The sequence below is a fragment of the Salvia miltiorrhiza genome, chromosome 1, assembly GCF_028751815.1.
Source record: "Salvia miltiorrhiza cultivar Shanhuang (shh) chromosome 1, IMPLAD_Smil_shh, whole genome shotgun sequence".
Lineage (NCBI taxonomy): Eukaryota > Viridiplantae > Streptophyta > Magnoliopsida > Lamiales > Lamiaceae > Salvia > Salvia miltiorrhiza.
In genome coordinates this window covers 51,846,271-51,955,874 of record NC_080387.1, presented here as the reverse complement: position 1 = coordinate 51,955,874, position 109,604 = coordinate 51,846,271, and the positions used below count along the sequence as shown (strand labels likewise).

The 109,604-nt window shown below is 35.2% G+C and overlaps 10 protein-coding genes, 4 long non-coding RNA genes and 1 other non-coding gene across 21 annotated transcripts; 7 read left to right on the top strand and 8 right to left on the bottom strand.

Moving 5' to 3' along the window:
• Positions 1-2,792: 2,792 nt before the first annotated feature.
• On the top strand, positions 2,793-12,138 carry LOC130992034 (uncharacterized). 3 transcript variants are annotated; one of them, XR_009091234.1, is made up of 3 exons: positions 2,843-5,308; positions 5,846-11,325; positions 11,863-12,138. It is a non-coding gene; the product is annotated as an uncharacterized LOC130992034 (long non-coding RNA). The 3 variants fall into 3 exon arrangements; XR_009091233.1 differs by lacking the exon at positions 11,863-12,138 and having other exon boundaries at positions 2,793-5,308; positions 5,846-11,723; XR_009091235.1 differs by lacking the exon at positions 11,863-12,138 and having other exon boundaries at positions 2,793-5,612; positions 5,846-11,723.
• A 1,313-nt stretch (positions 12,139-13,451) lies between these two features.
• Positions 13,452-16,223, bottom strand: LOC131009726 (putative late blight resistance protein homolog R1B-16). Its single transcript, XM_057937137.1, has one exon. It carries the CDS (start codon positions 16,221-16,223, stop codon positions 13,452-13,454), a length of 2,772 nt encoding a protein of 923 aa, XP_057793120.1.
• Positions 16,224-18,162: 1,939 nt separating this feature from the next.
• LOC131007434 (small nucleolar RNA U3) lies at positions 18,163-18,382 on the bottom strand. Its single transcript, XR_009096134.1, has one exon. It is a non-coding gene; the product is annotated as a small nucleolar RNA U3 (small nucleolar RNA).
• Positions 18,383-19,814: 1,432 nt separating this feature from the next.
• LOC130991987 (inositol oxygenase 1-like) lies at positions 19,815-22,667 on the bottom strand. Of its 2 annotated transcripts, XM_057916439.1 has the most exons (10): positions 22,319-22,667; positions 22,002-22,098; positions 21,371-21,452; positions 21,058-21,262; positions 20,839-20,951; positions 20,632-20,754; positions 20,478-20,547; positions 20,314-20,392; positions 20,136-20,217; positions 19,815-20,046 (listed from the first exon to the last, which is right to left on the bottom strand). In XM_057916439.1, exons 1-10 carry the CDS (start codon positions 22,350-22,352, stop codon positions 20,020-20,022), a joined length of 912 nt encoding a protein of 303 aa, XP_057772422.1. In that variant the 5' UTR covers positions 22,353-22,667; the 3' UTR covers positions 19,815-20,019. The 2 variants fall into 2 exon arrangements, with proteins under 2 accessions (XP_057772422.1, XP_057772414.1); XM_057916431.1 differs by having other exon boundaries at positions 19,815-20,217; positions 22,319-22,640.
• A 2,660-nt stretch (positions 22,668-25,327) lies between these two features.
• LOC130992029 (uncharacterized) lies at positions 25,328-26,626 on the top strand. Its single transcript, XR_009091232.1, has 2 exons — positions 25,328-25,503; positions 26,260-26,626. It is a non-coding gene; the product is annotated as an uncharacterized LOC130992029 (long non-coding RNA).
• A 6,172-nt stretch (positions 26,627-32,798) lies between these two features.
• On the top strand, positions 32,799-35,062 carry LOC130992023 (uncharacterized). The gene is made up of 3 exons (XR_009091230.1): positions 32,799-33,181; positions 34,268-34,396; positions 34,897-35,062. It is a non-coding gene; the product is annotated as an uncharacterized LOC130992023 (long non-coding RNA).
• Positions 35,063-39,744: 4,682 nt separating this feature from the next.
• Positions 39,745-41,018, top strand: LOC131009718 (delta(8)-fatty-acid desaturase-like; the record flags this gene model as incomplete). The annotated part of the gene is made up of 1 exon (XM_057937129.1): positions 39,745-41,018. A coding segment is annotated over one exon (1,050 nt), but the record flags the coding sequence as incomplete, so codon positions are not given.
• A 1,116-nt stretch (positions 41,019-42,134) lies between these two features.
• LOC130992010 (mediator of RNA polymerase II transcription subunit 6) lies at positions 42,135-45,203 on the bottom strand. The gene is made up of 5 exons (XM_057916466.1): positions 44,837-45,203; positions 44,250-44,424; positions 43,547-43,616; positions 43,070-43,179; positions 42,135-42,755 (listed from the first exon to the last, which is right to left on the bottom strand). Exons 1-5 carry the CDS (start codon positions 45,085-45,087, stop codon positions 42,606-42,608), a joined length of 756 nt encoding a protein of 251 aa, XP_057772449.1. The 5' UTR covers positions 45,088-45,203; the 3' UTR covers positions 42,135-42,605.
• Positions 45,204-45,872: 669 nt separating this feature from the next.
• On the top strand, positions 45,873-48,113 carry LOC130991999 (uncharacterized). Of its 2 annotated transcripts, none has more exons than XR_009091225.1 (2): positions 45,873-47,318; positions 47,659-48,113. XR_009091225.1 is itself a non-coding variant. In XM_057916453.1 (2 exons), the coding sequence occupies exon 1, from the start codon at positions 46,327-46,329 to the stop codon at positions 47,242-47,244; it is 918 nt and encodes a 305-aa protein (XP_057772436.1). In that variant the 5' UTR covers positions 45,873-46,326; the 3' UTR covers positions 47,245-47,290; positions 47,659-48,113. The 2 variants fall into 2 exon arrangements, 1 of the variants encoding a protein (XP_057772436.1); XM_057916453.1 differs by having other exon boundaries at positions 45,873-47,290.
• A 1,277-nt stretch (positions 48,114-49,390) lies between these two features.
• Positions 49,391-50,098, top strand: LOC130992018 (uncharacterized). Its single transcript, XR_009091228.1, has 3 exons — positions 49,391-49,469; positions 49,581-49,663; positions 49,744-50,098. It is a non-coding gene; the product is annotated as an uncharacterized LOC130992018 (long non-coding RNA).
• Positions 50,099-60,194: 10,096 nt separating this feature from the next.
• On the bottom strand, positions 60,195-62,498 carry LOC130991972 (transcription factor bHLH87). 2 transcript variants are annotated; one of them, XM_057916410.1, is made up of 3 exons: positions 62,048-62,498; positions 61,727-61,836; positions 60,195-61,636 (listed from the first exon to the last, which is right to left on the bottom strand). In XM_057916410.1, exon 3 carries the CDS (start codon positions 61,623-61,625, stop codon positions 60,390-60,392), a length of 1,236 nt encoding a protein of 411 aa, XP_057772393.1. In that variant the 5' UTR covers positions 61,626-61,636; positions 61,727-61,836; positions 62,048-62,498; the 3' UTR covers positions 60,195-60,389. The 2 variants fall into 2 exon arrangements, with proteins under 2 accessions (XP_057772393.1, XP_057772401.1); XM_057916418.1 differs by lacking the exon at positions 62,048-62,498 and having other exon boundaries at positions 61,727-62,009.
• Positions 62,499-71,319: 8,821 nt separating this feature from the next.
• On the top strand, positions 71,320-75,203 carry LOC130991938 (uncharacterized). The gene is made up of 10 exons (XM_057916397.1): positions 71,320-71,781; positions 71,980-72,222; positions 72,442-72,609; positions 72,984-73,093; positions 73,455-73,563; positions 73,884-74,039; positions 74,202-74,317; positions 74,403-74,569; positions 74,712-74,842; positions 74,941-75,203. The coding sequence occupies exons 1-10, from the start codon at positions 71,419-71,421 to the stop codon at positions 75,046-75,048; spliced, it is 1,671 nt and encodes a 556-aa protein (XP_057772380.1). The 5' UTR covers positions 71,320-71,418; the 3' UTR covers positions 75,049-75,203.
• Positions 75,204-75,561: 358 nt separating this feature from the next.
• Positions 75,562-78,160, bottom strand: LOC130991950 (uncharacterized). Of its 2 annotated transcripts, none has more exons than XM_057916398.1 (3): positions 77,956-78,160; positions 76,534-77,380; positions 75,562-76,286 (listed from the first exon to the last, which is right to left on the bottom strand). In XM_057916398.1, exons 2-3 carry the CDS (start codon positions 77,365-77,367, stop codon positions 75,753-75,755), a joined length of 1,368 nt encoding a protein of 455 aa, XP_057772381.1. In that variant the 5' UTR covers positions 77,368-77,380; positions 77,956-78,160; the 3' UTR covers positions 75,562-75,752. The 2 variants fall into 2 exon arrangements, with proteins under 2 accessions (XP_057772381.1, XP_057772382.1); XM_057916399.1 differs by lacking the exon at positions 77,956-78,160 and adding an exon at positions 77,586-77,822.
• Positions 78,161-84,210: 6,050 nt separating this feature from the next.
• Positions 84,211-84,786, bottom strand: LOC131009710 (uncharacterized). The gene has a single exon (XM_057937122.1). It carries the CDS (start codon positions 84,784-84,786, stop codon positions 84,211-84,213), a length of 576 nt encoding a protein of 191 aa, XP_057793105.1.
• Positions 84,787-102,244: 17,458 nt separating this feature from the next.
• On the bottom strand, positions 102,245-108,747 carry LOC130991929 (uncharacterized). The gene is made up of 3 exons (XM_057916389.1): positions 108,594-108,747; positions 103,085-103,939; positions 102,245-102,969 (listed from the first exon to the last, which is right to left on the bottom strand). Exons 2-3 carry the CDS (start codon positions 103,928-103,930, stop codon positions 102,409-102,411), a joined length of 1,407 nt encoding a protein of 468 aa, XP_057772372.1. The 5' UTR covers positions 103,931-103,939; positions 108,594-108,747; the 3' UTR covers positions 102,245-102,408.
• Between the last annotated feature and the right edge of the window lie 857 nt (positions 108,748-109,604).

Sequence of the window (109,604 nt, the reverse complement as noted above, 5' to 3'; positions counted from 1 at the left end):
AAAACTCCTAAATACGAGTATAAACTATTTATAAATCCAAAGAAATTCAAGAACTCCTAAATACGAGTATAAACTATTTATAAATCCAAAGAAATTCAAGAACTCCTAAATACGAGTATAAACTATTTATAAATCCAAAGAAATTCAAGAACTCCTAAATACGAGTATAAACTATTTATAAATCCAAAGAAATTCAAGAACTCCTAAATACGAGTATAAACTATTTATAAATCCAAAGAAATTCAAGAACTCCTAAATACGAGTATAAACTATTTATAAATCCAAAGAAATTCAAGAACTCCTAAATACGAGTATAAACTATTTACAAAATTCAAAATCAAGAACTCCGCGATAAGAGTTTAAACTATCAAGATATATTTCGAGACTCGTCTATTACCAAAGACATTTCGTCCATAAACAAGTCTCGATGGGGCAATTTGTAGACAATTAAATTGTCGTCGAATTAAATCATGGCACGTGTAAATTCATGAATTAAATATTCAATTATATTTTCTATTTTATTAAATGGAATTTTATTCCTAAATTAAAATAGATATATAATTAATATTTAATAAAATGAATTAATGGGCTTATTGGCCACTTAAGGCCCTAAGGCCCATGCATGAAGGCCCAAAGCCCATAAAGCCCACGAAGCCCATCTCTAAAATCTATAAATAGAGGTGTTGAGGTGCTCATTAGAACAACGTGAAGGAACGGAAGATCGAAGAGTATAAAGAATTCTCTCTAGTATCGCAAGTTGAAAGAGGCGAAGAATTGGAGAGTTCAAGTATTCTTCCAAGTATTCAAGTATCTTGAAGAATTCTATCTAGCGTTCAAGTCTTCTTCGAATCTTCAAGTATTTGAGCATTCAAATCTTCAAGTATCCTTCGAAATCTTCAAGCGTTCAAGTCTTCTTCGAATCTTCAAGTATTTGAGCATTCAAATCTTCAAGTATTCTTCAAGTATCTTCAAGTGATCAAACCTTCAAATCTTCAAGTGATCAAGGCGTTCTTACAAATTCCAAGAACGATCTTCCTCAAATCAAATCAACCAAGTCCCAAAGCTTCAAGGCGTTCTTACAAATTCTAAGGACGTTCTTCAAATCAAATCAAATCAAGATCGAAAGCTTCAAGGCGTTCTTACAAAATTCTAAGGACGTTCTTCTCAAATCAAATCAAGTTCAACGTTCAATCCAAAATCACGACTTAAGTCCTTTGGATTGGCGTCATCAAATCAAGTATTTCAATAACCTTCGAGCTTGTTCAAGAATCAAATGGAAGAGAAGAATCAGAGGATTAACTAGATATTGCAACCCGCATAAATCTATCTTCAAATCTATCAAATTATCTTTGTAACGCGTTTTTGTATTTTATCAAATTGAAATACAAAAATTTGTGTTTACAATTGCGAAAGTTCTTTTTTTAAGTGAACTAGTATGGCCCATCCGTGCGATGCACGGCGAACATGGAAATCAAACGATATGTTTAAATAAATAAGTATAAATATTAAATATAAATAAAATATAAATAAATGTACAATATATATTAAAAATAAAATAAAAATAATTCACATCAATTACTCAATAAAATCTCGAATTTAAAAACATAAATTTTCAACTTTAATTTGTACAAAGTGTAATAATATGTATAGTTATTGAATAATTTTAAACCATTTGATAATGAAAATTTAACATTACATATTATCATTATAGAAAATTGTACGTCGTAGTAAATAAATAAATAAATAGTTATAAAATTTTAACGAAGAGAGAGAAAATAAAATATCTTAATGTTTTCATAATTCATTTTAAATTTATTTTTGATGATTTTTATACAATATTAAATATTTTGTCACGAACTTAAATTTAAGATGCATATTAAATATATATTTATTAATCAAATTTAACGATGTTTAAAAAATAAATTAAATTATATAACAAAATAGGTATAAAAATTGGTGGGAGAAGAGAAAAAAGAGGGAAAAACTGGAGGAAAAAAACTCTTCTTTTATATATTATATAGATTGCTCCAATTCTATCAAAATTTTATATACCAGTAAAAATTTTGAATAAAAAATAGTATATATTTGTAAAGCATATTTAAAGATTTCATTTTTAATATATATAAATGTTAATCTGATAATAAATTTAATTGAGAAAATATAATAACATAAATAAGTAAATTGTAAGCAAACATAACTACAAATTAAATTATATAAGAATATCTATTTTTAGATATATATATATATATATATATATATATATATATATATATATATAAAATCATTCGTCTCCAAAATTATAAAAAAATTAATACAAAGTAAACTTTTAAATTTATTATTATTAAAATTAAATTATTCTAAAATAAACGTATAAATCTCATTCTCTTTAGTTGTATTAAAAAGTATTATAACTTAAAAATATGTACATATAAAAGCACAAAAATTAATATATAACAAAAATATAGAAAGGGAAAATTAATATATAAAAAAGTAAAGCAAATAGAAAAAAATTGTATACTCCGCAATAAGAAGATGGGAGTGAGAAAAAAATTACTTTGATCGTAAATATAAAATATAAAATTATGATATTCATAAATATTCCATTAAATATTTAAATTATATATATATATATAATTTAAATATTTAATGGTATTGTAACACCCAGCATTTTCACTACAGTATATATATTATTATTAATATTATTTTTTTTATTTTCTATCTTTTAAAAGAAGAAAGAAAAGTAGAATCACTGAGATGAGATGAGATATTATTATAATACCATGAGCTTTTAATTCAGTGATTTCATAATTTGAATAGTTTAGTGTTCTTGCATCCTTTATTTATTTTATTCTTGGAAGCAAGTTTATAATTCCTGGTTAAAGGGATTATTTTATTATTTATAGATTTATTTGTTATTAGAAATGAGAATCCCATTTTTATATATATAATTATAGATGTATTTGAAGCTTATCTCAATTTCAGTTGGAATGAAGCTAGCATATATATTGATTTGATTACATATTATATCATTATATTAGTGAGAATAGTATTTGTGGCTATTAGCAATAGCAATCCGTAAGCTTTCACAAGAATGCAGATATTTTTACATTTATTTATTTATTTTATTTGGGGATATCTATTAACAAATCTTAAGAGGGAAGCTAAATTTCATTTCCTTTTTTTCCTGCTAAGTGTCGTCCCCTACCCCTTACCCATCAAACCTCAGTTTTAGTTTGCTTTCAACCTTCAAGGAGATTCAGCCGCCGCCTCTGCTCCGACCGCCGTCGGCTGCCGTCGAGTCCAAGTCCGGCGTCTCGTCTGTTCTTCCCCGGTGCCCCTCGCACTACTCTCATCTCCTCTCGATTTAGCGAAGAACCCAAATGAGAAGCCCTAATTTCAAAATCCGAAATCGTCGTCACCCGAGCCCGAAATTCGGCAATACAGCAGCCTCCTATTCGACGTGGTCGAAGTTCTTGCATCGGAAGTCCTCCCCGTTTCCCCTTCTTTTTCGATGTGGAGCCCTAATTCTTAGAAGAAGGAAATTACTACTGTCGCGACTGGAAGGCCAACGAACGGCTGAGCTTCGCCCGTCTCTGCCTTGAATCCATGCTTGAGAATGAGAGAAAGGAAAACGAGCCCTGATTCTTTTTCTACTCCCTCCGTCATGGTTCGGCTGCCACCTCCGCCGTCTGTGGAAGATCGGCGATTCAGCGGCGCCGCTCCATTCACGACGCTGCTACTGCTGCTACACGATCCCCTCCGAGGCAGCAAGCGCTGCCGTCATCATCGTCGTCTTGGCTTGACTGAACAGGGTCGCGTCCCTCGTCGTCGAAAAGTTAAGTATTCTACTTGTTATTGTAGAAAGTATTTGATGTTGCTTGTGATTTCTGAGTTCATGCCAAAATAAACGAGGCATAGGTGACTTCTCTCTAAGATTCCTAAAGTGAGATATTAAACAAAATGTTATATGTTTTTAAGTTAGTAATTACTTAGAATTAAGTAAAATGATGGCAGGAATCACAACTTCATCCCAAAGCTCCGATTTTGACCCTCCCTCAAGAACCCTAGAATTTCATCTTCTTTATATTTGTATCGATTGACTATGTATACATGTCTATATGTATGTGAAGAATTGATTGGGATCTATTTGGGTATTTATTCACAAGAAAACATGATTCCCTAATAGTTTAGTTTAAGTGGATTTGGGAGTTCTTGGAATAAACTAGCTACATGTTCGATGCTTGTGTAATTGTACTCCTTGAATTTTTTAAAATGAGATTATATGATAATAATTGGAGGATATCAAGCATGCTACTATATGTTGTGTGTTGAACATGAATTAAGTTTAAGCTAAAGCATGCTAATGTGTAGTAAGATGATGTAATTGAGTTCCTATGGTTTGTATTTGACAAACATATGAATTATATGTTAAGTTGAAACAAAGGGGCTTTGCTGTCAGTTTTCGGCTTGACAGGGCAGTATGTTTCGAGGTGCTTCTGATGGTGTTCTCGTAGTCTAAATAACTTGAAATTTTTACTGTAATAACTTCATCATGTGTAGTCGTTCTCTGCAAAATTTCAGCTAAATCCGAGACCAATAGACATGTCAAACTATTTTCTGAAATGTACTGCACGGAGCAGCAGAGTTCAGTGGCAGATTCTGTCTTTGGTCATATAACTTCTTATCCACTTGAGATTTTGTGTTTTTGTAAATTTCTTAGAAATATAGACGTTAATAGCTTTCTAAAGAAGTGAGGTTTATATTTTTTCTTTGAAGTGGTTGATTTTATATAATTTTTCAAAGTTAGGATTCAAATGGGTATGTTTCTTAAACTTGTGATTGGTAGTTAATTGAGATCCTAAACTACTAAACTCAAATTAAGGTTTTATTGTTCTAATTACCTATTGAGGATTATTGATTACTAAGCTTGTTAATATGATAGTTGATGGACATAATTATGTTTATATGATTAATTACTTTGGGATTTTGTGTTTTACATGTATGGTTAGTTGTAAATTGATCTCTATGGAATGGATTTGTTTACTTTAAACTTTCTCAAGTAGAGGAATTCCTATAAGATAGGAATATTAGTTTATACTTTCTTAAAGTTCATAAGAGTTAGTATATTGGTTAGTTTAGTTGATTCAACCCTAGCTCTGCAGAAGATTAAAAGTTTATTGGGATGTTATTTATAGCTAATTCTTCTTATCTAGTTATCCAATCTTATTTTAGAATCTTGCTATTATGAAGGTGACAGTAGCAATGATAGATAAGTGAGCAAGAGTTCCTACACCGTTAAGCGTATCAGGTGGGCTTTCTAAATTCAGAATTTGAAGTGCGCACTATTTAATGATGTTTATATGAATGAAAGTTATATTAAAATTATTGACTTGCCAAATTATTTTATGAGCTTGTATGTTACCATCTACGAGAGATAGACGATATCGGCCCTATGCTGAAGCGAGATGTCAGTAAGGGTTTGTGCACATAGTTGTGACCGTGAGCCATCGAGCGGGTTGGCCGGTCACTGTGATCGGGAGCCTTCGGGCCGATCACTGTGTTTGAGAAGGAGGCCTACTTCTCAACACAAGGTTACATGATGCGTAGTTATGGTACATACATGTTAATTGTCTGCAGACGTATATGATGTTATGATGATATATATATATAGAAGTTTTACAGTTTTGGCGTGCACAGGTTATTTTTTTAAATAAAACTCCTGTGTGATGCTTGAGATGGCAAGTTCAATATATAGCTCTAAGAGCAAACTTTAAAGTTATTTCGGCATGTGACCATTGAGTACCTTTTTAGTACTCAGCCCTGCATATGTTTTCTAAATATGCAGGTTAAGCTGTGATGCGGATGGAAGCGAGCATAACAAAGTCTTGATGTTAATGTGTTAAATTAGGCTCAGGATTTCATGTCCTCATACATGTAATCCACTTGAGTTATTTCCGCTGCAACACTTAATGTACTTTAGTTTATTGATGTGTTGTACAGATTTTACACCAATAGCTTTGAGAATTATGTCACTTAGACAACTTGTCGTTGTGTTATTGTAAGTTGTCTACTCGTGAGTTTTAAAAGTGATTATTTATAATTACCAAACATTATGGTAAAATATTGTTTAAGCATGATGATTATTGTTATTGAAACATCTTTTATTTTTCCATTTTCTTTTTCCCTTCCCCAGTCACACATTTTCCCCGACTTAACTGTTGTTAGTTTAGGTCGGGCTGTGACAGAGTGGTATCAGAGCAGGTCATTTGCTCTGAGCCTAAATATCCTTTTGAGTCTAGTCTAAATTTGAATCTTTGGACTAGTATGAGTAATATAGTAAAAGCTCTGCTCTCCATCTCATCCAGCTTAGCCAGGTACGGATTTTCAGAGTTTTAAAGTAGCATGTTACATTGTTAAACAAGTTTGAGATATGAGTTGCAGTTTTGCAAGTATTAGTATGATGGAAACTTATATATTTTAAAATGTGCATGGACAACATGAGTTATTTTTGAGTATCCTCTGCCTATACGAACTTTTGAGATTTGAATGGATAAAAGTGTTATTCATATATTAATATTTATATTTTGATATGTGGATGGAGATATAGACAGTTTGATGATACAATAAGGATGTATATCAGTCGCGATGTAACCTAGTACTAGTAGTGATGTTATACAGTTAGGGCACCACAATTAGTACTAAGAGCTTTTTGCAACATATATTCCTATCTTTCGTATGAGAACTCAATTGAGGCAAATTTTCCCATGATATGAAACGACCGAAGTAGTCATTTACTAGGTTGTTGAGCTTTAATTGCTTAGATGATTGAAATTTTGTGTATGAGTTTTATACTTTAGTTGGTTTATAGTTATGTAGCAGTTTGACTTTACGGATGGAATAAAAGCTCAGTTATGAGGAATTTTGTGTATTTACTCGGCATGATATCTCAAAGAAGAAATGGAAATTTGCCATCCGCCATGTGAATAATTTAGAGGAAAGTTTTTCATCATCAAGATCCCCCTATTCATAGTAGAGTTTCACGAATTTCGCTTCCTTAGATGCAATGATTAAGAGCGCCTTCTTGTATGTTATTTCAACTACAAGGATCGAGTGGGAGACGAAGCAGAAGATACATACCCTCGAGCGATTAGAGAATCTTATTTGGGGCCAGGTCACAGAAGTTTCTATGAAGTACATGTTCCCAGAAGCTACCATAAGCAAATGAACATGATCGTGGTTGAATATGATTGAGAGTTTAGAGACATATCTCGATATACGCCTTATAAGGTTGAAACATAGAGTAGTTGTAACTTCTCATAGAGTTTTGATGTAGTGCCTTTGCTTGTTGGCAAGCCAAACATTCCTTCAGCTAATGAAGCTATATCTCATTTCATCCCTCCCCACCAAAAGTTTTGTTTGAGATTTTGATATAATTTAATGTTTTTTTTTTGGTGGGCAGTATATAGCGTATCATGAGCTTTACTCATGATTTTATTTCTCAATTGTTCAGTATTGGGTACACAACTTTTCTCAAACATGATAGCAGTACCCCTAGCTTTTTGGCAAGTATTGATCTCTTCTATCAGAATCCTTACCCGTAATTCTTCCACCTTTTCATTTTCTCTTGTACTTTAACAATTCTTGTTCTCAAATCAGAAATTATTGTTAACATTGCAATTACAGCTTCTCTGGTTTGCTGTGGTTGAACCATTTTTAAATCCAACTTTCAAAGCCTTGATGAGAATTTTTCTCCATGGGTAAGGAGAGAAATCCTTAGTTAACTTGAATTTTTTCTACTCAATGCATCCACTACTATATTGGCTTTGTGTGGATGATAATTTATTCCACAATCATAATCCTTTATTAATTCGAGCTATATACTTTGCTTCATACTTAGATCTTTTTGCTCGAATAAGTCTTTTAAATTTTTATAAGGTGTATCAATTCCACATCTCGTTCCATAATACTATTGTTGCTAGTTCAAAGTTGTGTTGAGCAATTTAGTTCTTGCGGTCTAAGTTTTCATGACCCATTAACAATAATTCTTTCACTTTGCAACAATGCTCAACCAAGTCCATTTATGATACACAGGACCGATTTCATATGGTCTTTCAACTTTGAGAATTCGGCCAAATTTAAAATAGCCTTTCATTCAGTAACACATGAGCAATTTGAGGGAAATCTTTAGACCTTGGAAGATGTGATACATACTAATGTATTAGAGCGAAGAAGTGGCTGCTTTAGTGGTAGGGACACTGACAATCGTGGGTGATTCCGGGTTCCAAAACTCTCCTTTCGAAAAAGAGTTGTCTTTTCCTCAACTCGGAAGGAGCGAATTCCCCGCTGATAGAGGGCAGGAGACGGCCATCTCAAGGTGCATAACGCGTACTCAGAAGCCGCACTATGCACTAGATCGAAGGATGAATTGGGAAAAAGCTTTTGCTACTCATCGAATTTGCCTACAATAGTAGTTTTCGTGCAACAATTGATATGACACCATACGGAGCTTATTGTGGAAAGAAATGAGGTAAGTGAAAGAAAAGTGACAGGACATGATGTGATTGAAGAAATGATTACGCTTATCATGACAAATTCGACATCTGCTCAAGGAACCTGAAGAGCGACATACACTTCAAATTTCGAGGACGAAATTTCTTTAAGGGGGAGAGGATGTAACACCCAGCATTTTCACTACAGTATATATATTATTATTAATATTATTTTTTTTATTTTCTATCTTTTAAAAGAAGAAAGAAAAGTAGAATCACTGAGATGAGATGAGATATTATTATAATACCATGAGCTTTTAATTCAGTGATTTCATAATTTGAATAGTTTAGTGTTCTTGCATCCTTTATTTATTTTATTCTTGGAAGCAAGTTTATAATTCCTGGTTAAAGGGATTATTTTATTATTTATAGATTTATTTGTTATTAGAAATGAGAATCCCATTTTTATATATATAATTATAGATGTATTTGAAGCTTATCTCAATTTCAGTTGGAATGAAGCTAGCATATATATTGATTTGATTACATATTATATCATTATATTAGTGAGAATAGTATTTGTGGCTATTAGCAATAGCAATCCGTAAGCTTTCACAAGAATGCAGATATTTTTACATTTATTTATTTATTTTATTTGGGGATATCTATTAACAAATCTTAAGAGGGAAGCTAAATTTCCTTTCCTTTTTTCCCTGCTAAGTGTCGTCCCCTACCCCTTACCCATCAAACCTCAGTTTTAGTTTGCTTTCAACCTTCAAGGAGATTCAGCCGCCGCCTCTGCTCCGACCGCCGTCGGCTGCCGTCGAGTCCAAGTCCGGCGTCTCGTCTGTTCTTCCCCGGTGCCCCTCGCACTACTCTCATCTCCTCTCGATTTAGCGAAGAACCCAAATGAGAAGCCCTAATTTCAAAATCCGAAATCGTCGTCACCCGAGCCCGAAATTCGGCAATACAGCAGCCTCCTATTCGACGTGGTCGAAGTTCTTGCATCGGAAGTCCTCCCCGTTTCCCCTTCTTTTTCGATGTGGAGCCCTAATTCTTAGAAGAAGGAAATTACTACTGTCGCGACTGGAAGGCCAACGAACGGCTGAGCTTCGCCCGTCTCTGCCTTGAATCCATGCTTGAGAAGGAGAGAAAGGAAAACGAGCCCTGATTCTTTTTCTACTCCCTCCGTCATGGTTCGGCTGCCACCTCCGCCGTCTGTGGAAGATCGGCGATTCAGCGGCGCCGCTCCATTCACGACGCTGCTACTGCTGCTACACGATCCCCTCCGAGGCAGCAAGCGCTGCCGTCATCATCGTCGTCTTGGCTTGACTGAACAGGGTCGCGTCCCTCGTCGTCGAAAAGTTAAGTATTCTACTTGTTATTGTAGAAAGTATTTGATGTTGCTTGTGATTTCTGAGTTCATGCCAAAATAAACGAGGCATAGGTGACTTCTCTCTAAGATTCCTAAAGTGAGATATTAAACAAAATGTTATATGTTTTTAAGTTAGTAATTACTTAGAATTAAGTAAAATGATGGCAGGAATCACAACTTCATCCCAAAGCTCCGATTTTGACCCTCCCTCAAGAACCCTAGAATTTCATCTTCTTTATATTTGTATCGATTGACTATGTATACATGTCTATATGTATGTGAAGAATTGATTGGGATCTATTTGGGTATTTATTCACAAGAAAACATGATTCCCTAATAGTTTAGTTTAAGTGGATTTGGGAGTTCTTGGAATAAACTAGCTACATGTTCGATGCTTGTGTAATTGTACTCCTTGAATTTTTAAAATGAGATTATATGATAATAATTGGAGGATATCAAGCATGCTACTATATGTTGTGTGTTGAACATGAATTAAGTTTAAGCTAAAGCATGCTAATGTGTAGTAAGATGATGTAATTGAGTTCCTATGGTTTGTATTTGACAAACATATGAATTATATGTTAAGTTGAAACAAAGGGGCTTTGCTGTCAGTTTTCGGCTTGACAGGGCAGTATGTTTCGAGGTGCTTCTGATGGTGTTCTCGTAGTCTAAATAACTTGAAATTTTTACTGTAATAACTTCATCATGTGTAGTCGTTCTCTGCAAAATTTCAGCTAAATCCGAGACCAATAGACATGTCAAACTATTTTCTGAAATGTACTGCACGGAGCAGCAGAGTTCAGTGGCAGATTCTGTCTTTGGTCATATAACTTCTTATCCACTTGAGATTTTGTGTTTTTGTAAATTTCTTAGAAATATAGACGTTAATAGCTTTCTAAAGAAGTGAGGTTTATATTTTTTCTTTGAAGTGGTTGATTTTATATAATTTTTCAAAGTTAGGATTCAAATGGGTATGTTTCTTAAACTTGTGATTGGTAGTTAATTGAGATCCTAAACTACTAAACTCAAATTAAGGTTTTATTGTTCTAATTACCTATTGAGGATTATTGATTACTAAGCTTGTTAATATGATAGTTGATGGACATAATTATGTTTATATGATTAATTACTTTGGGATTTTGTGTTTTACATGTATGGTTAGTTGTAAATTGATCTCTATGGAATGGATTTGTTTACTTTAAACTTTCTCAAGTAGAGGAATTCCTATAAGATAGGAATATTAGTTTATACTTTCTTAAAGTTCATAAGAGTTAGTATATTGGTTAGTTTAGTTGATTCAACCCTAGCTCTGCAGAAGATTAAAAGTTTATTGGGATGTTATTTATAGCTAATTCTTCTTATCTAGTTATCCAATCTTATTTTAGAATCTTGCTATTATGAAGGTGACAGTAGCAATGATAGATAAGTGAGCAAGAGTTCCTACACCGTTAAGCGTATCAGGTGGGCTTTCTAAATTCAGAATTTGAAGTGCGCACTATTTAATGATGTTTATATGAATGAAAGTTATATTAAAATTATTGACTTGCCAAATTATTTTATGAGCTTGTATGTTACCATCTACGAGAGATAGACGATATCGGCCCTATGCTGAAGCGAGATGTCAGTAAGGGTTTGTGCACATAGTTGTGACCGTGAGCCATCGAGCGGGTTGGCCGGTCACTGTGATCGGGAGCCTTCGGGCCGATCACTGTGTTTGAGAAGGAGGCCTACTTCTCAACACAAGGTTACATGATGCGTAGTTATGGTACATACATGTTAATTGTCTGCAGACGTATATGATGTTATGATGATATATATATATAGAAGTTTTACAGTTTTGGCGTGCACAGGTTATTTTTTTAAATAAAACTCCTGTGTGATGCTTGAGATGGCAAGTTCAATATATAGCTCTAAGAGCAAACTTTAAAGTTATTTCGGCATGTGACCATTGAGTACCTTTTTAGTACTCAGCCCTGCATATGTTTTCTAAATATGCAGGTTAAGCTGTGATGCGGATGGAAGCGAGCATAACAAAGTCTTGATGTTAATGTGTTAAATTAGGCTCAGGATTTCATGTCCTCATACATGTAATCCACTTGAGTTATTTCCGCTGCAACACTTAATGTACTTTAGTTTATTGATGTGTTGTACAGATTTTAAACCAATAGCTTTGAGAATTTTGTCACTTAGACAACTTGTTGTTGTGTTATTGTAAGTTGTCTACTCGTGAGTTTTAAAAGTGATTATTTATAATTACCAAACATTATGGTAAAATATTGTTTAAGCATGATGATTATTGTTATTGAAACATCTTTTATTTTTCCATTTTCTTTTTCCCTTCCCCAGTCACACATTTTCCCCGACTTAACTGTTGTTAGTTTAGGTCGGGCTGTGACAGAGTGGTATCAGAGCAGGTCATTTGCTCTGAGCCTAAATATCCTTTTGAGTCTAGTCTAAATTTGAATCTTTGGACTAGTATGAGTAATATAGTAAAAGCTCTGCTCTCCATCTCATCCGCGATTGTTGTCCTCCATCCTATCTCTCAAAATTTCTAAACCTTATTGGACCGCGATTGTTGTCAGCCGCGATTGCCGCCATTGTCAAGACGCTACCGCCATCTCCATCTGCCAGCGATCAGTCGTACAATTAACAGCAGCCAATTGGACCGCTGCCGCCGTAGTCTTTCAATTCCTCTGCTAAATAGCAAAGTCGTCCAGCCACCACCTCATTCGCCTCTTTCTTTATCCATTTTTCTAATTATTGTTCTTTCTCTACCCTATTCACCTAAATCTATTTGGAAAAAAATCGAATAAAAATTCAAATAATTTCAAATTCGAATAATTTCTGCTGATTTCTGATTTTTGTGTGTATTTGCTCATCTTTTGTGTGAATTATATAGATTAGATCTTATTGTGTGAACTGTAGAAAAAATATTTCAACGTATACTCCTCTTATTTTTCAGGTTTGATTTATTTGTAGATTGGTTTTCTTTCTTCCTATTTCAGTTCAGAATTTTTTGTTGATTGATTTATGGAGAAATTCTATTTACTGAGAATGAAGATTTGGAAGATAGATGAGACAGAAGACTGATTCGGCAAAAAGCAACACACGTTTATTCAAACACCAACTACAATTTTGAAAGTAAAAACTGTAAAATAAATTGCCGGGAAATTGTTACCGTTAAAACTCCTTCTTTATATATAATATAGATAGATATTGATATGAATACATGAAAAGATAAAGCCAAATTATCTTGCTAATCTTAATAAACTGTAGACGTGGCGTGAAGAGGACTCATTTTTTTCCAGTGAAATTAAAGAAACAGATGTATTGGTCACCACCTTAATTCTATACCAAGAGAAGAGCAGTCTTAGTTGTGCCGCCGATTCCTGTGATTGAGATGGCTGCCTCTTTTGACGAAGATTCATGTATTTAAGCGCAACTGCCCTTTACTAAATATATGAATATGATAAATATCTTGGAGAAGCTTACACATAATTTGTAGAAAATGCAAGCATAATACAATGCTCCTTTGAAGATGAGAATAAAACACATAAAAACAAGAGAGATGATGGAGTAAAACCTAACTAGCAAACTTCAAAGTTGGGACCTGCCAAGCTCTGCACTGCTTCGTTCATACGCGGGAGCCGAACTTGAACATGAAATGAAAGATCTTCCCCTTGCAATTCCACTTGTTCCTCTACAATCTCTTTCACACACATCGCTGCTGATACACTGCAGTTGAACAACCATATCTTTTGTAGTGTCGGTATGTCTCCAATTTGAGATGGGATCTCCTTCAACTCTTCCAAATAATAAAGATAAAGCTTCTCAAGGCGTGGAAGGACAACGGAGCTCGCCTCTGCAGTCCAACGCTCCAGACTAGGACACGAATACAATAGTAAGTATTTGAGGCAAGGGAATTGGCCTTCAACCATTTCCCACTTGCCTCTTCCAAAGCATCCAAACGACAATTTAAACTTCTGCAGAAGAGGCAATGCGCCTATCTTTTCCAACATTCCTTCCCATTCGAAATCACCTTTCATCACAAGAGTCAGACTCTTGAGGGTTTGGGGAATAGTGAGCTTATGCAGAGAAGCATTCCCTCTAAAATCATACTCACAATAGATGCTGAGGGATTCCAATTTACACAAACATTTAATATTGCTCAGATAATAATCACCATCATGGTTGATTCCCTCTGTCCCTGAATACTGTATTCCCAACTTCTCGATATTGGGAAGTCTCTTAACCACCTCTTCATCGCACTTGAAATTATGTGCTCCCTCAAGTACCACTAGATTTTGCATGGTGGCAGCATCAGTCGAAGGATCTGGGAAACGCAATCTTCCTTCAGCCATCTTAATATGCCTCAGCTGAGGCATTTTCCAAATCTCAGTAGGCGCAGTAGACGACGTAGACTTATACGGACAAGAAACGATCAATGTGTGCAAATTCCAGAGGCGATGGAACGAAGAAAAGATCGAGGACATGCTATCAACTTCAACAGCAAGGTGGCGCAAGTTAACATACCCAGACACAAGGGAATTCACGTAGCTTTCATCTTCAAAAGCACGAAATTTGTATGCATGTATAGTCCTCAACAATCCATAATTCGGGCACCGAGGGACTTTACCGTATTCACAAATAATGGAACGAGCATGTGACATATATTGCATCTCATCAACGACTTTCTTCTTCGAAGTGTTCCTCGGGATAACAATGCGGCGTTGACTATATATGCCTCGAGGACTTGGTTGCCCTATCACATGATAGAACCCGTCTCTCTTGCCCTCCTTCAAGCATAAATCCCTCAACAAATCATGAATTTTGACTCTTTTTATGTTTCCAGTAGATCCCAACTGATCAACTAAAATGAGATTTCTATCAACCAAGTCCTTTAAGAACTCTTTGGCAATAGTTTCCAAACTTTTGTTATTCATTGGTTTTAGAAATCCTTCTGAAACCCATAGCTTCACCAGTGTTAAGACTCTAACTGAATCATCCTCCTCAAACACTCCCATGTACAAAAAACATGGCTTTAAATAAATTGGCAAATGATTATAGCTCATTTTCAACAATTTCAAGCAATGCTTATCATTATCCAAATTCACTACTGAACTTAAGTTCTTCCTTATCGATTCCCAATATCCTGGAGTATGTTCCATAGTTTTCAAAATACCTCCCACTACAACAATTGATAATGGAAGTCCTCGGCAATTCTCTACAATTTTCCTTCCAATTTTCTCTAATTCACGAGGGCAACTTCCAACCCCAAACACAATTTTTGAGAACAAATTCCAGCTTCTATCCTCATCTAAAAATCCCATTTGAAGGCTATAATTGTTGTTCAATTGGGAACTCAACTGTGATAGCCTAGTCGTCACTAATACCCGACTACAGTTCTCATTGTTAGGAAAGTAACGTTGTATCGTATCCCATGCATCGATACTCCACATATCATCCATTACAATTAGAAACCTTCTACCTGACAAATATTGGTAGAGCTCTAATCCTACTTCATCTTCACTCCTTTCACTTAGCTGTTGCTTGGTTTTGTTAGTGGCTTGAGAAACAAGTTGACAAAGAATTTCTCTTGTGGCGTATTGTTGAGAAATAGTAGCCCAAGCATAAATATCAAAACGCTCCTTAATAATTGGCTTTGAGTAAAGAGTTTTGGCAAGAGTGGTCTTACCTATCCCGCCCATGCCTGTGATGGGGATGACTTGGCGATCGGGATTGTCTGCAACGAGCCTTTCAAGGATTCCCAGTAAGACATCCTCAGACCACACTACCACGCCACAACTGTTGTTCCCAGTGGAAGAAGAAACAGAGGCAGAGACAAAGCTACGCACCTTCTCTGTGTTGATCTCCATCGTCACTCTCTTGATCTCATCCATTTCTTCTATCACATTTTGTACATCTTGAAACAACTTCATCTGTTCATCACGATTTGATGAGACATTTTTGGGATCTCGAAAGCAGTTGAAGAAGCGGCTGAAAATGGTTTTTCTGGATCTGCTAAGCTGAATCTTGCCCACAATATGTGATTCGATAGCATCTTCAGCCGCATAAGTTGTATCTGTAACACGCATCTCCAACTGAATCTTGCTCACAATATGTGACTCGATAGCATCTTCAGCCGCATAAGCTGCATCTGCAATACGCATCTCCAATGGATGAGCTTCGTCTCCGTCGGAAACAGGGGACTTACAACCTTCAAGAAATTCCTGCAAGAAGATAACATTTTCAGTGAGAGATTGAAGTTGTTGTTTGTCGAGAGAAATGGGAGGGGAATGATGGCTCTCGATGTCGTGTATGATATGCATTAGAGAAACCAAGGCTGCATAGGCCGCCATGATCGATCTCAGTTGAAGGGAAACAGTGTATAATTCTGAGTATTTCTGACAAGAAGATGGCTAAGCACACCACTTGTAATTATAAAAGTAAGTAGACTGTGACTAGTGTAATTAGTCATATTTTCGATGCCAAAGTCGGTGATGAGAGTTGAAATAATGAATTATAGCGCATAGGTGACTGATGCTGGTTTCACATTAGGTTCAAACTGTCGGTCGTTTTCCACAAGAAGATAATTGCAAGTCTCGCCAAGTTGCAATCCCAGTTGCAATAAATATTAACAAACTTAATCAAATTAACATACACATTTAGAACAAAAATAACAAGGGAAATAGTAGGGTTAGAGCATCCACAGCAGATCTCTCAAAATTTTACTCCTAAAAATACTCCTAAAGTCTTCCCTAAATTATTTTTAACCCCTATTTTACAATTGCATACAGCAGCTCTCCTATTTTTCATTATCTATTTTATAAATTTAGGATTAGATTTAAGGGGGTGTAAATTTAAGATTAAATTTGAGGGGTGTAAATTTTTTTGTGGGCCCAACATAGTGTTCTGTTGGATGATCATTTTATCTTATTTTTTTATTATTTTAGCTCAAATTTAAAGTTATGATTATTTTGATAGATTGTTGTGGAGGCTCTATGCTCAACATCTCGTATTCCATCTACCGATTGACCTGTCTAACTTCATCTGGGCCGGGCTATCAATGATGGCCCTATATTTCAACAATCCAATCCAATCCTTTTTCCGTAGAGCTGGCTTTTTTTCTAGACAAAAATTGTAATAATTAACAGCTTGTGGTATTGGTTAAAACGAAACCAGAATGATGTTTGTGATTTCATAAGCAATTAACAGAATCAAATGACCTACCATTTCTTTATAACAGGACATACTTCTTCGTTATAAATTTCGATGTGGGATAAGATTCAACAACTATAATTGTATTCCTTTCTTCCAAATATAAATTTTTAATACCTAATCTTCAGCAGAAATCAAGTTATGCATGGATTTGAATCATCTCCACGAAAACCAGCGTTGGGAAGTTTTTCCTATGATGCACAAATATATGTTTTTACTTAATTACTGTTAATTAACACAATTGTGATGAGTGAAAACATAATACACCTCTATGAATGATTATTTTTATTCAACTTTTGATTATTTTTTTCTTTGGACTAATTGGATAATTCCTCTGAGTACTTAACCTTTTTAATCAACTTTTGATTATTTTTTTCTTGAATTATCACATTTTTAATCAACTTTAGATTTTTTTTTAATTAATCGACTTTTGATTATTTTATTTTTTTGGACTAATTGGATAATTCGAAATCTCATTTGTAAAATAAATTTGAAATTCGTAATCAGTTTTACTTTTAGATAAATTGAAGTCTCATTCGTAATCAGTTTTTGAATTAACTGGATAATTTGAAATCTACCTAAAGTGATAATAGTACTCATTTGGTAATTCAAAAATAAATATAGTACTCATCTAAATTTTGAAGACGACATTCCTTTCTCCCCACCCCCTCCAGTGAACGCGTTACTAATTCATTGTAGTATAAATTATAAATTCGTAATTAACTTCTTGATTATTCTTTCTATGAATTAATTGGGTAATTTAAAGTATGATTATTGGCATGTCAACATATAAAACTTTAGCCCAATTCATGAATTATACATAAGTTTATATCTTGTGTTTATTCCACATGATTTTATGCGATATCTCTAAATAGGAGTGAGTTTAGCAATATTTCAATAGGTTTCATATTCCAACCGACGCATGAAGAGCTACTTAATTATAGGTGTTTTAGTTTTGTTTCCAAATGATGCACCAGAATGATACAGTTGGCGCCGCCGACACAGTCTTCTTTTCCGGTGGCTGGAGTAGAATTTCAACAAAGAGAAGGAGAAGCAAAAGAAAACGAAAAAAGTATATTCAGTCTGTCAGACAGCTGCAAGACCATCTCGTCCCGACAAAGCGAGCCAAGAACGATCCTCCACTGCACCAGCGGCTCAGCAACCGAACCACTGGGTGCGGTTAATCACGCTCTGGTCGAGCAGCTATGGCTCATCCACCAGACTTGGTTTCCTGTCTCCTTAGAAATCAAGGATACAGAGGTACGAGCCTATAGAACAGATCCTGTTCAAGTAAGGTCGTGTCCATTACATCCGCTCTTCCCCTATATATTTAAGTTTGTTTGTTCATTTCTTTTCGATGTGGGATAGATAACATTCCTTCACTTTGGAAGCTGCCTATTTATTTCAAATTTTATATCCATTAAAGACCCACAGCTCTGACTATAACATATTATTCCTTGATCTATTCAATGTATAACAATACGTAGTTGGAGATAAAATAAAGAGGCTACATAAACATAATGAAATATGTGAGCAGTATACATGATAAATCACACAATGAAACGGTTTGTTTCGACAATTTCATCAAAGCTTAATTATCCATTATGGTTGAGTCTCATATGGCAGATAGGGGCAGGCACAGATGCAGCAAGGCGGCGTATCGGCCTTGCAGCACGAGCAAGGGCCACAAGACCCATCCCTAAAATGAACCACTGCACTCAAGAGAAGAGACAAAATTTTAGTTATTGGATCAAAAAAAAAGTATAGACAAATTATGTAAATATGATTTAAGAATGTTACTGGTCTTGTTAGTAGCTCGAGCAGCATCGGATGGTAGAACAGCCGCGGAGAGCAGGATGATGAAAAATGATGCTATGATCAAACTCTTCTTCATGCTGCTATGCTATGCTATGCTATATAACAAAGTGTGTATCTATGTGGATCTAATAAATTAAATCTAATTGATTGTTGAGCCTACTTATATAGTGGTGTTTTCATGTGTAAACGCTATGGTGGAATAAGTTGGAATTCTTCGTTGATATAACCTTCACGTTTCAACAAATTTTCTTCTGAATTTTGGTCCTATATTTCCACAGTCTCAAAATTTAATAATGTTTCACGACGAAGACTTTGTTTGTGGAAAAATGGGTCTACTGAGAATGTAAAGATCAACGTTTTTGAACAAATTAAAAATAATGGAGTCAATGGACATTTTCTCTTTTTCCTTTTTTTTTCTTCTAAAAAATACTGTTTTATCAAATAAATTCCTGTAGAAGCTTTGAATTTTAAGAGCTATTTCCTTGTCCTTCTTCAATATATATATATACACATACACAAGTTCATTCTTTTAATATAGTGAAGAGTTTTACTCACAAAAATTTAATAATATCATATCAAATTCTTGTTTATCGGATTCTGCCCCTTTTTTCCTTGCTCTTTTTAATTTTTCTCCTCCTAATAACTTATAATGCATTACTTTTTTATTCAGTTATTTACCAGGAAAAGAATTTACATAAATTTGCAATTTGAATATACAAATAGGGAGTAGACTCAGTAGAGGGGGGGTAGTGGGTTACTCCTGGTCTCAACTGGACCATGTCTCAAATTTGGGCTTTTGCTTTTGGCCCAAAGTATTTTGAAAGTTAGGTCCAATTTGGTACATTTTCCCTTGATGAAATATTGTATTAACCCTTTCATGTCCATCAATTTTTTATTTATTTATACTTCAATCATTCGCATCATAAGTAAATTTTTATTCCCATCATGTGCATTTCAAACAACAAAAGAGCCACACAATACATTACATAAACATATATGTTAAAAACATACATAAACACCACTCAAAACTCCATAGCTCCATCCCATCTCTCTCTACAACAATGCCAATCTTGCTCCATTTTCTCACACACCACTCTCTCACAATATCTCAAGACTTCTTCACCACCTCAATTTCGCTGGGAAATACTGTAGGAAACAGACAGAAAACATCACGTGATAAGATAATCAAACAAAACATATACATAGCCAAAAAAGTTAAAGAGCCAAAATTTTACCTTCTCAATGAGCGAGAGGTAGTAGGGCTTCACAGCCTCCACATCAATCCGAACCTTGCTCTTGCTGTACAAATCATACTTGCTGAAAAATTAAACAAAAATCTCAAACAATCAACGATCAACAACAGAGGGAAAACAAAATTGCGATCCTTGATCACTACTTTACGCGATAATTTACTTGAAAATTTGAAGCCACTTGAGATTCTCTTCGTCTTCCTCATTCATCAAGTGCTTGTAGGCTCCGGATCTGTGCAAAGCTGCAAACACGAAATAAAATGTGAGCTACCACTATAGTTAATTCATCAAAATATTTTGTTTTGATCTTATTTAAAAAAATTTAACCATAGAATGAATGGTATCTGATGATGAAAAGGCCAGCAGACGGCAGAGTCGATTTGTTTTCCTTGGCCACCTTAACCAAAAAAAATAAGAAAAAATTAAGTCAAATGTCCACAAACATATAATTAATTTGATGTAACACGAAAATGTAACAGACCAGATACATGTAGTCATCGTGCCCCCACGACATGAGCACTTTGTCGAGCCCACATCCTTTCTTGTACGCTCCGAACTTGGTATTGTAAGCGGGGTTGTTGTAGTCCGGATTCTCCTTAAAATGCTGCACATAAAATAAAATAAAATAATGATCAAAAAATCTCAATAAAACATGATGAAATTCAAGATTTAAATAATAGGTAAGGACCTTGTGATGAACAATGGATTCATCGAAGGCACATCCAACGGGGAACGTGTCGCCCACCACGGCCCATTGTGGGAGCTCTCCGAAGCTCGGAAGAAGAAGGACTTTCCCAAGATCTAACAATACATATAACAGAATTAATATTCTTATCTATAATACAAATGGGACATTAAAAATTAGCTGGATTTGTTAGATAAGATTGAATAATTTAAAATATACTACCATGAATTAGGGCAGTCAAGTGGAGCCAGTCTTGATGAGGATAGTCTTTTCTGATGGCTTCAGCAGTCTGCAACAAGTGCTCAATTTGAGGCTCATCCAAATCAGGATCACTCTCATCAACAACATTGTTTAGGAGTTCACAGCATTCCCATATGCTCATTTCCACCTTCTCCAATTTCCCATATTCTTCTCTCATTCTCTTCACCTATACTCAACAATATAAGAAAATAACAATATTCGCATCACAAAAAATAATACTCTACTAATAAGGAAAGGGTATATGTTTTTAATTTCTTTTGGACTGAGAAATTACAAAGTCATAAGTCTGGTAAATGTGATTGGTCCTATAGAAATTCTCCACTCCTTCTTGCCTCTCACTTTCAGCATCGTAATCCCTGTTTCACATTAAAACACAGAAGAATTAATTCATGAAATTAAAGCAAACAAGACTTCATATGATTTAGATTAAGATTATGAACTGGACTTTAAAATAAATAAATTTATATAAAAAAAATGCTGAAGCTTAGGGCTCTAAGAGACTGTCCACTGATTATTAGTATTTTACAATTAATTGTAGATCAAGAACAAAAAACATACATAATATATATGTGCTTGTATAAATTGATAGAATTAAGTTATGACAAAAACAGATCTCAGCTGCGTTTCGTAGCAATGGTATATGAATTTTTCCTGGTCCGGTAATATGTAACGTCAGAATTTGTCCCACATTGGCCTTATGTCCAAACAATTTTTTTTTTAATTAAGTCCAATATGCTGCGGAATTTTGTCGGTCGTGCTATCATGCCATGAATCAGGAATTACCCAGAATTTAATGAGGATTAATTAAATAGTTAAGCAGTTTTAATTGATTCCATCTAACAAAATTGAGTGATAATTAAGCAGAAATTAAACCGTTAGAAGCGAATTGTGGGAGGAAAAAAAACCTAAAGTTATGGCCAAACGAATTGGCATGTGGCACCACAAATCCTCCATTGTAAATCAAATCTTGTTCACTACACACCTTTTCCTCCCCTTCGACCCCTGTTTTCCGACCACAAGGGAAAAATAAAAACACTGAAATCTAATTTAAACTATAATAAAACAGAGTGGTTTAAAAGAGCTAAATAGACATATAAACTAGAGAAAAAGGCCAAAACTACATCTACGAGGAAAACAAAATACCAAAAATAATCGATCTGAAAAATTAACAAGTAAAAGAGACGAAATAATCTGAAAAAACGAAAACGAAGAGGAAAATTACCAAACTGAGGCTGGTGATTAATGAGGATAGTCATCCTTAATCACAGAAAATATGAAGAAAGAGAATGAAAGTGAAGAAACGAAGAAGAAGAAGAGCAGAAAAATTAAAGGAAATTGTTGGTGGCATTTTTTCAGAAAGAAAAATAGCAGTATTTATAATTGCCGGAAAGTCCTTCCCTGAGAATTCGGAGGCAAGAAGTCCTTCCCTGAAAATCTGTAACTCTTATATACTTTTTTTCCACATTATTATGATATGATAATTATTTTATTTTGAAGTCTATTATGTTTACGTAGGAGATAGACGAGATCTCCAAGACTCCAAACCCCCCCACCCAGCTGTCCATGCAATAAAAACAAATTGTGTTAAGCCGTGAAAAGATATTATTGTGAGGGGCTGGGGGCCCACGCTGAGTCAGACTAGCGTCGGATTATCGCATTTCCTTCTGAGTCACGGAGTCCCCCACTGACGTGTATTCCAGTCAAGATGTTAGACTCTTCAAAATCTCTGAATTTCCGAATAAAAACTTTATTATTATTATTATTATTATGAGTGTAATTAGTACTATGTACTCCTATGTACATATGTGCAGACACCATTTAATGGATTTTAAAAGGATTATTACATAAATGCATTTTGACAGTCCAATTTTTATGAATGTAATATTTATATTATCATATTAATATAATATAGATTCAAATTTAAACACTTAAGTGTTGCAAATATACTTATGGCATATAGCAAGTTGGATTCTCAATGTAAATTTGTAAATGATATGTTAGACATGAAATTGTATTTTATATAATTACCAAATTAGTAGTGGCAAATAATAGAAATTGACTATTCAAATTTTGAATTAGAGTGCACTGATATGAATGAGATATGAATACCTAATACAGAAGTGAGTGTATCTTAATTTATATGACTTCAGCAATACTTAAAAGACTTACTTACTCCCTCCATTTTTATATTAAGGGTTCTATTTTAATATTTTTCTTATTTTTTAATAAGTGTTTCATATTAAAATTTGAGGGTATAATTATGATATTTTTTATATTTTATTCTTAATTAATATTTATTAGAAAATACGTAATAATTAGTTGTACATATACATTTATTATGATAATTAATAACATTACAAATATAAAATTTTTATTTTATTGATATATGTAATTTAACGGTGAAGACCCTTAATAAAAAATTGAGGGAGTAGGTTCTCAAAAAAAAAAATTGAGGGAGTATATTTTTTTGTTGTCTTTATAAAATCAATAACTTGATGTTGGACATGCATGTACCGTTTCTTTCTAAAAAAGATGTTGGACATGTAAAATAGAATTCTAGTTATTTAAGATATTATACAGTAATGACGATCATAATATTTATACAGATAAGGTCATTTGAACATAATATGTCCAGAAATAAAATGATCAAATACATTAAATAAAATGAATTTATTTAAAATTTTTGATTCAAAACGAAAGAGAATTTAGTTAGTTTTACTGTTTTATTCATATTGTAACTATCTTTGTTATTTTTTGTACTTTTACAAAAAAAATTGTATTTTTTATAATTGTTGTATATAAAAAATAATAAAAATTAAAATATATATATAAAGAAATTATAAAATTAACTACAATGTAGACAAAACAAAAAAAAAACTAACTAAATCTTTTTTATTTTGAACCAAAAAATTTAAATAAATATTTTTTTATATATTTAAATATATTATATCCAAACAACACTACTCTTATTTATATTTATTTTTATTTTTATTTTTTGACTTGGGGGAGTTGGGGAGGGGGAGCAGTGGGGTTTGAACCCAGAACCTCATTATTCACACATAGGAGATCGCACTGCTTGGTGTCCCCTTAGGGAGAACAATACTCTTATTTATGCACACTAAATGGTTCATTTTACTTAAATAAAATATAGTATTCAAATAGCGCTATTCTCATTTATAACGCACTTCGTTTTGCTTAAGATAAAGTACCATTTGTATCAATCATAAATACAAGCGCGCATGTGTATGGCCCTCCAAAGAAAAATGCATGTGATGTTTTTTTATCTAAATATAGTAGATAGTATAATACGTAGTCTTTTTTCAAATAGAAAGTGGGCGCTGACATAAAGTTTCGAAGTAATCAAAATTAATATTTTGGATAAACTTACCCTTTTAACATTAATTTTATCACACAAAAATTCCTCAATTAACTATTCAAAATTTTATTACACAGCCATAGGATAAACCAAACTCCTATTTTCATAATACAACCCAATTATTCCATGCACAATGTCCAATATATTCTAAAACTTCAAGATTTATAAATTAAAAGGATATGTACATCAAAATACCCTATTCGGTATCGTGCGACATTTTTTAATAGTTCTAATTAAATTTCTAATATCATACAGCATCCAACCAAAAATTCATTCTAACTAGAGCTGTCTAATTGGTTATCGGATTTTGGATAATTCGTTAACCGAACCGAAATTTCGGGTTTGGGTATCCAATAACCGAATTTTTTGGTTATCGGTTCGGTTTCGGATATCATTTTAAGAAAAATTTTGAGTATCGGTTAACCCAATAACCGAAACGGGTTAACCGAAATAACCGAAAATTATTTAATAAATTATTTAATATATATTTTATATACATTTTAATTATTAATTCATTAATTTATTTATTTTTAAATAAAAAAATCAATTCTTAGGTAAAATAAAATTATGATATATTTAAAGTATAAAAATGAGTTTTAGTCTAGTGGATAAGTTGCTTTGTGTATTTTCTAGAGACTATGGTTCAAATTCTTTATCTAGTAAATTATTTGAATTTTAATTTTTTAAATGGGTATTTCAGATACCCAAATAACCGAATCGGATAACCGAAGCGGTTATTGGATAACCGAACACCTAAAACGGTTCTGGAACAGTTAGTGAAATATGACAATTTCGGGTTCGGGTAACCGAAAATTCGAGTACAGGTAATCGAACCCGAACCGATCGACAGCCCTAATTCTAACTATCACAAATCATCGTCTCCCTTTCTCTCCTATATATAGTGTTTATATAGCCGGCCGCCATTCCACGGTGTCGCCACCGTCTCATCGCCGGCACCGCCTCTTGAGAAAAAAGCCAAAATCACAACAACAGAGCCGCCCCTGCTGTTGTTTGTGTTGAAGATATAGAAGGTGCAGATAAGGCTAAAACAAATCATTTTCTTTTTCAGTTTTATCTACATTTTGTTGAGTTCATATAGTTTGACAGGTGTGGTGTGGGAATATACATTTACATTTACTTCATAAAAAAATGGTCTTTTTCTTGGATTTAAGTAGGTTTAATTTGATGTAGAGAGTCTATGTTGTAGACAATACAACTCCTGTTATTCTTCTAGATATGAATTAGCTTACCGTCATTTAAAATCATCTATTGTCAATTTGTATATAATAGTACTTGTGTATTGTATATATAGATAAAGGACATTTGATAACTATAAGGGTTTAAATTAGTTAAATTGAGTGTATATTTTTTTTCTGTAAAAATATTTAATTCTAAATTCTTAATATTATCACGTGTCAATTATTCACAAATATATATAATAAAAAGGGATGTAAAATTACAAATTTTGGTTGATATATGTTTTGTCCACGAACATTAAAAATTTCATTTTTTATCAAAAACTTTCACATTTGTTCAATTTTACCACCGTTTTTCCATTCCCCCAATTTAAAATCGATGTGGCAGTGATCTGGATCGTCGGCACACGCCATATTTTTTTCGTCCATAACTTAATCGCATCATTTGGTAAGAATACAAAATTACGTCATTTTGTGCATATTTATCACCCAATCCATATAATTAAAATTAGAACTTTAAATTATCATTTTTCTTCTTTTTGTTCTTCTTCTTTACGTCTGATCTGCAACTGTCCGCCATATTCACCCTAGGGCGAGCGTGAATCACCTCTGTTGTCCTCACCGACGGTGTAAACAAGGCGAAGGGGTTCGACAGGGCGAGCGTGTCCTGAGGGAGTGGAGTAGGAGGAGGTTGGCATCGGAGATCGAAAAGGCTGGCATTCCTGATTGAGAAGAAGGGAAATGGGGGCGAGGGGCTGCTGCTGATGAGTTGCTGACAGGAGAAGGCGGTGAGCGGCCTAAAGTGATTTTTCGAGGGAAAAAATATTTGGGATCTTATAGAATAAATTATTTGTGATTTTTAGGGTTTAAGAATGTTAATTATATTATATTATAACGACGTCGTTACATATGTACACTTATAAAATTAAATCCATATCAGTACCACATCACTTTTATAGTGATCAGAGATGAAATCATTGATAAAATGGAACAAATATGATTTTTTTTTTATAAAATGTGAAATTCTTAATATTTATGGGTAAAACATATTTTGACCAAAATTTATAATTATACATGTATTTAACCCTAATAAAAAAAAGTATCATACTAGAAGTCGATAGAGAATTTGAATTAACAATTGAATTGAAGTTTTGCTGTTGACATAAATATTTAGCTTTGACCATATACCATCTAATTTTGTAATGCTTGTTTCATCCGTGTAAAATTCTAATGTCGTCAGAGTCTTCACAACCAAATAAGTATAAATTAATAGCTGGTTTATTAAGTGGTTATGAACTTAATTGAATATAGTGTTGAATGCTGATGTCTTACCAGATAATTTAAAAAAATATAGGATTAAGTGTAACTTGTAAGAATTGGAGGATGTAGATGTAGCACACACAAGTCAATTAATTTGACCTAATTCGCTAATTAATAGAGGCATGGTGAAGAGAAGACCGTGACGAAGGAATTCTAAGAAAATATATAAAAACTTGTGTGAGACGTTTGTAAAATTGGTTACGATTCAAATTCATATCTATATTTTAATGTTATTTATATTTTTGTTCGTATGTTACTGACATTGTGACGGAATTTAAAAATAAAAATTACAAAAATTTGTGTGAGACCGTTTGTGAAATTGATCAATTATTCAAATTTAAATTTATATTTCCATAATATATTTATATTTGTACTAATAATTGTAATTAGTAAGGTGATATTAAATATACTATTTTTGAATCCAAATTCTCCTAAAATCATTAATGATGGAGAAAAGTTTGTATGCTACGACATAAGTTGGGTTTGCGAGGTACGGCTAATGGCTGATTACTATTGGATTTAAGTGTTAACGGATACGATGTGAGATGTATGTGCTAATTTTATTTGTAATGGGGAACATTTTTTGTCCTAATCCAAGCCTAATTTGCAGGTAGAAATTGTTATTGTAATGACCATAACCTTAATTCTGTCTCTAATGTCCAAAATTGACCAAATTGACCAAAAATCATAAAAGAATGTTTCACAACACTCGCGTTAAAAAGTGCACCAGCTATCTCCTTAAACTTTGAGGCTAATGAAATTAGAAGAGAATGAAATTAGAAGAAAATGAAATGAATTTTGGAATGAAATATAGGATTTTTATGGTTGGTATTTTTAAAAAATGAATGTATAGGAATGAAAACAATTAACAAATAATAATAATAAAATAATGATAACAAATAATAATAATAATAATAATAATAGGAATCCTATTATTACTATTATTATTATTATTATTATTATTATTATTATTATTATTATTATTATTATTATTATTATTATTTTTATTACTTATTATTTTTTATTTTACTATTATTATTATTAATGATTTATTATTGTTATTATTATTTATTTTATTTTATTGTTTTTACTATTATCATTATTTGTTATATTAATAATATTAAATTATTACAAAAAAATTGGTTTTTGATTAATCTCATATCCGTGGGAATACACAATACCATGGGGGAGGGGATGAATGACTAATCCTTTATTCATGGGAATAAGCATTCCATTGGAAATGTCGATTCCTATTACAAATACCGTACCAACCATAAAATTAAAAATGAACGCAGAAATTACCATTTCATTCTTGTGTATCAGTTGTGCCTTAATTTTTCAATCAAAGAGGATTAATAATAACACCCCATTCCCTTTCTTAATGATTCGAATTTTCTTTTTAATGGTGGAAAAGAAAATCTCTTATCAACTTATTAATATAGCCCCGCTTCTTAATAAATAGGTATTCTTTCAAAAATAAGAAAAATGAGACATTGACAATGTATTAGTTAAATATTTTAATTACTAAGAAATAAATATTACGAATATCAGTTGGTCGACATATCAATTTTTATTACTAAAAAAATAAATAATTATCAATTAAGTAGAATACTTTATCCGTCCATCAAATTAAATGACTATTTGTTTGTAGCTGACATGAATTTAAGAAATCCCATTTTTATTATAAGTGTGTTTATGTGTTGTGTAGAGTACACTTACTAAAAAAAAGAAATGAGTATTCATTTGATAGACGGAAGGAGTACATATATTTGTAAATGCCTAACATAGGTGTGTCCAAATGTATTGATGGATCGACATATCAATTTTGATCATTTTAGTAGTTATAGAAATGATATCAATTTTGATAATTTTAGTAGTTATAGAAATGATTAATTACGTATGAATATACGAAGCATACTTAATTAATACATAAATTTTCAATATTTTAGAATTTTGTTCGAATTAAAATTCTGACAACAACTAATCCTGTTTGGATGCCGAAATTTTCTTACATAACATTTCACCTGATAATTGAAGTGTCATGTTTCATAGTATTACATAAAAACAGTGTCGTTTTTTCCCTTTAAAATCACGTTCTATGAACCCTACTATTTGCAATTAACCTAACATGAAAGATGAAGAAAATAAGGTCAGTTTTTATTTTATATGAAAAATATAGCGTTCAAATTATTGACTGAAATGTCATATAATAAAATTCCAATATGATCTATTGTTGCCAAAAATTTAAATCGAGCCAAATTTAAAATTTTAAAAATTAATATATTAATTATTCAGAAAACAATATTAATTAAAAATTAAAAATTAATATACTTCACATATCTACCTGCAATTAAACCTAAATAATAATAATAAAAAATGGTAGGGGATTTAGCCACCTATTGGCCCTTACTACGTCGGCCACTATATATATATATATATATATATATCTCTCTCGACTGCTGTAGCATTTAAAGATTGTTATCTGGGTGAAATTCAGTAATTTAATTGCGTAATTCGATTTATTTTTTAATGAATATTATAAAAATACTATTGCGGTTCTAACTCATGTCACAATTTGGACGGTGAACGATCACGAGTTGGCAATTTTGGTTTGGAGCTTCTCCCTACATTGTCATAATCACCTTTTTGTAAGTATTCGAATCGAACATTTCAAAAGTCGAACAATATTATCCTCGGCAACCAAAGCTTACTGTAGCAATAAATTTAAACCCATTTATTACCCCAGAACCAAGATACCCCTTTGTCCCACTGTAAGTGAGACCTTTTTTTTTACACGAAAATTAAGAAAGATGTATTTTGTGTGTAGGTGAAAAAGTGAAAAAGGTGTTTAGAGCATCCGCATCGCCTACACGATAACAACCTACTCGTGTAAGGCTCGCATCGTGTAAGGCGATGCAGTCCTCCCTTACACCAGGGCTACACGTTCTAACGTGTAGCCTGCTCGGCCGTTAAAACTAGGCGAGTGTTTTACACGCGCCATTAGAAAAAAAAAATCGAATTTTAAATTTGACTGCCTCGATTTCGGTGATTTTTTGACCGTTCTAATTTTAATTATATTTTTTATTTTTTATTTTTATGTAATTTTTAGTTTTTTATTTTAATGGAATTTTAATTATTAGTAAAATGTGTTATTTAAATTTGAGCAATTAAATTTAAGTGAAAAGCATAAAAATCAAAACTAAAAAAATCATGTAGGCTATCATGTAATCCCAATGCAGCCTCTTTACACAATGTGGTCCCCCTCTTATCAAGTAAGCTATCATGTAACCCCAATGTGGATGCTCTTAAAGGGAAAAACTTTTACCCAAAAAGGAAAGAGTTTCACTTACAGTGGAACGTCCAAAATAGAAAGAGTGTCAGATACAGTGGGACGGAGGAAGTAGCTTCTATATACTTAAGTAGTACTTAAATGGACCGTTAGAATTATTTTAACTCTAATAATTATTTATTTATTTTTAAATAAAATATTTAATTTTATCTTCTTCATTTATCTATTTTTAAGAGAATTAACGAAAATGTTTGAATTCTATGAAAAAAGAAGGAGAAGAAACAAATCAGCCAAAACTTGATCTCCCCATTATTTAGGAATGTTGGTTATTTTCTTATCCAACATATATATAAACTTTGGCTTGAAATAATTAGAGCTGCCACGTTCATATCTCACGGTTTTAGTGATGACATTCTTGCCACCAAGCATATATTTCATCTATAAATAAGTGTAGGTGCAAAAATCTATTGTTCCAACATCAACATTAATATCTAGTATAAACACATCTTGAGTGAGAGACTCATGTGTCTAACATTCCTTGAGTGAGAGACTCATTTGTTAGAGTTAGTTAGTAGCTTCGTTTAAAATCTAGTTGTTGTTAGCATAGTTGATATGATTGGAAGACATTTCTATTCTTATCAGATATCACTCAATAAGAGATATTCTATTGAGTAGATTCATGTATTTTCATTATAAAATAGATTTTTATAGTGAACATAACTGTAATTAATTGATATTGCAGTATAAAAATTATTTATTGTGTGTACTTTATTTTATATTGCTTTTCTATTTATCATACGGTAATATTAGATTTATTGTTCTATCATTCCATCAGACATTTATGTATCTGCAAAAGCAACGGAACTTTTATTGACTATTCATAAAATACTTGTTACACTACATTAGCATTAGCAATAAATTTAAATTCATTTTATTGACTGAGAAGTGAGACCCAAGGTAGCTTCTATTTACTTAAATAATAGTTAAATTGGCCATTCATAAAATACTTATTCTATTACACTAGCATTTGTATCCTGTAAATGTATGAGAAATATTTTTACATTTTTATAAATATAATAAAAGAAATAATGTTAACTGAATATATTTAAGTTGAATATCGAAAAATAAAAAATAAAAAAAAATTCACAATAATAAAATTGATATCATGAAAAGGCATAAAAAAGCTAAAAATGAAAATAAAATAAAATAAAAAGAAAAATAAAAAAAGAATTGAAAAATAGCTTTATTCAAAAAAAGATAGTAAGAGAGAAGAGATAATTTTTTAAAATTTTAATCTTTAAATAATGGCAACATTTACACTTTAAATCAAATATTTAAATTATATATTCAAATTAAAGCTTTTATCGTAATCTTTAATTTGATATGCTTATTAAATATTTTATAATTAGTCGAATTTCAAAATTTTAGAAAGAAATAAAACAAAAAATATAAGAATATAAAGAAAATTTGCAGTTTACAAATAAATCTTCAATTTTATTATAAGTATAAAATTGTCACTTAATTTGAAATTAATTTCAAATTGAAATGTTGACTTTTTGATATAGTATAGACTATATATATGTGTAAGTTTGAATGCAAGGTAGCCTAATTAAGTACTGCAAAGGTTATTTGAGAGATAATTAATATTCTTTTGTTGAGAGATAAAATTCTTTTTCTAAATACTGCAAAGCTTTATCCCCAGCCGATACTTGTTTATTTGAACTTTGAGTTGTAAGTAAAATATATTGCATGCATTATAAGTCAATACATACTATACATGCGGATAAAATTAAGGATTAGTCAAAGCTTATCACAATATTGATTTTTTTAATCGTGTAAAAGTTTGAAAATTTTTACACATTTAATTTGTATAAGTAAATTGTATCATGCATGCGGTATGCTACTGAATATATCCATAAGATTTCGACATGAAACATGTCTAATGTATCTCACGAAAATCATCTTAACAAATGCTAGAATATACATATAACGGTATCTCTTGTCGGAAACATATTTAGTACTACTATTTTTTAATTTTTCAAAACTCTTTCGGTATAACCTATTCCCCCTCTTCAAACATCACTACAAGAATTTAGCTCATAGACAACATAATATAGACAATGGGCTTCAAAACGTGTTGTCTAATATGACTATAGACAACAGTTTTTGGATACTCGTTGTCTATTTAGGGCGGTCATAGACAACGTGCCTGAAAACCGTTGTCTATTGCTTAATAGACAACGGTTTTCAGGCTCGTTGTCTATGACCGCCCTAAATAGACAACGAGTATCCAAAAACTGTTGTCTATAGTCATATTAGACAACGGCTTTTAAATATATTGTCTATTACGCGCTACCTAGACAACGTTACGGTATAGTCGTTGTGTATGAGTTCAATAGACAACGTAGTCTTTACGTTGTGTAATGTTTGTTTTTTTTTTTTTTAAATAATTGTAAAAAAAATACTACTCCTATTATTCACCCCCTTTCTCTTTCGCCCGAGCCCTAGTTTCGACATAAACAATGAAAGCAAAAAGGGGCGAGCCCTAGTCCTCCTTTGTCACAGATCGCCGCCGCCGCTGAAGGGTCGGTGAGGCCGGTGCTCGTTTGTCGACGCCGGCGCCACTCCACCTCTGATCTGTCGTCGTTTCTAGAAACATCGCGCCGCTCTTCCTGATCGATTCCTCGCCGACTAGAAGAGGTGGCCGAGGAGGAGGAGAAGGAATTGGAGGAGGAGCTTCCGTGGATACAGGAGAAGGCTCTGGATTTGGTTGAGTTTACGGGCTCTGTCACGCAGACGATTCCGGCGCCGCGCGTCGGGCAGATCTCGCTCCCATGGATTCAAATTGTCGTCGTGAACACCATCCGGAAGTTCAATTCCCCTCGAGAGAAACGCCGCAAATTGGTTCGTTTGCAATCCTCTCTCATTGTTTTGGTCTCAAGTTGATGATGATTTTAATGTGTACATTGTGTTTATTCCTACCGATTATGGTCAGGTGGAGATTGTTTGATTCTAGCATTTCTCTCTTGGTATTTGATAGAATAGCCGAAATTTGCAAACCTTGTGGTGGTGCTATGACAAATGATGAGCACAATATGCTTAAGTAGGTGGATTATTAACCATGTTTGCTTTAAGTTCTTCGGCTGTAAGTAAAAGCTATTAAATTTGTGCTTAGAGATTTATTTAATATCTCTGCCGATATTGGTAACTGGAAGAAGCCTCTGTCATTCTTTCACTTTCTGAGCTCAGTTCGACTGGGATTATACCCCCAGCTTGGGTTGGTCCAAAATGCAGCTTTATTAAGTTTTGAGCAACTGATTAAAGTCCAAGTACTGGAAAATCCAACTGTCATAGGCTTACGCAACTTGTTTTGGCCTGGGGTATGCTTAGTAGTTGCTATACTTGTCCCAACATCCAACACGGCGAAAGACAACTTCAGATGCTAGCTCAGAGTGAAGTATTGACTTTCAGTTGGTGCACAACCCTCTCATTTGTGGAATTAGATCATAATCAGCATCACTAGCTGATTTGGTAATTGTGATAATCTTGTATGTTGTATATCTTCTTGTAAAGCAGGAGAGACCAATCTTTCCTCCATAGGTGGGAGATTCAAGTAGTTTTTATAGGGGGGAAGGAGGCAAAGAATAGTTTTAAATTGTTTCACTTTTAGGCTTATGCAGTACTTTAGTCTCGTGATAAATGAATATGTTCTCTTTCAACATGTTCTTGTTTATAATAATTATATTTAATAGGCTAATCATCTGCTTAACTTTAGATTCTACTGCCTATACACAAGGGCCTTACTAGTTTGTCTCTGCTTCTTTACATGTTTATTTGCACTTACCTTATTATTTATTAATATAGAGTTCAAGATTAGTATATATCCTAGAACTTTCCACTTGGTTAATTCTTCTTGTTTGTTATTCCCAAATTCTTGTATTCTTGTATCCTCATATTAATTCTCAATTGAATTTTCTGTGTAATTCTCAGATCTGCGTGAGGTAGAGAATGTCAGGGAAAGGAGCAAATGGGTTGTTGACGGGGAAAACTCCGGCTTCGAAAGACAAGGATAAGGACAAGAAGAAACCCATCACTCGCTCTTCCCGCGCCGGGCTTTAGGTTATTTTGCCTTTTTATTTTTCGAATTATCGAATTCTCGCTTAATCTTCATGTAATTCGTGTGAATTTTGCGTCAATTTTGTTATTGGAAGTAGTCAATGAGAGTGAAATAGTAGTATTAATTTAGAGAACCAGTTAGGTGATAGCTTTTTGAGCTATTTCAGCTTTCTTGACTTCTAAGGTAGACGTTCCTTATACATATTTTGACCTGCATTACTTGTTAATATGAGCTTTTTGCCTAACTAGTTCAAGTTTATTTGTTCAAAATGGGCTGTTATAACCAATAGCAATTGTTTTGATAGCCAAAATGTTATAGAAAATCGTCATCTGTTGGTAGTTGTTTTAACTTTTAAGCATGTAGAGATTTGCTAAATGAGTGAAACATGTTCATCTTTTAAACCAATGTCCAGTGCTTGCTCATTGACTTATATTTATTGCTTTTATGGCTTCTATTTTTGTTTTAACATTCGTCCTTGGCTTGTTTGACTTGCCTTTTGCAGAAAGACAATATAAGGAATCAACGTGAGCATGTTGTGCTTACTTTAGCCAACTCACAGTCGCGACTGGGCATCCAATAGAAACTGATCTAGTTACTGCCTCAATTAAGTTTGCTTGTAAGTTATGTTTCAATGTAATATAGGATGATGAGCAATGTTTCAATGTAATATAGGATGATGAACTATGTTTCAATAGGATGATGTTTGATTTTAATGTATGAATTCTATTATTAATTTATGTAATTTTGGCTTTTAATATTATGTTTTTAGATTTATTGAAATATATATTGAAAAAGCAGAAAATTTTAAATATAAATATAAAACAAAAACTGTAATATAGATAATGATTGTCAGTAAGAGAATAGACAACGAACGCCACACTGTTGTCTATTCTCTGATAGACAACGGTCAGGACACTGTTGTCTATTTGAGAATAGACAACGGTTTTTCGATCGTTGTCTATCAGAGAATAGACAACGGATTTCCGATCGTTGTCTATGACCGCCCTTTAATAGACAATACTCTCATTTACAACAGTTGATTTCTTAATAGACAACGGTTTTTGACCGTTGTCTATTAGCGTTTTTTTTGTAGTGCATGCACATTTTGTCATTTTAGACCGCCTTACAAAAATATATATTTGCTATTTTTAAATACTATTTCATCATAATTCATTTATTTTATATTTATTCATAAAAAAATTATTATGGCTCACAATAATTTTCAATTAATTAATCCATTATCCGTTATATATAGTGGTGTTTTTTCTTCACTCACAATACACTTATCTAATATTTGTCTTAAAATTGCCACTTGCATCTCCGCATGTTTTTCAAAGACGAAAGGAGTATAATTCTTCGAGATTGTGAAATTCAACTCTTGTCTACTAGTGATTTTTTTCAGTTTGAGCTTTTATGCATATTACATGTTTATTCTTAATTTTGTATTTATTGTATATTGTCATCATCAAACATCAACATATAAGCTTTGTAGATTAAAATGTTTAAACTACTTTTTAGGATTTGCTAATTATATTTCACGGTAGGTTCATTGTTCTCGAAAACATTTGTCAATTTTAGAATTGTTTCGTTGTTAAGGTACGAGTACGACTATATACTTTTGAAGTTCTGAAAACTGACAATTATATTTACCTAACTCCTAACTTTTTTTGGGGGGCCGTTAAATTAAAATCAGGCACCCACCACTAAAATATGTTTTAATTTAATTCGAAAATGGTACATATTGATTATGTATAATACACGTTATTGTTGCGTGAGACCGTGAACCGGCTTTTGTTGGACTAGTAAATATGAGTATTATTGTGTGTTGATTTAGATAGATATGTAAATATTGGTTTTTATGAAACTAAATTAATATCTAATACAATCTCACATAAAATTTTGTATTAATTATAATAACGTACAATATGAAAACTAATTAACAAATTGTAGTGACTTTTAAATTACATATGATGACTACTTGGTCCTATTATACGTGGACATATTATGAGTCATGACTCATGAGTACTATAGTTTACTACTCCGTTATGATAAGTGTGGATCTTTAATTTGATATATACTTGTGAGTTGTAAACAGTCAAATTTTGATGTTTTTTCTTTTCTTACGTGATAATCTGATGTGTATAATTTACGATCTTTAAATTCCATGCACATCAAGTACAAAGATTAAATAATACTCCCTCCGTCCACCAATTCAAGGCCTAGGGCAAGTGTACACTTGCCCTAGGCCTTGAATTGGTGGACGGAGGGAGTAGTATTCAATAATAATTTATCGGAACTTGATTAAAATGGTTGGGTTGTATAATTGAATTCGTAATGGATAATTTTATAGGTATTTTAATCATATAATTGAATATTTATCATTTTAAAATTAAACAAATTATTTAATATTTTTTAGTTCTATTAATTTTATCTATCATATCCATCAAATCAAACAGCTCCCCCCGTTAATATAAAATAGAAGTTATAACCACACGATAGAAAAATATAGTAGTGTCCACGATCAAAATTCTAAAAACACTAGTGCGCCACTTGTTCGATGTACGCGATGCACATGTATCAACATCATCATTAATATTATAAATGAATTATTTAATAAATCATTTAAAAATTACTTAATAAAACAATATTGATAATTCTTTTCTCTATCTTATATAATCTCTCAACTACCTTTTAAATTCATGCCGCAGACTAAGCCAATTTTGGTGGACGAAATTAGTACTAGTAGTATTATTTTTTTGTTGCAAAAAGAGAAATGAATTTATATATATATATTGTGTCTCCCAATGCGTAGAAGCTCAATAGAAACGCCGCACCGTCTCCACAACTGCGCCACGTCATTTTACAGAAATAGTTATGCGCCACAACTCTTTAGTTGAGCTGCACGTGGAACTTTATGAAATGTGTGGTCTTCAAATTTGTACGAGTGTTACCCCTCACACAAAAGTCAAAACACAAGTAAAATAAAATTGAACGACTGATATTATACTCCATCCGTAAAAAAAAAATAAAAAATAAAAAAATTCATACTTACCTATTTTCTTTTATCTACAATAAAAAAAATCACTTTACTTTTTTTTAAACCACCACATCATACATTCTCTCTTATATGTAACTATAAATTATATTTTTATTCTGTTTTTCAATTAATAATGCATTTTTATTTTATATTTTTATATTAATATCATACTTATATATATTTATTCTATTTACAATAATTTTAATAAATAATTTTATTAAAATTTGGAGACGAAGAGAGTAATACTCTCTCCATTCACCAATTCGTGTCCTAATTTTTATTTTGGTCTGTTCATCAATTCATGTCCTACCCATTTTTAGTACTCCCTCCGTCCACTAATTGTTGGCCTAGGAGGCAAAACACGAGTTTTAAGAAAAAAATGTATTTTTATTAGTTGAGTGGAGAAAGGGATCCACAATTTATTAAAGTCAATGCAATTAGGCCACAATTTATTAAAGGGACCCACAATTTTGATTAAAATATGAATATAAACTTATCCAAAATAGATAGGACATAAATTGGTGGACGGACCAAAAAGGCAAGTAGGCCAACAATTAATGGACGGAGGGAGTAACTATTTTCTTAACAAATAAATTATTTTTTCTTAAAACTCGTGCTCCTCCCCTAAGACATGAATTGGTGAACGAAGAGAGTATATTTTTTTGTCAATCATGATTCATGAATAAAAACAGCCGCGGATCTATTCCCCGAATGAGTGTTTTATTTATTTCATATGAAGTATTAAAATGATACAAAATTTATATTTTATTTAGAATTAATGCTCCCATCATTCTAATTTGAGTATTTATTTGAGAATGTCATAATCACACGAGTTTTAATAAAACGATTAAGTGTGTTGTGAGTTGAATAAGCATTTCACCTTTATGATAGTGTTAAAGTGATTAAAATAGAGTAAGAATCTCGTCTATTTTTAATATAAATAAAAATGGATATCAAAATATGGAACAAACAAAAATGAAAATATGGATACTAAAATTTTGGTGAATTATAATTAGACGGATATGGATTTAATCGGAGCATTACTGTTGAATTATGGATTATACCTAGTGTTGTTCGGAAAAGCGAGAGAAATGCTAAGTTGTTGAGAGCACGAAAGTAAGGTTGCTGCTGTATTGCAACTTGCAAGTAAAGAGAACGTAGATTTACATGGTGCGTGTGCATGGCTATTTATAGATTACATGTGGAGGGCAAAATAGTAAATTTGTTGCTAAATCATGCGCCCCGCGTGGTCGAGGACATAATGGTAAATTTGCCCCTAGGCAGAAGATTTCCCCGCTTTTTTAGTGATTTCTCTGGCGAAGGCCATTTCTCTGACAAGGGCCATTCCTCTGGCGAAAACCATTTCTCTGGCGGGGTGATTTCTCTGACGGAGGCGACTTCTCTGGTAAAGACCATTCCTCTGACGAGGCCCGTTCCTCTGTCAAAGACTAATTCTCTGCTCTGCACATATTACTCCTCATCAAATTTGAAATTGATGAAGTAATATTTTATTTCTCAAACTTTCAGTATTTTTATAAAACATTTTGAATTTTCATTTTCTACTAAAAAACTTCGAACTTTCAACGTTTTTCACAAAATATCCGGCTATATAATTTGGTGATAAAAAATGACTCATCTCATTGGAGAAGTCTTGAATTATCGACTTGTTGGTGTAGGCTTCATAACTTGATCGCAATCAGTTTGAGAATAATCATTGTTCCGTATCAAATTTTATATAACGAGATATTTTATGAAAAACGATGAAAATTCAGAACATAAAACACCACTTCCTCCGTCCATGGAACAACTTCTTACTTTTCTTTTTTGGGACGTTCGCAAAAAAAACTTTATACATATTTTTGGACTATACTCCACTATTTATAGTACTTTATTTATCCATATTTTTCACCCTTTCACCACTCCTCATAATAATTACAACATTGTTTCATTACTCTCAATACACTCAACTTTTTTTCCAATTTCAATACATTCAACAACTTTTCTTAAAACTCGTGTCACCCCCTCCTAAAAAAATTCGTTCGTGGACTAAGGGAGTATTAACCCTTTTATTTAGGGTTAATTGCATGAAAATACACGAACTTTAGTCACTTTTTCATTCTGCACACCGACTTTGAAATTTACATTTTAAACCATGAACTTTGCATTCGTTCCATTTTTTCCTTAAAATTCACCTCCGGCCATCGGAAATCTGAGGTGGCGCCTTTTGGCGCCACGCGTATGTGACACGTCATTAATGTGCTGACGTGTCTTTAATTTAATACTCTCTCTCTATCTACTTCTCTCTCTCTTTCTTTTATCTCTCTCTCTAATATTCACTCGGCCTCCGCATGGCGCCACCTCGACCGCTTCTCCACCGGCTACCACCTCGCCGACTCCCACGTCTCCGCCGTCTCCAAGGACTACCGCAACCTCGCCGCCGCATTCGGCCGTTCCGGCCTCTTCGACGACAAAGGCCACGGCGTCCTCCTCTCCCTCCTCTCCATCTCCGCTGTCGTCTGCGGCGTCCTCCGCAGCGACAGCTTCCTCGTCCACGCCCTCTCCGGCGCCCTCCTCGGCCTCGCCTGGATGCTGATCGCCTACCTCGGGCACGATTCCGGCCACTACAACATCATGCCCAATTCCTCCCTGAACAAGCTCGCGCAGATCCTCACTGGCATCAGCATCGCGTGGTGGAAGTGGACCCACAACGCGCACCATGTGGCCTGCAACAGCCTCGACTACGACCCCGACCTCCAGCACCTCCCCATGCTCGCCGTCTCCTCGAAGCTCTTCCACTCTCTCACATCCCGCTTCTATGACCGCCGGCTCACCTTCGACTCCCTCTCTAGATTCTTCGTCAGCTACCAGCACTTCACCTTCTACCCGGTGATGTGCGTCGCCAAAGTCAATCTCTACCTCCAGACATTCCTCCTCTTCTTCTCCAACCGCGGACTGTACGTTCCGAACAGAGCTATTAACATCCTGGGGATCGCCGTCTTCTGGACGTGGTTCCCTCTCCTTGTGTCCTGCCTGCCTAGCTGGACCGAGAGGGCCGTCTTCGTGCTCGTGAGCTTCTGCGTCTGCGCGATCCAGCACGTGCAGTTCTGCCTCAACCATTTCGCGGTGAGTGTGTACGTGGGGGCGCCGCAGGGGAACGACTGGTTCGAGAAGCAGAAGAGCAGGACCATCGACATCTCGTGCTCGGCAAAAATGGACTGGTTTTTCGGGGGTCTGCAGTTTCAGCTGGAGCATCATCTGTTTCCGAGGCTGCCGAGGTGCCATTTGAGGAAGATATCGCCGTTGGTGAGGGAGCTCTGTGAGAAGCATGGGCTGCCTTATGTGAGCCTTATGGGAGATGGCTGATCCTGCTTCCAAGAATTTGATATGGGAAGCTGTCAATACTCATGGTTGATTTCAAAGAAGTTTATTTGCTTCTTTGACGTCGTCTATGGCGACGTGGAGACGGGTCTCGGCGGCGGTCCGTGCGGCGGCAGTGGCGGCGGCGGCCTCGAGTTGTGTGGGACGAGGGAAGCGCGGGGACGGAGGTGAATATTAGAGAGAGAGAGAAAAGAAATAGAGAGAGAGAGAGAAGTAGATAGAGAGAGAGTATTAGAGAGAGTATTAAATTAAAGACACGTCAGCACATTAATGACGTGTCACGTACGCGTGGCGCCGAAAGGCGCCACCTCAGATTTCCGATGGCCGGAGGTGAATTTTAAGGAAAAAATGGAACGAATGCAAAGTTCATGGTTTAAAATGTAAATTTCAAAGTTCGTGTGCAGAATGAAAAAGTGACTAAAGTTCGTGTATTTTCATGCAATTAACCCTTTTATTTATGCCATCGATTTAAATTCCTTCTTTTTTTTTTCATATTTTAAGTAATACTCTCCCCGTCCGCCAAAAGTGGGGCACTTTAGCTGGGCACAGAATTTAATAAAATTAGTGATGATTTTGATGTAGTGGAGAAAGAGTCCCACCACTTTATGAGATGTGTGGTTGAAATTGAATTTGAGGTGATTTTTTTTGTAAACAAAGAGTGTTTGTAAGGTTAAAAAATTAAAGTAGATGGTGGGACAATTTCTTTAAAAGGAAAATGGTACACTCTTTGGGAACGCCCGATATAATAATTGTGCCCCACTTTTGACAGACAGATGGAGTAATTAGGAATTTAAAAAAAAAGATAAAATTACTCATTTTCTTGATGTGCATTTTGATGGCTATAAGCACTCATTCAGGATTAGGAGAGCATTATCTTTAAATTTGTTAGCTTCACATGGTTCTTAAAATACTGGACTTGATATCCTCAATTTGCGAATGTCAATTACAGGGGAAAAAAATGAAAGATGATAGTATTATAATTGAGATATTTTAAAAGCTAATAGAGAATTTTACATTCAGACTAAAATTGCTTGTTTACTTTGGTAATTAACACTTTCTTTTAGACCGGTTTAAAATTTCAATTTCCTTATTTGTTCAACTAAAGAAAAATTATGGTTTCCTTAATGTTTCTTTTTATTATTGTAAGCTCATTAGATGCAATTCGTTAATAGTTGTGAAATTAGGAAATAGTATAATATAATTCGAACCAAAGAAGTTGTTAACCAAAAGAAAAAAAAACAAAGATCTTATCCGACCATGCAATTAGTGTGAATAGGTCAAAGACATTCATAGTGCTAAACTTCCACAATAGGTGCTTAACTTGGTTTTGGTTCAATAATTGTTGATTTGCTAATTGCTGAGCCATGTACATATTGTCTGCTAATCAAGAATAAGATTACAAGCAACGTAACTCCAAATTTAGAATATAGAAAACGAGAGCCTAATGTCGCAACTCGAAACCAAACATTAGGTCCAGTGCTACTCAATTTACGTTCTACTCGAAAGGGGTCTAATTTAGACAAGAGACCTAAATCGAAGATATGTCCAATAAATATCAACCCTAAGGAATGAGATAACCGGTCTTGATACAATGAGACTATACTTTTTCTATGTTACAACCCAACACGGACAACCTAGTAACTAACTATGTCAAGTGTCAGCATCGGCTATCTGTTACTGCAAGTTAGAAATAGACTGATACTGGAAAAGTAAAGACTCACAGTTTGCTGAAAGGTTGGTTTTTCAAGATTTGTTGGCTGCTCGTGCCTCCATATTGAATCGAAGCAGATATCTTGTTATACTTTCATTCTTTTGGATGGGCCTTGATCGATGATAGGATCAACGGTCGCCAACTGCTCCTGCTGGGCATCGGAGCTTTTCTCCCCATCGGCAGTGGGAGGGGCATAGCCTTCAGGAAAAGGTGGTGGTGGTGGGGCGGGAGGCAGCTGCGAAGTAGTATAGTATCTATTAGCAATCAAACTCCAGATAATAATTCTTCATTGCGAACTGAGATAACAGTGTTAAGAGCCTAGCAAATAACTTCTGTTCAATGAGAGAGGCAGCTGACTGATACAGTGATACCAGAGAAAAGAAATTAGCCTATTTTCTACCAAGCAACAAATATATCAGATCAAGAGGTACAGTTGCGTGCAAGATCACCAATTTTACTCGTGTTTAACACTTCTTTATAAGAATATAAAATGTGATATCATGGAACAAATGATAAAATTTAAATCAGTAAAGCAAGTTCATGATCAACCTTGCGTTGCAGTGAAGCAAGAATATGGTCTACACGCTTAAGTTCCTTGAAGTTTATAGTCTCTTTAGGAGCTTTTGGTTCAGAGCTTGCACTCTCATTTTCAGCATCAACTGTTTCAGGGAAAAGGCACAAATGAATGTGACACTCTGAGGACGCAAAAATTAAGATGTAGAAAATTTATGAGCAACCGAAAGGTACAGCTCAAATTCACGAGCTTCCTATCTTTATGAAAGCCCGAGCTTTCAACTGGTTGGAGTTTCTACAGGTTAATAGATAGTAAAGTTCCCTTTCTTTCTTCTATCAAGTATCGGTTCCCAAGCATGTATAGATCAAAAGTGAAGACGAAATGGTCTACAAACAATACAAGGACGAACAGAACTAGATTCATTTGAACATGCTGTTTTTGCATAAGTTTTCCATTGCAGCGGTTAATGGATTGCAGCAATCTTTGTCATACAAATTGAAATTGAAAGATACCGTATCCAATTTTCTCCAACTTTGATGCTGCAGTATTGAATGCCTTCGATATATGGTACAATGCGCGTCCCTGGCAGAAAAGAAGCTCTGCATTAGATGGGGCAACACCAGAAAGTGCTGCTAACATATAATCTCAAGTCTATGCAAGGACATCTGATCTGAAAATCAATAGAACTGAGAAGGAACAGGGGCATTGAACCTTTCGAGAGGAGCAAAAGGTTTGAATCAATATAATTGAGATTTTGTTAGAAAAAAAGCTAACAAATTGAGCTTTGAGACTCTAATTTCATTTAAATCATTTATGAGAAAGCATAGAAAAAAGGTCACAGCCACACCCACACGGGACCTTCAAAGAACTTTATTTTTGTCAAGAGAGATAGTTGGACATCTGCTTCCTTCATATTCTTTGAACTTAAGAACTTGAAGTCCCACAATAGAAAGAAAGAATTCAGGTCGGAAAATGATAAATTATGACATCCAAATGAGTCAAAAGAGAGAGTAACGGGACTACGGTATGGTGCCCAAAAACACGTGAGCTTGCAGCAAAGGCCACTGCGCATGACAAATTTCAACCAAACTATCCTAAATCATAGACTGCCAAATCATTCAACAATGGCATAAACGTTCTGGTGCTGGGAGAATGAAATACACACGTATCACTATTTAAAGTTTAGAGAAATATAAAAGGTGAAGGAATACTAACAACTCGAGAAGCGAATACGTTGCAAAGCTGAGGCGCCTGGTACACTGATCCATCCAAGACATAGTAAGTCAGCATAGGCGTCACTTTCTCAGGTCCATCCCTCTTTTGTTTTCTAAAAACAAACAAATGAGGCTCCAACACTTCACTCAACATAAACTCTGTTCCTGTCATCTTCCTTCACGCAGAAAATATTCAGTTAACTACGTCAAATTTCACCTCAGTACACTATCTCCACCAACTTCATCTTACAGACTTCAATTTTTAATTTTATTTTAGTAATTAAGCTAAATTTCAAACAGACCGAGGCTAATTACACAATGAAACCTCATACTGAGACTAATTCATCCGATTTACTGAAAAACTGTGTGTGTCAGCAGCCAAATATGTATAACCCATATTCATCTTCGCTAAATGGAATTTAAGCTACACAAATATCAAACTAGGCGTGAATTAATGTTTACCAAAATACCGCTTCAATTTTCCAATCCTAAATGATCGCAATCAAACTATCTGAATCTCATTTTTCCCCCAAATCACTCAAATTAAGCACGCAAACCACTTGAGTGTAAATAAAAATTCGAACTTACGAAAGGTGAGAGATGTCGAGGGGGTGAATAGCGCGGAGGCGAAGCTGCTCATTATTGCACGAGTAATCGTAGAAGGGAGAGAGGGCGAAGTAATCGAAAACTAGGTTTCGGTCGAGTGGATACGTGTTGAGCCATAGCTGATCGCGAAAGCAAATGCTAGTCATGTCTGTTCCCGGCGGCGGCGGCGGCGCCATGCTTGGTGGAGGCGCGCCTCCATCTGCCGGCGGTGGAATCATCGGCGTAGTTGCCATAGTTGTGCAGTAAAAGTGACAGTGTACTGAAAAGTAAAAGCTCAAATTTTATGTGCACTTGAAAGGTAACAGCGAAATTTAGAGCAGAGAGAGAAAATCCAATATTCCGAAACGACCCCTTAAATAAAAGAAAAGTAAAGTAGCTAGATAACGGGCCAGTCCAGATCGTAGAAAGTCCATTTTGACCCGTATGCTAAAGGATTTGTCAAATTTAAACGGGCTAACTTCAAATTACTATATGCCAAAATATTCATCTTTTGAATTTGTCAAAATTTAGAAGATTTGAGATTTTAATTGCAACAATTTAGGTGATATTCGATTTGATTAGATGCCGTAACTTAATCTTGAAATAATGCCACGTAAAATTAATCACAGCTTATGAGTTTTAGTTTTTTTTCTAAGACAAAATTTAATAATGTCACGTAGGATTAATCATGGTTTATGAGTCATGACTTTTTTTTAAGACAAAATTTATTTATAATAATTTTGAACCTATTTAATCTTAAGTAATCTCAAATTAATATAATCTCAAGCAATCGAGACTGAGTTCTTGCCGCGTTTATAAAAATCATGTTGAAGTTAAAAATATTGAAAGTTATTAATTAGATGGATTAAAGAATAAATTTGACTAACTCTCATGAAAAAAATTAAATTTGACCAAGTAATTTTGTAGTGATTGATAGATATGATATTGATACGTAGGACTCTTCTTGAGTAATACTCCATATTCATTTCCCCTCTCTTATGATATGAAATAAATATTGCATAGACGTTATTATATTTTTATTTATTGAATAAATATTAGTAGTACTCATTTAGAAAGAATCTAGAGGCGCGAGGAAGTCATTCCAATTTAGGACCCTTCCTTTGAGGAGAACCTCTTCCCCCGCAAAACTGTTTTTCCTCCACAGATTTAATCTTTTTTCCTCAACTTTTCGTGTTTCGTTTCCCCAGAAAAACAAAAGACAAAATAAAATAAAATAAAAATCCCCCAAATAAAATTTCCATGAAATTTTCCTAATTGCCATCAACCTGTTGGAATTCCTGGAGTTTCTTTGTTTCTCAAATCAACTCTGTGGATTCCAACAGCCCAAAATTCTCTATCCAATCCAGCGTAAATCAGATTCCCCCAAGACAAACATGTCCGCCACCTGTTTGACGAATTTCCCCAAAGAAATTCGCTCATAAAATTTGCAATCTTCATTCATTACACCAAGGTAAAAACAAAAGGAATCACGAATGGCGAGCATCCGCAGCTCTTCCCGGGCGTATTCGATATCCTCGGCGCATCAGTCTCCGGCGAGATCAACCGATCACAAAATCCCGCAGTGCACGGTGACGTGCGTGTACCAGACGCCCATCGCCGGCTACTGGCGCAACGTGACTGTGGTGTGGAGCAAGAACATCATGGTGAACTCGGTCTGCATCTCCGTGGACAGCGTGGAGCGCGATCAAGTCTGCACGTGCAAGCTCGAGCTTAAACCCTGGCATTTCTGGGCAAGAAAAGGCTACAAAACTTTCATGGTCGATGGGACCCAGCTCGAGCTCTACTGGGATTTCCGATCAGCCAAATTCACCGGCCCCGAGCCGAATAAAGACTTCTACGTTGCGTTAGTCTCCGACGAGGAGCTCGTGTTATTGCTCGGGGACATGGAGAAGAAGGCGCAGAAGCGGACCAAAGCCCGGCCGGCATTGGTGGAGGCGCTGATGTTCTACAAAGAAGAGCATGTTTTCGGCAAGAAGTCGTTCTCCACGAGGGCGAGGTTCGATCATCAGAGCAAGGAGCACGACGTGGTGGTGGAGAGCTCGACCTCGGGGAATAAGGATCCGGAGATGTGGATTAGCATAGATGGGATTGTGTTGATACACATTAGGAACTTGCAGTGGAAATTTAGGGGCAACCAGACTGTCATGGTCAACAAGCAGCCGGTGCAGGTCTTCTGGGATGTCTACGCGTGGCTCTTCTGCCACCCCGGAGCTGACCACGGGCTCTTCATCTTCAAGCCCGGTGGTGGTGGGGATGGGGACAGTGATGGGGAAGACGACACTCAGTGTGATGGCAGCGACTGCAGCGGCCCCAGCAAGTACTACTCCACGAGGAGCTACTCAAAGGCCGCGGAGACGTGCTTCTTTCTGTACGCATGGAAGATTGAGTGAGACAGAAAGAGAGGCTTAAAGGAGGCAAGGAGTGTTTAAAGACAAGGTTGGTGTGATCTTGTGAGGTTTGTTAGGTAAATTTCCATTGGGAATGCACCTCATTTTTTGTGTTTTTTTTTGCTTCATGTTCTTTTCAATCTTGATGGTTTTTAGCTCACAAGTTTGGTGCTAGAATAGAACATAACTGAATTCTTTTTATAAAGTTATACTCTTCAACTTCCCAGTTCTCATTTTTCTGGATGTTTGGTATCATCAAAGATATTGATTTTCAAGAGTTTTGGAACTTAGTGTTAATATCAGTGGGTAAAGAAGCTGCTTAGTGAAAAGAATCACAGTATCTCAAGATTTCTAAGTTCATCATGTGCTCTCTTACATTAGCAAAATTACTATATCTTGTCACATGTTCTCTGGCAGGATTAACGCGTTCTACCAAAGGCTGACCGGCTGATCTTGACCTATACTTCCCTACTGCTCAGCAGAAATGTCAAGGAGAAACTCTTTAAGCAAACAGGGTCCATTTTTTTGAGAATAGAAAATCAAGAATTCAAGCATATCTTGAGTTACACCAATTATTTTTTTTTCCTGATATTAATACACCAATTTTGATTCTGGTTCATGACAAATGACTGACTATACCTTGTGTCTGCTCCATACGTCGAATGAGTGCAGGGCTGCCATTACAAGAAGTTTTGAAGCTACAGAAATCTATGTAACAGAAGATCACCATTTTGTTTGTTTCAGGCAAGTTAGAAATGTAAATAAACGTCAAATATATATGATGGAAACCGATTATTGCAGACAAACTGTGAAAAAGAGCAGCATTTTGGATACTATTTCATCAATATATACCCTCATCATCATTTCATCTAGCAGTTCATCTTTGAAGGTGCTACCAAAGTCATTGCTATTCATTTTTGTGTGTGTTGTGTTATGTGAAATCACATGGTGTGATATATATATATATGTGAGGCAATGCATACATGATATGAACCTGCTGCAGAGTGAATCTTGCTCGAAATTCGGAACTAGGATCTTGCAACATTATGTGTGTGTTTCTAGGAGTTGTTTTCCGTGAAATTCAACTTGGATCTACTTAGAAATATTTGTGTCCCATTTGATCATTCTTTTGCATCTTGTATTTCTGTGTATTGTATTGTATTGTATGATAGAATAAGAGATGGAGTACTATTTGGCAGTAACAGTTTCAGATTGAGCTGTTTTTTATATTTATTTATTAATTTCAAAATTCTGAAATGTAACAGAACCAATTTTCAGTTTGTTCCATCTGTTGTGGACTTGTGGTGATTAGTGAGAGACCATAGATGATTCATTATTGGGCTTTTAAAGCAAGTTTTAAATAGTGAGCCCACTAATTTCAAAGACTTGAAATTGTGATGAAGCCCTATTTAAGTAGATTTGAAGATGGGCCTTTCCCGGAGGTTTTCGTTTATACTACTCCTTAATAATATAATACTATATTTGCACTAGACAATAATAGAAAACAATGAGCAGTGATAAATGTGCAAGTAAACATGTTAAGCCTAGATAAAGTCAATGCATGGACTAGCAATTTTTGGGGCTGGATATGAAAGAGAACAAGTTGCAAACATGACAACAGAATGTTGTTTTGGACGAAAAAGGTTTGTTGGAAAAAAGAAAGCGATGCTGTCACCATTTTTAGTTTAGTTATGATCAATTTTTAAAGAAACTTAGTTAACTTATATCTCGAATCTAACAATATCGAAATTATAAAAAATTTAAAATATGTCAGGAGGTATAATCTTGAATTCGAATATATAGATAGCTAGTAGCATCTGATGAATCTTGACATATCAAGTGGGCGTGGCACAAGTATTAATTTGTGTTAAAAGAAATTGGGAATCTGATATATTTTTTTAAGGGTTAAAGTACAAATCAGCCTCTAAAGTGACACCCCTAGAGAATTGAGCTCCCCATATTCGACCCAGGCTTAAATAACTCCCTAAAGCCCATAAAAATACTACACTTAAGCCCACCCGTCAAACGGCCCGTTCACGCCGTTTATTAATTTTTTTTTTAATTTTCGCGTGGGCCGACCTGCAATGGCTTCCAACGGTTCTTTAATTAGGACTTAGGGTTCAAATAGTATGAATCCTAACTTGCGAATGCAGGGGCGACGAATTGAGTGAAGTAGAAGAAACCTGGTCAAATTATCGTAGGGTTTCTTGTGGATATCACAATTCGAGGTAAGAACATGAGTTTGAACTTAGGATTTGGGTCTAGCTCGTTGCGCGGTCAACGACATTTGGAGTCTGAGCATGGGAGTAATTATGTGTGTTGTCGTTGCGAGTTTGAAGGCAAGAGGCTTAAAGCTCTGAGAATCACCCCATGGACAGACGACAACCTAGGGAAAAGGTTCTATGGTTGTAGAAATTGGAAGGTATGTCACTACTTGTTTTTTTTTTCTCGTGGCTGTGGTGAAAGTTTATAATTTTCACAATTTGTTATTTCCTTTTGTAGATGGAAAAGCTGTGGTTTTTTCTAATGGTATGACGAGCCAATGTGTGAGAGAGCTAGAGAAGTTATAAACGAGTTGAAGATTGAAAATGCGAAGCTCCTAAAGATCCATCAAAGTTCCCCCCCCCCATGGATGTGAAAAATGAAATTGATGATCTTTGGAATATAATCGAAGGCTTGAAGGAAGAAACCAGGAGAGTTAGAAGGAAAATTTTTATTGTTGTGATGGTTTTGATACTATCTTGGTTGATGATAGGCTATGTTCTTCAAGCATGAAGAAATTTGTGTTTTTGTCTTGTTAGTCTTTCATTACTTTTGTATTTTGTTCTTAAATCAATGAATGAAAGAAATGAATTTGATTCACATACTTTCAATGTTTTGGAACATATTTTATACTATTATTAAATAGCATGAGAGTTATACTTGTACAAGTAAAAGAGAACTACAAAAAATGCAGAATTTCCAAAAACACCAATAACTATGCATATCATTTATCCCCTTGTGAACCAAATCCTGTATGTGCTTCATACATCCAAAAATCAAATCAGTCTAATTCCAAAAAAAGTTGTTGTTTCAAGATAAAAGCAGTTGTAGATTCCAAAAAACATAGAAATTTCATAACTCCTAGCAAAAACACAATGCTAAATGTCATTTCAACTAGTTGTGGTTGATTCAACAGTTGAAATGACATTCTTTCCTCTAGGTGATCTTCGAAGGATGTGTTGTTGTTTCTCAGGCTCTGTAGCTTTCCCTCTTGGTGCCTTAAATGGGTTTGATGCATCTTTCTTCACTTTTGAAGGCCCTCCAGCTGCACTGTTTGGTCCTCTCTTCCTTTTTTTCTTTCTTATGTTTGTCTCGTTTGGTATTGAGAATCTTGTGTTTGGATCACTTTCCTTCAGTGAGCCTTCATTTATCACAATAGATAAAGATCTCCCGGGCTGTGAAGATCAGATTTGGCATAGATTGAGTGAAGATCAGATTTTGCATAGATTGCATGACAAACTTAATGTTATAGTATCATAAATGGGACAACTTACATTGAGGACCTGCTTTCCAGTCTCAACATTTACATACAACCCTAATCCACCATGTGAGCCTCCTCTTGTAGTCTTCTTTCTTGGATTGGAAGATGTAGAGGCATGTGACTCTTTAACCAACTACATGGAAAAATAAACCAAATCAGTTTTCAAGAAAAAAAAACATGTTGATATAATCTGAAATCCATACCTTTGATGGCCTTTTAGAGCATCTGTCCTTCTTGTGGATTGTACTTCCACAGAGGCTGCAGTGTTGCACCTTCCATACTCTTGAAAGTTTGTGCTTCAGTTTTAGCTCTGTAGGAGCTCTAACTCTATTTTTCTTCGGTCTCCTCACTTTCTTTTGCATGTCTGATAAATGAACAAACTCAAGTAATATCATACCTTTTGCATGTTTGATAAATGAACAAACTCAAGTAATATCAAGTAGTAGGCTCATTCTTAACAAACTTAATTTTGTATCCAAAACTAACACCATATGCATTGATTGCTTCCCTACACTCCTTTGCTCCTGCAAAGGTCTGACCCAATTCAAACCTACTTTCATCTCCCTCCTCAATACTAGCCAAAAATTGCCCTATTTTCATTTCTTGACCATCACTATAAACACTAGAGTCATCATCTTCTCCCTCATTGCCCTCTGCCTGAACATTCTGTTGCAATCTCTCAACGCCCCAATCTCCATGTTCATCCTTGATTAGGCGTAGTTTATACGCATATTTTGAGTGTCGTTTGGTAGATTTTAATGCATAGTTCCTGCTTATTATTATTTTTTGGAGTTAATTATGGAACTAATGAATTCTTTTAATGGTTTTGATAGGTTTTGGAGAAAAGGTTCGATTTTAGAAAGAGTTTGGAAGTAAAGAATTCGTGAAAAAAAGTTGTGCGCGTATGCTGGACAGAATGCCCATACTACCCAGCACATCTGAATTTAATCAATTTGAACAAAAGTGGCGAAAATTAGAAGAGTTTGGGGCAGCTTTAGATTTTCTTTTGTGGGCCCCATTATTTAATTATGGGCTGACTTTTGCCTCTAGTTTGTTTTTAAGGCCTATGCGCCACTTTACTTAGTTAATAGTATTAGATTAGGTTTCAATTTTGTTTCCTTAATATTATATATAAGGGAGATCATATAGGAAAAGGGACACCTTTTATTCACGCCAATTTCTGGAACAGAGCAATCCTCAACACCCTCTTCCCCTGCCCCAAATTCAGTACCAACACCCTCTTCCCCTGCCCTAATTTCAGTACCAACACCCTCTTCCCCTACCCCTGATTCTAAACCAATAACGTGTGCATCATCCCATACCCCTGATTCTAAACCAATTTCAGTAGCAATACCCTCTCTCCCTATCCCTAATTCTAAACTAATTTTAGTAGCAATTCTCCCTACCCCTGATTCTAAACCAATAACAGTAGCATCATCCACATTCTCAACCTGAAAACCCTATGCTCATACCCCATCATTAGCTTCATCTTTATCAACATTAACACCATCCCCCTGCCCCCATTCATGCACTCAATTTCTTCATCTGTAAACAACTCAAGTGGTATACTAGGCATAGGATCAGTTTCATGATCAACAAAAAACTCAATTTTTGTTTGTCCAATAACTTCAAGGTAATCTATCACTTTTGCACAATGCATTTCATTAGAGGTGGCCATGGTTCCGGTTCCGATTTGAACCAAAATCGAATCGGCGGTTCCACGGTTCCAAAATTCAGAATCGGAATCGAACTGTGAATTCCCCCTCACGGTTTCAGTTTGAACCGTGAACTGACGGTTCTAGTTCCGGTTCCAAACCAGCGGTTCACGGTTCTAAAATATGAAACTGTTTTTTTTTTAATTTAAATTTTATGTTTTAAAGTGTTGATTTGAAGTTTATAAAATATACACAATGTTAAACTATTTATTTAGGTTGTAAATGATTGAAATTTAGTATGAATTAGATGTGGGGATGAGAGTTGACCATTTTATTTAGATGGTAAAGGGTTGAAGTTTACTATAAATTCGATGTGGAATAAGAATTTGAGATAGATAAAAGTAAAGGAAATAAAAGAAGCACATGAACTTATAATTTTTCAATGCACATGATTCTCATATCGAATTTTTACTAAACTTCAACCATTCACAACCTAAATAAAATGATTAATCTTCATTTCTCATACTCACATCTAATTCTTACTAAATGTCAACCATTTATAACCTAAATAAATGGTTCAACATTATTTAGATTTCATACAACACTTCAAAATATAGTATAAATTTCTAAAAAAATATAAAAATAAAAAAAATTGACGGTTCCACGGTTCGGAATCGTGAACCGCTGGTTCGGAAAAATTGGAACTGAAACTGAACCGTGGAGCCACGGCTCTGGTTTCGGTTCGGAACAGTTGACCACGATTCGGTTCCCGGTTCCAATTTTTTTGGGCATCTCTACATTTCATTCCTAAGGAGTACTAGGCAATCTTCTAAAGAGCGATCCTCATAAAGCGCATAGGTTTAGAGTTTAGGCAAGACTTGAATACATTTATAATTATTTCCAAAGTCATATTTCCCAATGTATCGTCTATTTCCATCGAGTTCCAACCATCATATAACAATTTACCAGATTTATCATCTTTCTTCCATACCCCAAGTAATTGAAAATAAAATTCACTTTTGCACCAGACATTCTGCACAACCAAAGCACACGACAAGAACACAAAATAAACATTCCATACATGATATTCATGATTCATGTAAGAGAGAAATAGTGTAGATCGGTTTGCATGCTCTGAAAAAATTGTTCACAAGACTCAAGTTTATGCAATACTTACCTATTTTCGAAAGTTGATTATCTTCGTCGCCGGAGCACTCCACTTATTTGAAGAAATCGATGGAACAACCTTCTTCTCCTTCGATGTCGTCTGAAGATTGTAGGTTTGAAAAATGGAATAAAAACTCTTCGTATTCGTGTTGTTGTTAGACTAACCCGCGTAAACATTACAGGTGGGCCCACGCGAAAATTAAAAAAGAAAAAAGAAAAAATTAATAAACGGCGTGAACGGGCCGTTTGACGAGTGGGCTTAAGTGTAGTATTTTTATGGGCTTTGGGGAGTTATTTGGGCCTGAGTTGAGTATGGGGAGCCCAACGCTCTAGGGGTGTCCACTTTAGGGGCTGATGTGTACTTTAACCCCTTTTTTTAATCTGGTCTTTTTGGGTTTTTTTTTTCTTTTAATTTGATCATTAGGGTTTGAAAATTAATTAGCTTCTAAATCAACTTGATACTTACAAAAAAAAAATCGATGAAATTGCTATAATCTAGAGTTCTAAAATAATATAGTTGTAGTATTAAACAAACAATACTCAAATTTTAATTTTAACTACTATAATAATTTTCTTGGTCTAAAAGTACTTGAACCTTTACTTTGTTAGAATTTTATACTTGATCCCACATGGAAGAGAGAAATTAATTATGTAGCTATTCAAAAATTAGAATTTCCTTTGAATCTGCATGTTAGAACTAATCTCTTTTTTTTTTTTAAGGAATGTCAGAATTAATCTCTCCGCCATCTTTTAGGATCAAATGTTACTGAAATTGTAATTCAGGTTATTCCAAATAATTAAAACTTTATTGATTTTTTTTGATAAAAAAGTTAATACCATTTATGAAAAATTAAAATTTGAATATAATTCATGTATTTATAGAAAATTAATTTTAATAAAAAAATACCAAAGTTCATATATTTTCTCAACTAGTCATGTATTTTCTTCCAATTAAAAAAAAGAAAAGAACATAGGAGATTCCAGAAGCGCAAGTAGCTGGATTTTGACCTTATATCATAACTGCTTTTATTTGACTTGGATGTCCTTTAGTAGTTGTGGAACCAATGAATGTATTTGCACACCAACATCGCATAAGCAAAGTCTAGTTGCAATTTGGTTCCACTTTTTATAATTTCAAGATATATAGATAATTGTAAGATATACACGCAATATACGCATGAATTGCTTGACGGCATTCCGTTTGGATATTTAATTTCCTTTTATATTAAAAATTCAATTTCTGGACTTTGGATTTCAAAGGTGTTGGACGACTGCTACGTAATTCTTTTTTTTTTTTTTTAAGAATAACAAAAGATAAGTATATAATTAAATAAGCAATTAAATAAGCAACATGCACGCAAACGAGATCTTTACACCAGAGAATACATATGAGATCACTACCCATACAAAAGTAGAAAAATTGACATCTCTATACCACATGGTACATAGATGGGATCACTACTGACATAAAAGTGGAAAAACTACCAACACACAAGCGAGATTAAATATAAGATCTCTCATAAACAAGAGTCTTTGGATGCTTCAATTTTGCCACTTGAACTAGGCCTTATTGGTGACTGCTACGTAATTCTAATTATTAATTAGTACTAGAATATATATATATATATATATATATATTAGAAAACTACATGAGTTGGTGGTTGGAGGAAACTGTCCATAAATTTTCACTATTGTCGTTGCAGTTTATAAATTAAGGTCGAGTAGCGGTTTCAGTAGTTACATTCACCGAATCCAACTTAATACAGACCAAGTTTGTGAATTTTATGATCCAGCTAATTTCAACCACATACATGTATATACTACATGAAATATTCAAAGGATTATGGGGTGAGACGTGGGTGGGGAACAGCGGTTTCAGTAGTTACATGAAGAAAAGTGGTTTAGTGGCAATATTCAAAGGATTATGGGGAATGGTAGAGAGGTCAGTTTTTGGGGTGAGACGTGGGTGGGGAACAGCCACCTCAAGATCCTCTTCCCTAGACTTTTTAATCTTAGTCTCTTTAAAGATGGTAATGTGCAGGAGGCTGGGGAATGGACGGAGGAAGGATGGGTGTGGGATCTCAAGTGGCGAAGGGAGCTGAGGGAGAGGGAGAAGGAGATGGAGGAAAATTTGATGTCAGTCATTGGGACGCTTTCTCCTTGCCTAGAACTTATGGACGGCTGGAGCTGGAAGAACGCAGCGGGGGGGAACTTCTCGACTAAAGCGGCCTATGAGGAGTGCGCAAAGGCGGAAGGTGATCATTTTGGGAGACACATTGTAGCTAGTGCCCAAATGTGGACGGCACCGGCTCCTCACAAAGCCAGAGTGACAGCTTGGAGAAGCATTTGTAACAGGCTGCCAACCTGCGAAAACCTTCTCAAAAGGAATGTCCTAATCCCAGCCGAAGAACAGTGGTGCAATGCATGTGTGTGGAGGGAGGAAACATCTGAACATTCTTTTCTCCATTGTCCGAAAGTCGATCGCGTGTGGGACAAAATCCATCAATGGATTGGAATGGAAACGGCTAAACCACAAAAAGTCGAAGATCATTTCATATCTTTCATTGGAGGAGGAAGAGGTAAAAGAAACAAGAACTTCCTTAAAGCTCTTTGGATTGGGACTGTTTGGCTGATCTGGAAGTATAGGAATGAGAGTAGGTTTGAGAACAAGAATTGGGAGGTGTCCAATCTTGTTAATGAGGTCAAAGGGAGGCTTTGGAGCTGGAACAAAATATTCCATGTTGTCGAGTCCAATGTTTCTTTTACTTTGTGGTGCTCAAACGAGTTTGCACCACTTGTTTGATGTTTTTGGTACTCCTAGTACCACCCCAGTTTTTTAATGAATTTTTTATTGATCAAAAAAAAAATATACTACATGAAATTGATTGAAAGCAAAACATAACTATCATACGCATATGGAAACAAGTTATATAAAGGGCAAAAGACAAAAAGTTGGACATCAACATTTAATTTTAAACTTTAAAATAAGTCAATTACAAATTTAAGAGGTGGGTTTCATGTCCTGCAATAGTTGTATACTTGTATGGCAGGACACTTGATCGCCCTTTTAACGTAACCTCGAATGTTAGCTGCGAACCTCGTAATCTCTTCGTAAGTGTAAAGTATTTTTTATTAAAAGATAAATTCAAAATAAAAATAAAAGTGAAACTAAAAAATTTCAAAAGGGTCTTCAACGATAGATTAATTTAGGAGCGAGATTTAAGTAATTTAAAATATCCTTTAAATTTGGTCAATATGATTTCGTTTAGTAGCTCCAATTAGCTCAAATAGGAAAGCTATCTAAACTTAATACTCCGAGGGTGTTTGGCTAAGCTTATTTTAAAGAGCTTATAAGCTCTTGGGGTTTATAAGATGTTTCAAAAATTTATAACATGTAATTTCTTAATAGTTTATAAATTGTCAAAGTGTTTGGTAATTGAGCTTATAAGCTAGAGATTTTTTAATTAGCAAAAGAAAATCTTTGTTAGAGAGAGAAAATCAAAGAAAAATGAAGTTATAATGATATATGACGAAAATAAAAAATCATAGTTGAATTACTTTTGTAAAATTAGTGTTGCTTATAAGATAATGAAAAAATAAATTGGGGTAGATGAACTTATTTTTTGGGAAGTTTATAAGCTCTTTAAGAGCTTATATTGCCAAACACTTTGAAGGAGCTTATAAGCTTCTAAACAACTTATAAAATGTTTTAAAGAGCTTATAAACTCAACCAAACACCCTCTCCATCCGTCCCATTATTATTGGCCTATTTCTTAGATGGCTTATTACGAATTGAAGGTCCAAGATAATTTCTGAGGCCGTGAGAAAAACATTATGCGCTTTACGCGTAGAAATCGACTAATATCATGATGTGAACAGTGTTCCAAATACGATTTTTCTCTGACAAAATTACATTAACTATGCATACCTCGATTGTGCCTCCGTAATTTTTGTGGATGAATGTTTTTGTCTTCTTTTTCTATGATTTTTGTTTCTATAATTGATGGAATTTGTTGAGGATGGAACATTTCTCTTTGTGTAGTTTATGTTTCTATAATTTCTTTTATGTTGGGTGTTTGGGATGTTGGAGGTGGGAGAAGATGGTATTGCAAGAGATTTGGGGTGAATTAATTTTCTTTAGCGGCATCACTTGTCAATAGAGAGGGAGAGGAGGTGTGGCGGTGTATCAGTAGAGGCAACGGCGGGTGGAGAGGAGGTTCACTGGGCGTGGGGGTGAGGGGTTCCAGTGAGAGAGAAAAATCCGAGCATTGCGGTAAATTAAATATTTTATTTTATTTTGTTATACCTGTAAAATTAGATACTGGTTAAAATTAAATATTGGTTTTTTATTTAATTTAACAATTTAAATTTAATATAAGAATATAAATGTTAATTTGCTCATATTATCTAGATTTTAACAACCAATTCATGATATCTACATTTTATATCTGATTTACCAAATACAAATAGATAATACCCAATCACTCATTATCGATTTACGGTACGTATGTTAACTTAAACTTTTAACATAAATACCAATTGGGCTCGTTTGATTTTTAGTAAAGGATTATGTAGGATAATTTGTAACCAGGATATTTAGCGTGGATAATGACAGATTATTAATATTGAGTTAGTGTTTGCTATCATGGCTAAATACAGAATATCCTGGTTTAAGTTCATCTTAGGGGAGAGGTGGTATTATTAATCTTAAGAAATCTGGATTAATAATACTTGGTCGTGGGATTAAACCGGGTCATCCGCATTATTGTATTAATAACCCTTCATTAATAGCTTGTTTTTAAAATTAAAACCTATCTGTCCTTTCATAATATGACTTCATAAAATCAATAGATCGGTAAATCAAACCTTTTTTTTCCCAGATGAAGAACACATTTCCCCCTAAAACTGACGAAAAAAAGAAAAAAAAAAAAAAAAACTCACATCTCTTTGTAAAATTTGTTTAATCCATGGTCTGATTAATAATCTAGTGGCCACAAAATTTTTGAACAGTGACTAACAGTATATGTATGCACGTGCAAGAGGGGTGATGAGTCCAAAAAAAAAACACCTCAAAAAATGCCAAAAAAGAAGAATAAAACATGTGCTTAGCATTAAGGTTTTTGTTCTGTGAAGGGTGAGTTTCAAGGGCCACGCTTTGGATTGAATCAAGGAGACAGGACCACTGACTAATAATGCACTAGGATTAAGAGAATGTTTGCTACTTTGATTACTTAAATTGTACCTTAATTATTTTAATACTAACAAACTAGGCTCACTAAGATCTCTCTTATATAAGGTGCCACTTAAGTACAAAAGACTTCAATATAATATTCAAAGTACTTGACCTAATTACAAAAGTTGTTATCACTTTATTCTGCCCTTGTATATATACGTGTATGTATGTATGTATTTAATCATATAAGTTATGATTACTATTCTTGATCAAGAATTATTTTTTTAAAAGTAAGATATAGTATTGAGTGCAATCTTGTATATTTTTGGTAAATTAAAAAAAAATGTAATCCTTTTTTTATTGAGTGATACTACTAAATAGCTATCGTGATTGCCTACACTAGTTAAATAGGGAAATTTTTGATTTATTTGATTTATTTTTTTAATAAAAAAATATTTAGTTATTTTACTGTATTGTTCATATTATAGTTATTTTTTTATAATTTTTTAAAATAAAATAAAAATTGCAAAAAGATAGCTACAATGTAGACAATATAGTAGAAATGAAATATATTTTTTATATCTAAAAAATCAATTAAATAAGTCAATTCTTTTATATAGTATTTAATTAGTGTGTGGATTGCCACAGTTAATGTGGCTGCATGGATTTATTAGTATTTTTTATTTTTTTATTTTGTGATTTTTCCATGTTAAACCAAATTGTAACCTAGCTAGGAAATGGTTAATAGTGCCTGCATAGAACAACTAATCGTGTGCCTCTCACGCACTTGCCCAATAATCCAGTTCAATATTTGAGCAAAATATAAGACATACTAATATTTTTCGCTAAAAAAATACATGGAAAAAAAATATGAGGATGCATGACCTGCTATCATTATCTAATTTGACTCTTCTAATCAATTTAAATGTCACACTCACCACGTGGACAAGTAATGTTGTATTGGGTGATTTTGGTACCAAAATATTCTATTATGACAAGATAGCAAATTTATATACATATTAATTACTTGTAATCTAGCTAATGCTATAGTCAATATATAACAAATTATATAATTTCATAGTTTTGCTGTAATTAGAGGCTAATTAAGATTAGTCTAAAAAAGAAAAACACCATTAGAAATTAAAAGGTAGTAGCGATCAAATTTCAACATTATGTACTTCTAAAATATCATTAGAGATGAAAAGGGTCGTCTGAAAGCCACTTTCTCTTGTTGATTAATTTATATTTATATTTGGAGTGCCACTTATGGGTGTCTTGCAATGTGGGTGTCATGATTATACTCATCATTAAAGATGGTTTTATCATAGTAACAACTAAAAATAATTAAAAAAGCAATGTTAATGATGACTTCATAATTATGATTCTTGAACTTTTTAGCAAGTTAAAAAATCATTTTCCAAACACAACATCATGATCTAATGATGATAGAACATCATTACAAAAGTGATCATAAAGGGTTAATAATACCAGTTTATCATGTCAAAATACACTCATACCTAGATCAAGAGAATTGGGGGAACCAATTAAAAAAAAATTGAGAGAAAAAAGGGGGAAATTAATTAAACTTCCTTCTTTTTTTCTTTGGCACCTAATAATATTATTAATTTCCTCAACTTTTGAATTGATTGGGATTATGGATGGAGAACTGAGGCTGCTGCTGCATGGCAAATGTGTAGCTAAGAAACGGCGATGAGAATGCGAGATTCGTATTTGCCGGAAAATTATGAACCGTTGGATCAATCACGCTCTTCTGCCCTAACGCCTCGAGAGCTTTGACCTGTGATCTGAGGAATTTGAGATAATTCGCCGCTTCATCCAGCATCGACGCCGTGTCCATTTTGCTGCCGCCGGGGACCAGCTTCTGCAAAACCCTAATTCTCTCACTTATCCTCTCTCTCCTCTGCCGCGCAGCCACCGTCTGCGGATCGCTCGACACCCGCACGTTCTTCCTCTTCGGCTTCTCCATCGCCTCCGCGCCGAAGTTCACCGGCCTGAACGCCGCCGCGCGGTAGATGATCTCCTTCATCTGCGCGATCGCCTCCGCGTCCTGCTCGTCGCCGGAGGACGCCGACGAGCTAGGCTGCTGGAAATTGATGTTGGAAGACGAAGAATTAATCACAGGAAGGGGCTGTTTCGGATCTAATCTCGCCTTTTTGGTACTTTTTTGCTGATTTTCCGATATGATCTGGAAACCGCCGCTACCGTTGCCGTGATCGGAGTAATTCGACTGGAAATCCAGCTCCGTTAATCCGATCGGCTCGCTCGTCGCCGCCTCCTCTCTCTTTCTCTTGCTCCGATTATTGACGATTTCTTCGGAATTTCGCGAAACTGGAGTAATGGTCGTTTTTCCCGATTTCGCGAAATTCCACAGGTTTTGGCAGTCGGAGAAAATGAGGGAAATACCGTCGTCTTGATCGGCTGACGTGGTGGTGTCGGTGGTGGAGGCGGAGAGCAAGCAGTCGAGGGACTCGAACGAGGCGGCGGCGTTGGCCGCCATTGGAGGATGTTGTTCGAGAACGTTCGAATCATCAATGATGCTATTTTTGAGAGGAGGAGTAGTATTCAATGCAGAAGGCCTACTGCATTCAATGAATGAGCCCGACGTCGTCGCTCCTGCATTGATAGCGACTCCCCACCCGCTGCCAGCTCCTGATCTTGAATTCCATTGCTGAGGCAAAATATTGGATAATATCTCCGTTTTCTGCATCTGCTGATGAACTGGACTGTATGTATCTAATTTCGACGAAATCGTCTCAATCTTGTTGTTGTTGTAGTAGGGAAGGCTGATTGAGCTGGACATTATAAAACTTTCTTCAAGCTCATTGCCCCAATCAATATTATCCATTTGATTCTTATCTGTCACAAATAATTGAAAAAAAAAATTGTTTTGAGTAAGCAAATTTAAGGAATATTGAGCTGAAATAAAATCAAGAAAAAATGGCAAACCTGGTTCAGAAATGGAGTCGATTATATCGAAGAGAGATATTGATTGTAGTTTTAAGCACCAGCGCTCCAACAACCTTTTAATTAGCTTATAAATTGAGGAAAGTGAAGACCTTCAAGAAAACAAGCCATTGCTAACGTCAGTTATCAGCTGCAAAATTTTGTCGAAATCGAGACAAAAGCAGAAATTCATGTAACTGCTCAATAGCTTACAAAGACGATAAGGCCAAAAAACAGTAAATACGCGACGGAAATAAGAAGAATCGATTTAATTTGGAGATACATATTAGGCCGTTTTTTGAAGAAAAATCTCCAGATGCATACCTTAAAGAGTAGAAGAATCAAAAATTAGTTATGAATTGTGTTGATTTGGAATACAAGCTTATATAGAAAGAATAAAGAGAGGGTTCATATTTTAATACACCAACACTAAAAACTGAGCAGTACTTGGAAACATGTTATTTGAATGAAGAATTTATAGTACAACAGTTTATAATATTATTATATTTTTAAGAAAAATGACATTTGACAGAAGATGCGAATGGTTTTTCAAAAAGATAAGGCTTTCTGCTCAGTTTGGTGGGGTGGTAAGAACTAAGAAGTGAATTCTGCATATGAGCATGAGATTTGAGAGACAGAAAAATAAAAAATAAAAAGTAATCTTTTTGAAGTTTAATTTATAGCTGAAATTTTATAAAGTAATTTTGTAAAATATTTAAATGAAGTGGGGAAAGCTCTGAGCTTCCTTTTGGCTGCTGCTGTTTTGCCATGCGCTCTGTAAAAGTTCAGACAACTGCAGTGATTATAATTTATAAGATTAAATTAAAAGTGACTTTGCAGCTACTTCAAAGATTTCCACTAATCATAGTTTAATCATAGCTATTTTTTGTAGTACAATAGTTATAAAGTTTTTACCTTTCATCCTTTCTGTCCTGCTTCATCCATTCAACTTTTAGATGCAATTAAAATTTAATATATATTATATAAATGGAAATGGAAAATGACCTTTTTAAGTTATTCCCATTTTAGCTATATATATGTATATATAATTATAACTTAAAGCCAAGATCTAAATTCCTTGGGTCCACAGACTAGATATGTACTTGTATTTTTTTTATTTAATTTACTTTAGTTAGAAAATGAGGGGATTGAAATGCCTATCTAGGTCTCTCGATCACTCTTATAAATGGAATGAACAACACTAAACTATATGCAAAATGTAATTGTAATTTATTTTCTTAATTTGCAATAAAATGTAAGTTTAAAAACTCCTATAGTTCAGAAATATTTAGAACGCGGCTATTTAATGGGATGAGATTCAGTGTCCCATAATTTTATGTGTGCCATTGTGTCTCATGCTTATATCTATTATTTTAAAAATATTTTTTATAAAAATAAAATTTATTATAATACTATGAATTATATTGAAATTTTATTTCAAAAAATTTAATTTTTTAAAAAGTATATACCATGATTTTGAATTTATCAACCTATTATTAGCTAATAAAAGTGAGATTAAATGATAAAAAATAATTATATACCCTAGATTGATGGAATAAACCTTAGTTAATAATCACAAAATTAAATTAAAGCATATAAAGTTGAAATTGAAGAAAATATACATAAAAAATTAAACAAAATTGAAAGTGGTACACAAAATGGGACATAAAGTGTGGTACACTGAATCTCGCTTCCTATTTAATTAGTTTGGTTAAATTGTGGGTTGTACTTCTATTCTTCTTATTGGGAGATGACATTTTTATTTCTACAAATTTAAAATTTCCAACTATATTGCTGGCTCTAAATTTATTTGTAAACCCAGCCCAGCAGGTGGGATCCCAGTGCTGCAATACAACGAGTTTTTGCTATCAATTATTTGACGTGTGTTTTTCCAATTTACTTTGCTTAGAACAGTGACTTACTATTTTAAATTATTGAATTTCTTAATAAATGCTATCGATACCATATGTTAGGATATAATGATATCTCAACTAAAAGCAATAGTTGATAGTAAGAGTATATATATATAATTTAATTATACCTAGGTATGAAACGCAATTTTGACTCTCACTCGATGAATGCTGAAAATCTAATTCATTGTGATTAATACAGATATTTTATATTTTTTTCAAAGATCACAAAATGACATATAGCCTTACAATAACACAGTTATCTTCGCATTTGTTTACACATGAAATCAAATTACAGAATGACATATGTGACGTTGATGACCATACCTTCTTGACTTTGTAAATTATATGTTAATTATAGTCCATTTTTTTAACCCAAAAAAATCTTGAGTGATATAATTTGGGCATAATGTGAAACCATCATAGTAGAAGGTGGTGAGTAGTGGGATATAATGATTCGAAAATTAAAAAGGATGTTGGCAGACATTATATACAAATTGTGTTTGATGAGATAGCAGATAGATACCACTCCCAACTTGCTCTTAGGATTTTGTCTCCTTCACATTTCAACTCTATTATTCTTTCTCACTTTTTATTTTCTTTTACCTCTTTATATATCACTACACACACGCGCGCGCACGCACACAAAGGTAGACCTGGCCACCCCACCCCACCCCCTTCTCTCTCTCTCTCACACACACACACACACACACACAAAACATCTCTCTCTCTCTCACACACACACAGTGGCTAGAGAGGCAGACATAGAGAAGCTCAGAGAAGGGGCATCTGGTTTCAGAGGGGTTCCCCACATGCACCCCATCAATACAGCTCATCAAAATGGGCTGCCATTGCAATTTTAGCTGCTTTTTTGTCACACTTCAACATCTACCTTCTAACACAACTAGGGAGTGTCAACTTATTTGCATGTTTTTCTTCACTATCATTTTCCTTTCTTTCATATCTAGAAATTTCGAGAAAAGGATAATTGCATTTAAATACATAAATTTTCATTTAATTCTAATTTTACATGTAAATTATAAATTCTAATTAATTAAATCACTCTAGTTAGTGTTCAAATGTTATAATTTTTCACTATGGTAATCAATTTCCAGCGAATTATGTCATCATAACTAGTTGAAGTGGCATAATCATTCAACTACATCGTTTATTGCGACTGTCATTTAAGCCATTCCAAACATCCACCATGGCATTAATTTCTGAAACAATTGACAACCGTATGAAAAATTAGAATAATTGAAAGTTCGTGTATTTAGAATTTTTTAATTCATGTACCAAATTAGAATTTAAGTGAACATTTGTGACTTTGTGTATTTAAGTGCAAATACTCGTAGAAAAAATTGACCTAATTATAGAGGATTGAAATTTAAAAAAGGACAACTAACTATTGTTGTGATTTAGTATTATTTATAAAATTAAGGGACTCACAAAAATTATAAGAAGATGTATTCTAAAAAAAATCAATTAGCAGAATTAAATTATTAATTAAATTGTCAGTTAATATATCTTGAGATTTGACAGTTTGGCACCCTATAGCTACCATCAACTAGCATTATTTTTTTTCCTGTTCAGAATTAATGGTACAATTTCGGTGGTCAAAATAAAATTTTCGGTGAAGCCGCTTGAAAATCAGCAGTTATATTATCTTTTTATGCATAGTGGCCAATTTGACAGTCAGCGATACAATTAGTTAATTAATTATCCACCAAACCATGTTTTATTGTTTAAATTCATAAAATACTCTATAATTTATAGTCAAATTCTTCCAAGAATGAAAAAATAAAATAAAATTCACACGCATTATATATTTTGAAAGTCGCCAATAAATTGCAGCTTTCTTCCAGTTGTTTTGAAAGAATACTTGGCAAATAAAAATAGATAAATGATGTGATTATCCTTTCATCGTGCCATATATAAGTAACAGACAATAATTTGTATAGGCTTTGGGCCTTTGGCAAAGTCCTTCGATTATTTGCATTGTCACACGTTACATACACGAATTTACCATCATACAAAAATACTGATTATACATATATAATAAAGTCTTAATTAGTTAGAATTATTATTATATATGTATATTATATGTTTAAACATTCCCATATACGTACCAATTTTCTTGGTGATTAATAGTACTATATTCGCAAACAAAGCAAATTTCTCACAAAATGTTGAAGGTTGAATCCAATCTCCTTGCTTAATTTCTTTTTTTCTTTTTCATGATCTTTAATCACAAGTCACAAGATATATGGTTAGAGGTCATTCAGTTATTAAGATGGTCATAACTTCTATAATTAAGGTGGTCGGAGGCATTTTCAGTTATTTTTTTAGTATAAAAAAATATCGTTCAATTCAAATCTATACTATATAAAAAAAGGAGTTTTCAATTTAAAATTAATTTCAAATTAATTTTAAAATTGAGTGACAATTTTGTATTTATAATAAAATTGAAGATTTATGTTTAAATTATTTATTTTTCTTTTTAATTTTCATTTTCTTTAACATCTTATTTGTTGTTACATTTCTTTCCAAAATTGTGAAATTCGATTAATTATAAAATATTTAATATGTATATCAAATTAAAGATCACGATAAGAGCTTTAATATGATATATTTTGTGAAAATATTTGATTTAAAATGTAAAAATTAAATTTATTTAAATATTAAAGTTTTATAAATTTCTCTCTCATCTCTCATCTTTTTTGAATAAATATATTTTTAATTTTTTTTAATTAGAATTTTAATTTTAATTTTTTTAACTTATTTTTTGCTTTTGTTTTTCATAATATCAAATTTTATAATTGTGAATTCTTTTTTATATTTTCAATTCAAATATATTCAATTAAAATAAATTTTTATTATATTTATAAGTATAATAATTGAATTAGTATTAATTTTATATAAATATAAAAATTAAAAATATTTTCCCGTGCATTTCACATGATGCAAATGCTAGTCTATATTAAAAAGGGAGTTTCCAATTTGAAATTAATTTCAAATTTGAGTGGCAATTTTGTAGTTATAATAAAATTGAAGGTTTATATTTAAATTATATTTTTCTTTTATTTTCCATTTCTTTAACTTCTTATTTGATGTTTTATTTATTTTCAAAATTGTGAAATTCAATCATTTATAAAAATTTTAATGTGCATATCAAATTAAAAATCACGATAACAACTTTAATTTGATATATTTTATATAAATATTTGATTTAAAATGTACAAATTAAATTAGTTTAATTATTAAAATTTTATAAATTTCTCTCTCCTCTCTCATTTTATTGAAAATAATGTATTTTTAATTCTTTTTTATTAGTATTTTTTTTATTTTTTTAACTTATTTTTTTTCTTGTCATAATATCAAATTTTATAATTGTAATTTTTTTAATTTTTTAATATTCAATTCAAATACATTTAATTAAAATTATTTTTTATTATATTTATAAGTATGATAATTGAATTATTATTAATTTTTATATATAAAAAATAAAAAGTATTTTCCTGTGCATCGCAAGATGCAAATGCTAGTCAGGGTTTAACTATTAAATTACATATTCTCAGGTGCAGGGCAGATCAAACTGTCATAGCACATCAAATTCTGGGTGATGTTGAGACAAAGACCCAAGATAAAATTTGAGATTGTACGCACATTCAATTTTTCTCAAATGATATTTTTAATTTTACAATTCTTGAAATTTGTGCTATATTGACATTTGCATAGATTTTTGAAAATGGTGAAAATGAAAAAAAAATACCCAAGTATTTATTTTCCTTCTTCATTATAGTCTTACGAATACTCTTACAATGCCTGTGAATATAGAACTATCATTTTCATATTCTTTTTTAAGTCATGTCACATATTTTTTCACCAATCTAAAAATCTTCTAAACAATTTCATTATTTCAGATTTAATTCGGGCCCAAATTAAACCCGGCCCACAGTGGTCCATCGATACAGCCCCCCTTCTACGATGCATGTCAAAATCCAGTAATAAATGCTCCTGTTTTATACCGCCGGTTCATTCCGATTAAAGCCGGTTGCTCGTCGGCTTCCGAGCCGGACCATAATCGGCTGAGCCAGTTTCCCCTTCGCGGGGCCCGCTAGAGCCAATTATTAGACGTGTCACACGTGAACGCAAGGCTCCCCTTCACACGTGGCTTCCTCTCATTGGCGGGAGATTCCAATCAGATATGTGCAACCACACATTGAACTCGAGAGAAATAAATGGACCAGTAAACATTGATTCAATTCCAATTCCGACACTAAAATTGATTATTGATTTATTTGATTGCGTCCCACTAGAATTACTGGAGGATCGCATTTCCTCGGAAGATTTGATTTTGTTGAAGCATTTTTATATGATTTTGTATAAACTGACCTTCGAATTTTATCCTTTTTTTTTTTTTTTCAAAAGTTATGGTTGGAAGAGTTCGACTTTTCATTTCAAATAAACCTGTTATAATTTAAAAAATTCTGATAAAAAAAATGGCAAGTTGAGATTTTGCCTTTCTATTTTGAGTTCTTATAGAAGTACGTGCCATTATACAATGTGATACTCCATTTGTCCCATTACAAATATCTTATTACTTTTGGACACGAAGATTAAAAAATGTGTAGAAAATAGATAAAGTTGGTTGGTGGAAATTATTTAAATATTAGGTATAGAAAGAGAATATATTATCAAAAAATGAATGAGATATTTGTAATGGGACATCCCATTATGAAAAATGTGACATTTGTAATGGGACAAATGAAATATCAATTTATTCTCGTACAAAGTTTTTTTACTAGTTGATAAGATAAAAGATTATACTAACTATTAACAATATTTTTTTATATTAAATAAATAGATCATATCACTTGATTGCATAAATAAACTTAATGCTTTATATTAAAAATATAAAAGTAATGCAGGCATTTAAATTAGTTTTCTGTAGGGCAAAACTCACTAGATTTGATGCATTTTTAAGATTTTATAGATTTCACTATCTGCCACTTCTATGGTATAATTTATTTTATCAGTCGATAATTTTCTGTGAGGTAAAAAATGCTTATATATATATGAAATTAAACATTATTTTCCCAACTCAAAATAGTTCAAATAAGCATAAAAAATCGAAGGGCTTCAAAAATGATAAAATATGACCCGAAAACGGTCGATTTCCATCGCCAGCTCAGCAAGAAACCATCCAATTGCAGAAGGGTACGTGTTGACAGTTGTCGGCACAAATCTTGAAGAGGTAACTATCAGTTGAGATTATGAGTGTAATACAACATTAATAGCAACAAAAATTTCAACTCAATACACAAATAAGGTTGTCCATATTTGAGCAAAAAATAATATATATGCATGCATTGAGGATTTTGTCACATTCAATGGCGTCGGCTTCACCGGCCAAAAGCCGATTGTGGGACTAATGTCTCCTCCCCAACGAAACGTCCATTTCCCAACATTTTTCTAGATCAACTTACACTCAACACTACTAACCCTAGGAACTCCAACCTGGATGATGCCCTTAAGTCGACAGCATATCGATATTCGATACATACAAGATCTTCTGTTATAAAAATAATATTTTAATAGTGAAGATTATTCATATTGCGTGCAATATGCTATTAACGCAATTGAGCCGATTTAGTGGTTAAGTGAGTATTTTGAGAATAAAAGTTTCCAATTCGAATTTCACTGACACTTCAATACTAATAATCATAGGAATTCCAATTCTGGACGATGCTCTCAAATCGATAACGGATCGTTATTCGATACACACAAGATCTTATATTATAAATGGTAGTCATCACTATTTATGTTATGTACAAAAAATGATTTATGCCATTTGGACAATCTAGCAGTTAAGTGGGTATTCGTGTGGCCAAATAATTCAAATTCGAATCTAGCTAATGCTCCTATAGATCTGAACATGTCACACTTGATTTTTGAAATGTGGTTTACTTGTGTGATGTGTTTTGCAAGCTATTTTACATAAAAACATGAGTTTATCTAATGCATACTTAAAATAGTATGCACGGGCCGTGTGGAAACAAATAATGTAGTAACAATGTCATAATCGGAATCCAAATCGATGGTCACACCCTAGATGGATGTGCGTGTGGGTTGGTTGTTGGGGACCAGATTTTGAATTTATGAGGAAACAAATACAATAGGTTTGAACACTAGACTATTGGGTTTTACCTACTGCGTTTCATTGCTTTTGGATTAGCATATCAATATATCAATAATATATGAAGGAGACAAGTTCCCTATCCACGAACTTCGTTTATCTTACTCTATTTATTGCTGTTTTTATTTTTTATTTGTCCTGAGTAATTTTGGGAAATAAACAATCCCCAACATTTATTAGTTACAAATTAATGGGGCCAATGAAATCAAAAACCTAAAAATGAAGAAATTGGTGTGGGGGACACTCTCTTAATTTACGGATAGAAATTCGGATTTAGTAGCAGGTAGTAACATCACGTACAAGGTCAATTAACAATATTTAAATATAGATAAAAAAACAACATTTAAAGATAGGCAAAATAGCAAAACCAACAAAGAGTCAATAATTTTTTTTTGAAAGTGTAAAAAAAAATTATATAGAATTACATGTACTTACTACGTAAATGGTCGTGCCACTTCACGCGGGAACACAATCTTCTTTTTTCTTAACAATTCAAATGTTGAAAACCGATTTACGTCGGTAAGAAAAATAATAGTATTTCGACACAAATTTCTTGAAACTGCCCATTTCTGTCATTTCTCCCACATAGTATATATAAAGATGAATTTTTGTGAAAGTAGCAAGCATTTTTTGTCATTTCGGATTTTGACTGACTTTGCGAGTTCATGTTAATTTAAGCAAGAATTCGCTCGTTTGGAGAAAAAAATTGGACGACCTACTCTAGAAATCTAGTACCATATAGACTAGCCAATTAAATTTGAAGTTAATGCTATAAATAATCCTTCTCAATTCTTCTTCCACTTTCGTGACAAAGGAACCTACAATGGGTATGTAAGTGAGTGTGACAAAGGAAGTGACTGAATGTAAATATACTTTGTTTTTGTGCAATAATATGCAAATTACAAACATTAGTCTTGAACAATTCACAAGCCTATCTTACTCCTTTGTTAGACCATTCTAAATGCATCCATTACAAATTTTTAACTTTTAAAGTACGTTTATTTTTTAATAATTGATAAGAAACACAATTGAGCATTTTTATTTTTATTATTAGGATTTCTTCAATTTCACTATTTTAATAGAATATGAATCAAACTAAATTTGCTCAAATAATAGAAATATCAAATGCATAGTGTCATAGTGATATCCCAAAATTAGCCTATAATATTTTTATTTATCTATGTTAATCCTCAAAAGTAACGTATATCTAGGATTAGCCTAAGAAGTCATTTACTTTTTATGATTTCTTATTTTAATGATCGACAAGACTATGGATAATTATAGGTTGTCACTAAATTAATAAAATAATTCAATATTTATTACAATTCGCAGGCTGAAGTCCAATTAATTTGTACAAATTTGGGTTAGCCCGTGAGGCCGTGACCCGTAAGCCTACCTACTTGCAAGGCCCAGTGACCCATTAGTTCGTCGGGCCGGACCAGTCTAATATTTTTGTAAGCCCAAATCTAATTTAATAGAGTCGGCCCAGCGGACTAATCATTCACGTCGTCCAGTTCTTTGCCGCCGGTTTTCACTCCCCCGTCGACCATTAATATAATCCTAACTAGCCGTTAAAATCCCAAACCATGGCGGCGGCGGTTCCCTCCGGCGGCGTTCATCTGCTCCATCCCCGACCGTGGCTGCGGAACCTCCGACGAACTGCTCGCCCGCTCTCAGTAATCGCGGCGTCATCTTCACGAATCGATGAAGAGCTCAGTTCTACGGTCGAGACGCCTGAACCTCCAATGAGCACAAGCGCGGAGAAAAATACGGCGGCGTATTACCCGAAGCGAGGCCAGCTGCTGGAGCTCGTATGCGAGAGCTTAGCTTTCAAAGGGAAGGGCTTGTGCAAGGTCGCCGGAACCGGATTCATCGTCATGTGCGACCGCGCGTTGCCCGGGGAGAAATTCATCGGGCGCGTGACGAGGAAGAAGGACAATTACGCGGAGGTGTGTTAAATAGACCGATTTTGATCATTTCATGGATAATAACTCAATTACTGTGCATTTAGCTTTGAGTTGCTTATCTTTATGATTGCATCTACTGGATTAACTTTGATGGTAGCGTATTGAAATTATAGGAATTTTTTCTGAGTAATGGCAGTATGTGGTATATTTTGATGAATGACTGAATTTTGAATTGATTAGGTGAAGAAATTGGAGACAATTAGTCCGCATTGGGATATGGTAGAAGCGCCATGTGAGTATGCATCGCATTGTGGAGGTTGTAAGACACAGAACTTGCTATATGAAGCTCAGGTTAGGGCGAAAGAGCAGCAGGTGCGCGAACTGGTTGTACACGTTGGGAAGTTTTCGAATAAAGACCTCAAATTTCATGGCATCATGAAGCCCATTGTTCCGTGTGATATCCAGTTCCATTATCGGAACAAGGTAAGTGTGAATAGTTTCTCCTGCTATACTTCTATGCATCTGATATTTTCCGTTGTTATGAATTCTTGATGATATGGTTTAGGAAGGAAATTCATTTAAAGAGTACTTGTTAGTTGTTATAATAATGCAATACTATTATATAGGAATAAGATTTACAAATTAATGGGGGCTGAGTTTGGGAGAAAATGAGAAAACTTGTTCATTTCTATGGCCATGTAGATGGAGTTCTCCTTTGGGACCAAAAGGTGGGTACCAACAGAACTCTTACTACAAGAACAAGAGGTTCAAGAGCCTGACAAATATGCTTTGGGATTGCATGCTCCTGGATTTTTTGACAAAGTTCTCAATGTCGATAAATGCTTGTTGCAAAGTGATCCAGCAAACAAGGTATGTTGGTTCATATCTTATAGCTTTCCGTTTCACATTAAATATACCTCTCATATTCTGGTATCTTGTGAATGTTGCTGGATTAGTTCACATGTTTCATTGACTGAGAGACTCTTTGTGCATGATTGATGACCCTATGATAAGATATAAACGTGCTCTATCGATAACTTAACAGTATAATCTATCATCGCATTCTTATGTTACTCCAAGATTTTCTTTTATGTTTAGCCATGTAACAAGAATGACAATGTCTGTCGTCTTCCTAATATATTCTTGTTTTTCCCAGTTAAGAACTTCATTTCTTGGTGTTAAAATAGGATATGTGGTAGAAAATGGAAGGTCTATTCTCTTTAAAAAATCTCTCTGATTTATAGGTCCTTGCAGCTATTCAAGACATTTGGAGAAACCCAGAATCTGGTCTTTCACCTTATGATGTGCACTCCCATCGTGGATTTCTGAAGCATTTGATGCTTAGAAGTGGAAGGTAATAGAGTTATCTATTTTATTATTTGCTGATTTTTTGTTTTAGTTGAACCCCAGGATTATATGGACCATGAACTTCTCTTTTAAAGAGAACTCCGAACACTGCCAATAACCTTCTCTCGTTGGAATAGTAGGAACGCAAATGGATCCTCACTTTGCATTCTTTTTATAGCCATTCCTGCGTAGCCTAAGTTTTAGAAAATATGATGTCGGACTCCTAGGTGTGTACCCCGTGTCAAATACCCGGTCTTATCTAACTTTGGTCAACAGAGATAGGATCTATTCCGTTTCATTGCCCATCTATCTAAAAATGGCCATTGTCATTTGAAACTCTTATCTGACTACTGATTACACTGTTGCAGAAATGTAGAAACTGGCCAGCCTGAGCTTATGGTTAATTTTGTGACTTCCTCATACCAACCAGAACTGCTGAAGTCCCTCGTAGATGCAATTTCCCCCTTCCCTGATGTGGTGAGTATTTAAATATTTAATTTTTCATGTTTGGCTGAGATTTTCAGTGATCTGCAAAGGATATATTTTTTGCCAAGATGATGATAGTTTCGCCTTTTATTTGTATTTTGTATGCTGGAAAATATTTTCTTTTGAGCACAGACATATCAAATTATCATAGCATGAGGTGTGTCGAGTTAAATAGGTGCAGAAATCTACTTCTTCTTTCATAAGATATGTCTTTGCCACATACAGCGAATAAAATTTCATATTCACTGTCACTTTCAAACAGTGGAGACATATCAAATGTATCATTTGATAGACATAACTTCACACTGTAGGTAAGCATCATGAATAATGTAAATACTTCGGTGGGAAACACATCCATGGGAGAGCAGGAGTATACACTCTTTGGTAAGCCAGCAATTATGGAGAGCCTTAGAGGTTTAAAGTTTCAAATTTCTGCCAACTCTTTCTTCCAGACAAATACGCACCAGGTATGCAACAAAAAGATTGAAAAAGCTTCATAGGTTTCGTTATTTTGTGTTTCTCTCTGTTGATTGATTTGACAAACTTTTTGACTAGATTGATTTTCCTATCGATTAATTAACTTTTCATGTTAAAGATTGATGCAATCAGTGAATAGTTGTACTGTGCAGGCTGAGATTCTGTATAAATTGATAGAGGAATGCGCTTGTCTGAAAGGAGATGGATCGGAAATAGTTTTAGATCTCTTCTGTGGGACAGGAACCATTGGTCTAACACTTGCCAAAAAGTAATCTTTTTAGCCTGTCCCATTATTTGGATGAGAGTTTATCTAGCTAACACTGTTTGTCCTTAATTATTTTATGTCTTCTCAGGGCGAAACATGTGTATGGGTTCGAGATAGTTGATCAAGCCATAAAAGATGCACGTCTTAATGCGAATCTTAATGGAATATGCAATGCCACATTTGTTCAAGGGGATCTTAACAAAATTGGGGATAATTTTGGTGAATATTTTCCAAAGCCTGATCTTGTCATCACAGGTTATTATCCTGCTCAATCCAATATTAGATTCTTTTCAAAAGACCAGATCCTTTTCTCTTAATCAAGTTTTGAAACTAATCAAGTAACAATCAATGACTAACATGTTTGAAACTGCACATTGATGTCTTTCTAATGACGCAGATCCCAACCGGCCTGGTATGCACATGAAACTAATCAAATTTTTGCTAAAACTAAAGGCGGACCGGATTGTCTATGTATCGTGCAATCCTGCTACATGTGCTCGCGACCTTGATTACCTCTGTCATGGTGTAGTAAGTAGCATTACTTTTTTTGGCTTCTTACAAACAGCTTGTGATGTCCTTGATCGAATATTGTCCTGAAATTCTTTTCACATTAATTGTTGATGCAGCCAGAGAAGAATATCGAAGGATGCTATAAACTGAAAAGCATTCAACCAGTGGACATGTTTCCACACACTCCTCACATTGAATGTGTTTGTCTGTTGGAGTTAAAATGATTCTACCCTTGTCTCAGACGGCTCACTACAACAGCAGCGTCTGAGATTTTTGATCTGGTCAGCCATTTAAGAGGTGTGTTATAGCTTGTTGAAATGTGGATTTGGTCCGAACATGACATAAAATGCAAGTTTCTTATATTTTATTTTTTATTTTTTATTTTTTCCCATGAGCATTTTGATAATTTTGCTTGACATCGGAGCAGCTGCTAGTGAAGAGAATGGATTCCTAATGACAGTGAAAATATAGAGCATTATATTATTTCTAACCATTTCCTAATTTAGAAGCTTTAATTCTTTAAGGGATTGCCTCTTTTTTGGAGCAGTTTATTGTGGTGTTTATTAGTGATTCTTGATTTTGCCTTTTGATTGAGTAAATCAGTACATTAAGAGAGATGCCTTTTCAAATGGGTTTGTAGTAATTCCTATTAACTAAAGAATGCAAACTAAATCTGAAATTATAATCCACTACTTTAGAATATATAGAAGCAATGTAGAATCATGAAAACATACAAATTAAATAAACGATTGTTTTTATTCAAAGGAGGACACTGGCGGCTAGTAGCCACCCAGATTATTACCAGCACACATAAAGAGGGGGAAATTAAAAACCAACTTGGGAGAAGTTGATGAAAAAAAACCCTCAACTAGAAATGCACACAACAAGAAACTAGCAGAAGCAGGAATGAAAAGCAAACGTGATGGGATCAGTCGAGAGGCTCAGATTTCTGGATGACGAAGCTGAAGTTGTAAGCATTGACGCCAGTGTAAACACCGTCGATCTGATCAGTTTCAGTGATTGATCCGTCGGCGGAGCTCCTGTCCTGCTGAGTGTAGGAGAAGGGAATATCGCAGGTGCCCATCGTCCCCACATAACTAACGGTAGCTATACTCCTTGGCGGCACAGGAACTGAGCCCGTCGCCGTGACAGACGTCGTATGCGTCACGCTGTCGTCCCACTCGAACGACGTGCTGATCTGAAAATTGATCTCAATGCTCTCCTCCCCGATGCCGGGCACGCCAGCCGAGATGGTGTTGGTGATCCCCGCTGTTATCGACACGCTGCGGCTGAAAGAGTAAGTTATGTTGTTTTCATACTTAACTTCGACAGAGGTGGCGGCCACCTCATACCCCTCGTTGGTGGCGGTGGAGGTGCCGGCCACGTACGGTGTCTCGCCATATATCCTGGCGTCCTCCATTCGGTACCTCACGTTGTAGATCTTCCGCTCCATCACCAGCTCCTGCACCCAATGGCGGACGGAATAAGAGGTGAGGGGGCTTAAGCCCCCGCCAACAAAAAAAAAATCTACTCTGTATTTTTTTTTATTATTAAATCTTCAGGTTATCGGTTTTTTGGCATCAAAATCTCTCATCATCAAATTAAATCATAGAAAAACCGTAATCTAAAAACAGAGAAATGAAAACTTAAAAAATACAGCCCTCATTAAATATTTTTCGGCATCGACCCCTATTACGGCTATATATTACCTGCACCTGCAACCTGGTTTCGCTGGTGAGGTTGGAGACCGCCGCGTTCAGGCAATTCTCCATCCCGTCCTCGGTGAGGCGCTTGCAGAAGTTGTTGTTTCCGGCGTTCCGTAGCGCAATGGTGGTGCCGTCGATCTTGACGGGCCAGAAGAGAGTGTCCTTGTTGTTGGCCGTGACGTCGGTGGAGTCGGCCCATATCCAGTTAGGGCTCCGCCGCCAGAACATTCCCCAGTGGTCGGACTTTATCCGGACATGGCCGTCGCGCATCAGCGAGACCACGTGGCCGGATACGTCGTCGTTGGGATCGTCGGAGGCGAACTGGAGGTAGTTGTGGTCATCGTACAAGGCCTTGAGGTACTTGCCATTATTTCCCTTGAACGCCACGTGCTCCGGCAGTTTCACCAATGTGTCCCAGTCCACAAACCCTAGCGGCGCGCCCACGCTGTTTGCGTCCACGTAGAAACCCTTGGTGGCGTTGTTCATCATCACGCGCCACCCGGTCGGAACGTGGGTGAAGTAGAGCGTGCCCGCTTGCAGAGTTGGCTCGAAGAGCGTGCACGACGGCTTCGTCGTGTCCTCTTCGGGCTTGTTGGATACGGCGACGATGGTGTCGTCGTCGGCGCTCTTCTGCCAGTATCTGTTGTTGTAACAGAATCGTAAGTGGACGTATTTGGCGTCGATTGCAGCCCGCTCAACTCCGATCTTGACGAGCGGGCTGAACATGCTGTCGCCTCCGTCAGCGACGGAGCCATCGTCTTTGCGGTATAGATAAGTGTTTGTAGCTGCTTTTGGTACATTGATCACCATGAATATCGGAAGCGCGGTAGTTGCCATGTTGCTTCAAAACCTTTCGAAAATTAACACACCTATTAATTTATTAATTAATCGATTTGCAGTTAAAGACTTACATATATTATTTCGGTAAAACTATGACGATCCGAGAAAATTTTAAAAGAACTCGGGGTCCTGTGCAATGGAGTAAACAAAAATTGGACAAATTAACCTTTCAAAGAAAAATAGGATAAATTAATGATATTATATGCTGAACATACTCCATTATCGGATAGATGATTGAGCCTCATAATTTAATTTGTGGCAGCTCATATATCATCATGGTTAGCTATTAACAGAGAGAGATCGTAAATCACCAAGACCAAAACACTACTATATATCTTTAATGATTACATGGTCATTTAAAAGAAACACTACTAGAACTATATATGATGAAACATCAATTTACAAAGAGAATGGATAGAAAAGAAACAAAGATAAAACCAATAAGGAAATGGGTACTGAATAAAAAGAGGACGCACACAAGCATAAATATTATACAAACTTTAACGAAATATAAAACTAATTAAGAGATGCTATCCCTATAATTAACTAAAGACTTGAAAAATAAAGGAAGGGAGAGAAGATTACCGAAACTGATCAGTGTGGGCTGAAAGCTTTCCTCCACTCTCAATGTTTCTTTCTTCAAATGGGTCAATTATATTTATAGAAAGTTTGTGGCACTGCCAACAAATAAATTAATTTCCAAACATTGTAGTTTTTCTACAACACGTGGTCTTTCATCCCAAAGTATATTAAAGGAGTATTTTTTTTTTTTCGTTAGTTGATAGAAGCGCTCATCAATATTCAAATTGACAAGACCAATCACCCTAGAAACTACAAAGGAAGGATAAAAAACTTGGAAAGGGAAAGCCGAATTCACGATTCAGATTTATTTATTTATTATTATTATTTAAATAAAAAGGATAATGTAGCTTGACATGTAAATTGTGCTCATATTAAGTGGGATGACTTAATAGGTGACTTGATAGAAACGAGGACCACAATGGGTCAGGAGGCCACATGGGTGACTTGATTTTTTTAGTTTTGATTTTTGTATTTTTCATTTAAATTTAATTACACAAATTTAAATAACACAATTTACTTCAAATTTAAATTGCATTAATTTGAAAATCCTAAAAATTAAATTAAAAAATTACATAAATCTTAAAAATTTAAAAACATATCCTAAAATAACTATTCCGACCCTAGAGGTCCGAAACGTGCTCGATCAAATCATTTTGGAGTTGAGCATGCATCTGCCTATCTCGGAGAAGTGCATCTCTATGCACATATTGCTCGAAACAAACCGGGGTTGCTCGAGCACTCTCCGTCGAGTCACTGCTAGACGCCCCGTGTCCTGTTTCGTCATTATCTCTCCAATGGGTAACTCTTTCACCTTCGTTCTCCACAATCATGTAGTGGAGAATGATGCAACACATCATAATGTCCTTGAGATGCTCGACGTACCAACCCCGCGCCGGACTTCAAATGATTCCCCATCGAGCTTGAAGCACTCCTAAGGCACGTTCGACATCTTTTCGTGCCGATTCTTGCATCTTCTTGAACCTCTCCTTCTTTGGATTGGTCGCCATCGGCGGACTCTTGACGAAGCAGCGCCACTCTGAATATATGTCATCGCACAAGTAGTAGCCCATCTGATAGTAGCACCTGTTGACCTCAAAGATCACCAGTGCCGCCGTTCCATCCAACATGTCGGAGAATAGAGGTGACTGGTTCAGAACGTTGATGTTGTTGTTCGAACCGACGACACTAAAGAAGGCATGCCAAATCCACAAATATATCGTGGGATGCAACGGCCTCCAAGATCAAGGTGGGCTCCCATTGATCACCGCGTGTATATGCTCTTGGAATATAGGATGAGAGAATGTAAGCAAATTTATTTAGAAATTTATTTTGGAGGATGAAACTTATGAAGAGGCTATATAAGAATTAATGTGTATGTGGGTGTGTGGACGTGACAAACAAAGAAATGAACAAGGGGAACACTTGATTTTTAAAGCTATTTACCTTGATTGCTTTTTTGCTCTACACATCAATACCAAAGTGTACACACATATATATATTATGACTATGTCGGTTAAGTAACCGACTTAATTTGCTAGACTATTCTAGGACACTTATTTGCTAGAATAATCTAGATAGTTAGCTAATTAATTCAAGTTGCCTTTTAATCTAAATATCTTAGGTTCTAGATTTTTCTACTTTCTTCCTATATTTTATTTTTATTTTTGAATCTAGATTTTTCTTTACAAAATATCTTTACTTACAAATCAAGTTTATATTTCAACACTCCCCCTTAAACTTGATTTGTCATTCCGAGCAAAACTCTGAACTTGACGAAATCCTCAAATTTGAGCGGCTTGGTAAAAATATCGGCAACTTGATCCTGTGATTTTACATACTCCACTTGAACCTCCTTCTTTGCAATGCATTCTCTGATGTAGTGAAAGCGGGTGTCAATTTGCTTGCTTCGATTATGAAACACCGGATTCTTTGAGAGCGCGATTGCCGACTTGTTATCCACACAAATAGTTGTTGGCTCCTTTTGTGGCCATCCAAGCTCTTCCAGTAAACTCCGTAGCCAAACTGCATGGCAAACACTGGATGTAGCAGCCACATATTCAGCTTCACACGTTGATAGCGTGACTATGGGTTGCTTCTTGGACATCCAGGTGAAAGCGGTGTCTCCCATAAAAAATACGAACCCGCTCGTACTCTTGCGGCCATCATTATCTCCAGCCCAATCGCTATCACTATAGCCAACAAGCTTATAATCATGAGTATTTGAATAGAATAGGCCGTAGTTGAGCGTACCTTTGAGGTAGCGAAGAATTCTCTTTGCCGCCTTAAAATGCGTAGTGGTTGGATTCTCCATATAGCGACTCACGAGTCCTGTCGCATAAAGAATATCTGGCCTTGTGCAAGTTAAGTACCGTAAACTTCCAACCAAGCTCTTGAACAATGTCGGGTCCACCTTTTCTCCTCCATCATTCTTGGATAATTTTATCCCGCATTCCACTGGCGTGTTGATTGCTTTGCAGTCCTCCATCTTGAACTTCTTGAGAATTTCCTTGGCATATCCTTCTTGTGTGATGAAGATCCCATCTTCGAGTTGCTTGACTTCCACGCCGAGGTAGTACGCCATCAGCCCAATGTCTGTCATCTCAAACTCCTTTGACATGGCCTTCTTGAACTCCTCAATCATCTTTGGATTATTTCCTGTGAAAATCAAATCATCTACATACAAGCACACAATTAAGACATCTCCTCCGTTGGCTTTCACGTAGAGAGCATGCTCGTGAGGGCATTTGGTGAAACCATTCTCCTCCAAGTACTTATCGATCCTGCTATTCTATGCCCTTGGTGCTTGCTTTAATCCATATAGGGCCTTCTTTAACTTCAAGACTTTATCTTCTTGCCCTTTTACCTCGTAGCCCATTGGTTGCTTGATATAGACTTCTTTGTCTATATACCCATTCAAGAAGGCTGACTTGACATCCATTTGATAAATCTTCCATCTATTTTGGGCTGCAAGAGAGAGTATTAGTCTAATAGTTTCTAAGCGAGCGACGGGAGCAAATACCTCATCATAATCGATTCCAGCTCTTTGACTATATCCTTTCACGACGAGCCTCGCTTTATATCTTTCCACTTCACCTTTGGAATTCTTCTTAACTTTATACACCCACTTGACTCCAATGGCCTTGTGCCATTTTGGTAATGTCACGAGCTCCCATGTATCATTCTTCTTTATGGCTTTGATCTCTTCATCCATCGCGACTCGCCAATTTTCACTGTCTGCTGCTTCTTCAAAGCTAACAGGCTCACAATCAGCAAATAGGCAAAATAAGGTAAGATCTTCTAACCTTTCAGTATCCTCATATATCTCGCCCAAACTCCTTGCTCGTGGTGTGGCTCTTTCATTTAAGAAAGATGGTGGCGAGTCTTCAGTGACTGGCACTGGTGAAGCTGGTGGAGTCACTGGCTCTTGTTGGACTTCTCCAACTTGCTCTTCTGTTTTTTGTTCTTCTAACTGTGGGATGTAGGTGAAGTCACCGCTGGAGCTGAAATCCCAGACTCCTTCTTCGTCGAACTCCACATCCCGACTTATCACTGTTTTCTTGGTATTTGGATTGTATAACTTATAGCCTTTAGAGTTAGAGTCGTACCCGATAAAGATGAATGCTTCACTTTTGTCATCGAGCTTCTTCCTTCTCTCATCTGGTACATGCACGTAGGCTTTGCTCCCAAATACCTTTAGGTGGGAAATTCCTGGCTTTCTCCCGCTCCAGGCTTCTTGTGGAGTCATTCCCCACACGCTCCTTGTCGGCGATCGGTTGGATAGGTACACTGCGCACGCCACTGCTTCGGCCCAAAACTCTTTAGGCAGATTCTTCGTCTTTAGCATGCTCCTCGCCATCTCCATGATTGTCCTATTTTTTCTTTCCGCCACTCCATTTTGTTGGGGGGATCTCGGAACTGTCAGGGGTCGCCGAATTCCATTTACTTCGCAAAATTCTAGAAACTCCCTTGACGTGAATTCCCCGCCTCGATCGGACCTCAGGGCCTTGATTTGTCGTCCGCTCTCCTTCTCGACGGCAGCTTTGAATTTCTTGAATGCATCAAATACTTCCGACTTCTGCTTCAAGAAATATACCCACGTTTTTCTAGAAAAATCATCAATGAAGAGCAGAAAATAATTATTTTTACCCAGGGAGCTTGGATTTATTGGCCCACACACGTCAGCATGAATCAACTCCAGTGGCTTTTGAGCTCTTGAGCTTGACTCCTTTGGAAACGGCTTTCTAAACTGCTTCCCGAGTAGACAACCTTCGCAGAGTTGATCGGGATGTTTGATGGATGGTAGGCCTCTCACCATCTCTTTCTTTGATAGCAACTCCAAGCCGCCAAAGTTTAAGTGCCAAAACCGAAGATGCCACAACCAAGACTTATCTTGGTAACACGCTTTCAGGCATTTTGCCATGTCATTTCGAATATTCAATAAGAACATTCTATTTTTAGACATTGGCACCTTGGCAATAAGATTATTTTTGCCATCTCTTATTGAAAGGTTATAATCTCTCATGTGAATATCATAACCTTTCTCTAAGAGTTGTCCCAAACTCAATATATTATTTTTCATATTGGGCACGTAATAAACGTTGGAAATAAATTCATGATTTCCATTCTTCAAGCGAATTAAAATTTTCCCTTTTCCTTTAACTGGAATTTTAGATTCATCACCAAAGGAGACGTTGCCACTTACCGACTCATCTAACTCCACAAACATATTTCTTTTCCCGCACATGTGATTGCTAGCACCAGTGTCGAGGTACCACGTGTCATCTTGTCTTCCAGCTTCTCCTTTATATGCCAGAAGCACACTACCATTTGCTTGATTTGTACTTTCGGCGTAATTGGCCTTCTCTTCAATCCTTATTTTTTCACTTCTGCACTCGGAAGCATAGTGCCCAAATTTATGGCAATTATAACACTTTATCGAAGATTTATCGTACCTCGATTGCGGGTTGCTCCTCCCCCGACCACTTGTAAACTCCTTTCTTTCACTACTATTGACGAAGCCTCCTCGTCCTCGACCACGTCCACGTGCTCGGCCTCTGCCTCGATCTTGCGCTTGGCCACGTCCTCTCCCGAATTGTCCACGGCTGTTGCTCGAATCTTCTTCTTTCTCTTTTGGGCTTACTCGCAACTTTAAAAGTTGCTCTGAAATTTCTTGCTTCTTCTTTTGCTTCTCCTCATATGCTTGCAACGATCCCAACAAGAGATCGATTGTCATCTCCTCCAAATTTTTAGTTTCTTCGATCGTCACCACAATGTGCTCAAACTTTGGGGTTAGTGACCGTAATATTTTCTCCATAATTCTTACATCCTCCAATTTTTCACCATTTCTTTTCATTTGATTAGACACCGCCAAGACTCTTGAAAAATAATCTGAAATTGATTCGGACTCTTTCATATGCAAAGACTCAAACTCTCCTCTTAAAGTTTGAAGTCGTACCTTTTTTACTTGCTCCGCTCCTTTGCACGCATTCTGGAGCTTCTCCCACGCTTCTTTGGCGGTGCTCGCGTTCGAGATTTTCTCGAAATCATCGTCCCCTAGCGCTTGATAAATGAGACAGAGAGCCTTCTTGTCTCTCTTTCTCGCGTCTCGCAATCTATCCTTTTGTTGTTGGGATAGTGCGGCCTCGTCCTGCGGCTCCTCGTAGCCGTTCTCCACGATCTCCCAAACATCGTGGGCTCCCAATAGCGCCTTCATCTTGATGCTCTAATTGTCGAAGTTGCTCTTGTTGAGCATGGGGACTTGAAACGATTGTAGGTTGGCCATTCCACAGGTAGGATTTTATGGCTCTGATACCACTTTCTTGGAATATAGGATGAGAGAATGTAAGCAAATTTATTTAGAAATTTATTTTGGAGGATGAAACTTATGAAGAGGCTATATAAGAATTAATGTTTATGTGGGTGTGTGGACGTGACAAACAAAGAAATGAACAAGGGGAACACTTGATTTTTAAAGCTATTTACCTTGATTGCTTTTTTGCTCTACACATCAATACCAAAGTGTACACACATATATATATTATGACTATGTCGGTTAAGTAACCGACTTAATTTGCTAGACTATTCTAGGACACTTATTTGCTAGAATAATCTAGATAGTTAGCTAATTAATTCAAGTTGCCTTTTAATCTAAATATCTTAGGTTCTAGATTTTTCTACTTTCTTCCTATATTTTATTTTTATTTTTGAATCTAGATTTTTCTTTACAAAATATCTTTACTTACAAATCAAGTTTATATTTCAACATATGCACCGTGTCACGCCTTTGGGCAATTCTTCCACGTGCATCTGAAAAAGGCGTTGGATGTCCGTCGTTATAGGAAGTCGAAGATACTCGGCTCCGTAAGCCCGAATGACAGCCATGCAGAATTTCTTGAGGCATAGACGCCCCGTCGTGTCGGCGACCTTAAGATACTCGTCGAAAGTGACGCCGATGGCTAATTGGCGAAAAGCCACCGTGCATTTATGCAAAGGCGTGAGAGAGGCCCGACCTCGTGCATCATGGCTCATCTGGAAGTAAGTATTTTCAGCTTGCACAGCATTGACGATGCGTAAGAACAACTCCTTTTGCATCCGAAAACGACGTCGGAAAAATGTAGGCCCGTACGTCAGATTGTCGTTGAAGTAGTCTTGCATAAGACATAAATGAGTAGCCTCATGATCACGGTAGACGTATTGTCGGTGATGAACAACACGTTTCGGCTCCGATTGGGAGTACATTTGAGCTATCAATTGTTTCTGCTCCTGGATTTCATCGATGATCGCCTGCGCTATCTCGTCGGACGAAGACGACGAAGTATCATCGAACCATTCCATTTTTTGAAGGAAAAGAGAGGAAGATTGAAGGAGAAATAGAGGAAGATTGAAAAAGAAAATTATTTGGGTGTGTGAATGAAGAAATGGGGGAGGTATTTATAGAAAGGGAAAAAAAAGTTGAATTAACGGCTATGAAGCCGTTGGGAGAAAAACAAAAAAAAAAGGGTGAAGAAGCCGTTGGAAGCCAAAGTTTGAAAATTCGATATTTTTTTAATTAGGCGCGTGTGTGACATGCGCCATTTATTGAAGGGATCGTGGCTCACCCGATAAATCGGGGCAGCCTCGAGTCGTGCCAAGCTGCAGTGGGAGACCCGATACTAGTGGGTGACTCGAGTCACCCGATCGAGTCACCCACTGTGGGTGCTCTAAGTCTTGCGAAATGTTAATTAGACAACATATATCAATTGTTTAATATAGTTATAATTTGTTTCATCCCAATTCAATAATTGACAAAGTTTGTGTACAAATATTAAGAAATGAATAATTTATAATAAAAAAGATAAATATAATTTTTTAGGGTATATTTGTAAAAAAAAATAAGAGATATAAATGAAGATATGTATATATTTTTTAAGTAAATAATGAGTTATGTAGATTATTTATGTATTGATTTTTTATTTTAAAAGTGATTCATTGAATTGAGACGTTTAAATAAGAAAATATGATCTATTAAATATGGAAGGAGGGAATATAATAGCTTTAGGTCCTTATACGATAACAAACTTTTTTAAACTTCAATTATTGCTAGATATGTTTATTTATAATATTTTTGGAATCGCCGAAGAACCACCCATACTTTAATTTCTTGATGTTATATATCCCACCAACTAGAATCTCAAACGTATTAAAATAAATGTAAAATATTAGTAATAACTATGGATCTCTATTATTAATATTTATTTAGTTCAATTCTACATATTATTTTGATTTTTCTGCATAGTGATTACATTTTATATTCTGGGCAAGCAGATAGAACTTTTAACTTTAGAGGGGACCTCTCGGAATTTTAAGTCTTTCAAGGTTGATTTTGCTATAGGTTGTGTTTATTGGTGATTTTTGTGCTTAATTATTGAGGATTTGAGAATTCTATATTCTATCATTCTTTATCTTTCGGAGGGATCGATGAGCTAGATTTCTTACCCATTCGTGTTTATTGAGTTTATTCTTTCCATTATTCGAGGACGAACAATGATGTAAGTTTGGGGGAGTTGATAAACACTCATTTTGCATTGTTTTTAGGAGTGTTTAAGTGTTAAAAGTGTTAGAATTATGCTTGGTTGTGATATCTTTTGTTTAAGTTTCATATTATTTTGGGATATTACGCTTGAGTATGGTTTTGGCTTTATTTTGATAGGTTTGAGAGTTGTTGAAAGCTAAAGTTAGACAATGAAGAATCAAAAGTTGAGTTAGGAGTGCACCGGGTGAAAGAATCGAAGAATCAAGCTCGAAGGGCGCGAAAAACGAGGCAACGATTCATACAGCGGCTGGGCGGCGACCTAGCCGGCGATCTGGGCGGCGATCGCCGCCCGAAGAGGAGTATTTGCACTGAAGCCGGCGACCTGGTCGGCGATCGCCGGGCCGGTCGCCGAGACTTCTGGGACGTTGGAATGTGAGTGGCGATCGCCGCCGAGTGGAGGATTTTCATGCTAGAGCCGGCGACCGCCGGATAGCTCGCCGGGCGGGTCGCCGGACGTCCGGTTTTGCGAAAATTTCCGTTTTTCAGTATTATTTTCGAATTAGAACTCTCTGTTTTACCCTAATTAAAACTATAAATAGGTCCTCTTTAGACCTATCTAGGGTTCCCAGCTTTAGTTTTTCAGTTCCCAACATTCATATTTCAGTTTTATAGCTTTAGAACTTTTTAGCTTTCCAGTTTTCAAGGCTTGGATCAAGATTGAAGATTCAAGCCGCTACAATCGTTTTAATTCGGTTTTTATACAATTTGTTTTTACAATTGCGTTCAATTTAATTATGTTTATGTTTGATTTTATTATGTCTGGCTAGTCTTTTAATTTGAACCTAGGGTTTGTACATAGCTGATTGATTATGTATTTTTGATTTATTGATATCAATTTGCCTTCCAACTTGTGATTCATGATTCCTGGTGCTTGTTCTCTTGTGAATTATCTGATCAATGATTTACATGTCTAGCTGTTCAGTTTGAGTCTTGAATGCGATAATTGTTCAGCTGATTCAGGAATGCATGATATAGTGTTAGCCTTGAGTCTTGAATGCGATAGGTGAAGCTATAGGAAGCTATTCTTTATGTGTTATTTGGAGTTAATTTATTCCTTGGAGTCTTGAATGCGAAAAGGGATTAATTAATCTACGTTCATAGGTGGTCGTTAGAGACGCTTGTGAATAATATAGTGATCTTTCATCAGGGTTGGATTAAAATTGGTAATTGAATCAATAGGTTGAATGCATGTAGTTGATTAGTGAAAGTACATCCCTAGGGTCAGAGCTTTCCTTATATTTGAGTTAATTATCATAGTTTTATATGCTCTTTAGTTTTTATTTAGTTAATCTTAGTTCGTAAATCACCTTCAAATTTGTTTCACTTGCATACTGTTAGAGTCTGTTTAGGAAGTAGATAGAGTAATTTCGTTTTACTGTCTCTGTGGATACGATACTCTGCTTGCTATTTGCGTACTACAATTGCACCGTTTAGTTGCGGTAATTTGTTGCTATAAAAATAGTGATCAACTTTTTGGCGCCGTTGCCGGGGACTATTTAGAATTTACTTTAATATTTCTGACTAGACTTAAGCATTATTTCAGGCTTTTTTTTTTATTTTTTTTATTTATTTATTTCATGGCTCCTGATGTTTGACTGATGTGTCCCTCAGAGTATAGGCGTATAGTGGAAGATCTAGAAAGACTGCTCGAAGAATCGGACAGGCGTGCACAACATCAGTCATATTCAAAGCTGCAGGATGCTGAGGAGAAAGATGAGGAGATTGAGAAAATAGCTGTTGATGAGCCCTCTACTCCAAAGGAGGATTTTAGCATCCCTTATATTTCTACTGCTATAGAGCATGTTTCTATTCCTGCTCCTCCCAAGTCCAACTACAAGCTTGTTGCTCCATTCCCCTGCTGCTTGGCCAAGCCACGTAATGATGAAAAAATGGCCAAGTTCATAGAGATATCTTTGAAGCAGAATGATCCCGATTGTTTTATCGTTGCTTGTGTGATTGGGTGGCTTACCTTTTCAGAGGTTTTATGGGATTTAGAGGTTTGCCTTCTTTTGATGCCTCTCTTTGTTTTCCACCGTGTGGGGATAGGATGAATCATGAGGTATCGTCGAGCTCTAGACGTTCAATTAAGCACTTGTTGGGAGGTAACCCAACTGTTTTCTTTGTTTTGTGTTCTTTCTGTTAGTTTCTTTTTGTTTCTTTGTTTTCTTTGTTTTCTTCGTTTTGGGGTTTTAGTGCAGTGTTGAGCTTGGAAGATGCGGGAACTCGCGCCTTGTTCATACCACCACCATGGAGCATGTATTTCTGTGAGTAGTGACACACATATCATCATCCCTCCAAACTTATTTTTGAACTTATGTTCTGTAATAAGTTTGGGGGAGGGGGTGAGAATAGATATGTGTATCACTTTTATTTTTTTTATGTTAGCTTTATTATTTTATCTTGCTTGGTTGGTGGTGTGTGATTGTTTTGTTTTTGAGATGATTATTGCTCCATTAGATTTCTGGTGAGATGCCAATGATGATTTCTGTGAAAAAAAAAATTGGAGTTTGATTTTCTTTGATGATTTGAGCATAATTGGAACTAATTTGCATAATTCTAAAGTAATTTTAACCTTGACTTTTGAACGTTGAATAAACCTGTGAGATTTTGAGCCATAATTGTTTATCATACACAGTTTATTCTTTATTGTGAGTTTTGTCATGCATGTGGTGATCTTCTAGAACTTGCCATGGTTTCTGTGTTGAGGTTGCTGTTGTGCCCAGGATTAGGAGATGATTTTAGGCCATCTTTTGTTAGCCACATTTTTTCCCAAACACTGTCCTTAACGAAAAATTATCCTTTGTTATCCACTTTGAGCCTTTTTAGCTTTTATTCTTTAGCCGGATGATAGGGTGTGATGTAGTATATGGGAATCTTTGTGTGGTGAAAATATCATAGTGGGTTGTGAAAAAGAATGGATGATATTGTGCTATTATTTACTCTTATAAGCTCTAGAAGGTTGTGAAAAAAAAGAAAAAAAAATTGTTGAAAAAAAAGAAAAAAAAAAAGAAAAGAAAAAAAAAAGTAAAAGAAAAAAGTGTGAAGTCGAGTGTACATTGAGAAATTGGTTAGAAAATCGACTTTGTTTGTTGGAAATAAATGGAGAGCATAAAAGAGTGTTTAGTTCTGTTTTGTGATGATTAAATCCCTTGAGTTGTGTTAATTATGGTGGCATAGTTGGGAGGAAGATGGAATTTATTCCATACTTGATTTGTCAAGTTATAAAGTGTTGGTGTTCTTAATTATTTTGAGTCACTTAGCCTATATTTCCCTACCTTAACCAATATCCCTACATTATAACCCGAAGAAAAAGACCTTTTTGATCTTAGTCCTGGCACACTTCTAGCGATGGAGATTGTAGACGATTGGCAAGCTTATGGTAAGTGATCTATATTACATTGATTTCGATGAGAGTATACACGTCCTATTCCATCAATTGAGAGTAGAGTGATACACATGCCTTGTGAGATTCAATTGTTTGGAATGTCAAGGTTGATTTTGCTATAGGTTGTGTTTATTGGTGATTTTTGTGCTTAATTATTGAGGATTTGAGAATTCTATATTCTATCATTCTTTATCTTTCGGAGGGATCGATGAGCTAGATTTCTTACCCATTCGTGTTTATTGAGTTTATTCTTTCCATTATTCGAGGACGAACAATGATGTAAGTTTGGGGGAGTTGATAAACACTCATTTTGCATTGTTTTTAGGAGTGTTTAAGTGTTAAAAGTGTTAGAATTATGCTTGGTTGTGATATCTTTTGTTTAAGTTTCATATTATTTTGGGATATTACGCTTGGGTATGGTTTTGGCTTTATTTTGATAGGTTTGAGAGTTGTTGAAAGCTAAAGTTAGATAATGAAGAATCAAAAGTTGAGTTAGGAGTGCACCGGGTGAAAGAATCGAAGAATCAAGCTCGAAGGGCGCGAAAAACGAGGCAACGATTCATACAGCGGCTGGGCGGCGACCTAGCCGGCGATCTGGGCGGCGATCGCCGCCCGAAGAGGAGTATTTGCACTGAAGCCGGCGACCTGGCCGGCGATCGCCGGGCCGGTCGCCGAGACTTCTGGGACGTTGGAATGTGAGTGGCGATCGCCGCCGAGTGGAGGATTTTCATGCTAGAGCCGGCGACCGCCGGATAGCTCGCCGGGCGGGTCGCCGGACGTCCGGTTTTGCGGAAATTTCCGTTTTTCAGTATTATTTTCGAATTAGAACTCTCTGTTTTACCCTAATTAAAACTATAAATAGGTCCTCTTTAGACCTATCTAGGGTTCCCAGCTTTAGTTTTTCAGTTCCCAACATTCATATTTCAGTTTTATAGCTTTAGAACTTTTTAGCTTTCCAGTTTTCAAGGCTTGGATCAAGATTGAAGATTCAAGCCGCTACAATCGTTTTAATTCGGTTTTTATACAATTTGTTTTTACAATTGCGTTCAATTTAATTATGTTTATGTTTGATTTTATTATGTCTGGCTAGTCTTTTAATCTGAACCTAGGGTTTGTACATAGCTGATTGATTATGTGTTTTTGATTTATTGATATCAATTTGACTTCCAACTTGTGATTCATGATTCCTGGTGCTTGTTCTCTTGTGAATTATCTGATCAATGATTTACATGTCTAGCTGTTCAGTTTGAGTCTTGAATGCGATAATTGTTCAGCTGATTCAGGAATGCATGATATAGTGTTAGCCTTGAGTCTTGAATGCGATAGGTGAAGCTATAGGAAGCTATTCTTTATGTGTTATTTGGAGTTAATTTATTCCTTGGAGTCTTGAATGCGAAAAGGGATTAATTAATCTACGTTCATAGGTGGTCGTTAGAGACGCTTGTGAATAATATAGTGATCTTTCATCAGGGTTGGATTAAAATTGGTAATTGAATCAATAGGTTGAATGCATGTAGTTGATTAGTGAAAGTACATCCCTAGGGTCAGAGCTTTCCTTATATTTGAGTTAATTATCATAGTTTTATATGCTCTTTAGTTTTTATTTAGTTAATCTTAGTTCATAAATCACCTTCAAATTTGTTTCACTTGCATACTGTTAGAGTCTGTTTAGGAAGTAGATAGAGTAATTTCGTTTTACAGTCTCTGTGGATACGATACTCTGCTTGCTATTTGCGTACTACAATTGCACCGTTTAGTTGCGGTAATTTGTTGCTATAAAAATAGTGATCAAGTATATATAACACTGAGATAAAACACCCATTTGGCGTGATTCACCAATTTGGCTACATATATCTACGGGCAACGTGACCCCCGTACTGCGAAGCGGGAAATTCAAGACATAACAATAAAGACAAAAACAAAACTAAAAACACAAGATTTAAGTGGTTCAGTCTTAAATGATCTACATTCACTGCAGAGCCCTCAATAAATTTATTAACTTATTCAGTTTTCGTTGTTTCGTTCAATACTTAGCTTTCTTCATTGATCCTTTCTCTCTCTCTCTCTCTCTATATATATATATATATATATATATATATATATATAGAGAGAGAGAGAGAGAGAGAGAGAGAGAGAAAAGTTCTATTGAGAAAGACAAATATTTAAAGAAGTGAGAAACAATCTCATACATTGATCATGATCCATCAAACGGTCTAAAATTAAGAATAAATCTCGTGTTCATATTTTGATGAACATATCAATAATTGTGATGAACATGTCAGTGATTTTTTATGAACGGACGTATTTGTTGAAAATATGTACTCCTTCCATCCACGAAAGAACTTCTTATCTTTCCTTTTTGGGACGTCCACAAAAGAACTTCCTACCTATTTTTGGACTATACTCCACCACTTATAATCCTCTTACTTTTCACTTTTCACAACTCCCAATATTAATTAGTATAACACATTTTCACCACTCTCAATACACTCAACTACCTTTTATCCACTCTCAATACACTCAACAATATTTTTTCTTAAAACCTATGCCACTTCCTCCTAGGAAGTTCTTTCATGGACGGAGGGAGTATTTGTTTAAAATTTCACACTTTAGGATTCGATCCCCTATAACGTCCTTAAACGTTCAATAAAATTATTATTATGTTCATAAAAAACTATTGACATGTTCAACGTTTCTAACTTAAAAAATAAATTAATTTCTCCATAGAACCTAACCCTATATATATATGTACAAGGAAACAACGAAGGCTGAATAACTCAATACATTTATTGAATAAATCACGCGAGCGCATGAACGAAAAATGTACGTGTTTATTTAGTAAAATAACTATTCGTGCGGTCGCGTGATTTATTCAGAACGAAATATAGTTACTTCTTCATAGATCAAACATTACACACTACATTAATGCTACATATAAATTGAAAATATGATTATATATAAAATTCAAAAAAAAGATCTTTTGAATTTTTTTTGGAGTTAAAGGGATTAGGTTTTTCCTTGGTCAATACAAAAGAATGGTTAGTTGGTGAGGGGTCGTGGCTTGATTTTTATTTAAAATGAGTTTCTATTCGAATAATGTAATGATATTAATAATATAAAATATAAAAATAAAGTTCTAACCTTTTCTTTCGAAACAGAAAAAAACAGTCTTGTATTTACATCAATCTAAATCATCCCGATTTATTCAAATTCAATTAAATTAATATATTAAAAATAAAAGAAAAGGATAACTTTTTTTTTTCCTGATCAGGTCGACAAAGATCATGAAATATGATGTATAGAACTCAGCCAAATGATCATAACTTAATTAGATATGCTCAAATGTCTATATATATATATAAAATTATCAGTTAGATGATCAACCTTAATTGACCGAAAATTTTAACTCAAGCTATAAACTTAACACAAAAATAATTATATTTGTAATAATCATACAATATGTTGTATGATTATTATCCTTGGGGACAAGGATCTCAAGAACCGAAGGGTATTGTTGTGAATGATGAGGTTATTGAAGAGGGAATTCAGTTGATGGAAGAGGAAATTGGAAAATCGCAGCAAATGGGGAAAAATGGAGTCTTTGAGAAGGAGCTAGTTGGGAGGGACACTGGATCTCATCCCAGTTGGGAGGGGTCAGCTATAGAGAAGAAGGGTCACATGACACGTGTCCAGATCTGGGTGAAAGTTGAGGAGGAATTCCCACCGTCCATGTGTGACTACAATTGCTGTGGTATTTTTGTTTATTATACCTTGTTGCACTTTATTTTATGTAATTTTATATTTTGACCCACTTGGGTATTATCTAGGGTTCAAACGTTTAATGAAGGCAGATGAAAATTATCCCAACTCTATCTTATTTTTTTTCTCTTATCCAATTCTTTTTTATTTCTTCTCTTTCCTTAACCAAATCCATTAAAAATCCTTATAATCCATCGAAGCTATACAATATAATATCGTAAATATAAAATCCATTCCTTAACAGAAGCCTCCCCATCTTGGTTGTTGGTCGGCATTGACGACCCCGCCATATAAGGCTGCTCGTCGAAGATACTCCATTTGGTACCTCACGTTGTATAGATCAACACTTGTTCTTGTACATGCATTAGGGTTGTAAACAAATCATATAATTTTGATCCAATTTGGTCATCTCACGGGGTGGGCGATTTTAACACTGGATCTCAACGTTAGCACATGAGGTAAATTAGGTAATATTTAATTTGATTTTATTAGTATTTAAATAAAAATTATACTAATATTTTACACCCCTAACCTTCATGATTGCCTCATTTTTTATAGTAGCCGACGCACTCGGACAATCCACGATACCTTCAGCACTGAGACACCGACAGAAGTTCTTGTTGTCAACGCTGCGAGTGCGATTGATTTTTCGTCGATTTAGTCGTATATGATGAATACTAGTAATTTGTTACATTTTAATTTATAGTAATATTGAGTTTCGGTTTAAATTGTAAAAGACAAATAATTAAGTCAACTTTCTAAATTAAAATGAATAAAATTAATCTAAAACTATAATGTATATCTATAGTATTTTTTTTACTTTGATCAGATAAAATAACATTCTTTTTATGTGCAACACACATTCTTTGTGCTAGTAGATTCTAAATAGATATATGCTTTGTTTCATTGTATATCCTTAATAATAACATAAAATTACAAAATTATAAAAGACAATAATTATATAAAATTCTTAAATTGCAACAACATCAAAATAACAACAATATATAATAGGGGTTATTGCCCCTAAATACATGAACTATGACTAAATTCTAGTTTATAACACCACTTTTAGATTTTGCCTCATAATACATCACCTTTCATTTCTTTCTCAAATCTCCCATGGCCAAAGTATGGATATTCAAAAAATTACCCCATTATAAAATTTATTGCACTCTGACCCCTAAAAACTTTTGTTTTGACTCAAAGACAATTTATACCCAAAATATGTATAAAATTTGGCTTGAATGGTATATCGGCTGGAAACTTTCCTCGTGCCCGATAGGTTACTTCGGTAAACTGGGTCTGGACTGTGAGACAACGCCACGTACTATTAAGCAAAAAACAGTTTAAAAGATCCTTGTTTAAAATGGTATCAGAGCGGGTTTTTATAGAGGAATTATATAGTTTTTAATTTATTTTTTATTAACCCATGTGGGAGGAGACTCCATTGAAATTTATGGATCCGGACGAGTGTCCGAGATGTGTACACTACAGGAACTCTCTCCAAAATCTGGAGATTGAAATGGGTCACTTTATCAGTGACCTAAGATGGAACAATCGAGCTCTCGTCACCAACCTGAGACGAGGAGGAGATATCGAGCTTATTCGCGATATCATCGCGAGTATCCAAAATTATCATGAGCATCTCATGAGAATGGCCACAGCCAGAACGGCCATTGAACAAAACATGTACGAGGCCCATTGGTCACACGACTAATGGAACCAAAAGACAAAGCAGGAGTAGTCTATCCAGGCTACCAGAAGATCGAGCCAAGCTCTTCCGACAACGTCAACTTGCGGGAGATCCAAAAGACGGTGGAATATTATGGCGTCAAGCTGTACGATCTACCGATGGAGCTGAGCAGAATATCACTCAAACAAGAGGAAATATTAACCCTCTTGCGTGATATCCAGAAAAGAATGGAGGAAATCGAAAGGCGAAAACCATGTTCCGGAAAAATTCGGAAACAATGGTCCAACGACCCGACGAATCCATCTCTATTTGATGCAGCACCCAAGGAGTTGCAGCCGAAGGACATAATCCGAATCATGAAAGGCAAATATTATGAATAGCCTTGACAGAATCGGATTAGAAGATCTACAGGAGTTAGCAGAATCCTTTGCTAACCTCAACATGGTTGATCTAAAGATGAACCAAGGTGATGAGGTGCCCAAAACTGAGCACCAAGAAGAAAGTTCGTCCAAAAGGGGTGGGGCTTCAGATGATGCCAGCCATTATCAGCGAACCAAAAGACGCAGGCCACAGATGCGGGATACTCCTGTAGGAAAGGCCACACTTGAACCAATCCATCCATATGGATTGATTCTCAACCTCGACGAAGCCAGTTTCAAAGATTGGGAGGATCTCATCGACGAATGGGCTTCAGCTTTGAATATCGTAGTTACCACAATTGAGTACGATAAAAAGGAGTTTGCCAAAATCTTCGAAGCAAGTCTGGCAGGAATGGCAAAACAATACTGGGATAAAATCGACATCTCAGCAAGGGAAGAACTGTTTACTAGCACAAAACCTTATGACATCATTAAGGAAGCTACTAAACAGATTAAGATCCATTTCTTGGGAATGGGTTTTTTCGAGGGATCCGCAGAGGAGAAGCGCAAGAAATATCATCAGGCACTTTACAATCTAAGATTAATGGTGCTAGAGCCAAAAGCTCTTGATGAATTTCTACGCCTTTATACCCTATATGTTCATATGGGGGTAGTTGATGCTCAAACCGCCAAGGACCTCTTTTTCACAAAGTTTCCAAGTCCATGGAGGGAAATGCTCATCAACGAGTACGTGTCACCGGGAGAATATCCTCTTGATAGTGCCTCAAGAAGGATGTCTTATGTCCACAAGAAGCTGTCCGAATGGTGCCAGAAGGCGGCGGACCTGAGAAATCTCAAGAAATTGAGGAGGCTCAACAAGAAATCCCCATTGATGTGCGACAACATTGACCTTCCAACAGAAATTGGTGCTGAGTTGTTGTATCAAAGGAGGAGCCGAAAGAAACATAGGTACCAACCCTATGAAAGAAAGTCCAGAAGAAGTTCTTGGAAGCCAAGAACTATGTGGACCAGACAAAAGGCACGCTCTTACAAGTCAGGCCAACGGAGCGGACCATCCAGAAACCGATTCTCAAATCAAAAGAGAATCCCGGCGAGAAAAACTTTCAGGCGCACTCAGACCAAAGCAAATGAAAGTTTCAAGGATTGCAACTGCTGGACGTGCGGTGCAAAGGGGCATATTTCAACCAATTGCCCAGACAACGAGAAAAGGAAGATAAGAAGATTCGAATCCACCCCGGATATCGAAGACGCTATCTACCACCAGAAATTGATACCCGTGTATCAATTCGAAGATATATCCTCTGACGAGAGTATATATGAGCAAGAAGAGGTCTTTAGTTCTGAGGATTCGGAGATGACCGATGGATCAACCGGAGACGAGTCAGACTAAAGAGGAGCACGAGGTCCACCACACCCAGAAGGAGGATCAGAATGGATTTACTAGCCATTTCCTGATTCCACAAGAAGAAGTGGTGAAGAAGCTCGTGAGAAAACTTAAGAAGGAAACCGAAGAGGTTCAAACCTACCAGGGGTTTTCCAATGGAAGATTGAATCGAGTTCTTAATAGCTTGATTCCAACCAAGAGGAAGCATCATGTCTATTTTGGCGTCACAAGCCAAGAAACGGCGCTTCCAATTGAGATCACAAGTAACCAGGTGGAAATCCAGCTGGTTCCGGCCGAAAATATTAGGCAGGATCTCAAGAAAATGAAGCCAGAAGTCGCAAGCACGATGAAATGGATTCATATTGGAGCAATTCAGTTGGTAATCAAATCTTCCCTTTCCCCAGGGACAGACCAACCAATTGATATCGCACTCTGCGACAAAAGGGTCAGAGAAGCCAGAGAATCAGTGCTTGGAGCTTTTTCGGGCAATCTCTATGCCAAGAAGATTATAACCGAGTTCTATCCACAAACCGCTTATAATCTACAAGATTCATCCTTCAGCCGAGCCCTGACTCTCTATCAGGACTACAAAAAGAAGGAGTACATGACAGATGGAAATAGGCCATACTCACTGACTTATCAAGTCTCGTATGCCCTATCAAATTCCCATCATACAGAGTTATTTCTGGGAAAAGAATTTATTGAAATTCCAGAAATATTCAAGGAAGTAGCCAAAGCAGCCCCTCCAAACCGAGTGGAAATTCCCCGGATCAGGGAAATCGACATCGATGTTGGAGACAAACCAGTGCTTAGCCATACCCAGAGTCTCAGACTGGGAGCACCCAGGCTATCATTCCAAGGAAATAGGCTAACTACAGGGCCTATAACAAGAAGTTTCTCTCATTCCTATGAGAGAAGGGCGATCCAGGAAACACCAGTCCCAGAAATGAGGGTCAAATTCAAATGCCCCGAAGGATGGAGACAGGTTTCCACAAGAATTGATACAACAAGTATGGAAAACAAGTTTCCCTGCAGTATGTTGTATTATCTGGCAAATCCAGGCGACAACCGATACATCGGAACTCTGGAGATTGGAGGTTTTGAAATTCAGACCGAAGGCCAAGCCGGACAAGATGCAGATGTCCTAATTTTAGGACGAAATTTCCTTGACAAATATAAACCATGGTCATGGAAAGCAGGAGGAATGGAGATTACCATTGGGCGCCAAAGAGTAATGATCCAATGACAAGTCCATTCTCAATATACATCTCTGTGGGGATGCTATATGAGAAATACAAAGCAGAATATTTTGCTGCTTATGTAGATTCAGGAGCAGGAATCTGTACAGCAAAACGAGGAGTCTTTCCAGCAGAAGTGGAAGAAGATCTACCTCGAATTGCAGGAAGAGATTTCTCCAAGAAGATTTTACTCTTATCAAAGGGAGTAAAACAGACAGAAATATTGATCGGCGGAGCAGGACAGACACCTTGGTACAAGGTCAAGACTCCACCAATTTATTTCCATGATACCGGAGCAGATATATTATTCGGAAATAATTTTCTGCAAAGCTTCAAAAGGTACGTACAAGACAATGAAGCCAGGAGGCTAGTGTTCACAACCAACTGTGACCACAAAATCATTGTGCAAAGGCTCAAGGGAGCTTTTCATCGCTCGATGCCAATCAACTTTCGCAGCAAGCGTGGTGATGATGGCAGACTCCGGAGACCCCAAATGAAGGATCAAAGGAGATTCGGAGAAGTTTTGCTCAAATGCAGAACTGAGGGATTCCCAAATCTCTCCGAGGAAGAAACTCAAATCCTCAAAGCATCCCTGATATCACATACAGATATCAAGGAAGAAGAACAGGTGTCCATAGCCGATGTCAAGAGGAGGATTCAGAAGTGTTACCATGAGAATCCTTTGGCATGGTGGGACAAGAACCAGCTCAAAGCTACCCTAACAGTTAAAACTGGAAAGGAGCATGAGTTTGTTAGGTTCAGACCTATCCTGATGAATACTCAAGATCAACAGGATATGAGGAGCATAATCAAGGAACACCTTGATTTGAAGCTGATCGAACCAGGGAAGTCGCCTTACAGCAGTCCTGGATTTCTGGTGAGAAATCATGGGGAGATCAAGCGAGGAAAACCAAGACTGGTTATTAATTACAAATGGATTAATGACATTCTTGAGTTTGACGGATATTTTATCCCAAGCAGAGAACACCTCATCAACTGCATCAGAAGTGCAAGGGTATTCTCAAAGTTCGATTGCAAATCAGGTTTCTACCAGATTCGCATGGAGGAAGGGAGTAAGAAGTTCACAGCCTTCTCAACTCCACAAGGACATTATGTCTGGAATGTCATGCCAATGGGGCTAGCCAACGCGCCTCAGATATTCCAAAGGAAAATGGATAATCTCTTCAAAGATTATTCTTCGTTTATGTTTGTTTATATTGATGACATCCTTATTGCATCAAAAAACATTCATGAACATGTCAGACATCTGGAGATCTTTGCGGATGTTTGTCAGCAAGAAGGACTTGTGCTGTCTGAAAAGAAGGCAGTCATAGCTACCCAGAAGATGGAGTTTCTGGGGATCGAGATCGACGAATCTGGGATAATTCTACAAGATCATATTGTGGAAAAGGTCCAGGGATTTCCGGAGGATCTCAAAGAAAAGAAGCAGCTCCAAAGCTTTCTCGGAGTTGTTAACTTTGCAGGAATGTTTATCAAAAATCTTGCAGAGTACCGGAAAGTCTTCAGTCCGTTGCTGAAGAAAGATGCTCCATTTATTTGGAAAGAAGAGCATCGGGAGGGTATGAAGAAGTTAAAAGAGATTTGTCATAATCTCCCAAAACTTTCAATACCACAAGATGAGGATGACCTTGTCCTCTATACAGACGCGAGTGATTTCTGGTGGGCAGCAGTGCTTACAAAGATCACCCCCTATGGAGAAGAACCTTGCAGATACTGTAGCGGTCTCTTTTCCGATGACGAAGCTGTGCGATGGCACATCAATGAAAAGGAATTCTTTGCAGTGCGAAAGGCGTTTAAAAAATGGCCGCTTTTCTTACTTGCTAAGAAATTTGTTTTGAAAGTAGATAACACTAACGTTAAAGCTTTCTTAACAAAAAAGATTGAATCTAAGCCTGAAAAATCTAGATTGCTTAGATGGCAAGCCGAATGTCAATAATATGATTATGATATTGTCGTTTTGAAATCTGATCAGAATGTTCTTGCAGATTTCCTTACAAGGGATGGAGCTCCCTGAAGTGGAGGCCATCGAGGCAATACAGGGGCAGCTCTTTGCAAGTCTAGAGCTGCTACAACAAGAATGGGAGAAGTGTGTACTACACACTAAACAAGCTGGAAAGATACAAGCGGCTGACGAAGCCCAAGTATCCAACCAAATCGATGATTGCTTCATGAAGATGTTCAATCTTCAGGAGGTACTCAGCAAGCCGCTCTTGCGCGTTGTCCGTGAAAATCGGGCTAAAGCAATGCTTTCCGTACAGGGCGGATTACCTGTAGCAGGGGATTCAAGTACCCCTAGCACAAGTCCTGAGAGAATGGCTTCACAGCCGGACGCTCAAGGAAAAGATGTTGTTAAGGGGTCACACCCTGAATCAACATGTCAACCCTCCACCTCTGGGGTAAAAGAGGGAGAGATCAATCTTAGGCCGATGACTGGCCAACTTAAGGTTGATACTAATTTTGTTGATATTTCTCCTTCTTGGCAGATTTATCAAAACAGATGGGAGAAACTCATTACGAGAAAGGGCATTAATCCGGGAAATTGCCGGGTTGATGTTGCAGGGAGATACCCTAGGATCTGGACAACTCCAGGAGCTAATCCAGACCACATCAAGGAATGGTATGAGTTTGGGGCTTTGGCCTCAGTTTATACCACTGCTCCAGCCTTCAACGAAATCAAGGGTCTACCCAAGTGGATCCAGAGAACAGTGTTTGAAGCCTGGGAGAACAACGAGTCCCTTAAACGGGGAGACGTTCTGGAACTGTACTTCTTCAGCGCAGCACCAGAACCTGTCGGAAAAGGAGTCTATGAAGCTTTTCATTTTATTAAGCTTCGAAGACCAGATACAGGAGCCTTGAACCGGATCAAAGTTCCTGATTTTCAAGTCCCAATCGCCTCAACATTTACGGAGGATCAAATCTCCACGAGACGAGCATGGGGTCTTTGGGTCTGTCTCACAGAGATGGACAAAATGAAGTCCAGGTTTAAATTCTTTCAGAGTTCAGATCTGGGAACGTTCCTGGTCAACACAATGACAGGAACAACAACTGAGTTTGCCGAAAAATCTTTCGAGAAGAAGAGGCAAACGATTTGGGACAACAAGATGGCGGGGAGCAAAGAGACTCGTCGCAAATTCTGCAACATGGCTCATTCGGGCCAGTGGATCGAGAGAATCTGCGATCAATGTTCGACGCAGAAGGAACCAGAATTCGGCAAAGGTTTCTTCCCGAAACCAGACAGAAGGAGGTTCCGGTCTGATGAACACGACAAGCATCAGACTCCAAAGGGGAGGACCCCTCGGGCACCAAAAAAGTAAGGTGGCCGACAGAGAAGAGTGAATCATGTGATTCACAGCAAGGATCGCACCCACAAAAGAAACGACAAAAGTGGGTGGAATGACAGGAGGACCACTCAGCGTTCCAGGACAAATGTGAGTGGAAAGAAAGCAGCCGGCCCTACCAGCATTATCACAAAGCGATAAAGGAAAGGCCCAGCACATGTGACAACACCAACAAGTGACGGCAATAATAGCCAACAAAAGAAGGTGGCTGTCAATTTCAAGCAAGCTGGCCACGAAGATAGCATCCGAGGCCAACTACCAAGCAATAATAGAGGGAATCAGACCTCTATAAAACCACAAGTGCTGGAGAGAAGAAGATATCGGGAAAAATCACAACACTTTCACACACACAACTTCCTCTCTCTAGAAATTATCTTTGTAATTTTATTTTCAAAGTCTTTTCGTTTTAGTTTCTTTTATTTTATGTACACAAGTATTAGCTACTATGAGTAGCTAAAACAAGTTGTCTCCTCCCTTGGGGAATATTTTATGAAATAAATTAATTATTATATAAATCCTCTATAAACGCTTAGTTTTTGTCCAACTATTCCGGGTTGAGTAAAAATATTTTCTTTATTTTCCAACAAAGTATTTAGTCGGCACTTAGTGAAGGAGAAGGGTTGCAACCATCTCTTGCGAGTGTGTGGTTGGTGCGTGCCGGGTGGGCAGACGAGCCGTAAAAAGCAACAAGACCGACTCCTGAAGAAGACCAGTCGACAAAGGTATAATGTTGGTTAAATTTAAGATTTATTTCGAAGTGTTACGGAAGCATGTTGGGCCTGATTAATTGTTAAACTGTTTTAAAATCATTATATGGGTATTCTGTCTTGCTTTAATTGTTATGGGGTTATTCTGTAATTTTGATTATGTTTGGGGTAGTTTTAGAATTTTTCAGAAATTCTTATGGGAGAAATCAGAAAAATAATAAAAGTGGTGTATTATGGAGCAAAAACTAAAGGTGATGTTATATTCTAGAAAATTGGGAAAGTTGATGTATTTATTGGCCAATACTCCTATATAATAGTGGGCTTGCCTGGCCTCGATATTATATAAAATAAGAAATTGCAACAACACAAAATTACAAGAAATAGAAATACAAAAACATTAAACAAAGCATTGAGGAATCCCGTACTGGAAAAGGATGGATACGTACAATATTAAACAACACTTTTGTGGAAATGATTTTATTAGAATAAAGATAAAGAAGAGGCTGGGAGCGGCTCAACTGATGTGACGGTAAAGTAGAAGTTGTAACAATTGACGCCAGTGTAAACACCATCACTCACCTCAGTATAAGTAGTGTGGCCGTCAGTGGAGCTCTTGTCTGCCTGAGTGTAAGAAAACGGAATATTGCAGGTGCCCTTGGTTCCCACGTATTCAACCGTAACCGTGCTCCTCCCAGGCACAGGAACTGTACCAGAAGCCGTAACTGATGTTGAAGTTTTGGTTTCAGTGCTCCACTCGAACGTCGCAGTTGCCGAATAATTGACTGTAATCGTTGCTTTCTCGATGAGGGGAACGCCAGCTTCGATAGAGGCGGAAACACCCGCCGTCAGCGAGAAGCCACCGGTAAAAGTGGAAGTTTTCTCGTCTGTGTACGTAATCGAGACTGACATAGAAGCCTCCTCTTCGGCTTCGTTGGTCAGCTGAGACGTCCCCCCCAGGTAAGGCTGCTCGTTGAAGATACGGCCATACTCCATCTGGTACTTGACGTTGGTCATCTTCCTATCCAACACTAGTTCTTGCACCTGCAATATTAATAGTGTTGTTAATTAATCAGCACATGATCATCAGGTGATATTTGATTGGATTCGATAATTAGTATTTAAATATAAATTATACTAACATTCAGACTCCCCTAACCTGCATTATTGCCTGCTTTGTGATAGTGGGAGCCGACGCGCTCAGACAATCCAGGTACACATCATTAGAGAGATGCCGGCAGAATTGTTTGTTATAAATGCTGCGGAGCGCGATTGAGTTTTCGTCCATTTTGACCGGCCAGAACTGATTCCCCTGACTTACAGGATCGACCTCTATCAAATCGTTATTGTCTTGTGCCCAGTACCAATATTGTTCATCAGCCACACCCCATTTTATTCGGACATTTCCGTCCGGGCTCTGCTCGACCACGTAGATCGAAGCTTCGGCGTTTGGATCGTCATACGTAAAGTTTAATATGGCGATCATAGTTCCGAGATACTTTCCGTTATCCCCTTTGAACGCCACACGCGGAGGCAGTTTCACTAGTGAATCCCAATCCACAAAAGTTAGGTAACCTTCATCACTTTTGACGTCTGATTTCAAGAAGAAATGCAAGGTTTTGCTATCTATCAACACACGCCCTCCGCTCTGAACGTGAATCAAGTAGAAGAAATCATCTACCTTGACTGCCTCGAACAGTGTACATGTTGGCTTCGTCGTGTCTTCATCGGGCTGGTCGGACTCCGCCACAATCAAGTTGCTGTTTGCCTTGAGCACCCAATATCTATTGGAGTAACCAAATCGCAGGCTGATGTATTTGTTGTCGCTCGTTGATCGCTCGGCCTCCATCTTCACGAGCGTGCTGAACACGTCGGCTTCACCCAGAACTACGGACCCACCACTGCCCTTTGCATCTGCCTTGAAGTATGCATGCCCTTTATCACTATATGGTTTTGATTTCATCACAATGAATCTTGGAATTGCGTCTGCCGCCAGAGTTGTCATATCTCCAATCTGAAAATGTAACACTCTCTTCTGTGATTATTTTTACAAAACAGGTCGAGAATAATATATGGTTGTTATAGAAAATAGTTTGGTAAACTAAGAGGGTGTTTGGCTAAGCTTATTTTAAGCTTATAAGATTTAATTTTTAAGTTTATAAGTTGTCAAAGTGTTTGGATAATTGAACTTATAAGCTAGAGAGAGAAAATATTTTTTTAGAGAGAGAAAATCGAAGAAAAATGAACTTGAATGATATATAATGAAAATAATAAATTATAGTTGAAAAATATTTGTAAAATGATTGTTGCATACGAAATTATAAAAAAATAAGTTGGGGTAGATGAACTTATTTTGCCAAACACTTTGGAGGAGCTTATAAGCTGTTTTGAGGAATTTATAAGCTCAGCCAAACACCCTCTAAATATACTTGCTTGCCGAAATGTCACAAGTGATATAAACGTGATGAGCCAATTCAGAGAAACGAAAACAAAGTAGAATAATTATATATGTATATATAGGGAGTGGTTCATCTGAATTTTCTATATATCAAACGTTAATATGAATTTGTTGTGAAAATGATGAATTCTAAAAATTGATTTTTTTTTTGTCACCTATATATGAGTTTCGAATCCTCAATCATGAATCCATTTAGCAAATATGAATCCTAAGCGTTCGAAATATATAATTATCTATTTATACAATATACATCTGGAATCTTTTGATAAACACTTTAATATTTAGTGTGTGTGTATATATATTAGGATCATTTATGATAAGATTACAACATTTTTTAAAAATACATATCATCTGAATCAAAAGATCGATAATAGCTAAACATTAATATCATAGCATTTGTTTTTTATACATATTTTTGGTATTCTAAAATTGCTGTATAATAACTTTATATCAATCAAGTCATATATTTTACGCTATCACACACAAAACTCAAGTACCAAATATTTTCCCAAAATGATTGTAAAACGTAAATTGTTTCAAGAAGAAATTTAAAAACATCTATACATTGGCATATATATATATAGGAATTGGTTCAATTGAGAAGCTCAAATGTGTTGAGAAGTTGAGAAGCAATGTAATAGATGAACATGTTAGTACATTTTGATGAACATGGTAATTAGACACTATATAAATAAATTCTTTGAACATACCAAATACAACTGACGAACATACGAATCTATTTAATTTATTAAAAAATACGTCACCGCCAATGATCGAACCCCAGATCAAACTCGTGTTCATAAAAACTAATTGGCATGTTCATCTATTAAATTGCTTCTCAACTTCTCAACACATTTGAGCTTCTCAATATAACCTAACCCTATATATATATATATATATATATATATATATATATATAGGGAAGGGATCAAAAAAGAAGGCTAAATGTAGAGAGAATGAAGAATGAATCCTAGCCCTTAGATTAATACAATCTAACCGTCCATATTAATCCTAATAGATATGTTCGAATTTTAGTTTAAGGTTATTAAAGTAATTTTCTTTTTTAATGTAACCGTCTTTGGTTTACTTAAGGTTGACCGAATCTTTTTATTTTTGGCTAGAGTTTTGAAGATATTCATGATTCATTTGTAATTGTTTATTTATTAAATTAATTTTACTACTTTATGTTTGAGTTTCGTTTTATTCAACCATGAAACTGAATTTAATAAAGTTTATAATTCCTACATTGTTGTTATCGCAGAAGATGGATGAAATTAGTTTTATTCATTTTTTTTATATACTTGTTTTTAGATTAGTATTGTCTTTCTTTAATTATTATTTCTTTAGATCTTATCTCAAAAATGAGTATTGTCTTTCTTTAATTATTCTTTTTTACAATCAAATTTGCCAAAATCTAAGAACACTATATAAAAAGACTCACGTCTTTAATAATATATGAAAATTGGATTTGTAGTGTAAAAATAAATAAATTAATTTACTATTTTAAATCCATCAACAGTATAATTAAATATTGGGACTATAAATTAAACGGTAACAATAACAGAGATATCATAAAATTCCTTCACATTAATTGAGTTGTTCATTATATTATGTTCGTCACCATATTATGGCCGAGCCTCTTACTCATCAAAAATTAATATATCTGAATAGATAAAATCTTCACCTAATTGATATCTATACTATATTAAAAAGGCAGTTTCCAATTGAAAATCAATTTCAAAATTGAATGGCAATTTTGTAGTTATAATAAAATTGAAGGTTTATGTTTTAACTATATTATTCTTTTTATTTTCCATTATTTTAACTTCTGATTTGTTGTTTTAATTTATTTCCAAAATTGTGAAATTCGATTAATTATAAAATATTCAATATGCATATCAAATTAAAGATCACGATAAGAGCTTTAATTTGATATATTTTATGTAAATATTTGATTTAAAATATACAAATTAAATTTGTTTAAATATTAAAATCTTATAAATTTCTCTCTCATCTCTCATGTTTTTTTTAAAAAAATATTTTTAATTCTTTTTTATTAGAATTTTTTATTTTTTAACTTTTTTTTTCTTTTCATAATATCAAAATTTATAATTGTAAATTATTTTATTTTTTAATATTAAATTCAAATATATTTAGTTTAATTTAAATTTTATTATATTCATGAGTATGATAATTAAATTAGTATTAATTTATATATAAATTTAAAAAATAAAAAATATTTTACCGTGCATTGCACGGGATGCAAATACTAGTTTTTATTAATCCATTAATTAATTACGCATGCAGAATTTAAGTCTTAAATAAAATTAGTAATTCATATTGCATTTTTGCGAATAATTATATTGTATTTAAATATTGTTCAAATAGTACCTAAATAAGAATTATATGTTTGCGAATAAAGATATTATTTTGTTGAATAACTTTCTTTGTGCGATAAACAATAATTATATTGTATTTGAATATTTTTCTAAATGTACCTAAATACGAATTATCTTTTTGCGAATAAGGATAGTAATTTGCTGAATAACTTTCTTAATACTATAAACAATAATTATATTTCATGGATGACATTTCATTAATTTTATTTATTTTTTAGATTAAATAATGGGCAATTGCGACATTATTTCATATTTTGTAACATATTCAGTAGATTGTTCATATTATTCGCACAACTAGAAAGTTTATTCAGTTTAATATGTTAAATTTTTCAGATCAGTTAAATGTTCATTCAACAGAGTCTCTATTTCATATTTTGTAACATATTCAGTACATTTTTCACTTTATTCGCAAACATTGAAAGTTTATTCACTAAAATTGTACTGAATAAATATATAAATTTAACAAATAAACTACAAGATATACTGAATAACACACAAACTAAGTGCATAATTCACTAAAATTATAGAAAATAATATTAAAAATTCATCGAATACCACTTTGTTATTATTCGAATAAGTAAAACAAGAAACTGAATAAATTAACTAATACAACGAATACAGTATAATGAATATGTCACTATAAGATGTCGAATAAAAATACAAATTTTCTGAATAAAAAATAAACATTATACAAATTCAATATTTCATATTAACCTAACACAATTCGAGCACAGAAACACCGCATATTGTAATGCAAGTATTCGGTATGGGATCATTGATTGGCGAAGACTCCTACTTTCTTCAACATCCTCTTCGATGTGCAAACTCTCACATACAAAGATATTAAGAAAACGAATTATTTTCGAACATAATCAATAAAATTAAGAACAGATCCACTAATACACTGAATATGTAACTGGATACATTCCAAAACTTTCAATCCCAAATTATTGAAAATCATTAACCTACATAAATCAATGTTCCGGTTATACGTATATATATTTCGTTTAATACATTTAAAATCCAACAAAAAAATTCAATCTGAATTTCGAAAACCATTATAAATCAAAAATCCTAATTCATGTTCGATTCAAAACCCCTAAAACCCAACCAAAAATTCGAATAAAAATTAGAAACATATCGCCTTACCTGTTCGATTTCAGCAGAACCGATGTCTTCGAGAAAGAACCCTAATTCGAAATCGCTGAGCAACAACAACGAAAAAACCAAAAGAAATAATAGATACATGGCAGAGAGACGAGGGATATGAAGGTGCTTGTGGTGAAGGCGGTGAGCCGAGGTGGCTGGCGGCTGCCATCTTCGCCTGGGCAAAAGGGCGGCAGTGCCCTGTGTGTGTGTGTGTGTGTGTAAATGTGTGTGCTGGTGTGTGTGGTAAATATGTGTATATTCTTCCATAACTTTCTTAAAAATAATTGAGTGCCGAGATTGACGGGATTTGGGTATTTGGGGGGTAATTACGTGGTGGTAAAAATACACATCTATCCTCCACTAATTAAAACCAATTTTTAAATGTTTATTCACGAAATAAAACTATAATCTAAGAATTTATCATAACCGTCCATTTCCACTTAATAGACAGCTGTTATTGATTCTTTATTCTCTAACTTAAGGGGATTCTCTATGGATCCCTACCCTATATATATATATATATATATATATATATATATATATAGTAGATAGGTAGAAACTATATTATATATTTGAACTATATATCTTCCTCAAAAAAAAAAAATATTTGAATTATATATCACTTAAAAGAAACACCGTCTAAGAAATTAATTAAGACTTACAAAAGAGCCGATCGATATTGAGTTGAAGAATTGATTTTGGTGTGTTGAGAAGGTGTTTTCTTTGACTCTATTTATAGATAAATTTGAGGGTCTAATCCTCTGTGTTTAATTGTGGCCGTTGTTTTAATTGAAACGTGAATTTAAAATCATGTCGTGTTAATGGAATGAATCATAGGAGGATCAAACAATATTATAGAAAAGCAAAGGAAAATGGGTAATGACAGAAAGTAGAAAGTAGAAATGTGTGGAGGACCTACGTATAGTATTAATTTAAGATATGCTGCATGTGGAAAACTTTGTACGGCCAAATATTTTGTCTCTCTTTACCGACTGAGTAGACAATTATGCCATACTTTTGTGTGTACATGTGGAAGACGTTGATATTTATGCCTTTAAGGATGGACTACTCGTTTGGTTCAAGTATAAGAATGGAAAAAAAAAATCAAATAAAGTGGTGGAATATAGTAACAATAAGTATTTTTATTGAGTGTTTGGTTTAACAATGGAAAGGAAATCACTAGTAATGAATTATACTCTCTTTCTTTTGTTTCCTCTATATTTTGAGAGGTAACAAATTCAGTAATTGGATTAATCTCAAGTGAGGATAATGGTTAACTCATTATCCAAATCAAACATTAATAAGTAATGGATTCAATTAATTAAATCTTTTTTCAACCTTCAAAAACACCCAACCAAATATGGGCTGAGAGAAGACTTGTCCTTCACAATTCAGGTCTTCGATTGTCTTTAAGTGCTCGTTTGTTCAAGTAGAGAAATAGAAAGAGAATGAAATCAAATAAAGGAGTGCAATGATAACAATAACTATTATTTTTATTGAGTGTTTGATTTAACAATGGAAATGAATCACTAGTAAGGGGTTTCATTATTTTTGTTTCTCCTCTATTTTGAGGAGTAATAAATTGGGTGACCGAGTTACCATCAAATAAGGGTAATAGTTAATTCATTATCTAAATCAAACAACAAGTAATGAATTCAAATAATTGAATCCCT

Coding starts and splice junctions, on each gene's coding strand:
- LOC131009726 (XM_057937137.1), bottom strand. CDS start 16,223: ATGGCGGCCTATGCAGCCTTGGTTTCTCTAATGCATATCATACACGAC.
- LOC130991987 (XM_057916431.1), bottom strand. CDS start 22,352: ATGACTATCCTCATTAATCACCAGCCTCAGTTTG. Junction 20,952..21,057: donor CTTGACTGCCCTAATTCATG/GTAGTATATTTT, acceptor ATGTATTGTTAG/ATCTTGGGAAAGTCCTTCTT. Junction 20,218..20,313: donor AAGTGGCTTCAAATTTTCAA/GTAAATTATCGC, acceptor TTAATTTTTCAG/CAAGTATGATTTGTACAGCA.
- LOC130992010 (XM_057916466.1), bottom strand. CDS start 45,087: ATGGCAACTACGCCGATGATTCCACCGCCGGCAGATGGAGGCGCGCCT. Junction 43,180..43,546: donor GTTGGAGAAAATTGGATACG/GTATCTTTCAAT, acceptor TCCCTGAAACAG/TTGATGCTGAAAATGAGAGT. Junction 42,756..43,069: donor TTGCTTCACTGCAACGCAAG/GTTGATCATGAA, acceptor ACTACTTCGCAG/CTGCCTCCCGCCCCACCACC.
- LOC130991999 (XM_057916453.1), top strand. CDS start 46,327: ATGGCGAGCATCCGCAGCTCTTCCCGGGCGTATTCGATATCCTCGGCG.
- LOC130991972 (XM_057916410.1), bottom strand. CDS start 61,625: ATGGATAATATTGATTGGGGCAATGAGCTTGAAGAAAGTTTTATAATG.
- LOC130991938 (XM_057916397.1), top strand. CDS start 71,419: ATGGCGGCGGCGGTTCCCTCCGGCGGCGTTCATCTGCTCCATCCCCGA. Junction 71,782..71,979: donor AGAAGGACAATTACGCGGAG/GTGTGTTAAATA, acceptor TGAATTGATTAG/GTGAAGAAATTGGAGACAAT. Junction 72,223..72,441: donor AGTTCCATTATCGGAACAAG/GTAAGTGTGAAT, acceptor ATGGCCATGTAG/ATGGAGTTCTCCTTTGGGAC.
- LOC130991950 (XM_057916398.1), bottom strand. CDS start 77,367: ATGGCAACTACCGCGCTTCCGATATTCATGGTGATCAATGTACCAAAA. Junction 76,287..76,533: donor AAACCAGGTTGCAGGTGCAG/GTAATATATAGC, acceptor CATTGGGTGCAG/GAGCTGGTGATGGAGCGGAA.
- LOC131009710 (XM_057937122.1), bottom strand. CDS start 84,786: ATGGAATGGTTCGATGATACTTCGTCGTCTTCGTCCGACGAGATAGCG.
- LOC130991929 (XM_057916389.1), bottom strand. CDS start 103,930: ATGACAACTCTGGCGGCAGACGCAATTCCAAGATTCATTGTGATGAAA. Junction 102,970..103,084: donor CAAAGCAGGCAATAATGCAG/GTTAGGGGAGTC, acceptor TTAATATTGCAG/GTGCAAGAACTAGTGTTGGA.